Source organism: Nilaparvata lugens, chromosome 1 (genome assembly GCF_014356525.2).
Source record: "Nilaparvata lugens isolate BPH chromosome 1, ASM1435652v1, whole genome shotgun sequence".
In the NCBI taxonomy this organism is placed as follows: Eukaryota; Metazoa; Arthropoda; class Insecta; order Hemiptera; family Delphacidae; genus Nilaparvata; species Nilaparvata lugens.
Window position 1 is genome coordinate 9,599,703 of NC_052504.1, and position 144,179 is coordinate 9,743,881.

The following is a 144,179-nucleotide window of genomic DNA, read 5'->3' on the forward strand; positions in this document are numbered from 1 at the left end:
ATCCATCTTGTTCCTCCTCCTCCTTAATTAGAGCACGTAATATTGACACCTCACCCTCCTCCTCTCACTCCCTCCAAATACCTTTCTCCATTATCAACCGCCAAATAATTATTATTAAAACAAGGACAGCAGCCATCTCCGAAACAGCTTTTGCCCTATCGTCACCTTCGAAATAGCTCCTGTGTCGGTAGGTGGATTACAAGTATAGTATTATAGTATATACTTCCTATATACTATCTTTGGATGGATTATACCTCACAGATTGACTTCGCTCGGATTGGAAGCCCCAAATTGGAAACTCTGCAACGTGCCAACGTCCACATCAAGCTCTAATAAACATATCAGGAACTTGAATTAGCTTCCGACATTCTCTTTATCAATGAACGTTTTCTAGTGGAGCTACTTATTGCGTGATGATAATCTTCTCATTATAAATAATTATCTTTACCCGGGTTTAATATTTTTCTTTGATTCCTCTCCCTTATTCTTTTTGCACTTGAAAGTTTCTATTTTCAGGTAAGAGCTGCAACGTTTCTCGGTGCTACTTATTTGTTTCATATCTGTTGATAGTGTTGTGTGTAGGTTGGCAATAGTCAAAGTAAAATTAAATGGCAAAGTCGCAGTTGCAGCAGGAAGCAAGTGATGTTCTTGTAAGTAATGCCGATTCAATTATTTACAAAAACATTTCATACTATTGTAATTTGAATAGCATTCCATTTTCATTTCGATCAATAGTTATACTCTTCATACTTTGTGAAATTCTTCGAATCTTTATTCTTTTTTTCTACAATGAAGAACAGATCGAGAGAGAAAAACTAAGAATACCTTTTACTATTCTCTCCCAAATTTAGGTAACATTTGAAGTCCAAAATGAGGTTATGTCTTCTGGATTTCCACAAAATTTTCAGTCCAATATTTATACAAACCAATCTATATTTTCATTTATTGTTTCCAGATTTCAGATTGAATTGTTTGTTTTTCATATTAATTTATTTTGTGAAGTAAGAATGTACTGTAATCTGTGGTTTATGGATAGAAGATAATCGTATCACTTCATTCCTCTTATTTTGCCTTTTTCTGAAATTATTATCACAAGCTCATCAAACACACCGTTGTTAATAATAATTGAAAATAGCATGTATACTGTAAATTTATGTGAAGACATGCCAAGTTTATAGTTATTTGTGGAAACTCATCTAGAATGAGACCACCAGCTAAGGTAGGAGATAATTGGCTCTCCATCACTTGCTTCCTGCTGCAACTGCTGACAATAATGTGATTGAAAGATGGTGTCGATATATTGAGAGTCTCGTATTCTACTTTGATATTGTCTGTATCATCTTGAACACTAAACAGGCAAAGGTGAACCTGCTCGTGAAACTATAGTGAGGTTACGTAATAATGGTAGTGGAGAAACATTAGAGAACAAATTTGTCGAACCTCTGCCTTGACACTGCCTTCTGTAGAAGATAGCTGATAGCCGTATATTTGATGTAATATTAACTGTTCATTCTTGTTGAAAATAATCAATTATATTTTTTTACCAAGATCTATATTTTCCAATGATTTAATAATTGAATGAAAAAGACTAAGAAATTGTCAAAAAACCACAGACTTATTGATACTTAGAAAGACCGGTTCACCATTGTCAATCTCTGATAAACTAAAACTAAATACAAGAGCAGCAGAATTTATACTAGTAGGCGAGTACTGCTATTGGTCAAGGGCATGCAATAGCCCAATAGCCCAGGGTATGCAATAGTATAAATTCTGCTGCTCTTGAATTCAGTTTTAGTTTATCAGAGATTGAAAATGGTGTTATAAGTATCAATAAATCTGTGGTTTTTTGACAATTTCTTAGTCTTTTTCATTTAATATGAATAATTACTACGATATCAACTTCTCAACTACACAAAAAAAGATTTAATAATTTATCCCAAATAAATTTGGTAAAAATGTTAATAATCGAGAACAAATATTTCGTTGATTAATTACATTTCCACATTTTCAAAAAACGATCTGGCAAAATTGCGGAGTAAGAAAAGAATAGCGATATCTGCTTTGTGAATGATAGACAAGGATATCAACACCAATTTCTTAATCAAATATTTTCTTCTTAACGTGGACTTCACTTAAGATTGTAGGCAGGAAACGATGGAGTGTTCTACTCTTAGTGTTTGTCTGGATTCTTCCAATAAATTGATTGTATGTTTTAATATTGGCCCCGCAGAAGGAAATTTTATTTACAGTACAGTTTAGTATTAAATATCGGGGCACCGAGCTTCGCTCGTTATTTTTATTTATTGATAAACAGAACACAATTCTCTAGAATGATCGTGTTTATATTTCACAGCTGGCTATACGTCATCTTATGAATTTCGGGGATGCGATTTTGATTTTTCACATAGGTACTCACTCAATCACTCACTTTTTTACTATCCGCAGACGACGAAAGTCTCAGCTGTTTCAGCCAAGGATGAATTTATCCTTTTAATGTCGTTCAGCGTGCTTTTCCAAGGATGAGACCTAGTGCAATCGAATGTTTATATCATAACCCTACAGTACCTATCATAAACCACTACCTATCATAAACATTTGTTCGAAATGTTCCAAATTTCGTGAAAATCATTAGAGACGTTTTCGAGATCCGTTGAATATAAAAAAACCAGATATAAAAATACAGAAATTGCTCGCTTAATATAATAGGATTTATACAATTTATGTTTTATTCATGATGTTTGTAACTTATTTTATTTTGCAAATACATTTCAATTCTAATTTGAATGTTGTATGTTGACAGCACACTCTGACTGGGCACAGCGACAAGGTGATGGCAGCCAAATTCATTGGAGAGGCAACCAAAGTGGTCACTGGCAGTTATGATAGAACTTTGAAAATTTGGGACCTAAGAGGAAGGGCTTGTGAGTATTAAACCTCATATAAGTGAGTCACTTATCATATCATAAAACGTTATTACAGCTCAAGGATGGTATATAGCATCTATACACTATTCTTGATTACAGCTTACATCATACAAACATTTATAGGTCGGATGGATAAGATATTATTTTAGAACTGGATATCAAGCATATAGATCAATCCAAAATAGTATTACACTCTGTGTATGAGTCACTTATAAAGTATTATGAAAAGTTATTAAAACTCACATTATACAAATATTTATAGGTCGGATATATAATTTTTTTATCACTTTAGAACTGGATATCGAGCATATAGATCAATCCAAAATAGATCCAAAATAGTATTACACCTCGCGTTAGAGTCACTTATCAAATCACAAAAGTTATTACAGCTTACATGATACAAACATTTATAGGTCGGATAGATAAGATATAATTTTATAACTGGATATCAAGCATATAAATTAATCCAAAATAAATCTACAATAAAAGGATAGAATGACATTTTTGTACCTAGCTTTCAAATAATTATTAGCATATTGTTCTTGATTGGAATTATTCCTGCCTCCACATCGAAAATTGTTTTCTGTTTCACCAAAGGCAAGGAAAGTATTGCTTTCCAAAAAAAGTACCCTAATTTCAAGTTTTCTATACGTTTCAAGGCCCCCTGAGTCCAAAAACATGATTTTTGGGTGTTGGTCTGTATGTGTGTATGTGTGTATGTCTGTGAACACAATAACTCCATTCCTAATTAACCGATTGAGTTGAAATTTCAAACTTAAGGTCCTTATACCATGAGGATCCGACAATAAGAGATTCAATAAAATACAATTCAAGATGGCGGAAAAAATGCTAAAAAACATGTTTTTCACGGTTTTCTCGAAAACGGCTCTCAAATTTCCTTCAAATTCATACCATGGATAGCTATTTATAAGCCCTAATTTCTGACATGAGTCTCATTTCTGGGAAATTGCAGGAGCTCCGTAATATTATTAACGAATATCGATATTATTCTTGAGAAAAATGTCGGATAATTACTGAAAAACCATGTTTTTCACGGTTTTCTCGAAAACGGCTTTAACGATTTTCTTCAAATGTATACCATGGATAGCTATTTATAAGCCCTATCAACTGACATGAGTCTCATTTCTGGGAAAATCACAGGTGCTCCGTAAAATTCTTGAGAAAAATAGCGGATAATTACTAAAAAACCATGTTTTTCACAATTTTCTCAAAAATGACAACCGATTTTTTCCAAATTCATACCCTGTATAGTTATTTATCAGCTCTATCTACTGACATGAATCTCCTTCCTGGGAAACTAATGGGGGGTCCACCCCATCTTTGAGAAATGGACATGAAATGTAACCTCCTTCTCGTGCTTGAGGTACGAGGTAGGTAGAGCAGTTTATAAATAGAACACAAAGTCGAGATATTTCATCTGTAGAACATCTGTTTTGACAACTTTTTAAAAAAAATCATCAATTTCACAATATTTATACAAAGGAAAAAGTACTCTGAGAACAACTCTATATACACACTAGCCGTCAGGCTCGCTTCTCTCGCCATATCCGTCTAGCCAGGGGGCTCCGCCCCCTGAACCACCGTCTGGATCGTTCAGGAATGAGAACCGCAGGCTCGCTTCGCTCGCCTGCATTTTTTCATTTGAGCATTTTTATCATATGTTAGGAGAATCCAGTCGGGGGTCCAGACTAAACGTCTTGCTAAACGGATATGGCGAGCGAAGTAATATAATATTCCCAGGATTGAAGTAGCAGTGCCCAATCAATTTTTCCTCAACCTCAAATCCTCAATCAATTTTTCAAAGTCAACTCAACTTAATGCAACCTGACAAAATTATTAATTTAGTTGCCAGTTAACAACTGTTTCGAAGAGGTACTTTATCTAGATTATAGTTCTATAGTAACATATGATATGGAAATTCCAATTATAATTAAGAGATTGGGAGAAGAATAATATACATGCTAAAAGACGAACTTTAAACCCTTAAAAACAACCCTTAGATTTAAAATATTGCCAAAAGATTTCTTAGTGCGCCTCTAAAGGGCCAACTGAACATACCTACCAAATTTAAACGTTTTTGGTCCGGTAGATTTTTAGTTCTGCGAGTGAGTGAGTGAGTGAGTGAGTGAGTGAGTGAGTCAGTCAGTCAGTCAGGCAGTCAGTCAGTGAGTGAGTGCCATTTCGCTTTTATATATATAGATATTACAGTAGTCTGATCGTATTTCAAATTAATATGTTGCCGCCAATCGTCATTAAGTTATTTTCCTAAATTATTCTCGTTTGAGAATGAGCCTTACAGTTCAATGAGCAAGGAAAGTTGTGTGAGTGTACCACACCAGATTTTTTCCTATGAAATCGAGGGTAAATTCATTGATTTTAACTTCTTTCCCTCAAATATCATGTTGAAAAACATATATAAGGTTTCTGTACTGTGATTCTGTACTGTATTAACAGAACCTGGTTCTGTTAATATTGTAGTATTATAAAATTATAAAAGTGGTTGAGAATTTCAATTTGTGCTTTCATTATGGAAAAGTACCACAACATCACTCACAACACAACTGTAAAATATATAAAATATTTCAGAAAATTCAATAGTTTTTTCCATAAAATATGGCAGTAAGCTTTATAATAAAATCATAATTGGCAGGATCTTTTCTGTTTAGTATGTATTTCTCATCCAAGTTCAAGAGCTATATGTTAACAAGTTTATGTCGACATGTATTACTCTCTTCCAAGCAACCATAAGTGGTTTTTCTATAGATATAATTCAATAGTGGGCGAATCATAAGTGGAATGAGAATTTCATCTCTATTTCAATTGAAGTAATAATGGAATTCAGAACAGATCATTATATGGATAGACCACTGATTCTATATTTTTTTATGAATTCGAACATTTTTCAATTGAAATTCGAACATCTATTGAATCCAATCGAGCTCTTATAATAAGAAATCAAGCAATTTGTATTCTATATACACATTTTTCAATTCATGGGACACCAATTCTTATTTTTTCTATTCTTTATAATTATAGTAACTAAGTGATTGTTAAATCAGTTCTATTGCAATAATTGATTTGACATTTGAAATTGTTTGTTTATTGCAGGTCAACACACAAAATTCGCTGGATCCAGTTGCAACGACTTGGTGACCAGTGATGGTTCGGGATCCACCATAATCAGCGGCCATTTTGATAAGAAGATTCGATTCTGGGATACAAGAACTGAAAGCTTGGAGAATGTCGTTCAACTCAATGGCAAAATCACATCTCTGGACATATCTAAAGGTAGAAAACGGTTTTGTCATTCTAATACGCTTCTCACATATATAGAGTTGGTGAGAGTAATAGTTTCAGCTTAATATTTCATTTACAAAGATATATTCAACTAACAGTATGTTTCATTAACTTTTTTATTGAAAAAAGTTATTCATTATGCAATTTGCCATAAATTTTCTGGAACGTATCTCACACAGTCATAAGGCTATGCAATAGGGTTTTGAGAACATTTTACTGGAGACATTTCTCAAAGTTTTTTGATTTGGATATTATCAAGTTATCTAAATGAAAAACATTTCTCAGGAGAAGTTTTTATCATTACTGTTTGGGATAATATCAGCACCAAAGATTGACATTTTTGAAACAGATCATTTTAAAATTGGTAACAGATGAACTATTCAAGGTCTTGTTAATTAAATACGATTTTTTTCTGAAAATACAAATTTTTGTAAGTTATTCTATTTTAAAATTATAACTTATATTGACTTATTCTATTTATTAACAATTTGAGCTATTAAACCTATTTTGATTCAATTTATTAATTGTAATGTAATCACAACTTGAGTTTATACAAAAAATTAAGTAATTTTGGGATTTTTTTTCAAATTGGAAACTTACTCAACTCACGTGAACGTGAAGTATTATAATACCCAACAGCATAAAGAATTATTCTCAAAATTTCATGAAATAGCTTGTTGACTCCTTAGCAAATGAATTTGGCGAACTAAGCTGTCATGCTCTCATTTTAGTGGAATGATTTTTTCCACTCTCACAGTGCTAAGTGTCAAGATATATTTATCAGAGACGAATAATTTTTCTGGACAAAAATTGGACTTGAACTTTTAGCAGTGAGAACATAACCTATTTCTTGAACATGTTATCAAAATTTGGGGATAGAATAGTTTTGGGCAGTGCCTGTTATTCATTCCCAATCATATTTATATGATTTGTAATTGTATTCACAAATGAATAAATAAATAAATAATGCAACGGTATTATTTCTCTATGATTATAATGTCTAGCATTTCTAGTCCAAATGTAGTTAAATTATTGATTCTTCAATAATATTTTGCATCATTCAAATTGAATTAATTAATTCAATTTCTGTGTTACAGATGGAAGATTTCTCCTGGCGTGTGTTCGTGATGATACACTGCGAATTATTGATCTGAGAAAATCAAATACTTTATTACATACACTGAGGTAAGCTTCAAATTCTCACAAAAGACATATATTATACTAATATATTACTTGGGGAACCCATATTACTTTCAGTATCTCAGTTTTTATCTTGAAAGGTTTTAGACCCTTTAACATTTACACTAAGAAATAAACTAGCGAAATAATATGCCTAAAATTTGTAATGATTGTTGTAGCTCAAAGAGCTACTCATTTCTTACCATTATGGCAGATCGTTTCTTGTTTAGTAACCATTATTATTGTAATTCCAGTATTCATCTTAGGAGTTTGATAGATTTTTGTAGATTTTGTTTCCATTATACATGTTTTCTTCAATTTAATAATTCTCTCAAGTATTCAATTAATGTATGAAATATTAATTTACTCAAATACTTTCTCAGAGTTTAATATGATTTGACTAATCTCAACATAGACGGTTTCATAAGATTAAAACTTTGATGGATTTGGGAAATTTTTCAGCAGAAGTATTTAATATATTTTGCTATCATTGTATCCTTCAACGTTAAACTAATAGCAGTCATTATTGCTCTTAGGCTATTCACAACAAAGATTGTGGAACACTAAATAGAAATGCAAAACTCGAATTGTTATTTTAAAATTATTTCTAATTTTTCTATGCATGGATTTTTGTGAAGCCTTTCAGAAATCTCCACTATAAAGCTTGTTACTGCATTATCATTGTTTTGATTTTGTGCTTCTAAAAATGGAATGCCATAAATGAAATGATTGGCTGTTGTTATGGTGTTTATCAATGAGAACATAGTTTAATAAAAAATAAATTTCTGTTTTTTATCAGAAGGCTATTGGAAGCTCTATAGTGAGATTCAGGACAGAAAGTGAGCATCTGATCCACATTGGTTTGCTATCCTTGTCTGTCATTAGACAAAGCAGATAGCTCTATCCTTTTCCAACGTTGACAAATTGTTTGTAGACTGAGTACAATATGATGAACTATCAAACTATTTCATCTGAATTGAATATCCAAATTCATAATTGAATCATAACGAATAAAATACTTTGAGATAGAACTGTTAATTATTAACAAGAATTATTTTTATGAACATATTTTATAAAAATATGACATACTACCAAACTATTCAATCTTAATTATAAAAAAATTATAATTAAATCATTGAAAATATATTTTCCCAACGAATAAAATATTTTGAGATAGAATTGTTCATATTATTAACAAGAATTAACTTGAAATTCATCAGATGCTACTTGAAAGATCTTATAGCTATCATCGACATGAATCAACAATTTATTATAATTTCAAATCGGATTCGAAACAAAGCTATCAACTATAAGAGGCAGTGGAAAAGGAAAAGTGTCAACAATGACTTCCTATCTTTTCCATTGATTTTTATAACGAAAATCTCAGTATAGACACATAAACTATTGATTGTCTATTATGATTATGGTGATAAATCTATGCTAGGCTGTTTAATAATGGTTGAAATGGTTTTGCAGTGAAGATGGACTGAAAATCAGCTGTGATTGGGCGAGAGCAGTGTTCAGCTCGGATGCCAAACAGGTGGCGGTTGGCTCCAGTGATGGATCTGTGTTCGTCTTGGAGACAACCACCAATAAGGTCGAAGTTGTCCTCAAGGATGAGCATAAGTAAGATTTCAAAAATACATTTCCATTTCACTTTCAAAATAACTTTTTGACACTTGACAGCCTTGACTTTTTCTACTACTCTTTACCTTCTACTCAAGAAACTTCACCTTCCACTCAAGAAAGTGAAAAAAAATAGTTTTCACCTAACTAATTTCTTAAAGGATTATAGTGTTAAAAAATTTATATCATATAAGCAACTTAATCATAGTGTGTACTACCCTAAGGTCCGCCGCAAAGTAGACCCACGCGAACCACGAAAAGCAACGCACGCCGTGGGTTTTTGGTAAACCATATATAGTTTTTGGTATACCAATAATTTTTGTAAACCATTGCTATAGAAATATTCATAATCAATCAGCTGACAAGTGGATTATTCATTGCATGTATTACACAGATGTCTGGAGAAGCTTAGCATTGGTTTACAAAACATCCCATGGCGTGGGTTGCTTTTCGTGGATTAGCGTGAGTCTACTTTGCGGCGGGTCTTAATTTATTCGGACTTGTAGGCCATCTGCATTTATGTGTATCTTCAATGGTTTCAAATTTGGATGTTAGTATAGGGGAGAAACTCCTGGACCTTGTAAAGGACACAGGTATTGGTTTGCCTAACTAACATACTTGGGACACACATTAAGCTTCGGTTGACGTGTGAGGCTCTTCGAACCTTTGGATCTTTGAATCCGTCCCTTCAAAACATTAACATTAACATCTTCAATGGTTCATATTTTATTATTCTCTAGCTGCAAATAGGCCTTATACTTTCTTAGAGCTACCTATGAGTATTATTTTTGATTATATATTATGAGTATCTGAGAATGAGTGTTTGATTAACAGAAGAGTGAGGCTGATTCTGTATGATTACAATTATTAAGATGAGTCCATCACATACACTAATTTGTGAATTTTCAAAAATGAGGTACTCCACAGTTAAAAAGGATAATTTCTCCAATTTAATTTATTTTCCCATTTGATTTTTCTTCAACACAAACAATGTTGTATGTGACAAATAGTAGGTGTACTACCGTCACCTTATTTATTAATGGCATTTTTTCTGGTTAGACTCAGTGTGACAATATACATGAGGAGTATCAACTAGAATCTCCTTTCCTCCATCCAATTTCCTCAGTCTAAACGAAAAGACCACTGATGATGATGTCTTAGTGCATTGAAACTTAAGTTTGGTTCAAATGGATTATGTGGAACTGACAATGTCGCTTTTGTTTCACCTTATAATCATCATTTTGAATATTTCAATAATGATATTACCTTATTAATTTGCACTTTTCCCATTCTTCAACTACTGTATTAATAATCTGAGGATCTTTTAATAAACTTGTGCTAAATGTATAAAAATTTACAGAGAATAAACCTATTCTGTAAGGAGCCAAATTATTAGATTATTTTGTAGCTTGGGGTTTTCAGTAGATAAGACTATCAATATAGTGATTAGTACATTACAAGAGTAAAGCTTCATTATTAACTTTAAAATTGAAATGCCAAACCATAATATTGTCTAATGAGCTGTATCGGGTAGGCCTATTTATTTCAATATTTTAAAATTATAAAATTAATACTTGGCACAGAGATGTTGTGGCTTTTCTCCATATTAAGATGAAATGAAAAGATATTTTCAATTCCACATAATTTATTATTTAAACTAGTTTCGATGCACTTGGCATCAGTCTACCACTGATGATGATGCCAAGTGCATCGAAACTAGTTTAAATAATAAATTATGTGGAATTGACTATATCTTTTCATTTCACCTTTTAAAATTATTGTAACTTTTTGAATGGCACAACAGGCTTTAGCTCAGAACTGTACCTGTTCATTCAAACAAACTTGCTCAAGAGCAAGTAGTATTAACTTATATTGTTGTCAATACAATACAATAAGTACATTACCAAAATGACAATCAAAAGTATATTATTTTTAAGGCTTGAAATTTTCAGCAGCATGATATACTTTAAATTGTGAACTATTTCAAATCAAATCAAATAATTTATTTCGCCATTTAAAAAAACAATCACAAACAAAAGCAAATCAAATATGATGAACAATTAATTTAAACAAAATACAAGTGTTACCTTAAAAATAAGAAAATAATAATACAAAATCATAAATATCTCTTCACGTATGTATATATAATTTACGTGTTATATATGGCATCACCAGCAAAAGAATAAACTTTCGCTGGTGGATTTGTGTTGTATGAAAATCATAAGTTGGTTTGCTTTGAAAACTGGATTTCTTATTCATAAGCAATAGATCCATTCATAATATTTATCAAGAATTTACCATTTTGGAGCCGATAACTTTCTTTAGGTTAATAGGTGAAAAATGCTATTCAACCTATTTAGGAAAAATTGGTAGCACGGCATTTGCTTCATTACTGTTATCCCCGTATTAAAACATTGATTATTTTATAAACTGAAAACCCCAAAATACAAATAATAAAATAATTGAGGTCATCATAGAATAGTTATTAGTTTTAGTAATAGTGATAGTTTTACGATTTTTTGTTTTTTGGTGTGGCTGACCTCTTAATTATGTATACTCGTCTGGACTTTCAAATCAAGCAAAACTCTGACATTCAGCAGTTGGCAGATTTGAAACTTCCCTCACTCCATATTTTCCTAGACACCCTCTCATCATTCCATGCACATTCAACAGGTGGTCTCTTTTATGATGATGCTTTATTGCATCTTTACTGCAAATATTGTCAGTTCCACATAATTCACCTGAGCCAAACTCAAGTTTCAATGCACTAACATTGAAACTGAAGTCTGGCTCAAATTAACTAGTAGTTCTGTGAACAGTAGACCTCACGCAGTATTCTCATCCACAAGTACCTGATTGAAACTATAGACCTTATGGAAATACATCAATAGACTGGCCTCTCCACACATCTGTGTAATCACTTGTCAGCTGATTTATGATGAATAAATCTATAGTCTGATTTTAACTCTAATATTGGCGTATGAAGGAGGCTCCTTTTTCCTTTCATATTAGGCTATCCTTGAAATGCAAAATTTTCAAAAACCTTGTATATACGTCGACGCGCAATTAAAAAAGGAACTTACCTGTCAAATTTCATGAAAATCTATTACCGCGTTTCGCCGTAAATGAGCAACATATAAACATTTAAACATTAAGAGAAATGCCAAACCGTCGACTTAAATCTTAGACCTCACTTCGCTCGGTCAATTATGTGGAACTGACAATATTTGAACGATTTTAAACAAAATTAGGAAATAGAAGAAGTTTTGGGCAATAGCCTGTTTTCTCTTCCCCGACTATTGTATTGTTTGCTCTATCCAATAAATTTATTTATTGAATAAATAAATATCGCTTTTACTTCACCTTAGTATGGAAAAATTCTGCAATATTTCTAATTCATATTGTGAATTTTATAATGATTATAGTTGAAACAAATAATCCTACTTAATGATGTTGATTTCAGGGCTGCTGTGACGGCTGTAGCCAATAAATAAATAAATCAATAAATAAATATTGCTTTTACTTTACCTTAATATGGAAAAATTCTGCAATATTTCTAATTCATAGTGTGAATTTTATAATGATTTTAGTTGAAACAAATAATCCTACTTAATGATGTTGATTTCAGGGCTGCTGTGACGGCTGTAGCCGGCTGTAGCCAATAAATAAATAAATCAATAAATAAATATTGCTTTTACTTTACCTTAATATGGAAAAATTCGGCAATATTTCTAATTCATAGTGTGAATTTTATAATGATTTTAGTTGAAACAAATAATCCTACTTAATGATGTTGATTACAGGGCAGCTGTGACGGCTGTAGCGTGGCACCCGTATGCAAATTTCATCGCCAGTGTGGGACGTAACAGACAAGCAGTGGTTTGGGCCGATTTGTGATCCACCAAAAGCAATCTATCTGGGACAGCTCTCATGTTTCTCGACTATTTTTATATAAAAGTGACTTCCATTTATACACTTATATTCACTAATCCATCTATTGTCTTAATTAAATGTTCAATACGCTTTATAAGTTGAAGGAGTCTTGATGAGCTAGTAGGAGTGTTGACAGAAATCCAGGGGTAATGGAGAAGTTGGTGAAGGTATAAAATATTTCTCTGTTAAGCTGCGTTCACACCAAAGCTGTCAGAAAAATGTTTATTTTTCCGTCCTTAGAGATTCTATTAGATTGAACTTAACTTATCATAAATCATACTTATCATATTAATCATATGTGGATACACATGATGAATATATGTGTTTGTCAAGCTCCGTTCTATCTAATAGAATCTATTAGGACGGAGAAATAAACATTTTGTTGACAACTTTAGTGTAAATGCAGCTTAATCATGAAAACATGATTCATGTTTCTAGCAAAAGATAACATGAATTTGTACAAGATTTACCATGACTTGAAGGGATTTGGAGATTTAATAACTAAGTTAGTTTCAACATGAAAGGACTCAAATACATTATTCAGAAACAAATAATCATTAACAAATTAGATACAATAACATTATTTTTGACTAGACCTAACTTGACAGTATTTGAATATTTAGGGCCTGATTTCGAGCTCGGGATTTGGCTACGTTCTAGAATCTAAACAGCTGGAGTCAGAAAATTGGCTTTCCGAAACGGGGCGTAGTCATAGTCACGTTTGAATTAAATTTTCAAAAACTAAAAAAATCACAAAATAAAATAACGAAAAAATAGTGTGAAGTTTCAGCTATTCCCTATTTAGGAATGTTTAATTTCGTCAAGGAAAAACGTCTCCATTTATTTATAGAAATGATAAAATAAAAACTGCGACTACTGTCATAAAAACAGCGACTACGCCCTGTTTTGGAAAGCCAATTTTCTTACTCCAGCTGTTTAAACTTCATAACTTAGCTGAATCCCGAGCTCGGAAACCGGCCCTAAGAAACCTAAGTTGAGAGAAATTCAAAGGATTTAAATTCTTCTCTTTGAGACCTGTCAATTCTTCAGAGTACCATCGGTCTGAACTTATCTTCTTTGTTAAGTTTCTTGTATTTCTAAAAAATATATTTCTACCAGATAGAAGGTAAAATCCAGTGGATAAAATTAATAGATTTTGAATCTAATGTGAAATAATCTATCCGATTCAATTTTTACTGTTAAAAAAAATATTATTCAATGAAACCAATTGGAAGCTCTGATACTGTCTTAACTTATTTGATTTCTTAAGTTGTTATGGATGGACTATGATTGTAATACTAAAAAAAATAATTTTTGTAATTATCAATTTAGTGAGAAATTTAAGTTTGCAACTTTCTATTGGAAATCTTGATAGTGATTGAGTTGGGTAGTTTCTTGTGATTATTAATTACTTGGTTGAATTGTTGAGTTAAATTGTCAGTTAATTGTCAGTTAAGTTGTCAGTTGAATGTTCACTTAAATTATCAGCAATTGTCAGTTAAATTGTTGAGATACATCTTGTTATAAAACTGATTTTCAACCCAGTGAGCAGTAACAGCCTGAATTTTTTTCTTCGATTGAATAGCTGGATTTAAAATTCAATATTCAAAAACTGAAAGTAGTTTGCCAGTATGATAGATTCATCAAATAATGAGAAATAGAATCAGGCATAAGTGAACTATTCAGTCACAAACATAAAAACATTTATTTTTGAATACTTACTAACACGATGAAGACTAATTCCTTTACTTTTTGTGTAGTTGAGAAGTTTATATTGTGGTAATTATTCATATTGAATGAAAAAGACTAAGAAATTGTCAAAAAAAACTGATTTATTGATAATTAGAAAGACTGGTTTCGGTTATTACACCATTGTCAATCTCTGATAAACTCTAGTATAGTTTATATATAGATATAGTTTATCAGAGATTGACAATGGTGTAATAACCGAAACCGGTCTTTCTAATTATCAATAAATCAGTGGTTTTTTGACAATTTCTTAGTCTTTTTCATTCAACACTAATTCCTTTAATTCAAAATTAAGTCATCTAAAGCTACGTTTACACCAAAGTCATTAACAAAATGTTAATAACTTAATCCTTATAGATTCTATTACATTGAACATAACTTATCATACACATGATGAACTTACGTGTTTGTCAAGTTCCGTTCAATCTAATAGAATCTATAAGGATTGAGTTATTAAAATTTTTTTAATAACTTTTGGTGTAAACCCAGCTTTAGTGTTTGTGTGAATACTTATTGATGATATTACAGAAAAATTAGAAAGAATCACTTGAAGTTTCAAAAATTTCTTGCTTAAAATATTGAGGTTCCACAATTAGATGTAGAGAATTAAATTTGTTTTTTTGTCCTTCCTTTGTTTTTTTTCTTCAATACATACATATTCAATACTCACATTTCTTCAATATGTGAATATTTCCTATTTTAGTAATAATAATGTGAAATATTTCTTCTATGTTTGGTTTTGAAGCATCTGAATTTAAAAACCTACTTAGTGAAAATAATCAAGGACTGAAAATTTTGTTAAGTGACTACAAGAAAACCTATCATGTCGGACTATGTGTAACCTTATCCAAATTTGGGAGAGGAATAGCACAAGGTTACCTACCTTATTTTTTCTCTCCCTATCATTTTGATGATGTAATTATTGTATGAATCAATAAAGAAAGATTATTTTCTGGTGCGCTCCAGATCAACAAGTGTTGCCTGATAAGATATAGAAAGATATTATATCTCTTACTTCAAGCACAGACAAAATAAGTAATATCTTCAATCATAGACAAAATGAGTAATATCTTCAAGAACAGACAAAATAAATATGCTTCAAGTGAGAAATGGTTTTCTACATCATAAAAATGATGTTGATATTCATAAAATTAATAAAAATAGAATTATTAAAAGACTTATAAATATTTTTATTTTTTCTTTAAATATTAAACCCAACAACAATATATTATGTTCATTTTATTCATTTTGAACATTGTAGTGGTAAATATTTAAATTGGATGTAGTAATTGTAGTTTTACCTTCCATAACCCCTTTTTATAATATTTTAACTGTACTTCTATTAATCTTTCAAACGAAATTTTTCTTAAACTTACATTATCAAATTCAATTTTCCTACTATACAATGCTATTACAGTACCATGTAGTTTCCTAGTTTGTGCTTTCAAATTATAAACATGATGTTTTCACAATGATAAGAACTTGAAGTGCTTTAGAATGATTGGTGGACGGTATTAGAGGGTAAGTTGGTTTGAACGAACCATCTTTGTTTAATTTTACATCACTTTGAATAGCATTCAGATTTCTATACTGCTCATTATTTAAACTCTAAGAAATAATGTGTGTGCCGTATTATTCAATTGTTAAGTAGTAATTTTAGTTGTAGACTTTATTCAATAATTATATCATTTTTTAGTTTAATCGTTAGTTTTCAAAAGTCTTGAGTTATGTTAATGTTGAATAATCTCGATGGAGATTATTCATATAAGTTTTATTACTTTGATACTCATTGTTAATCAACTGTTTTCTATTCTTATAATGTTTGATAATATTTTTCTATAATCATAATCTAATTAAATATTTTATGAAATTGTGTAGTTTTTCAATATCTTCCTAGTATACTGGTTTATCTACGGTATTGTAGGTTTAACAAATTTAGCAAATTTCAGGTCTTACACGTGTCAGAGAGAATAGAATAACAAAAAATGCTGTCAATTAATAAAGTGTTAATGGTTAAGTGTTAAGGGTTCCGGCAGCCTACTAAACCTCATATATAATAGCAAATCCATATAATAGACGATAGGACTGTGTTTTTTTACGTTTGTATGTGTGAGGCATGAAAATTATGGTTTCAAGATTTGATATTCCAAATACTGCAATGATTTGAAACACAAAAATTCAATATAGCTTCCTCAATTATTGAGATTATGAACCTAGTATATGTCTACATTTCCATAGTGATGATGTCAAATCACTTGATATCACTTTATATAACTTGATGATAATTATCACTTGGTTTGATCCCCTATCTTTTCTGAAAATGAATCCATCCTATCCATACCTTGATAGCAATCGATGAAAAATTGCATCAAATGAATTCTATCGGATGGGCACGTTAAACTGTCGGTCCCGGCTGAAGTATGACAGTCGTAAGGCCCATTGACGGCTCAAATTATATATTCAGGCAATGGGACCTTCCCGCAAGGGACTGCCCACCAACAAAAGCCATAGAATTTACATTTTTACTAATGAATTCTATAATAGAATCAATAAATACTCTTGTATTGACAAATAAAATTCTATACAGGTATTATTTACCTGTAGCTATTATTACCTTTGGGCTCTGTTGTTCTGGATTGTAATACAATATTATCGTAAATTCATGTACTTTTTTTGTACAATTGAGTAGCAATAAAGAAGTTTTAAAATCAAATCAAATAAAAAAAAATAAATACAGTCGGACCTCTCTATAACGAACCTCCACTTAACGAAATCCTCTACACAACGAATTTTTACTCCGTCACATGACATTTTATAGTTTTGGCTTCTTATTTACCTCTATTTAACGAATTTCGGACCTCTCAACAACAAAGTTTTCTCTTGACTTCTACATACAAAATGTAGTGTGTATGGGAAGCAGAGAGTAATTTTCAAAGAATTCTTTAGTTTCAGAAGAAAAGTCAATAATAATGGACTAAAGGACTAAAAATAAATGGCAATTCAAGTAGGAAGAAGATAGGGTGGTAGACAGTCAATGAAGGTTGAAACACATGTCGGAAATTGAATGCAAGTTACTGGAAATAGACTTCCAAGAACTTGTCATTCGTATACCAGACAGGTGAACGACTGGACTTTCTTATCCTTGCTTTTTTGCCACACATTTCAATTGTTAAACTCATCATTCATAGATAAAGGAACGGGAATGCTGGATTTTTCCATCCTCCCAACATTTTCTTTTGTTACACATTTCAATTCTGCTGGTCAAGTTACTGTACTCAGTTTCATTCAGTTTCTAAAAAATCGTGATCAGATTCTAAAACTAAGTGTTCCTAATGATTTGCAACATTGTACATTTGTACATTTTATGATACAGATAACCGGTGATAAAATGGGTGATTGTAATGCACGAGAAAAACTTCCATTGTCAGGGAATTAAATCAATGAAAAGGCTTAAGAATTTGTATTATCATTGGGATTGGGATACAGTAGCTTTAAGGCAAGTAAGGCTGGTTGGAAAAATTCAAAAAACGGCATGATATCGGGTAGAAGAGCTAGTATTGATATGCACCCTCTTGTGAAATCTGGAAAAGAAATGTTCTCAGAAAAGTTCTAAATAATATTATGAACCGAAAGACGATTTCAATGTTGATGAAAATGGTATATTCTTTAAATGTTTGCCCAATAAGACACTAACTACCGCCCAAATCATTTAATTACCGCCCTTGATTATAAGATCCATAAGATTGTGGCAGTTATCTTGACAGAGCAACCTCTCAATAACGAATACCTCTCTGCAGCGAATTTTTTCGGGATAATCAACTTCGTTATACAGAGGTTCAACTTATATTTAAGAAAAATACATATTAATTATTATTCATTAGCATTTGAATAAATGCAATACTGTAACTCAGTAATTACCATCTGTAGAATCAAATACATTTTTCTAGTTTCAAAAAAATCAAATACATCCTAGTTTTCTTACTGTATTTGGTAAAACTGACAATCAAATTCAACTGCAATAATGTTGAGAACATAATTTATTTTCAGAATGGTACAAATAACAATCACAGTTAATGATAGAACAACAGATACATTTCAAACAATACATTCGAAAATCTAATCACAATTCAAGTATTCAAGCCAAAATATTTTCCATCATTCCTATTCTTATCATATCTATGTGTGCATTATTTGGATTGAGGAAAATCGCAGAGGTATTTCGTTAACAATTCTACGCCAAAAATTTAAAAATATTCTTCAAAATACGTCCAATTCCGTGGAACGATTACTACTAGAGATTAATTACACTTTATACAAGAATGGAATACGATTTTATTAACAGTAGTCTAAATTATTCAGGTACAACAACTGACACATCAATAACCAAACTCTTGTCAATTGGGACAAAATCATTATTCTTTCTTATCAAATAATATTATTTCTAAACATCTTAAATATTACCAATTACATTTTTACAAAGACGCTAATTGTGAACACATAAAGTACATTCGACAAATTTGTACTTTTCCAAATTTATCTTCATGCAAATTTTAAAAGCTACTCATTAACTAAGAGAAAACATTCCTAGCCTAAAACCGATATAAGTAGATTGATGATTCTATTTCTATCACGATTCTTTAGATGGGATGGAATCACAGCATTGAATCAAGCATTCAAGTTAGGCAACTGTTTTAGGAGAACATTTATATAGCTTAATTATTCGAAATTCATTAAATTCAGAATTTTAATCCAATTATTTTTCAGCTGAAGGATTCTTTTCAGGGTACAAAATGTGTGAAGCTTTTTTTTAAATTAGTGTTTCAGAATATTTTTAGACTGGGTTATCAACAGAGGAAATAAAAAATCAAGAACATTGAAATAACTTTTGATTAACACTGTGATCACGGTAAGAACTTGAATATAGTCTTCTCTACTACTCGAACTTGACTTATCTATATCGATATTAATGATGATGTGCTGATATTATAGTAAGTATCTTTGTATGACTCCCAAAATGTCCGAAAATAATGAAAGAACCGTCTAAGAACAAAAAAGAATTGAGAGAGAATAAAATTAGATTTTTGTACAAGACTCAAAACAGGATCACAGCGTTTTCTGAAATGTTTGAGCCTAGATACTCATTCCAATCTGAAAACTGATACAACCATAAAAAATTATTATTGTAGACTGAGCACTCATTCAATAACTTATATAACTTATTTGCCATAGAAATCTCTGCATGAGATGAGAATGTAATAGATTCTAGAAACAGTCTCTGAACTTTGAATTTTGTGATTTTATTGATTAAGGTGAATGAACGGATAAGTTACATATTAGATATTTTCTCATCATTCAAATTTTGCTTTCAAGTTCCTTCGATTGAAGAATGTTTGAGTAGGAGAGAATATTTGGTATCTGGATGGGTTTCAGAGCTAAATTTAGAATGATTGTTAGTTTTATCATGTTAAGTGCATGTGAAATGATTTTATGAGAGAAATGAGACTAATAATTTAAACTACACTATGTTATACTCGTACTACTCACTAATATTCTCTAGGGAACGGCTTTATAACATCTTCCTAAGTCTAAATCACAAATTTCTTATGCTAAAATTCTGAAATTTTAAAAATCACATTGCAGGATTGATTTTATTAGCATGGATTGAACTCAGTTGTATCATAGAGAAACGATAGCATAAGTAGATATCCCATGGTATAGGGCGTTTATGTCGCAACTTTTACTGTTATCCCAAGCCGATAGTTCACGTAGTTCTTTCCTATGCAGCTGTGTGACGCTGGTAGTCTCTCAAATTGTGCCGTTTATACACTATCACCCCAACAAAACAGTAAAAATTGACAATAATCGACAGTAATCGGCTTGAGATAACAGTAAAAGTTGCGACATAAATTCCCCATAACATGGGATATCTACTTAAGCTATTGTTTCTCTATGGTTGTTTGTATCACGACATGTATAGAGATTAAAATTTATCATAGATTCATTTAATCTAATCATTATGGGCTAGTTTTGAAAGCCTCATAACATGAAACAATGAAATTAACCACATTAAAATTCTCTGAAGTACTGGTTGAACAACAACAAAATATATGAAATATCCTATGGATGACAATTTATCGAGAACCAATACCACTATAGTTAACAAAATTATAACTTAGAACTTTTATTTTCATAGAACATTCAGTTTTCGAATCCCTTATACAGTACAACTTAAATACTATGCACACACTCCATTATTCTCATCATTCTTTTGAATTATGCTATTTGAGTTCTTATAGAGTACGGTAACTAACTTTAATGACAAAGCGTTTTTAAATGGAATAGATTTCTTAATATTTTAGTCATCAAAGTAAATAGGCCTAAATATTTGGTCCCTTAAATATGTAGGTATAAAATTCAACGATGAAGATAATATTATTGTCAATAATGACTGAAATTATTTGGAAGCTTGTCTGTAAAATGTTATTTGATAAAAGCGTTCTATAATACTACTTCATACCCGCTTCAAATTGAATGGAATGCATCGATAAGATTTATAAATATAAATTATTGTTAAAAAATACAAATTTTACATAAGTTACATTCTGATTTTTTGGAGGGATCATTATAAAAATGTAGTACCTATATAAACATTCAGGTTAGAAATACAATTATGAAGAGATTCATTATAGAATGATTGAACAATAGAATATACTTAATGAAAGCTATTTGGAAATAGCTATAAAAATGTATAAAATCAGGGCTACTTACTTTTATTTATAAAATAGAATTATAGTACTCTTTTTCTGAAAATAATAAAATAATAGCTTGATAATTTATAATGTATAACTTAATGTATTATTAATCTATTAGTTTCAAGAAATTTTATTTCAGTAGATTAATTTATTAATTTTATTATGTATGTATAGCATTTCAACACGCTCAAATTACCAGATTGCACTATTCATTATTCAAGCTTCAAGAGTTTGATTCAGCTAAATTTATTTCTTATATTTCATAGCTTTATATAATTACAGTTTTATTTAGCATTCTCTCTCATTATTGTTCAGATTTTAACTTGATAGTTACCAGTACTGGATCTGAGCATATTTACTATTCATATTGAAGGCATTATATTTACAGTTTATATTTACGTTTCTATTCATGCAGAGCTCTGCTGTTTTATTTTTGTTTAATTCTTATATTTTTTTAACACTGTAACCATACTAATCAAGAGAATAAAAATGCATAATGGAACATGAACGACCCCACACTGTAGTAACGCAGGGGTTGTTTAAAGCAATATTTTCAGTTATGTATTGTAATATATTGTAATGTAATGTATTTTTTGGAAGAATAAATTTCAATTTCAATTTAAATTTATTATTTTAAGAAAAAGGGCACTATTCTATTTTATAAACTAAAAAAATATTAGCAATCAATAATGTTTTTTGAATTTACTTGTAATTCAATTCAATTAATTCAATCTAATTTTAATTTCATTTTAGTATGTCCTATTTAGATTATTAATTTTGATAATCGAAATAGGACCTACTAAATGATATGAGATATCTTTCACTTGTCATCTCAGATTTCAAAAGTGTAGATCTGAATATTTGTGTAATTTAGATCATAGGGAAGACTATGGTGCACTATTACTGGCCGTACATTAAAATCTATATAACTCTATGTAAGAAAACCTTGAAATTTGTCAGAGAGCACAGAATTCATCAGTATATTAATAGGAAGAATGTTTTCGATACTTAATTAATAATCTTATGACCTACGGTATGGTAACATTAATCTCAACTGTGTGGAATACAGTTGAAGTGAATGTACGATCTATACAGAGAGACTACTCATTGATGAATATGAAATAAAATTTAGAATCAAATCGATATTAGAGAAATATTTCATTCTCTCAAAATAACAAAAAGATAAGTTGGTGATACATAGAATTTGGAATTGTATTGTCTTGGATGTTATTGCTTTATAGATTAGGACCCGATTGCACAAAAGCCGGTTAAATTTTAATCGTGAATAATTTCACGAGAACCAATTAGAGTAGCCTTCTTTTCGAGAAAGCCCTTTGTGATTGGTTCTCGTCAAATTAATCACGATTAAAATTTAACCGGCTTTTGTGCAATCGGGTCCTAATATATAAAGCAATAACATCCAAGACAATACAATTCCAAATTCTTAGCTTTTCAGTGTAGAGTGAGAGATTGTCGAGATACTACAGTGTACAGTAAAGTGGAGAGATATACTTTGGTATTAACTTTTGATTACAAAGTATTCAACCTAATAAGACAGATATGAATAGATTCTAGATAAGATTTATCATTTATTTAAGGAGATTAAATTTATTCACATTGGAATACAACAACAATTTCCCTTTTTTTCACTGGTAACAACTATCTACCTGTGAAAAATTTTGCTTTGGAAACTCATTTTAACTTGTTATTTATTCATAGAATTCTATAAAAATATAAAATTTATGCATCCTTCGACAAATACACGATTGACGTATCCTACAATAATTAAAAAATATTGTCGATTTTCATTAAAACATTATTTTATTTGATGATCGACAGTGAGTAGACTTTCTGCATGGCTCGTACAGAGATAAAAGTAGTCTTACATCGAATAAGAAACGACTTGAAATTGACACACTCACTTATGTAGTACAGTTCTCTAGATATTGATGATGGTGTAACAATCAGAACTGGGGTTCACAATGTTTCACCAGAGATGGTAATGGTGAGTAGTGGGCCTTTACGGGTACAGCCTACCCAGACAGGGGCTTGGCCTTGCCCCCAGGGCCTGGGAACCAGCGCCAAGGTTAAAACCCCTCCCTTCACACCTCTCCAGGGGTGGGGGACTACCTCCAAGGGGTCATTGACCTGTTACCTCCGCCCACTTTGAGTCATCAACCTTTTATCTCCACCCATTTCCATCAGTTTGATCCCCCCTCCACATCCAAGTCTACCATTTTGTTCAAAACCAGCCTTTTATCCTAGTCAGATGTTTTTTTTTTTGATACAAACATCATATCAATGTTTCAATCGATACTTTTACTTATTACATTCTACAAATATTAAAAAACATGTTTTTTCAACAGCATGAGTTTTTAAATTTTTATATTAATATTGGCCTAACCCTACCTACGTTCGCGATGATATGTTTTATGTACCATATTCAATTATTTACCGCCGTGATAAGATATTATAAGATCTATAGGATCCTGGCAGTTTTCTTAACAGAACCTCTCAATAATGAATACCTCTCAGCAGCGAATTTTTTCTCGGGATAATCGACTTCGTTATACAGAGGTTCGACTGTATTCAAAAATATTGTGGGAGGAGAACAAAAGAGATACCTGAATACAAAAATAAAATTGATGGAGGAGGGGTAGGGGGATTTAGAATGATCGGTCTGAATGATGGAAATGATAATAATTGTTGAAATAAGTATTTGAATGTGTTGATTTACCTCATTCCTTGATTCGCTTGATGGGTAGTTCTGTATAAATCTCTCATTGAATGCTGAGTGAAGACTGAAGGCTAAGTGGGAAAAGCTTGTAAACCAGAGATTCCATTCAATAAGGATGGTTTTTCAACACCAGAAGAACATCGATATGATGGTTATATCCAAAAAAAAACCATCTGACTAGGATAAAAGGCTGGTTTTGAACAAAATGGTTGGATGTGGAGGGAGGATCGAACTGATGGAAATGGGTGGAGATAAAAGGTTTATGATTTGAAGTGAGCGGACGTAACAGGTCAATGACCCCTTGGAGCTGGTCCCCCTTCCCTGGAAAGGGGGGATTTGGCCTTGGCGCTGGTGCCCGGGCCCCGGGGGGCAAGGCCACGCCCCTGTTTGGGTAGGCTTCTCCTATAATAAGTAGCTACTGATGTTTAATTAAGAAATTCGTTTGTGCTTCTAAGTGCAATTGTAATGTAATTTATTTCTATTGGTTGAATAAAGCATTTATTTATTATTTATTCAATCAGCAGCTGAGAACTAGAATGCATGTGTTCTTGGCGCTCAAATCTGTATGCAGCCTTATATCGGACATGTGAAACGTTACGTTAGTGGCCAGCCATAGGGCGAGACCATATGGGGCGATTTTTCGGGCCCCAACCCAATCGGCCGATCAGAGAGCTTCCTGCCCAGAAAGTATAGAATGTATAAGCTAATGTAATGAGCTTCCTGCCCAGAGAGCACTTTATAGAGAGTGTTCTATCACTACCTCCATATACAAACCCATAGTGCATTGACAGATGGTTGATGGTGATGTCACAACAGGTACGGCCCCTACACCATTAAAATTGGTTGATTTCAACTGATCTATATCAGCTAGTGTTTTTATTGGTGTAGGAGCCCTACCTGTGCTGACGTCACCATCAACCACCTGTCATGCACTATGGCTTTGTTTACGGAGGTAGTGGTTCTATACTCTCTGTTCCTGCCATGCCGACTCTGAAAACGCCTAATATGGTCTCGTCCTTTAGTGGGAGGACAGTGTTAGGCTTGGGCGCGCGACCTGGGTCATTCATGCAGGTTTTTGCTGAGTAGCAGATTGTTGTGGGGTCCGGAAAGATGGCGGATGAGCTCTTGGAGTGACTCGAACGTCAGCTGACAGAAGCAACAGTTGAAGTGGCCGGTGTCGCCGTCTCCCCCCGTCGCACCCCCCGCCACGCTGATCACGTTGCGGTGCACCGAGCACAGGTGTTTCAACAGGTGCGCCTGGATACAACCAAACAAAATAAAATATTTTTCATAAAATGAGAAAGTTGAATTCAGATTATGTTCTTTACACCATTTCACAAAAAAAACGATAATATCAACCCAAAAATCGAAAATTCATAGAAGCTGAATTTAATATTTTCTAAATTTGGTTTAGTGGTTTTGTGTTTTGTTTCGGTTTTGTATATGTTTGGATTGTTTAACATACAAAACTTTATTTGGAAGTGAATAGTGTGAATTTAAAGTATTGTGCTCACTATAACCTTAGTGTCCGGTATCCCATTAGGGAAGTTTGGACTATATACGGCGAGGTGGAACTACCCTTGGGTATCCCCACCATTGAAAGCCATAAGCAAATAATAATAGAATCCAAGTTCAAGATTCACGAGAAAATTATAAAATACACAAATGAATAGAAATATGAATAATAAATGAAGTGAAGTTTCGAAAGGAAGTGACTTTATTAAATAGGAGAATAAAAGTAGGATACTAATAATCGTATTCTTTTTGGTTTTCTTTAAAACAAACAAATACCGTTTGTTTTGGCTACTGATTTAGACAAAACTAGTTTCAAACAATTAGTCTTGAAGTGAACAATAAGCATTTATATTCAATTAAACCTTCAAGTACCATACCCTATTGAAGTAAATAAAATACTCGAATTTAAATTTAAAACTTTGACTTGTTCACACCAAAGCTCTGTAACTCTGCACTCTGTGGGTATATTTTTTAAATAGATTGATCGCCTGCTAAAATAAAGAGGCTGTTCACACTGACATCCATTCATCTGCCATTCAAATTTCGTATGCCTGGAGAAAATTGCTATTCTATAACATCCGTCTGCGAGCAGAGTCTTTTTGGAACGTCTGCTGACAGATGGATTTTTTTATTTTATCAATCCAATAGTTATCCAGTCTGAAGACAAATAGGCTTTTTTCTATCCTATTGAATAATTACAGCAAATATCTCATAAGAAATTCTTACAGATATTGCTCATTTGATCAATATGTACACATATTGCTTTATTCCCTTAATTGCAATTCCTTACATAAGTAACATACTGATCAACCTCATACCAGACAACTTAATAGCAAAAACTAGTATTAAAAAGATAGCAGAATGGATAAAGTCAGTGAATATCTCGCAATTCATTCACACATAATGCACTAGTAAATTCCACCTTTACTTAATTATCCTATATTTCTTTTATTGCAGTTACCTTTTTATTTTTCTTCCAAACCTCAAATATTTTTTCTCAGATTCATTCTCTGTCTTCTACTCTGAGATTTTTAATTAATTCTTCTGACCACAAATATAATAATATTGTAATATTTATCTTCTAAGCCACATAATGGAATTCATCATTCAGTAATTAGGCTACTTATATATTTTAGTGCTTCAAATTACACTTTTGAATTTACTTTTCCTTTTCATTTATACTATGTTTATTTATATTTCCTTTCATATGTATATTCATTCTTGTTTCATCTATTCATTTCTTCATTGAAATTTTTTATATTTGAAAATTAATATCGATACTCGCTGCCAGCACTCAAACTTCGGTTTTGCAGGCTGCACCAAACATGTTATTTTGTTTTGATAAAGTTGTTTTTCGTGTATATTTAAATATTGATCAATATGTTTTTTTTAACTTTGTATTGAGGATTATTATTTTTGTTGTATTATTTTTGTTGTGGCGAAATAAAAAAATTTGATTTGATTTGAAAAATTTTATTTAAAAAAAAAAAAATATTGAAGGCAGATGGATGGATGTCAGTGTGAAAAGCCTCGAGGCTTTTAGCAGGCGACCGATCTTTTATCATCCACAGAGTGCAGATTTACAGAGGTTTGGTGTGAACAAGCCTTGAGAATCAGTTGTTTGTGAGAATTGGCCAATCAGACGGCAATTCATCATCTGCCGACAATTGATAAGTGTGAATATGTCCATTTAGTTCATATGTGTTGATTTTAGGATAGAGGATAGAATACTTGGAGGATAGTTTTATTCAAGTTATAATGTTGGTTCAGCTTTATCGTCATTAGATGCAATAATATTGATCTGAATTTGACACTCCAAGTTTTTAAGTTATTAAGTTTCCAAGTATTTTAGTTATTAAAGTTTCCTCTCCACAACTTTACAATAGAGGAAAGTAATATTCAATTTATGCTTTTACGCACCTTCTGCTTGAACATGGCAACACAGAGCCTACAGGCGAACGGCTTCTCTCCGGTGTGAACACGCAGGTGAGTCTTAAGGTTCCATGACATGCCGAACTGTTTACCGCAATACTCGCACCGGTATTCCCGCGCAGGCGTAACTGACGTCTTTCCGCCGCCCCCGCCACGATCCCCCTGTCCGTTGCCGCCTCCCGCGCCCCCCGTATCGCTCTCCTCGCCACCTGGTCATCAGAAATTGCAGGAATAAGTAAATAATTCAACCAATCAAATCAAATTGAAAATTAGAAATTCATTCAGCTATATTCTAAATAGAATCGTTTTACTCATGTAGCCAATTAGATAGACCTAATGGTACTTTTAGTGTGTGACATTCATTTTATCACGATGTGTTATTTATACAATAGTTTACTAATTTACATTTGTGTAATGTTTAACTTCTCAGTGATAAGTACTTCAGGTGTCTTTGGGTTTTCCTCATAGCTGATGAAATCGTAGTCTACAAGTCATATCTACGCTCCGACACTATAGCCCGGTTGCACAAAAGCCTGTTAAATTTAATCATGATTCAATTCCACAAGAAACAATCAGACTTTTTTTGAAAAGTGGCATTAAAAGTTAACAGACTTTTGTGTAACCGTGTATCGTATCTTTTGAGTCGTATGAAATTTGATGTTGAATATTATTTTGTAATACGAAGTGTCTCAGGGCCATATGCTAGCATTACGTTTAACGCTAAACCACGTTTACTTGTAGATATGGTTGCATTTATCATAATGTGTTTCTTATGGAGTTTAAACGATCAGCTGACATTTCTCCGTTTAAACCGAGTATCACACGGGGCACAAGTATGTCAAAGTATTTGCAGAGATTCCAGTATCTCTTGAAAAGATTGGAGAACTCATGATTCTTATAATGATTATTAGCATTATTGTAAGATTGTTACAATAATGATTATTAACAGAGTTGTTGATGAACAACCAGAATATTCTAATACAATTATTAAAATCTATTTTTATAAATCAAATCCTACAGATGTATATTCTTTCGACAGATATAATATGTTTGAGATAGAATTGACCATTCTAAACAAGATCAACAGTAAGTTTATATCAGATATACCAGAATCAGAGCTATCGGCTATCACCACCCTCTGGTGATGAATGAAAATTGGCAACCTATCATTTTCACTGACTTTACAGGTATAAATTGAATCTCACTATACATTGAAAACTAAAAATCCGATGAAATCGTTATAAAACTACCAAAGCTACTTTACCACTCGGAGTAACTTTATTCTACCACTTTTCGAAATAGAATTGACTGTTTGAGGAGTTCACTAGACAAAAAACTCCTGTGATCCTAGAATAAAATTACCGGAAGGAGGAGGTTCATCCCTGTCCCTGGCGCCGCGCTCTGAGGGGGGCACTGGCCCCACCTGAGGCTGACAGAGGCCCCAGGGGCCCCATGAGCTCTCCGCGTTGTTGCCGGCGAACTGGAAGTTGGAGCGAGGTGAGCGCGACGCGGGAGGGAGGTCCTCGCTTGGCGGTCGGTATTTCACCACTATCTCGTCTACTGTGTTCATCTGTAGTACTCCGCCAGGCGGTACAGCATTCTGCAATCATTCAAATATCAAAGTAGAATCAACACTGGAAATATCTTGTAACAAATTTGAATTCAAAGTGTAACTAAAGATTATCGAAAAAGAAATAATTATTAGTAGTTAGCCCCCGGGGATGGAGAACTCGCTCAAAATACTGCTGGAATCCTGTCACTTCTTCTCTTGAAAATAGTGATAAGTCAAGGGAAATACGGTCTATCACTGGAAAGTAAGTCCCTGGGTCGATTTACCCCTTCCACAGCATCTACGCCACTATGTTGTATGCTTACTTACTTACTCCTCAGCTCTACAGGTCTTTACAACCCTTGGCCTCCCTCACATAGCCTCTCCATCTGTCTCGATTCTCGGCCTGCCTCTTCCAGTTACGAACTCCAAGCGTCCTTAGATCGCGTTCCACATCATCCGTCCACCTAATTCTTGGTTGACCTTTTCTTCTTCTGTTATTTATTTTCTCCTTCCATTTGATACATTTCACCACTCAAAGCTGTATGCTTATAGTTTATGCTTACAATTTAAAGAGCTTCCGACTTGGAAAGATATGCGGATTAGATTGATTGATTGATTGATTCTTATTATGACATAGAGGTATATTTATTGTATTTGGCAAAATAAATGTTGATATGGAAGATGATGGCTTAGTTGAATGCTAGCTTAGTCTCAAAGTGAAAATTATAATAATATGATCTTAACTAATCTAATAGACTCGGTTCACGTCGTGTCACATCGCCTCGCGTCTCAATATGCGTCTAGCTTTAAAAATACAATTAATCACGACACCAATTCACCTATCTTTGCAATATATTTTCAAACAAAATTCCGATAAAACTAATTAATTCAAAAATTACTAAAGCACTTATCAAGGAAATAAATGTATGGGTTGAGCAGAATATATATTTTACAATGCCTAAATATTAATAAATCTATTCATGATTCTTTTGAGTCTTTCTATCTTTTGTATTATTTATGAAAATTGATTAAGCACTGGGATGTGCTCAAAACTAAAAATTTCATTTTTTATTGTATTCTTCTTCATTAGTTTGCATTTAGAAGATTTAAATGTGAGCTGTATGACATGTTTTTGGTTATCACCTGTATGATTGTTTTTAACACGAAATTATTCAATTCTTATCATTGTATTATTTATAAGAAGCATTACTATAATATTTATTATATAGGTATATATTTTTTTCCATTTTTCAGTATTGCTATAGGCTATTTCGTACTGTTTGCTTTATTAACTCACAGCTAGCGCACAAGTTTAACTTTGCTGGCTGTGCCAAATCAATTAGATCTATTATAATTTACATTTTTATTATGCATTTTGTATGTATCATTCATGTTTTGTAACTATGTAATTTTGGCGAAATAAACATTCTTATTCTTATTCTTATACAGCTCTTAATAAAGAAGATTATGCTTATTTTTCTTGAACAGCCAATAACAAAGGCAATTATTCAATTCCTTGCAATTTTTATTTAAAAACCCACTAGAAGCGCGATTTAAACTAGCCGCTGGATGCTGGAAAAAAATGCTTGAGGGCAGTACTGTCATAGATAATACATATTGCTATCTTCTATTTCTATAATGCTACCTTTTATCGCTTAGGCTATCAGACAGTTGAGGCACAGAATGGAAACTATCAATCAAACGCCTATCCAACCAATGCTTTTTACATGTCACAAATACACGTCACGTGACTGCGCCATCTTGTTAGAAGTTAAAATCCTGTCTTTTGATTGGCTCGCGGCAGTGAACGAGACCGATTGATCCGGATCAGTAGAGTGATCCGAACCTCCCTTCTATACTATTGCAATGCTGAACTTTCTAACAAGATGGCGAATTTTTGGTGCCAGGGTACTTGCCAAGTTTCCATTCTGTATCTATTCTGTGGTTGAGGCCCGGCCACACAGAGAGCGAACTCAAGTTAGAGAGCGATCTGAGATTGAGATATAAAATCTATATAGGATCGTAAATTGCAAATGCCCTCTGTGTGGCCGGGTTCTTATGAACGGCAAAATCACTTCTCGGTAATTGAAACCCACCTGAAACTTCACGTCAACTTTTAACTATCTAATAGAAGACCCTCTGATAAAGCCAGGCCTTACCCTCAACAATAAATAGAAATTATTGAGGACCCTCTCATAAAGCGAGACCTTACCCTCAACAATAAATAGAAATAATTGAAGACCCACTCATAAAGCTAGGCCCTATCCTCAGCAATAATTGGTTAACAAATTAGAAATTTGCTTCGGCCACCAACCTTGGACGGATTTTCGGCGGTGGCGAAGAAGGGAGGCGTAGCGGCACTAAGCAACTGGTTGTTCCGATGGTGCCTGTAGGAGATCTCGTCGATGTAGGACGGCGAGAACGGCACAAAGTAGGGGTTCTGCGAGGGCGCGTTGTGGAAGCCGGGTCGCCGTTTGCGGTGTGGGGTCACCACGTAGTTCTCGGCAGCCGCCTGCTGTTGGAGAGCCTCCTCTGGCAGCTTCCGGTGGTCGTCGTCAACCTTCAAGCAATACAAATTCAAATTTACACCCAAGTCGTCAACATTCAATTGATAAAAATTCAAATTTCACTCCAGTCGTCAACCTTCAATCAATACAAATTCAAATTTCATTCCAGTCATAAACCTTCAATCAATACCAATTCAAATTTCATTCCAGTCATAAAACTTCATTAATACAAATTCAAATTTCATTCCAGTCATGAACCTTCAATCAATACAAATTCAAATTTCACTCCAGTCGTCAACCTTCAATCAATACCAATTCAAATTTCATTCCAGTCATAAAACTTCATTAATACAAATTCAAATTTCATTCCAGTCATGAACCTTCAATCAATACAAATTCAAATTTCACTTTAGTCATGAACCTTCAATCAATACAAATTCAATTTACACTCCAGTCGTCAACTTTCAATCAATACAAATTCAAATTCACTCTAGTCATGAACCTTCAATCAATACAAATTCAAATTTCATTCCAGTCATGGGCCTTCAATCAATACAAATTCAAATTTTACTCCAGTCTGAATCCATTGACTGTATAGAGTATACAAAATGTCCCATCGTATACTCATACAAATTCAAATTTCACTTCAGTCTCAATCCATTAGCTGCAAAGAGAATGTCAGACTAAAAGTGAAACAGCATGAAATTCTATATGAGATTTGCAAAAAAAAAAATGTCCAGTAAAACTTTCTTATATAAACTACCTTAGTTTTCGACCGAGATATATGGATTTTTTCTATATTTTTGAAAAACGTCAATAATTAAAAATCTATAAGTCATAATCCAATTCTGAGGATGATGAATTATGGTTCAGATGAGAGAGGAATTTCTAATAATATAAATAATATAATTTGTTAATTCATTTGAAATCTTCAAACTTTATTTAAACTTTTTATGAGAGTTCAAATTATTTGAAATTCGGGTTTGAACTCGATGAATTTAATTTTTCAAACTTTGAGCTACATTCTATATATGAAATTTGCAAAAAAATTTATCTACAATTAAACTTTCTTATATCGATCTTAATTTTCGAGATATATCGAATTTTTGATATATTTGAAAAACGTCAATAACTAGAAAACTATCAGTCAAATTCAATTCTGAGGATATGGTTGAAGAGAGGACAAAATTTCCAATAAGATTCACATCATGTGTTCCTTCCGTCAAACATTTTTGAAATTTTTATGATCGCTCAAAGTTGAAAAGAGTACATTCCTCGAGTTCAAATCCAAATCTCAAATAGTTTGAACTCTCATAACATTGCAAAGACGTCAAACTATAGAGAAACAATAGCGTAAGTAGATATTCCATGGTATAGGGCGTTTATGTCGTAACTTTTACTGTTATCTCAAGCCGATTATTGTCGATTATTGTCAATATTTACTGTTTTGACCGGGTGCGAGTGTTTGAACGGCACAATATGAGAGACTACCAGCATCGTCATAAAGCTTCACGGGAAAGAACTACGTGTACTATAGGCTTCAGGTAACTGTAAAAGTTGCGAGATAAACGCCCTATACCATGGGATATCTACTTATGCTATTGTTTCTCTATGGTCAAACAAAGAAACAGATGTTTTTGAACTTCTTATTAGCGTTCAAACGCCTGCCTGAAACCAGGACTACGTTTTTGTCAGAAAACGCATAATATGGTTTCGTTTTAAGAAAACATTGCACTCACTGAACGGTTCAACTACAAGGCTGATAATATTTTGATTAGTGTACCTCAAGATGACTGCGGTAGTCTTCCATGTATCGTGACTTGCGCTTCAACTGGACTGTCATCTCAGGGTGCGAACTGTCCTCGCCACTCGACTCCACCCCCCGAGGTGATCGCTTTATTTGCTGGCTCAAGCTCATTGGACTGTGCTGCAAATCAAAAATTCATGTCAATATCAGACATTCAATAAACATAATTCTCATTCATAGATCTTCTAACTGTACTCAGTTGCAAAATCTTCCTTCATCTTTATCGCCTTAAAAATAAATATATCATAATTATTATTGTTTGTTATTAATTTGTTAAAATTATTATTGAATATTTGTTAAACAAATTATATTTTGTTTACGTTTATGTTTATGCTATGAACTACTCCATTATCATGTTTTTTTCTTCTTTTTTTGAAAGTGTATACTAAATTTTTGTTGAAAATGTTTGCTAAATTTTGTGTTTCATAAAGTTACTTTTTTCTATTTTTCTCCAATTGGAGTGCTTAGTGAATGCTGGTTGCTAGCGCACAAACTTTTTTTTGCTGGCAACGCCAATATTATATATTAGATTATTATTTAGTTTCAATGAAAGCTTTTGTAATTTTGTTAGTATAAATTTCCAATGTATGAAACTGAATTTTGTTTTTCATGTATTTGTGAATTATTTATTTGAATTTGGCATCAAATTTGATTTGATGTGAACCTATGCGAAAATTTTCTCCTATTCGGTATCACCATAGAAAAGAGATTGAGAAAGATGAAGCCTTATTCTTATTCTATGGTAATACCACATATCTAAGCCTTTATTTAGTGTATGGAATTAAGTTGGCTCAAAATATACGCTAGTGAGGTTTTACAAAAATATACCCTCATTTTCTAGAAAGTTAGGAAAAGTTAGTGTACTCTTGCATCAATCTGTGACATTGATTTATAATTTAGTCTACACTCTATCTAGAAGAAATGTCCTCATTAGCATTTTATGCTACTTTTAGGTTACCAAATGATCATATATCTAGGCTTATTTTATTTTTCCACTGGTGATGATTATATTACTTCCCACTACCCTGTAAATGAAATTCCACCAAGAGACAGATAAATTTAACTCTTTTGCTATCGAACCATACATCATCAGCAACGTCAATAAAATATTCATAGCACTTGACACTTAATCTATTATCAAGTGAGTTGAGAACATTTTTTTTCAATCCTTGATGATTTTGGAAAGCATGGAGTAGTAGAAGAATACAATAATATCATTATTATGACAAAACCATCAAATCATACATCAATTCAACATACAAAATCATTGAAAACAATAGAGATTTTTCATGCAGTATTGTTATGTCTAGTTTCATAGTAGAAGGGGGAGTGACAGCTGAATTCAGGAAAGGGGGTGCATCCATGGGCTTTGGGGAGGGGGGTGGTAACCCCTGAATATTGTTGTTAATAAAAGTCTGATTCAGAATATTATCTACAGTAATTGATGAGAACAATATAAAATCATGAAGTACCATTTTTACTTAGAACATTTTATAAAAAGGGTACTTTATGTTTTTTATATTGTTTTTATTAATTTTAATAAAGTACCCATACAAGTGAAGTAATTTTATCTACAGTAATTATGTACTTATTTCTTTAAGTACTTATTATGTGTTTATTTCTACAGTAATTTATATGAATTTCTTGAATAATTTATTGTAAATTGTATTGATGGCAAATAAAAAGAATTGAATTGAATTGAAATTTCATGGAGTGTAAAGCATCCAAATTCTGCATTGAAATATACAAATTTCACAAAGATTATAGAGTTCTATTTCATTGATGAAGAAGTGTCATCAATTCCAGTGTGAACCAAAGAGTATAAGATGGTAAGAATATACAGATGACACATAGTACATGGAGTGATTTTTTATCGATGATAGAGTCTTATCAACTTCAGTGTGAACAAAAGATGGTAAAAACAGGATTTTCCATTTTCATTATTATTAAACGTAAATCCCAATTGAATGCTGTAAATCACCCCGCAGGCTTCTGCTACTGCAAACATTCTTGTTTAATAATAATTATTCATTAATGCATGATTGATGCCATCGCCATGCATAAATGGGGCAAGGCAACAACACCATTTTGAGTGTGGTGCTGCTCAGACAGTGACGCACATCGTCGAAGAGTGCCCAAGAACAACATACACGGGTGGAGCTGACGATTTCGTGTTAGCCACAACAGAATCAATAGCTTATTTAAATGTATTAAATGTTTGCCTATAGTTTTAAAATCTATGACTGAGACGAATCCATTCGTTGTTGATATATGAACACATAAATGTGGTATATATCCTTGTATATAATTTTATCCATCCCATTTTACTATTAGAATTTAATAATTGTGTCTTTTGCTATACGCTAGATAGATAGATATTCATTTATTATTAGCATTTGAACAAATGCAACTTACAATTTATTTCCATGTTTTCCATTTTCTTTGGAGTGAACTTACCTGCGACTCCCTGTCGGACGGTGGTCGGTCGGCGTCGTTATGCGTGGGCGTTCGTCGGTTTTCGCGTTCGGTATTCAACGATAAATTAACAGGGAATCGACGAGCTGCGACGTCGGCGTCGACTAGGCGTCGTATTCGTCGGCGATGCGTCATTAGCGGACATAGTGTCCGAATGGGGCAGCTCCTCTACTCCTCTCCTCATCCTCCTCCTCCTCTTCCTCCTTCACTTCCTCCTCCTCTTCCTCCTCGTCCTCCTGTTCACGTTTGACGCGAGCTGGCGGCGTGGTGTTATTGTTGGTGAATGTGTCTTTGAGTCGCGCGGTTTCCGCCGTTGTCGTGGTTTCGCCGCTGGAGGTAGATTCTCCGCGCGGTCTCCGCCGCGTGTCGGCGGGCGATGTGTGTCCGCTTGCGTATCCGCCACTGCCTCCACCGCCGCTCCACAGCTCCGACTTGATCTCTAGGAGTTCGAACAGCTCTAGTAGGCCGGACATGTCGGTCGGCTGAGAAAGTGCAAAAAATACATTACTCTCAAGAATAATATTATATCTCTAATATTATACAGTCTTTTTTATTGTCTTTTACATGTACGAAATAGGAGATACTCATTTTTTTGCTGAGAATTTTCAACTTTAATAAAGATTATGCACGTAATTTTGAGAAATTAGTGAATAGTTATCCTATTATTTGTTGATGCTTCCTGGACATAAGGAGATTTCATTTTACTACACAAAATTTTCCTCAGTGCAAAGCATTTCTAGCACCTGCTAGTATAAAATAAAATCGAAATACTGTAATAGTGTAAGACAAAATAATGAGAAATAATAAAAATAATGAGGAATTAAGTATTCAGAATTATTACTTAGCCTATTACTCAAGAATCTGGGGAATGTTTGGTGAAAATTGCATTCTACATTGAGATCCACTTCATAAAATCAGCACCTGATTAACGTTGGTCAGTAGAAATCTTGGTTAGCACTGATTAACATCGTCAGTGCCAATGTGAATAATTTTGAAAACCTTCTGAAAATTACTCTACAATAAGATTCAAGTTATAAAGTCAGCACTTAATATATTAAGCTTGCTATCATTGTCTGTCATTACACAAATCAGATATCTCTATCATTTTCCAACTCCACAGCAAAAGGTCAAAGAGTGATTTTGTGATCTTTGGAGGATTTTCTATTTTCATTTATTCTTTGCTATTTATTCACCAACTTACTGATGGAAAAACCAATGTTAATCAGGTGCTGACTTGATAACGTGCATCTCACTGTGGAATTTAAATGGATATGTGAAAAATGTGTTCAATAATCCTATATTATTAAACGAGCAACTTCTGTTTATATGTTTGGATGTTTAGATGTTTATATGTTTGTATTTCACCGGATCTCGAAACTGCTCTAACGATTCTCACGAAATTCAGATCATAGTAGGTTTATAATATAAAGATTCAATTGCACTAAGTCTCATCCCTTGGAAAACTCACTGAAGGACATTAAAAGGATAATTATTATTCATCCTTGGAAAAACAGATAAAAATAATCATTTCGTCGTCAATTGGTGATGGAATTGAGTGAGCGAGTTCATGTGTGTGGGACTGTGTCAAAATTATGACTCAGCTGTTGAACTTTTGTAATCATTCAATCAGATATTTAGTGCCGGTTGCAAAAAAGCCGGGTTATTTCCAATCCTGGTTAATTCCAGTAGATCGATCTTTTTGAAATGGTCTTCTCTGATTTGGTTCACGTGAAGTTGAAGTTAATCAGGATTAGAATTTAACCGGCTTTTTTCCAACTGGGCTTTCGTGAGGGAAATTTTTTAATTCCTCTGTGAATTTACTGTGATTAGATAGAACATTTCTGTATGAATGTTATTATAATTTCTTCTTTCGTAATAAATTTTTTATGCTTTTGTACTCCAGAGCGAATCTCGGTCCCCGATATTAAACCATAATGTGTTAAAAAATAAACTTTCTTAAAATTCTAGTATGCGTTTAATTGATAATCTCCACTGCTTACAATGTTTCAATAAGAGTATTCATCCAGAGAATCTATCCTTATTGTTGGTTCTCTAAATCCTATAAATCCCGAAGGATATAAATTCAAAATTGGACTTTATTCATTACCCTACGATATTTGAAGTTTCTATAGGATAAACTTTCTTCCAAAATGTTACGCAACAAAAACAACGTGGTTTAAAAGGAAATCCTTGACCTATTTTGCATGCTAAATAAACAAGAGTGTAACTGAATAAGCTGACTGAAAATAAGAAAATATCTAGTTACAACGTCCAAGGTACCACTTTTAAGGGCTCTTCCAGCCATTCTAAGCTCCCGTTCATTATTTAACCTTTGTTGTCTAATAAACAAACTCTATGTTGAAGATGTTATTATTGTAAATAATAAATATCTCACTCTATAATGTATGATGTTTGATCTTATCCGCGACATGATGATTGCAACACTTGTAACTTCTCTTATATCTAGGAATTTAAGTTCTTATCATATTGTCTCTGAAAATCCACGGGAGAAAAATTACTGAATATAAAGTATACTAATTCAATATGAGTTGTTAGCTTACTAGAAGTGGTCAATATTCACTACAGTGGTTACTAGTAGTTCTGTGAACAGTAGACCTCACGCAGTATTCTCATCCACAAGTACCTGATTGAAACTATAGACCTTATGGAAATACAGCAATAGACTGGCTTCTCCACACATCTGTGTAATCACTTGTCAGCTGATTTGTGATGAATAATTCTATAGTTTGATTTTTACTCTAATATTGGCGTATGAAGGAGGCTCCTTTTTCCTTTTATATTATCCTTGAAATGCAAAATTTCAAAAAACCTTGTATATACGTCGACGCGCAATTAAAAAAGGAACATACCTGTTAAATTTCATGAAAATCTATTACCGCGTTTCGCCGTAAATACGCAACATATAAACATTAAGAGAAATGCCAAACCGTCGACTTGAATCTTAGACCTCACTTCGCTCGGTCAATTAAAGAACTGAAAAGAATATAATCATAAAATAATTGAAGTTTTTAATCTATTACGATCAGCTTTTAACTTCACTGTAACAATAGTTATCTTATCATCCAATTCAATCTATCTCTTCTTTTCACTCTAAACTAATGAAGAAGTGTTCAATCCAATTCAGGCCTTGAATTGTTATAAACTGGTCAGGCCTTCAACTTAATACAGCTGAAAAGTACGTACTATCTTATAGAACTCCACCACATTTTCCGTTCTTATTATCAAATGTAAAATATTTGTAAGTTTCAATTAGGCCTATTCAACAATTACATTGTTGTACATTGTTGTATTGTTGAGTGTAACAAAAAATAGTTCTTAGTTTGTCGTAAATGCAACAATCTCTTTTGAAATGACAGCTTCCTGTACATTCAGTTCACATCTTATACAACGTCTTCCAAGCTCCAAATCTGGATATACAAACTCCAAATTGTTACTCCACTTACTCAAGAGCCACTTTAATATTTTCAACATCTTTCCTGATGTAAATGTAATGTACTCCAGTACAACTGTCATATTTGAAGCTCCAATTACCCAACAAACTTTAGTCAAACAAATTCGAGAAAGTTATATACATTATCTGAAGAATAATGCCTTTTATTCACTTGAGGAATATCTGAATACCTACCTAACTTGAATGTAATGTAAATATGCTTTATCAAATATGTTTTTCTATCCAATTGTGTGTACTTTTAAAATATATTTATTTATTTATACATTGATACATGCACTATACATTCTCAATTATGAATGATTGGGAATGAAACAACATATTGATTTTATAGTAGCCTGATGGTTGATAAGAATGAATCCTGAACTAATATATATTTATCATCAACATCTTCCCTGATATAGATTTGGAAGAGGACCTGTACCACATTTATATTCTCAACATATTTCCTGGTGTAAATGTAATGTAGTCCAGTAAAAAAGTCATATTTGAAGCTCCATTTACTCAACAAACTAATTTATGTTTATCATCAACATCTTCCCTGATATAGATTTGAAAGAAGTCCTGTACCACATTTATATTTTCAACATCTTTCCTGATGTAAATATAATGTACTCCAGTACAACTGTCATATTTGAAGCTCCAATTACTCAACAAACTAATTTATATTCATCATCAACATCTTCCCTGATATAGATTTGAAAGTAGTCCTGATTTCCTGTACAAAACTGTCCACTACAACATAAAATCATACATCTTTCCTCGTTTCCTTATATAAATTTGAAAGAAATTATGTACAAAACGGCCTCAACATCTTTTCTGATGTTATATTAACATATATGTTAACATTTATATCAACAGTTATATTAGAAGCTCCAATTACCCAACAAACCAACTTATTTTTTTATCATTAACATCTTCCCTGATATAGCTAGATTTGAAAGAAGTCCTGTACCACATATGCATTTTCAACATCTTTCCTGATATAAATGTAATTTAGTTCAGTACAGCAGTCATATTTAAAGCTCCAATTACTCAACAAACTAATTTAAAATTATCAACAAAATCCTCCCTGATATAAATTTGAAAGTAGTCCTGTACAAAACTGTCCACTACAACATAAAATCACATCTTTCCTCGTTTCCTTATATAAATTTGAAAGAAGTTATGTACAAAACGGCCTCAACATCTTTTCTGATGTTAATGTAATTTAGTCCAGTACAGCAGTCATATTTGAAGCTCCAATCACTCAACAAACTTATTTATATTATCTTTCCTGATATTAATTTGGAAGATGTCGTGTAAAAACTGTCCACTACAACATACGATCATCTTTCCTCGTTTCCTAATATAAAATTGTAAGAAGTCCTGTACAAAACTACAAAAACCGATCACATCAACATCTTCCCTAAAATAAATTTGAAAGAAGTCTTGTTCGAAACTGCACACTACAAAATACGATCATATCAACATCTTTCTTGATATAAATTCGAAAGAAGTCCTGTACAAAATACGATCTTTCCTAATATAAATTCGAAAGAAGTCTTGTACAAAACTGCACACTACAAAATATCATATCAACATCTTTCCATGTTTTCTGCTATTAATTTTGGAATAAGTTCTGTACAAGTCGATCCACTACAACATAACAATCATTTTTGTTTTGGACTGAAATTTTATCAAAATTGGACACGTGAAATTCTAACCTTATTTTGGACTTTTTCACCTATAAATTTGAAAGAAGACTATCTTATTATTTTATCTTTCAATGTTATTACATTAGTGTCATTTGCATTGTGAAGAAATAAAAAAAAAAAAATAAATATCAACATGTTTCCCAGTTTCCTGATATAAATTCGAAAGAAGTCCCAGGCCTACAATAACAGACAACCATGTATGAAGCACCAATTACTCAACAACCATTTAGAACGTATGCACTGTCATGTTGTAAAGTGTGCCTTGTAAAAAATGTTCAGTTGTCAGCTTGTTGTCGGGTGATAAAAGGAAAGGAAAATGAAAGTGAGAATGAAATTGAAAGTAAAGTAACTTTCAGTTGAGAGCTGTCAGCTGTGAGCCATAGAAGGTGGCCCAGTGGCCGACAGAAAGTGGACCGACCCTGTTACAAGTTGACCGACCCTGTTACAAGCTGCTAGATTCGTGTGACATAATAAACGGGAACCGGTTTGCTGGCTTGCATTCTCTCTCAGCGATCAAGATCAATATTGTCGAAATGGAAGTGTTTGTGTGTGCAGTGCAGTGATGACAGAAAGTGAAAGTGAAAGGACTCCCGCTCTGTGGGATGTGATGGATGCTGGTGTTAGCTCCACATTTTGCCACCAGGGTGCGCTGGGCAATGCAGTTCCTGAGTTTCAGATCAAAATCTCACATAATCTAATTTACATACCGCACCGGTACTTTTACCATAGACGAATATTTATTTATTTATTTACAATGCAAATAACACTAATGTAATAACATTGGAAGATAAAATAATAAGGTAGTCCTTCTGCTATTTTTCTTCCAAATTTATAGATGACAAAGTCCAAGATAAGGTTAGAATTTCACGTGTACAATTTTTATAAAATTTTATTCCTTAACCAAAATTATTCTTCAAACGTATTCGTTAACCAAAATTAATCGTTAAAAGTGGTATTTGAGTGGAATATTTCTAATTAATTTATCAATTTAAGCCATCTAAATTCAAAATTTATAGTTTTAATGTTTATTTTGGTCCAAAATAAGATGGCTTAAATTGATAAATTAATTAGAAATATTCCACTCAAATACCACTTTTAACGATTAATTTTGGTTAACGAATAATGATAACGATTGAAGAATAATTTTGGATAACGAATAATGATAACAATTGACGAATAATTTTGATTAACGAATAATGATAACGATAGAGAAATAGTTTTGGATAACGAATAATGATAACGATAGAGAAATCATTTTTGATAATAAATAATAATAATGACAGAGTAAACGCCTTTACTCTTGACAGACTGATTAACCCAGCGACCACATAGTACAAAATGTATTTTTATTATATTATGGTCGCTTGATTAACCTTTTTTCATTTTGATATCTCTGTTTTACGAACTTGATACGATACTAAACAAACTGTTCTAGAGACTATATTCTAGAGTTTTGAAGAAATCATGTAAACTCATGTGGAAATTTATCCCAAAGATCCCAACCTTTCAAGCTTGATGACCCAAAGTTGGATAATTTTCCATTTTCACGGCCCACCAAATCCTTCTTCCTGTTGACGAATTGGAAGAGTCACGCTGCAAGCCACCAAAATATATTTGCAAAACACCGGTTAGGGAAAGCTGCCCTAACAATTTTCACGACCTACCGAATCCCTCTCACTCTTGATGAATTGAGTCACGCTGCAAGCCGCCAAAATATATTTGTAAACCACCGGTTGGGAAAAGCTGCCCTACGCAATTTCCACTTTCAAGTCTCCTCAAACAATGTATCACAGTCTCCAGTAGGGGAAGAATAGTTCCACACACCATAATCCTTTTGCATTCCAGAGTGGGTTCAATTTTTCCCTATAGCCATAAGGAAACAAAATATTTATCTTCTTTCACCAATCCATTTTTCGATGCGTCCATGCTAAAACTGAATTACTCTATAGCGAGATTCGCGTTGTAAGTAGAAACGGAAGAAAGGCACTGCTTTCAATTTTCATTTTCCTTCTATGGTAGACATCTGCGATTAAAGTAATCTCGTTATTATCAGATACAATATTCTATTTCAAATATATTTTATTCGAAGAGTAAACATTTTTCATGATCTAATAATAAATTTTCATAATGGAAATGTAATATTCTGTTAGTTTATTATATTTATTCATAGGTGTTGTACTACTGACCTGCACACTAGCCTGTCCCGTATAGAGAAACTGTAGCATGTGACGCATGTGCCGGGGGCAGACATCGGGTAGGTGAATGGTAACGGTCGCCGCCTCATTTGGGGGGCGGTCGGCTAGGAGGCGGTGAATGAGCGGCGAAGCCGAGGCGAGCACTAGACGATGCGCGCGCAGGCAACTTGTGCCGCCTCCACCGCTCCCACTGCCGCCCCCGCTACCGCAAACAAGTGCCAGATCGGCGTGGCTTTCGGCATCGAACCATTGGTGCACCTCGTCGAAAAGCGACGCGTGATGCTTGCCGTAGTGCAGGGTGAGGAGGCCGTGAGTGCCACCCCCGCCTCCGCCGCCACCTCCGCCGCCTCCGACGCAGTCCGACGAGCCCAACATGCCAATGGCCCTCTGTAACACACAACATAACACACGTTCAATCATTGAAATCTGAAATGAAAGCGATGTTTTGCATCGAAAACTTAATAAGAAAAAGACTAACGTTGCAGTGTATCCTATCCTACATTATAGTGTAGTTGCAGTTATTCCTAGCTGCATAGTAACTGCATAGTAGTACTGTTACATTGTGTAGTTGCAGTTATATTATTTATTTATTCAACAATGATGAAATACATCATATTTATATTATATAGAAGAGTCTACATCACAAGTTTCTATCTTTAAGAAGCGCGTCGGAAATACACTAATTCAGATTTTTTGAAGATGTTGGGAAAAAAATGTTAAAACATTCGACAACCCAAATAATTTGAAAATTGTAAACTTAAAGTAGGATTTTTTCTGAATTAACATTAAAATCAATAAGTTTTATAAAAAATTAATAATACGACAGAGAGGAGAAAACTATTAGCCTACTACATAATAATAAATATTGTAATATATATTATATACTCTCCTCAATTCTACGATTGAATAGAGAGAAAGCAAAGACGAGGGAATAGAAAGATCAAATCATTAATAGAAAAATCAATAAGTGAATAATATGATAAGTATGTGAGGGTTGTATTATTTACGTAGTTGATTTGCTGAACGTTTAGGTTGACTTTGAATTCTGCATCTAGGTAGGAAACATCCACAATTATTTCAAATGCAAATCACATATCTTCTCAAATGATTCACTTTTCATGTAACATCCGTAGAGAAAAATGCAGCATAGATGCCTTTTAGTGATGGAAAATTTTCCTCAACATCCACGCAAAAATAACGAATTTTCTGATCTCTGAAGCAGTTTTCTATACATTTTTTTTCCTATGGGTGATAGCCACATGAGCACTAATCTTGTTTACTTTCACGTAACATCCGTAAAGAAAAATACAGCATTTATGACTTTTATTGGTGGAAAATTTCCCTCAACATCCAATCAAAAACAACAATTTTCTGATCTCTGAAGCATTTTTATGCATTTTTTTTTTGCTGAGGGTGATGTCCACATGAGCTCTAGACTTGTGCGTGGGTAATGAGACGGATGTTAATGAGAGATGATTTTGTTCATTATGATTCTACTTAGCAACTGTGTAGAATTCGATCAGCAATGAACTCTCACCTTAATAGGAAGGCACGTGGCTCTATACGATGTTGGCTTTTAATTGGAGCAAGCGATAATTAAAACAATACATTCGCATACGAATATTAATTGGTTCACCTCTCGATTGGAAAGCGATCAGCTCGCTCCGCGCAATAATTAGGCAAACAAGCAATTTCAGCCGTCACCTGAGCAAATAAAACACTATCATCTTTCATTTGTCAATACAAGAGTTCGTCAAGCCTTCTTTTTCACCGATGGTACTTTCAAATTCGACTAGCTTCCTTTTAATAACAAGTCCAATACATTTTAATAAATTCAACATTTTTAATAACATTTTTTAATACACTGTGATGACCACTTCACACATTAGTAATGCATAAGTATATGCACCCAAATTATTCCGAGTGACATTTCTTTTCTTGTAATGAATAGGTCTGATCCAAGGAGTAATAATAAATTAATTTTTTTTTAATTCAGGGATACACATCATGAGCATACTTTCGTCCACTATGTCTGTTTGAGAGACAGATTTCCACTATATTATGAATTGGAATGGGAACAAATTAATTCGGGCAAAAGCTTGTCTCGTTCAGTATTAATTCTACTATATTGGATAGATGGCAAAATATTATTAATCCAAAGGTGTAAATCGTATAAAATTTACGATAGAATATGTAAAGGATTAGAAGGTCTTTATAGAAGTATATTTTTAGAATGATACAGTGAGCTCTTCTTTACACTACTCATTCATCAAATTAATAGCAAATTTTATGGACTTCCAAGGGTGATTCCCAGTAAATTACACTGAATTACTAGGAATTTTTGATTGAAAATTTTTTCGTGTTTGAATTTTCTTCTGAACTAGTACTCAATGATAATGTCTGAAGACAAAATGGATATGATTAAATTTGTTCTTTTATTGGAATGGAATTAACTGAATAAAAAGGGTTGTATTTGTTATTGGATTTTTTTGTTCATTTTATAGCTATTAGCACGTACTTGAAACTCATACTACATTTTCTCATGTCAGATGATATTTTCAAGAATGATGATTTTTCCTCCACCCACTAGTGAATCAAGAATCGTAATTTAAATTTTACTCTCTGGAAGAGACGTTAGTACTTTTTCTAGCGAAGTAGTAACCCTGTTCCCTAGGTTTCAAAGCAAAGGGGGAAGAATACTAACTATATTTAATCTATTATTAGTAATAAATTTAATCTGTAATTGGTCATATTTCAACTCTGGTTGAAAGAAACGCCATCTATAACACTATGAATGGTTGCCATCTTCATCTTCATCTGCTCATGCGTTTGTCCGTTTGAAGATATGCAAATTGGATAAGGTAGCCCTGTTATAGACCATGTTTTTTCCAAATTCAAATTCAAATTCATTTATTGCCAAAAAGAAAACAAACAATAATTTACTCATACACATACATACACGAGCAAAAATAAAAGTAAATTGTTCATAATACAATATTACACATGCATATACATGAGAGCAGAAAAAACAATTATACAATTTCTAGGCATCACCTAAAGTTGTAAAATCTTTATGGAGAAAAGTATTAGGATGAAGAGAGGTACAAAAATGGAAAGAGAGAAAAGCTTCGTCCAGGTCTTTAGATGCCCATGAGTAACTATTAATAGATCCTTGGTTGATAAAATTCTGACATTTTATGGTATCGGAATGTCATTGACGTTTGAATGAAATGAAATTCCAGGAACTGCGATTTTATTAGATGTCTCATCCATTATTTTCTAAGGAATAACTCATTTTTTTCCAGATAATAAGTTCTTGGAGATTTTTGGTTATTAAAGTAGCTGTAGTTGACTTATTGATGGTAGAAAATCCTTGCAATAATATGCCTATTAATAACAAAGTATTGCTTTCACAATTTCCAGTCTGAAATCATCTTACAACAGATTAACTGATAGGAAAAATGTTGGAAGACAAGTGACCTGTTTTCCTGTTAATGCACAAGGTCAGTTTATTTTTAGTCGATTTCTTCCAAAAACAAAAGTTACAGTGTTTACGACTCCTATAGACAGTAATATAGAATCGACTTTCTCCTACTGTTAATTTGTTTATGACAAAAGAGAGTGGTGATGGGCATTCTCTTACTGAATACTAAAATAGAAATTTGGTATCTTATTTATAGAATAACAGTCGTTCCATTAAGCTAATGGAATTCTTCTTCTACTTTCAAATTTTGGAAAGTATTTTTCTAATCACAAATTAAGGAAGGAATAGATTAATATTTTGTGTTATCAAGCCATTAACGCATCAACAATAATGTAAATGTTGTATTTATAGCAAGGGTAGAATCAGTTTCAAAAGAAACCACAAAACTCCAGTCAATTTCTAGTGTAATTTGCAGGAATCACCAAATTTATTGGAATTGAAACAGAAAGTACCTTAGTACTCATGGAAGTTTAGGTTGTTACAAGTGTCAGAAAATTATGAGTCTGTTAACTTCATTTTGAAATGAATTTGAGAGCTTTGTTTTTTATTTATGCACTGACATAAGATATGACTAATGATAATAGATTTGGCCAATACACAGATCTTGAATAGAGAATCTTAGATAGTTTAAACTACTGTTAGAAAGTAGGCTCACCTCCATAAAATTCTCATAACCATCGTCACGATCTTCCTATTTATGAGAATGTTTATCACTGTACTGTAAGCCTTTTTTAATATATCATCGAATATAATTAGAGAGACCTCCAGACCGGAGATTTCGCTCATGAACTATTGTATTGATTTTGTAATCCGCAACTTGAAATTATATGTGAATACTGTATACACATGAGTTATATTTGATATGATAGTTAACTCAGTATGGTTAAATACGAGTACCGGTAATTCAGAATAAAAATTAAAACAAATCCACAAACCCTGAAACGATTCAAGACTCCATTCATCAGTAAGAACTCACTTCTCATTACAACTCGCTCGTTCAATGACATTGTGGTACAGTACATACTAAGTTTTTGTATCTGTAACTGGAATTTTTCGAAGCGTGTTATTTCAATGGAAATCGATAAAATCGTTTCATTTCTCAGATGAGAAGAATCGTAAAAGAGCACATATTTTCATCTAAAAAGATACAGGAGGGTTGATATTCAAAATATAGAAGGAAAATTTAAAATTGTTGAGCAATGGTCTTCTTGCTTTTGTCATTTTGTGAATGCATCTAAAGATGCTGTAAGAAATTCTACATAGATATCTGCTGAAGTGGATGTATATTTTTGTCTGAAGGTATAACATTTGAGTTGAGGATAGACATTCATTTATTTATTCATTTACAATACAAATGACACTAATGCAATAACATTATAGAAGATGAAATAATAAGGTAGTCCTTGTGATATTTTTCTTCCAAATTTATAGGTGTCAAAGTCCAAGATAAGGTTAGAATTTCACGTGTACAATTTTTATAAAATTTTAGTTCAAAATAAACATAAAAACTATAAATTTTGAATTTATGGGCTTAGAATTGCCTAATTTCACAACGTAACTTCTTGACTCTCAAAACAGTAAAAGAGTACAAAAATGAAACTGGGATAGTTCTTTATAAACAAACATTCCAATTCTATGAAGAACTTCACTGATTTTTCCTAATTTATTGACGTACAGTATCTCGAATGGAACAAAAAATGCTTCATCTAAGATTGTTTCCATGATAATAAAGTGGATCAACATGAATGTTTCAAAAAATAAATTGTAACCAGAAAAATTTCATAAATACATACTCGATCTGCCAGAGCATTCTTGCTTGTCAGCGACTTGTCCATTTGCAGCATTGTCCTGCATAAGGCTTTGCGGGGTATCATATGGGTATCTTTTCTATGAACGTTCCAAATAATAATGTAGACTAATAGCTACGAATATTAACGTTGAAATAATTTTTTTCTTCACTTTAACAACAACTACCGAAAATATTATTCACCTCCGTACCAACAAGCTAAGTAGTAACGAATTAACGAATTTATGTCTAAACAAAGTCCTGACAATACAATAATTTTCCTCTGGTAGACTACTGTGGAGCTGAATGATAACACTAATATAATGATGAAAAACACTAACTAATTCAGTGATTATCAAAATCGGAATCAGTCAAACAAGAATCGGAAAGTGGCAATTGTTTTTCAGAAGCAACATGTCTATGCCTTAAACGTAGAGCAACTTTATGACACCTTTCTCGTTAAGTATATTTGCTACATGTACAACATAAGCATGAAAGGTTTTTAGAGAAGGCAACGCGCATGTCATGCTGACGCATATGTTGAATAGTTCATCAATAATTGATATGCAAATAAACATAGAAATGAGAATAAGCTGTTGATCAGTGAAAACTAGCATTAAGCTCTCCAAGCTCTTATCGTTCAAAGCAGCTTCATACTGTCGTTGAAAAAATTGTAATGTAGAGAAGTTTTCTATAAAAATCTCTCTTTAATCATGATGTTGTTCTTTTTAAACCAGCATTGTTTGTGACACTGACTACCTTGAATCTCCAGTCTTCGACAACGACAAGAAGTTATCATTGTATCATTGTATCATTCTTGTCAAAAGTTCTTTCTATTGAATGAAAAAGACTTAGAAATTGTCGAAATTTTCATTCAATATGAATAATTACCACAATATCAACTTCTCAACTACAAAAAATGTCAAAAGTTCTTTCTATTGAATGAAAAAGACTTAGAAATTGTCGAAATTTTCATTGAATATGAATAATTACCACAATATCAACTTCTCAACTACAAAAAATGTTCTTCCAGTAGAATAATTCCATCAGGAACTTTGGTGGCAATTGTATTATTTTTCTTTCTCAGTTTTGATTTATATTTCAACCGAAATATCCTGCAACGGTTAATAATGATGATTAAACAAGGTTGGGCAATGAAGTATGGAGGATTTGGAGTAGATCTTACATACTCATTCCAGGTACATGCTGGGAAAAGTGTGAATTTCGTTCAGAAATGAGTATGTAACAGCTAAAATTTATTCATCAGATATTTTCGTAGTAATAGTAGTTTCTTTCCCAGTTTTGAGCTACCAAAATATCCTTCAACAGTTCATAAATGATTGTACATGGTTGGGCAATGAAATATAGAGGATTTAGAATAGATCTTACATACTCATTCAAGGTACATGCTGAGAAAGTGAGAATTTCGTTCAGAAATGAGTTTGTAACAGTTTTTATTTATACATTCATTCATTAATTCACAAAGGCAGCGCTTCACAAGTATTTACAGCCAAGGTGATGACGAGAGGATGAATGATAATATAGTACAAACTTTTCTATTTGTGATAATTTTATGAATGGATCAATAGTGACATGATGAAATCATCATGAGCTATTCCAAATCCTCCTTTCTTCATCGTCCAATCTTGTATCAACAAATAATTCAGTTTATCTCTCTTGGAAAATTACTATATATATTATAATTGGTATATAAAATGTATATTTCTGTTTACTTTGATTTTAGAAAATTACTTCAGCAAGAAATATTTAGTTATGATAGTTAATCGATATCGGTATATAAAATGTATATTTGTATAAAATGTATAGGTATATAAAGGTATGTAAAGGTATGTATATATGTAAAGGTATATAAATGTATATTTCTGTTTACTTTGATTTTAGAAAATTATTTCAGCAAGAAATATTTAGTTATGAAAGTTAATCGATATGTTTTAAGGAATGAGAGGTATGATGTACCATTTACTTCGAATAATTTAGCCAGAAACACCTTAATCTACATTGCACCAAAAACTTCCAATGAACCCGATAATTGTGCTGAGTTTGTTAATATGCTCCTGTTGAAAAAAAATTAAAGATTTGGTTGAATAATTACACTTTAGATGTTACATAATGTAATTCATTATTAATGTATTGTATTGTTGTAATTCATTCTGTTTTATTTTTTGCATGTAAGTTCAGGTTGACTATACATTTAACACTTTTGAGATTTTTGAGAGCTGAGCCAACAATTAATTAATATCATGATAATTTTAACTGTTAAGTAAATTCAACAGTGTAATAAACTGATAAGTAAATTTAACTGTTAAGTAAAAATAAAGTTCACTGATATATGTATATTTATATTTGAATTTACATGTTTTGTATAATAGTACCTTGTCAAGCAGCCTCTTTGAGGTTCGTTTAAGCTTATCTATAGCTTATCTATTCAATAAACGTTTTTTCTATTCTATTCTATTTTCCTATTGTGATCTAAATAGTAGATTGCAAATAGCGATCTTGAATATTCTCGATTATAAGAGAAATAAATGGAATCTCATATTATAGTTTTAACAGTAAGGAAGTGGTTAGAAACAACCAAGAACTAAGATTTTCCATTAAAAATTGTTCATAAAACAAACGATCATCAACACATAAGGTACAAAAGCTCATAAAGCTTTCCATTCTCAAGTTACAGTTGTTGGTTATGCTATGCTGTTATTGTTCTTGAGCATTTCCTTGATTGAGTAATGAGAATACGACCTCGCAGTTGATGAAGGAAATTCAGTATTTTATGAGTGAATGAATCTCGACCTTGTCCAATTCAAGGCCAGTCTCTTATCTATTACTTGTAAAAAAATACAAGTCAATGCTGGTACGGTGTGTAAACAAATGTAAAAAAGTACAAGTCAGGCCTGGCACTGTATGTAAACAAGTGTGAAAAAATACAAGTATGTAATACGAGTCAGGACGTATATATCACCACAGTACCGCTTATGGTCAGAGAGTATAGAATGTATTTATACTATAGTATCTGCATATGGTCACATCAAGGATAGTAGGATAGTAACATACGTCTACATTCAGCTATTCAAGTGAACAATTAATCTATTACCGAGTATGCCAAGTAGAATTTCTAATCGACTTCAAGTAGCATTGGAATACGTGTCTGAAATGTTGATTAAGTCTTAACGGTTGGGAAAAAATAACGTTGACATCTTCAGATTGTTACGTCAGAGTTATGTAGTTGTCATGAAGATCTAAATTCCATAAAACATGAGTTGTTAATGTTATGACGGTGGGAAAAATTCCTCAGCAGAGGGGCTATTGGAGTCCAGAGTACATGTGTTTTATTGAGAAAATTTCAGAAGATCTTCTTGATCTGATAATTTTGATGAGGATTGTAAGGAAGTGACACAAATACGAGCTATTTATATTGACAATAATAACCCACTTATTGAGGCTTAAGAGCTAATGTGTCCAAACACGTAAAATATGTCCTCTAAGCACATTTTCAGTAAGTTAATGTATTTTATGAAGCGTAATGATAAGCATTTCAGATAAGAATACACAATTTCAGAAGATGTGTACTCGTAGATTTACCTCTCTAGAATATTGAGTGTAGTTTATTTTGAAGGTATATTCTCCCCATTATAAGAGCTTTCAAATGTATCTTGATATTATTGTAATGTATTGATGTAATGTTGAACGGCACACTTAGAAGAGCTAATGTATCCAAACAAATAAAATATGTCCTCTAAGCAGATTTTCAGTAAGTTAATGTATTAACTTGAAAAATTATATTTATTTATTTATCTGTGGGAGTCTATGAAGTCGGTGTCTGTTGGATACTATTACAGTAAGCTATTATATACACTGCCCAATAAAAAGGTAGCATATCCACTGAAGGTTAAATAGTACATTTCAATCTCAAAATTGTTTAAAAGACGGATCAGAGTGCTAGTTCGTGTGAAGTCGTTCCAATGTGTGAATAAAACATTGATGGTATTGAATTGAGATGAAATATTAGAATATAGTTTTGTTTAATCTGACTTATTCGCTCCGGTTTCAACACGTACACCAAAGATTGACTTCATACATGATTTGATCCTCGATACTCAATTGAAAATATGTTTTTCACAAAATAGTATTTATAGGCTCCATTACCAATTATTTTTTTTAGTTTAGCCCATAATTAAGTGAATAAAATTTAAATTATAGAAATTTTCTCTGGTTTAGCCTACATACTTTTCATAGGTAATAGAGTCATGTAATATCTAGACATACATTTAGACTAGACTATCAGACTATTAATTCACTATTTTCTTGTTATAGTAAGATGGTGTTTGTAGTATCATGGCACTTTCAACGTACACGCTTCTACTCAAATAAATAAAAATCAATTGTAAGGCTGATTATGATAGGAAATTGTTTTCCATTCTGGAGATATTCTGGATTATACTTAAACACTCTTTGAAATGAAAAAAATATTATTTTATTCAAATTCAAATTCAAATTCATTTATTGCATGAAATAAATACACAATTGAATATACTTCACAGTTAGTACAATTTCAAATGGATCAACATGTACACTTGTAGGTTGTAATCTATCGCACATGATCAGAATAAGTATTGTACAATAAAGACATAATAATCCTTATGATACTAAAGTGAAAAGAAAAGAAAAATTAACATGCATCTCGTCCACGAAGGCTTAAGCATGTGTGTGGAGAGAAGTCTGTTCTTTATTTAGAATGAAATATTTGTGGTTTGAGAAGGATAAAGTAATTCTTGAATACTGAATCCTTGAATAGTTAATTCTTGAATGATACTGAGTTTGATCATTAGAGAAAAAAATAGTGAGAGGATGATACACCTCGAGAGCATTGATGCAACCCAATGAAGAACCTGTCACGGGAAAAGTATATTATTATTAAAGTAATATTTTCATATTATGCGATTTGTTATGAAATAGTTTCGTAATCATTCTTTTATCAATTGAATGATAATATAATTAATTAATTATAATTGAATAAAAATTATATATAATTTATATTATAGATAATATAATAATTAATTATTATAGTATAAATGACGAAAACATATATTCAATTTTCGTTGATTGTTTATAGAAATAGGTAGCAACCATCTATTTAAACATAAAATCTGCTGTGATCTGTGATGCATAACGTACCGACAATGGATTACCAAAGAATGTTGTAACAAGTGCATTTGAGAGTGGCTCTAAGTTGAAACTAGTTCTGAATTGATAGAATAAAAATTGCACTTAACTTTTATTTATTTTCAATAATTTTAGACTATAGATAGAGTGAGTATTCACCAAATAATTAAAAATGTGTACAAAATATTTCACAGGAATGAAATTCATGAATCATTAGTAATAGTATACCAAACGCAGAAAAAATAAACATGTGGTAGACAATTTTAAGACTATACAAGAATTGTACAGGAATGAAATTCATGAATCATCTATTATATTATAGTAATAGTTTACCAAATAATACAGAAAATAGACTACTAGTGGACTTCTATCAAAATTTGAGTAATAAACAGTTTTGAGTCTGTTGTTCCTCTCCCAATCTTTCATAATGAGTTAAGAATGATATTGTATCTATAACTGCATAAATAAATGAGAAATAAACATTGTAATATATACGACACTCAAAAAAAAATAATCAAAGATAAAACCGTTGAACTATAGCAGTGAATTTTGGGATACTATCATAGGCTCACATAGTTTCTATCTAATTAATACTTGTCCCAGTTGTCATTTGGTAGTAGCGCATGCGTGGGTCAAGTCACACATCAATATCTTTTCTGAAGCCTAGTTAAAGCACTATGACTATGTGGCATGTGGAATGTAGTGGTAGACTATATTTATACATTAGGCATAGTTCAGGAGGCTGGTCCGCAGCTTCAACTGATGAATAATAGCCCAGTCAATGAAGGCAAAAAATAGGCATTTGTCGGAACTAATTAGTGAAAAGCTGAAACTTTGCCAAATGTTACATTAGTATAAGAGAAGTACCCCTACAAAAGTCCCCGACCCTACCCCTCTTGCTTCCCCCCCCCACCCCCTTTTTAAGTTAAAATGTCGATGTTTACTAGAAGCTCGATATCTCAGTAACCAATCATCGAATAGAGTTGAATTTTTTTTAGAAAGGTTGCTAATATAATGGTCTACAATAATGGGTCTATGCTTTTTCACGATAAAAATGATAGTTATCCTGATATAAACAAAAACATCTAAAAAAATGAACTTTTTTCAACTAGACTCATTTTTGTTTCCCAATTTACTTATTTGTAAGCAATTTTATCGAAAAAAACTTTGAATAAAAGTTTAAGATCTATTCTTTCTCAATCCAACGATATAAATCTTGCTTACAAAAAATCGGAAATGTCGCTCTGGGAGGGGGAAATAGCAACGCGCTACACTTTTACGCTACGAGCTACGCGGTCCCCTCACATCAAGCTCGCACAAGCCATGCGTCTATTTGAAAAACGAGAGATTCTCAGTTATATTTTATTCTTCAATACTCATAGTTCAGATTGATAGAATAGTTTTTATGTTCAATAGAAAAGTAGCTTGTTTTTGTGGCTTTAAGTTCATAAAATTATATTGTTAGATTTTAAGTGAACCATTGTGACTAGATGTTGTATAGAATGCATAATATGGATATTTTTGAAGATACAAATGCAGAGTGAGGCTCATAGCATAACTATATAACATATAACTATATTATATACAAAAGACTAAGTATTTTGTATGCTACATTTTGACAATACAGTGGTGAGCTGGGCCCATAGAAATAGATGACATCTATTATTATGGCTGGGCCGGGCAGTAGGGGTGCGGCGCTAACGTTGCTCCTCTCAATATTGTTTTTGTTGCTAAATAAAGAAAAGAAACTCGTTCTTTGCATTCTCGTATGAGTGGCATTCTCATCCCTCATGTCAGTTTCAGAGGGAAGTTTGCCAAGTTCGGACGTGCGTGGTAGACTTTTCGTAGTGAAGCACGTGGTAGATTTTTCGTAATTTTTCGTAGTGAAACACGTGGTAGATTTTTCGTAATTTTTCGTAGTGAAGCACATGGTAGATTTTTTGTAATTTTTCATAGTGAAACACGTGGTAGATTTTTCGTAATTTTTCATAGTGAAACACGTGGTAGATTTTTCGTAGTTAGTGCATTGATGGTGACAATTTTTTCACACAGTTCGATTATGAAATTATTTATTTGTGATCCCTTCTGAGTGATTACACACAAAAATATAGTTTTGTAGAAATATCAGTTCGGCGTGATGTGCTCCTGTTACTCCAAACAAGTTTGAAACAATTAGTGATGGATGAATCGGACTTAATTGTTTAATTTGTGGTAACAAACTAGATGACAATATTGTAGTTGTAAAGAATGGAATCAATGCTATTTCTGAAGCCAGCAAAAAAGAAGAGACAGTTACATGAAAAACTACGAGGAAAGAGTACTATTAAATTACACAAGTTATGTAGGCAACAATACACAAGACCTTCGAGTATTCAAGCAGCTATAAAGACACTAGATGAACAAAATTAACCCAGTACATCAACCACTGGAGTTACTCGTAGAACCCATCAGGACAATTTTGATTTTAAGTTGTGTTTTTTATTTGTGGAAAATCAGCAAATTACAGCTCTAAAATTCCAACTCAATATAGAAAACCATTTCACGAAGTAACGACGATCGAGTTCAAAGAAAGTTTTTTACAAAAGTGCAACGTTAGGAGTGACATATGGGGTGAAAATGTAAAAGCCCGACTTCTAAGTGCAATAGACTTAGTAGCAGCAGAAGCGCGCTATCACAAACATTGCTACACAGAATTTACTAAATCTAAACCGATTGAAACACAAAAAGGTAGACCTCAAACCAAATTAGCTTCTACATTTACCAAAGTATGTAACTATATAGAAAACAATGATGAGTGCCAATATACTATAAAAGAAGTTCAGGATATTTTTAAATCTTTAGCTGATGATGATGCTGCTTATTCTGACAAACACTTAGGAAAGCTTCTCCAAGAGCATTTCAAAGAGAGACTAACATTAACAAATGTTTCTGGTAAAAAGAATGTTTTCTGCCTTACTGACAATGTGCATAAAATTGTGGACAATTGGTATAGAAACAGGGTTCTTGATCTAGAAGAAGAGAAGAAGAGGATTGTTTCAGCTGCTGCCTCAATAATAAGAGAAGACATACAAAGGAAAACCTATGACTTCAATTCGTATCCAGATTTGGAAACAATTAAATCAGGTGGAAAAAATCTCATCCCCGAGACTCTTGAAATGTTCATGTCACACTCATGTTCAGGACTCACTCATGGAAGGGGAATGAATGAAAGTACTGTGAATAAATGGATTCTTGGGACACCATACTTCATAAAGATTAATGAAGCATTAGAGGAGTTCTTAGACATTTCTATTACCTACAGTGAACAACATGTTGAGCTGAGAAAGTCAAGAAAACTCAGAGACCAAGCTGATATTGATAAGTTCACCACATGGTTCAGACAACACAATCCATTAAATAAGGAATCTGGAGAGCTAGTTTCATTATCATCTGGCTTAATCAGTGATGAGTCAGTCAACTGTGACCAAGCCTATGACATAGGTTGTGCTGCTATGAAGACAATGGTAGGAAAATCATTTGGGAAACTGACATTAAAAAGAAAGGACATGGTTAAGACCCAACTAGCACACAAATTAGTTAAAGTCAGATCCAAAGAAATACCAGTCAACTCTCAACAGCTCTTCAATAGAATACTCTGTGTGTGTGATAGCTCTCAAAAATTGAAATTGTATCTTGAATATGAACTGTCTTCACATCCACCATCTCTCTTCGACAATGTTTCACTAAGAAAAGGAACTAAATCATCTATCCTGTAAGTGTTTCAAGATGCTGTAATAGAGGAAGAAGAAATTGATCAAACAAATTTATGTGTGATTATTGATGGAGGATTTCTCCTTCATTATGTTCCCTGGCCACAAGACTCCACTTATGGAAATATCATACACATTTATCGAAAATATGTTGTAGAAAACTTTGGAGAAAATGTAACGGTTGTATTTGATGGCTATCCAGAAGACTGTACAACTAAACAAGAAGAGCAGAATAGAAGAGCAGCAAAAAAATCCTCAAATGACATAGTTTGATAGGAACACAAAATGCTTAACATCAAAGGAAGAATTTTCAGGCAACAGAAGAAACAAGAAGAAGCTTATATTTTCAGTTTCTGAAGAGCTTATAAGTTCAAATATCAATACAATTGTTGCAAAAGCCGATGCTGATATTTCCATTGTGACGACTGGAATAGAGGAGCTGAAGAGACACAAAACTGTTATGTTGTATGGTACAGACACTGATTTGTTGATACTGTTGATAGCTCTTGCCCCTGAGAATCAAGAAATCTACTTCTGCAAACAGATAACAGGAAGATTGCATGGAAAAGTGTTCTACAGCATTTCAAAGATAATAGATAAGGTGAAAAATACAAGGAAGCTTTTACTGTTTGCTTATGCAATAACAGGCTGTGATACAACTTCTTATTTTTTCGGCCTTGGAAAAATAAAATCTTTAGAAATTGTTCAAAAATCAGAAGAAGCTCAGAGACAAGCATCAGTGTTCATTTGTGAAAATTCATCTAAAGAACTGAAAAGAAATGGTGAAGATTTTATTCTGAATTTGTATGGCCAGAAAAAGCACACAAGCCTCAATGAAGCACGTTACTTCATGTTTACAAAACTAGCAAGAAAATCAAAACTCAGATCTAATTTTGATCTTGCTAAGCTTCCTCCAACGTCTGAAGCTGCACATCAACATATATTTAGAGTGTATTTGCAAGTGCAGACATGGCTTGGAAATAGAAGGATGCTACAGATTGGGGCTGGAAGATGGAAATGGTGAAGAAAAATGGTGATCACAAGAAAAGTTTGAAACCGGTACAAAGCACCAAACCCTTTGCACCTGATGACCTTCTGCACCTTGTGTCTTGTAGCTGTAAGACATCATGTCTTAAATATTGTGGGTGTCGGAAAGTGGGACTTGATTGCTCTGCCATGTGTGAGCACTGTGATGGTCTTTCTTGCGAAAATAGTCCTAATATTGATGAAATTATTGATCACGAGATTGAATTGGATTGTCAAGAACAGTAAAAGAAGGAAGAGAAGAAGAAGAAGAAGAAGAAGAAGAAGAAGAAGAAGAAGAAAAGGAAATGAGGAGGAGGAGGAAGAAGAGAAGAGGAAGAAGAGGAGGAGGGGAGGAGAAGAGAAAGAAGAGAAGGAAAAAGAGGGAGAGTGATTTTGAGAGAATGACTATTGTATATAGTGTGAATATTAATTTAAGTGGTGGGTGGGCGGTCCGTGATGGTGTTTGACACCTGCCGGTTTGAGCCAGTCCGGGACACGGCGGGTCCATAGGTGGTGGATGATGGAACAACCCTAAATGATGGTTAGGAATAATCCCCCGAACCAAAACTGGCTCTCTTTATATGCTTTTGAAATGCTTCTACTGCAAAACACTGAGATCTAATTTTGGGGGTTGAGGGACCCCCTCTACCCCCCTTCTTCATGGTTTAATGAGCTTGGTAGTATCAAATTTGAGCTAAGCGCCCAAAAATACATATAAAACAACTGAAGAAAGATTTTCCGTTCGAGTGAATGTGTTAATCATATAACATGCAATAATAATGATGATAATGAAGGGTTGCGTCAAAGCGTAGCGCGTTGCTATTCCCCCTCCTAACGCAATATTTCTTATCGTTGGTATGCTAAATTATACATCGTTGGATTGAGACAGAATAGATCTATAACCTTTGTTTGAGGCTTTTCTCGATAAAATGGCATACAAGAAAGTTAATTGAGAAATAATAAAAAATTTAGTTGTAAAAATGCAATTTTTTTAGATATATTTATTTTTATCAGGATAACTGTTGGGTTTATCGTGAAAGTGAATAGAATCATTATTTTAGACTTTTATATTACCAACCATTTGAAAAATAAATCAACTCTATCCGATGATTGGTACCTGAGATATCGCGTTTGTAGTAACTACCTGTTTTTTCCAACTTCAAAGGGGGGTGGGGGGGGGAAGCAAGAGGGGGAACTTTGGGGACTTTTGTGTACAAACTTCTCTTATACCAATATAACATTGGGTAAAGTTTCAGCTTTTCACTAATTAGTTCCGACACAAAACCTTTATTGACTGGGCTATAATGTGTGCGATGCAGAGGGATAATAATGGATGATAGAAGAGGAAGAGAGAATGAAGATTGACCCATTTCCTCACAATGCATTGCGCAATGGAGGTCATCTCTTTCTGAGGCTCCCTCTCGTTCTCTCTCTGTCTATTTAGCGCGGGAAATGGCCGAATTGCGTCATCACTGATGATGCTGGTGAATGGAGATAGATGGGCCGAGTTGTATTTAGGATCACTCTAGAATCAAGTCGAACTAAACAAACACAAGATACAAACTGTTGTGTTTGAGTGTTGTAGTAGTAGTAGTAATAGTAGTTCAACCCGATAACGTTGATTCCAAGGTCGTCTGAGAATATTTGTTGGGACCAATATCGTAGCACCACAGAAAAAAGAAGAATAAATAGTGTTTTCTTGTGGTGCACTGTGGATAATAATTATAGCATGAGTGACATACCCAGGAATCCAGGGAGTGCCTCAGATCTGCGAGGTTTCAATCCGTCTAGTGTATGAACATAACCTAAAAGGTTTAAAGGTTGAAAGGTGCATAAAGGTTGGGTTCGGGAGGTTAGGTTTGGCTTTTAAATAGCAATATGTTGATATTTTTGGAAATGTTTTAAATAATAAACACGTATAATGAAACGTTGAAATACTCACACTTTTGAGATATCGCACAAATATTTGAATGACACCCGGGAATTCATTCGGTGAGGGTAATCCATACTCAAATTTAGTAGTCTGTCTACTAAAATTGATCCATACTGGGTTTTCTCCCAAAAAAAACTGATTAGAAAATTCAGTAGTTTAGACAGTGGGAATATTCAAGAGAACAACCATACACATGAACACCCATACAAGAGGCAGTTGATTATGATTGATCACATGCATTATTGAATAATTTTTCCAAACTATCAGACACAAAGCCATACTATAATATTAATTGGAATTTGTTAAAATGATCAGCTACCGTACTAGAATATAAATTATTGAACTATATAGCCTATATTGAGAATTATATGTACATTATTGGAAAAGTGATTAGGAAAATTGTGTCCAAGGATATTCGCGACTGAAAGATTTCTGACAGAAGAGTCGGAGGTCTTGAATTTGATAGAATTTGAACTCTTTCAAATAAGAACAGGTAGAAATTGGTATTTCCAACAGGTGCACTGAAGAAGTGCTACTATGAAGCACCAAGAAGAAGCGCAAAATTACTAATAAGAGTTCACTAAGCCTCAAATAGAGCATCCGGCTCAAGAAGTAGTCAAGAGTCTTTGACCTGCATAGGTAGTCATCTCTTAGAAAATCAAATTACTAGTTAAATTTAGTGTCTAATTCATGTCAATATTTGATATTTCATATTGAAGTATTCAAGCAAATAGTATAAAAGTGCATATATAAATAGTATAAAAGTTCATTCACTGACAGGAGAGTAGAAAACATGGATGGACCAGGACCGGATTTAGCAATTTGGCTCCCTTGGACAAAATATTTTTTTAGGCCCGATTCTAGTTAGAGTAGATCTCCTTAATTCAAAAATCGATAGCAGGCCGATTAAGTTGATTGTTCGACACATCATAATCACGATCCAACTTTATAATATTATTGTTTTTTTTACTCGAGAATTTTAAAGAAAAATAATTTTGGTAGAGAAAGACAGAACTAACTCAAAAAACCAGAACATATGAGGCAATGGTTTGAATTAAACATTCTATAGCTGCCTGCTTCCTATTGGTCGCTATGAAGATAAACCGATCAACTCAATGACCAATCAGGTAACTCCTTTCCTTCTTTGGTTTTTGAGTTTTTACACATAAGTTGGTGACCCAGAATGACTACTAAAAACTACTAATTTAGCGACTCCTACATCAATTCCACGTTTCGTTATTGCTTGGGAAGTGTATCCAACGATAAGAGTGCAATAAAAGCATGTTCATTATTCATTACAAAAATGACTGAGAAATATACCTAAATCCGTCAGCTTACAAGCAGAAGACACTAAGTCAAAAATGATAGTTTTGAGAAAAACGATTTTGAAAGTTTGCATGTTCACTCTAATATCTGTGTTATATAATAAGATTTGTGTTACTGGTGAAACGCACCAAGTCGACACACCAAGTGCGTTTCTCTTGATCAAGAATGTGCTGTAAGTTTGAATGAAATATTGAAAACTAACTAGAAATATTGAAAACTCTATTCACAGGTTCAACTGAGAGTCTTGGCTGTGATTTTCTTATTTATGAAATATATACGCTGCAGTATATACAGTAAGATGTAGCCTACGATTTAATAACGAATCGTGCATGTTACTGAAATATTGTTAACATTTTTGAATGGATGTCTGTGATATTTCAAGCTGAATTGCTACAGAATAAAAAATGGAATTCAGATCGTTCACTTTGAAAATTATTCGGACAATATTTTTCTATATTTCACAGACATTTCTTTCAAGAGAGGACAGTCAGAACGAACAAAGACGTTTGGAATCCCCAGTTTTTGCTTCCGGAGAAGTTGAAGGTGTGGGTCCTGGCTTCTTTTCTTTTTTTTCTCCCCCTCATATTTATTTTTTTCTCTATCCTCTGAGGGTCCTTCAAGGTCACTGCCGACCCTTCACTATAGCCGCGCCTTTCTCCTGCTGCTACCCTTTTCACATTCCCTTTCACTGAGTCTTCTAATCCTCAAAAGGAACAGACAGTTCTTTCTTCACTATAAGCAAGGACTCCATCCTTTGTCTGATCTATATCCAGTCCGATCTACCTGCCTTGCTGCCTTTCACTCTCGTTTCGTCCAAAAAAAAAAAAAAAATGAAATAAAAGAGAAAAGGACCATCGATGACAGCGGAGCAGATAACCACTGGATTCTATCCAAAACCTAAACCTACCTACCTGAAGCTACTCTCAGATGGAATCAAATAGAGAATGCATTTATTCAAATGCTAATCAATATATAATTATTATTTAATGAAAATCCCAAATAAATGCTGCAAATCACCCCGAAGACTTTTGGTAGAGAGTTAGTGGGGAGGATATTTTTAATATTCTTTCCGAAGAATGGACATTGATATGTCCAAAGCTCCGCCTTTATGTAGATGCATAACATATAATTATTATCTATAGTTTATTATATTACAAATTGCTTTTTCATATCATATACAGTTCAATAATTATTTTCTTAGTCTATATCATGTAAATTCATCTATAATTTTGCTGTATTGTAAGCTATTGTATATAAGTGTATAAGACAGTATATATTGTAATCTACATAAATAAAGTACTCAATCAATCAAGACTTCTGCTACTGCAGACATTGACAACAGGGTTAACAGCTAGATGGAAATTCGATGAGAACTACTATCCAAAAATTAGTTGCCAGCCCGGGAATCGAACCGGTACCTCCCAATGTCTGAAGTAGCAGAAGTCTTCGGGGTGATTTGCAGCATTTATTTGGGATTTTCGTTAAATAATAATTGAAGCTACTCTGGTTGAACAGGGCTGATTGTGTCTACATTTTACAGAACTATAATATCCAAAAAATCACCTCTTTTATATGGGCTACTTTATCCAAATTAATAAAAACAATATAAAACTTTTAGTACGGTACCCTTCTATTAAAACATTTTAAAAACTTCAGAACATTTCAACGACTAGTTTTAACCTACTTTGACCATTTTCAAGTTGAAATGTTTTAAAAGGGTAGTGTAAGTTTTATATTGTTTTTATCAATTTACTATAAATATCGGGGCACTGAGTTTCGCTCGTTATTTTTATTCGTTGTTAAACAGAGCACAATTCTCCAAAATGATCGTTTTTATATTTTACAGCTAGTTATACGTCTGCTTATGAATTTCGGGGTTGCGATATTTTAATTTTCCACAGAATCACTCGCTCACTTTTTACTATCCACAGACGACGAAAGTCTCAACTGTTTCAGCCAAGGTTGAATTATCCTTTTAATGTCGTTCAGTGAGTTTTCCCCAGGATGAGACCTAGTGCAATCGAATTTTTATATCATAAACCTACTATGTTCCAAATGTGGTGAAAACCTTTAGAGCCGTTTTCGAGATCCGTTGAACATATATAACCAGATATAAAAATATAAACAGGTATACAGAAATTGCTCGCTAAATATAATAGGATATCCAATTATATCAGATTTTACATGTTATCAATAATACAATATCATGTTTATCAATAATATCAATGATAACTAAAACTAGTTAATGATGAAAATATAATATTCAACGAAAAAATAACTACATTGAAGAGCTTCCAACTTCAGTACTTTACAGCCCCAATTCAATACCGAAAAAACATCAATGTGGTTGTAGATTTGGTTTCTCACGTTGAGTTCAAATCATTGTCAACTACAACAGATTTATCTGACCTTTTTTATGATTTTGCCAGTTAATAGATTTCAGAGATTGATCCGAATTACACTGTATTGAACCATAGAGAAACAATAGCATAAGTAGATATCTCATGGTATAGGGCGTTTGTCGCAACTTTTACTGTTATCTCAAGCTCATAGTCCACGTAGTTCTTTCCTGTGAAGCTTTATGACGCAGGTAGTCTCTCATATTGTGCCGTTCATACACTCTTACCCGGTCAAAACAGTGAAAATCGACAATAATCGACAGTAATCGGCTTGAGATAACAGTAAATGTTGCGACATAAACGCCCTATACCATGGGATATCTACTTACGCTATTGTTTCTCTATGATTAAACTTATTATTTCGGAATAAAGTTCCAAGTCTGGTAGCCTATATTAACTATCATGATATTGGTTGGTTGATGCGAGTAAAACCTATGTATAATATTTGGACAATTCGAAACTGAATTAGGAAATTGAAGAAGTTTTTGGCAATAGCCTGTTTTTTCTTTTCCGATCGTTGTATTGTTTGTACTGACCTAAATAAATAAATAAATAAATGAAATAAACAAACATAATACTTGTTATTATATAAATTCGGCTTCATTCTACACAGTTATCGATATTAAATAAAACAAAAAACTAAATTGCGAGATTGAGGAATGGATAAGATCAAATAAAACTGAAGAAAAAATCTTCCAGGCACCAACTGTTTCTTGTTTTATGTTTTGTTTTTTATCATAGAATAATTATTGTGTGTTACTAACTTTTATCTAATTTCATCATCTACTAATGTACAAAATTATATTTGTGTGTAAGTTCCACTAATCTTTGTTCTTATTTTGGTTTAATTTCTTAGTTTATATTGAATGAATATATATTACTGCAACCTAGGTCTATGCACAGGTTTTACCTTGTAGGCTACTCCTTAAACATAGATGGACATAAAAAATATACTGCAGTTTTGGGATCATTTTATATATTCAACAGTATTTTTCTTGTATTATTTTTAGATGTTATAGTATTATATTATTATAATTGTGTATGTTTTTGAGAAATAAATTTGAATTTGAATTTGAATTTGAAAATATTGTGAACTCCAACTCAATATACTGTTCATTAAGCAGCATCAACTCAATCGACTAACACGTTTGATAATTAGTGATAATTAGTGATAATTAGTGATAGTTAGTAATACTTTTATAACCTAATTCTCAACAAAGAAGAGCATTTAATACCAATCAGATCCATGGCCAATCTGATGCAATCTATTTTTGTTATAACTATTTATTTGATTATACATTTATGAATTATAAATAGAAATACAAATTTCAGTACCCTTTTGAATTATTGGTACCCTTTTTTAATTATTTTATCACAATATGTAGTCCTAAACAGAAAAGAGACAATTTATCAATTATATACGAATATAATAAAAAAATGTATTCCAATCGAATACAAGAGCATCCGATCAGCCATTTTTGGGACGTCTTTTGTCCTCTTCGGAGGAAAAGAGAGAGATGCAATAATTCAGAACCGGTGCAACCAGAAAAAGAGCGAGGAAGTGGAACTAGTTGCAGGTTGCAAGTAGGTAAGGCCAATTATATTATCGAATTACTTCTGGCTCCCGGTGATAGTTGCATCATTTGAATCATCGCTCGCACGAACGCCAGCACTCACGCATGCAGCACTCAAGCCAAAGAGAAGGAAGGATGCTTTCTATCTAAGGACTCCTCTATCCTTCTCTGTGCACAAGCACAAGGATCCCATCGTTTCTATCCCATCCTTATCTAAGGACTCCTCTATCCTTCTCTGTGCATAAGCACAAGGATCCCCTGCTTTCTATCCCATCCCATCCTTATCCAAGGACTCTTCTTTCTCTCTCTTTGCACCAGCAAACACCTGTGAGCTGAGAGTGACAAGAAGAAAATATGTTCTGCAGACATTTTTCTCACTGCAGCGGCTATTAGAAAAGAAGCAGCAACGTTTAGAGAGAGAAAGAAAGAAAGGAAAAAGAAGCAGCTTTAAGAAATGGACGACGGACGTTGGGAGAAAAGGATAAGTTTTGAAAAAAAGATGAAAGAGGAAGGAAAAGGATGAAAATATTCCACAAGAAGAAAGGAAAGAATCAGCATTTAGAAATGGACAACGGACGATGGACGATGGGTGACTTGGATGAGAGTTGAAAAGGAAAGGAAGGAGAAGGATGAAAATATTTAACACGAAAGAAAAGAAAAGGATAAAAATGAGAATAAGAAGGAGGAGAGAGAAGAGGAGGAGAAGGAGGAGGAGGAGGAGGAGTAGAATTAGAAGAAGAAGAAGAAGAAGAAGAAGGAAGAAGAAGAAGAAGAAGAAGAAGAAGAAGAAAGAAGAAGAAGAAGGGGTTAAGGAAGAAGAAGAAGAAGAAGAAGAAGAAGAAGAAGAAGAAGAAGAAGAAGAAGAAGAGGAAGAAGAAGAAGAAGAAGAGGAAGAAGAAGAAGAAGAAGAAAGAGGAGGAGGAGGAGGAGGAGAATAAGAAGATGAAGAAGAAGAAGAAGAAGAAGAAGAAGAAGAAGAGGCATTCTTCACCTTTCTATAATATTACTTACGCTATCTTTTCTCTACGATACTATCCCAGGATGAAGGAAACAATGTGACGAAGTAAAGAAGATGGAATTGAATTTCTGGTTTATTTCATTTCAGAAGAAAGGAGAGGAGGCAAATGATGTTTACGAGTGAGATAGAAGATCTTCATAGAAAAAGATGAAGACTACAGAAGACAAAAAGCTGGAATGAGAAGAAAGGAAGAGAAAAAGGATCTGTTGAGAGTCCATGGTGTTGAACAAGAATGCGTCTGGGAGCTACACAAAAAGTAGATTTCTCACAACTGGAAATGAAGAGACAGAAAGATGAGAAAACAAAAAAGAGAGAGGAAAAAGACCGATAAAAGAAGAAAAAGAAAGAGGAAGTTGACGTGAGAGGAATCGAAGATGAAGAGCAATATCGAAAAAGAAATGAGTTGACGACTTTGAAAGGTGAAAAAGACGAAAGCATAAAGAAAAGAGGTATAGAGGATAATAATTATACCAGGGCGCCCCACCCTCCCTTTCACTTTTGGAACGTTTTTTCTTCTTTCCATTCCATTGCATCTCTCCCTTTTCTTTCTCGCTCTGTATTCTACCCCTTTCTTCTTGCCAGGCAGGTGGCAAATACCTTTCTTCCTTCTTCTTTTTTCAACAGAACTATTGAGAATAATAGTGACGTTATGGTTTGAAAACCTTGCAAAAGTTTAGAAAAATATATTTCACTGGCAATTTTTCTCGGTGGCTCCAAATGTGAAATATGTTTAAATATAACATAAATATGATGTATATGCATAACATGTATGTTGAAATGTTGAAGGTTATATATAGTATTATATAAGGAGTATATAACTAACAAATAACTAACAAATTGTGTTATTGTTACAGATAATTATATGCCAATTTTATTTTTGTGACAATTATTACAATATGATTTTGGATGAATCACCAAATTAAATCGATACAAGAATTCAAGAAACCACTTCACTTATATGGGCTACTTTATTCAAATTAATAAAAACAATATAATAAATTGTAGCACCCTTTATTAAAAAATTTTAAAATATTTTAATGACTAGTTACGACTATAGGACATTTTCAAGTTAAAATAGGAAACAAAGTTAAATAGGTGATTTTAACTTGAAAATGACCTATGGTCGAAACTAGTCATTAAAATATCTTAAAGTTTTCAATAAAGGGTACTACAAGTTATTATAATTGTTTTTATTAAGAATTCAAGAATACAATAATAAACTAGAGGATGCATCGATCTCCACATAAGATGAATTCAGTTTATTTCCATCAAAATATGTGTTTGGAAATCATCATTTCACAGACGATTCAAAACTGAGAGTAAACTTCACAAGAATAATAAACTTATTTCATTTCATGAAGAAGTTTTACATGCAGTATTCACAAGTATTTTATGCAGAGCCTATACTAGCTATATTATTGGGTAATGGATTTTGTAATTGATGTATTATAGAAAATAAGAAATAGCCTATCTGTATAAATGGGTAGACTTTAATATACAGAGTTCAATGTTATAGTTATATTATTGGAGAGTGAATTTTGTAATTGATTCATTACAGAAATAAGAAAGAGCCAATCTGTATACATGGGTTGAGTTCAATCATAGATAAAGGATAAGCATAAGTACTATAGCTATATTTCTTGTCTCTGGTTCAATATACGAAGTTTAATGTTATATAGTTATATTATTGAAAAGTTAATTTTGTAATTGATTCATCACAGAAATAAGAAATAGCCTTCAATATACAGAGTTTAATCACACATAAAATGAGTAATACAAGGAAGTATTTACTTCCTTTATGGTTTAATGTACAGATATGGTCTGAAAAGATGATCCCTAGTTTTTCTGTACGAGAAATAGCAAACATTCAACTCCGGAGAATTTATAATATACATAAGTTATAATAAATATAATAGAATAGAATAGAATTACTAGCTATACTAGCATTCTATTCTATTCTATTCTATAATATTTATATATTTATTAATATAATTATATATTTAATATATTTATTAAATTTTATTTATACTGAATGTTGAAGAGACGTGTATAGAATAGAAAGTTGGGAAAGTTATTCAATATTTATATTACTGTAGCCTTATCAAATAATAATATTATTTGAAGAATCTACTATCAATTTGATCCCCTGAACTGTTAATAAACTCTGGATAAATCTTCTATAATTGAATTCTATTCAATGAATGAGTCTCGAGATTTCTGCTCTAACTACTGTTTGCAAGGCCTTTACTTTTAGATACATTTGTTGAAAGTGGATTCGCTCATACAATACAATTTATATAATTTTTGCTCAATTTTTTTCTCTCTTTTTACCTGCCTTCTTCACAATTTCCTCCCTTTTCCACTCCTCTTCACCATTCATTCATTACTTTTATACCCTCTACCTGCCTATTACATGGGAAACCATAGTTGGCTAGGTATTTTTCCTCCTATTTTTCTTTTCAGCACACCTCACCGTGAAGCATGTTTCTGTATTTTAATAGAAACTTATCTTTGATTGTGATTTTTTGTATTAATTTCAATTTCTTTTATGTATTTTGTGTTGAATGGAATAAAATTATTGATTGATTGAACGATTGAAATGTAGTTCAATGTTTAGAGTTGTTCAATGTTCAAAGCTGTGCAATTTGTTCTTAGCTGCAGTACATCTGCAGGTGATAGCATAGCATGGGACCAGTTGCAGCCAGCCTGGTCCCCCCCTCCTTAGAGTCAGGAGGGGTACCTACTCGACACCCCCACCCTGGCACCGACGACCGTGACTGAGCCGTTTAACCTTGAACTAGCACTTGAAAATGGTCTCCTTGAACTTGGCCTCGAATTCCGCGGCTACAGGAACCTCTCCAAACCCCTCACCTATCACAAAAATGAAGACGAGCCTTTCTTTTGCACACTCTCTCCTCTCTCCTCTTTCTTCCTTGCGTTTCTCACCTGTTCACTCTTTTTCTCTCCTGCGTCGCTCACTCTACCTGCTCACTCTTTTTTCTTCTACGTCGCTCCTAGACTCTTTCAAATGATGCTTTCTGATCACCAGATGAGTCTACCTACCAAGGATACCTGTCACACCAGACATGCAAATCTTCATGCAACATTCAAATAATTATTGTGTATTGTTCAATGGAATACTGGGAGCTACACAAAAAAATAGATCTCTTGCAACTAAAAATGAGGAGACAGAAAGATCGACTGCTCGACTGAGAGACAGACGTAGGTTCTAATTTCTATCGTTTCTTCATGGTTCTACCATAGAGAAAAGATAGCATAAGCTAGTTTCACACACATTCGGTTCGATTCGGATCGTTTCGTTCTCGGCAGATTGTGAAACGGTAATTCGGTTTGAATTCGGTACCGAATAGAAACCGCATAGAACCAAACGCCCACTTGACTCTGATAAATTCTATCAGGTTCAAATTCGTTTCTAGCGAAGGGCTACTTTCACACATATTCGGTTCGGTTCGTTTCGTTTTCGGCAAATTCCGATAAGTGTGTAACGGTGATTCGGTTTAAATTCGGTTCCGAATAGCAACCGCATAGCACCGAACGCCCCCTCGACACGAATAGGTTTTATCATATTCGAATTCGTTGCTAGGAAACAGGAAAAAACAAAGTCTTTTACACACGCTCGCATTTTTTGTTTTTATTTTAACCTGATATCGCGATTATCTGTTTAAAAAACTTCCATGTCAAAATCATATGGTCAATTCATTTCTGTTAGTTCACTGGAGCATTTTTTTCTAAATGAATAGTTTGCTAAAAAAATATGAAGATAAATTAAAACTCAAGGATTTTTTTTATTTTTCCATGAATATTACATGATTTCATTAATGGAGAGAAGAGATGAACGTTATGTACCATGTGTCAAAATTGAAACAAATTTTCGATTCGAAAAAATAATCACTCTGAACATAAAAAATTAATGTTAATAAAAAAACTATTCAAATAGTTCACAATTTTTAATTAACTTGAAATTTTTGTTGTTCAAAAAATCACATCTTACTATTTGATCACCAGCATTCATATTTTTATTACCAGCATGAATTGTGAAAATCTAAACATAGCTGTGTTTGAGAAGAAAATACCTAATTAGAACCGTACGAATTAAAACCTGATATGTATGAACACCTCATTCGTTTTCGGCAACGAACCGAACCGAATGAAACCAAATGTGTGTGAAGCTAGCCTAAATATCAAATGGTATAGGGCTTTTATATTCCAAATTTCACTGTTAACTAAAGTCGATAGTTCTCTTCAATGCTGTTTTCCATCACGAACTGCTTAGTTCGTTCCTTCGTTCGTTTGTTCACCACTGAAGATGATTCGATAGTTCTTTTTCGTGAAGCTATGTGATGCTGGTAGTCCCTCAAGCTGTTCTACTCTTACTCGGCCAAAACAGTAATAATCGACAGTAGTCGACAATAATTAGCTTGAAATTTTGGAACATGAACAACCTATATCATGGGATTTCTTTTTATGCTATCTTTTCTTAATGATAGGATTCATTATACCATTTTCATTATAATAAATTGCACTGAAGGACTGGGTCTCATAAAATGGTTTCTCCGAATTAGAAGTCACTGTTCTGCATTTTTTCTTCTGAGGGTGATGCCCACATGAGCTGTAGGCTTGGATCCTGAACCACCAGGAAACAATTTCTCGAACTCAAAAGTTATGATCTCATGCACTGATCACGCACGAGTTGACATTCAAATTTGAATTCCTCTTTTAACTGATCCTAATTTCAAATCGTGCTTGAAACATGTTATGCATTTCAATGGAAGTTCTGTACATTTTATGCAGTACATGGGGGCTCTTTAGTTCCCTTCTATATAGTAACCTATAAGTTATAGTTTATTTATGGTAACTTCTTTATAGTTACTTTCAAACCAATACTAGGTTTGATTTACTTAATGTAGAATTATGTAAACTTAGTGTTGACGTAAAATTATTGACCTGACTAGTCTTGTACTTCATAACTGGAGTCCTTGGGACGTAATATTCATGAAAAAACAATAACTTTATCTTCTACTAGCAGGTAACCATTCATTATGGAATGAATGCTAATTTTCATTAGCAAAGAAAATATCGGAGGGGTCATACCTGTACATCAACCAGACAAGATTTGAACGAGTCTCACAATCTACCTGGGGACTATGATCAATGAGTCATGGGACAATTCTCAGGAGATCAGATGTCGGATTGGAAAAGCCAAGAGTGTTTTTTTAACAATGGGTTCAGTTTTCAGGAGCCATGACCTCACCCTAGGTACAAAGCTAAGGCTCCTTAAATGTTATGTGTATTCAGTGCTTCTGTATGGTGTAGAATCATGGACGACCCTGAAGGAGGACACAGTCTCCAGGCTCAATGCATTTGAATTATGGCTGTTCAGAAGAATCTTGAGGATTCCATGGACAGAAAGAATTACCAACCATGAGGTGCTAAGGAGGATGAATACAGCCCCAGAACTGGTCAACCACATTAAATGTCGAAAACTTGAATATTTGGGTCATAGCCTATGATGCGCAATAAAGGGAGATACGAAATATTGCAAAGCATCTTGCAAGGGAAAATAGAAGGCAGGAGAGCCCCAGGAAGGAAAAGAATTTCCTGGTTGGCCAACCTGAGAGCATGGTTCGGAAAGACCTCTTTCAATTGTTCAAAAAACCAATTCAATTGTTCCGGAGCGCAACCAACAAAGTAATAATATCCAGAATGATCGCCAACGTTCGTAACGGACAGGCACCCTAACAAGAAGAAGAAACCGGTAACCCGTGCTCCGCAAGGGTTTGTTTAAACCACAAATAGATTTAATTTAGATAAACTGAAAACTTGTCGCAATAAAATCTTGAAGGGTGGGCCTGTAGCAATCCTCCGTAAATTATTAATCTATATGAAAAATTTCAAGTTGATCAGTTCAGTATAGTTCAGACATGATAATACGTCATTCGTGAATTTTCTACTAGCTGTGCTAATAGTGAAGATGTGTTTCTTTTCTGGCTCAACATTTTGTAAAATTACTCAAAAATTTCCAATTTGTAGAGATTTGAGTGAAATATTTTTGTTGTTAATTAGTTTTAGAATATCAAAATATAAAATTTTTAGTTTAGTCATTAGTTTTGAAGTGTAAATTGGACTTTTTGAAGTGATAAGTGAAATCCACCCTCATTCCTTTTTGAAGCTTTTATTTGTAAAAATTTGGGAGAAGAAAGTTTTGGGCTATGCCTGTTGTCTTCTCCCAATCATATTTTAATTATGATTTGTGATTGTGAATAAAAAAAATAAATTAAATTTCCTATCCCGTACATGTATAAGACGATTCTCCTTTATTATATTATAGATTATTCTCCTACTTCCATGATCAGCACCTCAATACGTGCGGTTTTAGACAAGCTTTTGTTGTTCAACCAGGCCGAATCCCTTTCCTTATATATTATCCGGGACCTACCCTTTCTATTTCAACTACGTTTAATATTGTTCTACACCGCCATCACCACCATAATAAATTTTCTTCACTATAATTTCCACCACTGTAATATACTAAACTATTTTCTGTAGTCTAACTCTTGTGAAAAACCTTCAAGGCAACCCTCTCGCTCTAAATCAGTTCCTCAATTGAAAAAAGAGATAACGCACTATTTTGAATCTATAAATAGTAGAAATATTTAAAACTTTCACCGTCTTATCTGGAACTAGTGTTTGTTTGAGTGTTATCTGGCCCAGAAATGATGTTGTCTACTATAACAGTTAATAGCATAGGCGATTGCACAATACTACCGACAAATTGGAGTAGAGGTCCAAATGGCCTTCTCCATTTAAAACATTCTCGACGTTTATTCTTCTCTATTCTCCGTCTTTTCCTCTCTTTGGACGTCTTCGTCTGTTCCTCTCTATTTTTCCGTCATTTCTACTCTTTGGACGTCTTCATCTATTCTTCTATATTTTCCATCTTTTCTTCTATTTTAACGTCTTCGTCTATTCTTCTCTATTTCCCATCTTTTCTTCTCTTTGAACGTCTTCGTCTATTCTTCTCTATTCTCCATCTTTCCTTCTCTTTGGACGTCTTCGTCTATTCTTCTCTGTTTCCCGTATTTCCTTCTCTTTGGACGTCTTCGTCTACTCTTCTCTATTTTCTGTCTTTCCTTCTCTTTGTCATCACTTGACACACAATGTGCTACTATGTCATCGGCCGAAATTTATTCAGTTTTTAAATTAGAATATTCAATCTACTGTATTTTCTTTTATCCTATTAATACTTCTATTTGTAAAAATATACAAGTTAGAACACATCTGAATATACAGAATAATAGTAGGTTTTTAACGTACAGAATGACAGCTCAAGGCCTTTGTAAGTTGCACAAGTCAAAAATTAAAAGAAAAAAGTTCAGCTTTTGATGAAAGATGAAAAAGTTCAGTATTTGAGGAGCTTTGTGATAACAGTTTCCACGAGATAACATAGATAGAATAGGAATAATATTAAATAGAAAGAAAAATAAAAATCTCAGTACCCTTTTTAAATTATTTTATCACAACATGTTTCAACATTGATGCCATTTTCAAGTGATCAATTCATTTTTCTTTCTATTTATATTACAAGTAGCCCCATACAGAAAAGAGATAGAAATAATATTAGTTGAAAATTGACCAGAGAATGAAAAATGGGTTGAAATATATGAATATATAATAGGAATAATATGAGTTGAAAAACGATCAAAGAATGAGTAGTGGATTAAAATACTTCAAATGAAATTTATTATTATTATTATTATTATTAGCCGTCAAGCTCCCAGATGGAAGACGCTGAGCAAAATTTTGGTTCATTTTTTGTTTTTCTTGTTCTTTTTATCAATCCACCAGTTTTTCATTTTCAGTGAGAACTCCGCTTTCCTTGCTTCACTCCATTTTGTTCCCACTCTTGGCACAGTCATCTCTGGTTTAACTTCCCATTTTTCAACCTTTTCTCTGAAACTGTTCCTGTTAATAAAAATAAAAAATAAAAATAATAAAATTTATTATTATTATTATTATTTCATTGACAATTACAAATCATAATTACAATATAATAAGATAGGGAGAAGACAACAGGCATAGCCCAAAACTGTCTTCTCCCAACTTTTTACAAATAAAAGTTTGAAATAGTAGTAGAGTAGAATAGGCCTAATACTATGTCTGAGAATTCTATTGATGAGATTCTAACCTTATAATTAGTGACTGTCTTTGAGTACCTCTGATCACTGGATCACGTGATCGAATCGATAAGAATTAATCTATTTATACAAAAGCGAAATGGCACTCACTCACTCACTGACTGACTGACTCACTCACTCACTCGCAGAACTAAACATCTACCGGACCAAAAGCGTTCAAATTTGGTATGTATGTTCAGTTGGCCCTTTAGACGCGCACTAAGAACGGATTTGGAAAAATTTCCAAAGTTACGCCCAAAATCTGCGTTTTTCCAGCGTTTTCTCAGCTTTATCGAGAACAAATGAACAGAGAATGTTCAAGTTTAGTACAGAAGCTCAGCTGGGGTGTAATAATGTTGTGTTAGAAGGAATTTGCAATAACGTCAAAGATACGCCCAAAATAAGCGGTTTTTTGCTTTTTCTCATATTTATCGAGAAAAAATGAAAAGAAATTGTTCAAATTTAGTACAGAAGCTAAGCTAGGGTGTAATAATGTTTTGTTAGAAGGAATTTGATATAACGCCAAAGATACGCCCAAAATTAGCGGTTTTTTGCCTTTTCTCAAGTAATATACAGAAAATGTTCAAATCTGGTACAGAGGTTTAGCTAATTCGAATATTATTAGAAATCTTCTATGAGAGGAAGAATTCTATCAACAATCTATCGCAAATAGTTTTGTCAATAAAAATGATAAATCAACCTATACCACACTTGCAAAAATAGTTCTAAGAAACATCTAGTCAATATCCCAATTCTCGCAGCAGAAAGGAAATGTGAGGAGAAATTCTTCCTCAGTACAGAAATGTCTGAGTATTACATCTACAGCTGTATAAAATTCCCTTCTAAATCCGAGAAAGGTATTTTATCTCGTACACGATGTTGTGAATGGGAATTGGAGAGAAAGAGGCAGAAGATGGACTACGCAAGACTTGTTACATCAGGGTACTGGCTGTGGTAAGTCGGCTATTATGTCAGAGAAAGGTAGAAAGGTGAAAGGAGCTAACACCGGTGCAACTGCCGACAGACAGCGCACACTTTTACTTTCATTCCAGCTAATAACTGTGTCTCTCGTATAGGACTTGTTATCAAATAGTGGGCTACCGCCTCGTGTCTTCAGTCTGATAAGGAAGAACTTACTTGTGATTTTATAGGGCGGTCGAAAGAATCAATACGATTTTAAGTACTAAAGGAAAGTGTTATTTTCTCATTAAACTGTAATGTCAATGTTATAGATATGAACAATTTTTATTCATTTTAATAACTTCCTGAAAATTATGTTGAGGTGTTTAATAGGAGAAGGATAAATTCAATCAAGTGTTATCATTTTCAATGAGAAATTGACAAATTGATTATTTTCAAACTTCTTTATTGTCTCTCAAGTTTATGTACATTGAATGCAATCATTCTATTATATTCGGTTTTTAATCAAATCGAATTCAAAATTTCTAGTTTATTTATTTCTGGACTGAAAAGTGGACTCAAATCAATTCAAGTGGATAGCATAACCCATAATCTTTATTCATTAATAACTCATTGTATTATCGTTCATCCCATCATCATCATCACCTAGGCTTAAAATACTTCTAGAAAGTCGCCTTTGTAAAATAATAAATACATGAAAAATTCACAAAATAACCTTTAAAAACAGTAAAACCGAAAAGTATATTACCTGTTTGGGAAACTATCCAGTTACCATGTTTTGGAAATTCAGTTGTTTCAGATGAAGGGAATATTCATTCAATTTGTATTTGAACAATATTTGCAGTCTCTAACTACGCTCATCAATTAAATTTTGTTGATCCTCTACCAAATCATCTGCATCAATTATTACAATCATGGTTTGATTGATTGTAATATCGTCATTGAATACAATAATTCTAAAAATATCAAACTAAGAGTAATCGTAATAGGATATCGCAATCCAATTATATAGGTCTATAAATATATTTTTCAATTATTCGATAAGTTAATACTGAAATCACGGTTCTGGAAAGACTTTTAAGCAATAATTAATTTAATTTGGCCAATAATTAGTATACTTCAAGTGCCAGACCACGTTTTTCGTGTAAGCGTTATTCAGGTGCTAACCCAATCAACCAATCGGAGAGCTTCCCACCCTGCTGGCTCTAAAAACACCGTCTAAAACGCTTAATATGGTCTGACCCTGAGGATTTGAGTTTTGAAAATTGTTTTTGAATTTTGGTGTTTTGTGGCTGTGGAACGATAATGTATGGGATAATCTATGAACAAACTGGCTTATACACGTTCGGGATAGGAAAATTATGTTTGGTGCATCATCACGTCTGAACTGCTGGAATGATTGGCTTGAAATTTTGCTTGAAGATTCTTAATTAACCGATGATGTTTATAGGCCTATTTTCAATTTTCCAATATTTCATTACGTCAAGTATTCAGTTTGTAAAGTTTTAAAATGGACCCTTGCGGAGCACGGGTTACCTGCTAGTACATAAATTACATTAATGGGATCATCATCATCTTACAGCCAACATTTTATTTCTCAATAGTGTAAACCGAATTGAGTAATTTTTGGTAGAGCGGAAACTAGAGTAAATGTCGTAAAAGTAGGGGAAATGTGGCAGGCTACAAGGAGGTAAGGAAATTGGAGCAACTCTCTTTCAATTGCAATGCAGAGATTCAATAACAAGCAGAGCAGAGAGACTGCAAGAGTAGAGAACAGTACTTGTGCAACCCAGAGAAGGTGAAAGTTGCCCCTCTCTCACCCACTCTTTATCGTTCTCTTTCGCTCACTCCTTCATCTTTTATCAGTGCCTCTCTATCGTGACGTAACACCGCTAAGCAAACGATGACGGCCCGGTTAAGTAACTGAAACAATGTGGATTGTGGATGGCTCTCTCACTCTTCTTCACCTTCTTTCTCTCACGCGTTGGAAGACCTGCTTGCCGACTTTCTACGGCGTCTCAATGTTCCAAAAAATATGAGGGACTGTACAAGAAATATTTTACCCAAATAGTAATTTCCCTTGTTTACTAAGGGGGAGGTTCAATGGAACATGGAATTTACCAAAATAATGATTAATTAATTTCTTTATTTATATATTGATCGATACAATATCATTTCCAACTATGAATGATTGGGAAAGAAACAACATGCTTTTTTATTACTAAGGAAGAGGTTGTATAGAATATGGAATTTACCAAAATAATGATTAATTCATTTATTTATTTATACATTGTTCCAAAAAATATAAATGAATATTTGGGTAAAATATTTCTTGTACAGTCACAAGAAATATTTTACCCAAATATTCCCTTGATTACCAAAGAGGAGGTTCAATGGAACATGGAATTTACAAGAATAATGATTAATTAATTAATTAATTTATACTTTGATACATAGGTTACAATATCATTCTCAACTATGAATGATTGGGAAAGGAACAACAGGCTTTAAGCCGAAAAAGGTTCCTTTCCCAAATTTGGTCAGAAATTGTCCAAAAATAGGTTATGTTTATCTCTTCATAAGTTTTGTCCAATTTTGAGTTCAAAATATATATAAACTAGGTATTTATAATTCAGATAAGTTGAACACCGAATTAGATTCTCATAATAAAATACTTGAACCAAAATTATATCCCTTGGTTACTAAGGAGGAGGTTCAATGGAACATGGAATTCACCAAAATAATTATATCCGTTGATTAGTATGGAGGAGATTCAATGGAACATGTAAAATATATAATATACAGAATAATTCAAATTTGCCACGTGGTTGTTGTCAGTGATCGGAAAGTCTGTGTATATATAAAGGGAGCAAATTCAGTATTGGAAACTTCTGGTCGGGTTCCTTCTTTGAAGGAAACTCAATTGGAGGATATTGTAGTATATGCTTTATTGTTAGATGTCACAAGTAGGCACACAAAGACAAATCAATATTTTGGGAGTATGCATTATCTGTTGGACATTTGGATGCAAATTCTTGATAATAGCCTACTATTTTTGCTGTAGTACAGAGAAAGTCACTAGTGCAGGGAATTATGCATTTTCTAGAATACACTGGATACAGTAGAAAACTGATAAATGGTATATATTTTAGTTACTCAAGATTTCAAGATTTTCAAGATTTTTATTCGCCATTAGGTACGGTACAAGTTTATCTTATACTAGCGTACAATAGGTCGTAGTCACTAATCTAATTAAGACTTATATTACAGTCGAGTCAAAAAGAATTAATTAAAATGAGCATATTATTCAATAAGCTGTCAAATAGTCATAGTAATTGCAAGGAGGAATTATGAAATTATGCGATTCAAGGATGAGGGAGTTCTATTTCAACACTCTGAACTATGTTTTTCACATTAATACGTCTACTAGACGGTTTTCTACACTGCTAATACTCGTTCGATGTACAGTTTATTATTCATTCACAAATGAAATTTCGAAAAGTATTTTTACTATGTGATGATGAGGAGATAATGATAATACAAATATGTTTTCATTCAAGGTGATTTCATGAATGGAGAGAAGAGATGAAGGTAATGTACCATGTGTCATGGTTCCAGAGATTCACAGCCCAAAATAAAACAAAAGACAATTTTCAATTTGAAAAATTATCACTCTGCACGTCCAAAATTAACATACGGTAATCGATAGAAACTATTTAAAATGTTACAACAAGTTATGAACAAATTATAAATATTGGAATATATATGACAAATACGAATACAAATTCACGAGTATCATGAAATAAAATTGATAATGCATTGTGTAACATATTAAATCTGGGTAGATAAAAAGCCCTAACAGAAACAGTAATAGGTCTGAAAATAAAGTAACTGGCTAATATCGCCAAATAGATAATAACTAAGATTAGATAGCATCAGCTTGTTCTGGCTAAATGGTACAAAAACCTAAAAAGGATTTGAAGGAATTTTATTGCTCATAAATAGATTATATATATAATATTTGAAGATTGAGGTTATGTACATGTATTCACGGATCGGTGACCTAGAGATCGATCAAACCGAGGAACGTAGAATCTGACCAAAACCCCTTGGCAGAGCTTTATTGCAATCAGATGGTGTGCAATGTGAAAAAACACCTGTCCACGTGGCTAATTATTAGATAGCATGGAATTAATATTAATGTATAGAATATTAACTAGCATGTAAAGAGCATAAATAAAAAAACCAAATAAAAATAATTTAATGTATTCAGGAAATAAGAGTTACCAGGCGCATGAATACCGAATAAAATTTGCATGCACCAATAGTAAAACGGCAGTTAATAGGCGGCAACTGTAGGCCAATTCAAAAATATTTCTATATATTTATATAAATGTACTAGATTTTGTGTTAAAACTTTGTATAGTCTATGTTATCGATATGGCTCGAATGCAAAGAAATTATTAATCATACAATCTAAGCAATATTTTGGCATTTTTTGTAAGATCTATTTGAACCTAATGGCGGAGGACTAAGATATTTAAATTTTATGCTAATTTGAAAGTCGGAAAAGAGGATCTGTAAAACTTGAGAAAGAAGAACGAGACTCGCCAGCCAAATGCCACCATAAGAGGACCCCAAATATTTTAGAGCGTAGTACCTTACTAATGATTTTGTAAAAGTTAAAGTTAAAGTAAATTATTAAATTTCTTAAAAGACTTCGTGATGCTATTGTGAAGCAGAAGTCATTTTTATTTTTAATTAAATTTATAACCCCTTGGAAGAGACGATTCCGGCTACCATATTCCCGGACCACATGGAGTTGGATCGACATCGGCGGCTTACAAGAAGATTTTCGACACGTGAGTGATTAAATTTGAATTAGTGATGGGCGCCCTAGTGCTTCGAATTAATCTGATGATCAAAGCTAGCTCGCCGAAAGGGTTTTATTATAAATTGAGAAATTAATAAGAGTAATACTTGCGCAAGTAAAATTAGTATTAAAGGTATTTATTTGAAAGAAAAATATAGATCAATATTTCAGAAATTTCTATTAAATCAAAGAAGTACAAAATCTAGGCTATCAAACATATGCATATAATATTTAATTTTTTTGCAGTACAATTTGCGATAATTTATTATAGTTCTAATTCACTAGATGAATGGCTCTACCTATTCCGTCAGGTGCCGAATCTTGCACCCTGAGATAAAAATATATATATTCGATACAAAGAAATCTACTAAGTACTAGAGATTTTAATATATATATATTTGGATTATTAGTGGCTAATTTATCAAGCTGATATTAAAGCACATATTTTTAATTGAATTGTCCAAGTCGACAAGTATTAGCAAGTGTATATCGCAGCTACATGCAAAAGAATGCATATGATTTAAGATAAAGGCACATGGTAATGATTCGTGCCATAAATCTAGAATATAAAGTTAGCCTGTGATATTTTATTGATTTCAATTATTGTTCTATTTTTATATTATATTTTTATCGCTCTTTATATATTTCTTGCCTCGATTTATTTTTTGCATTATTTGTGTAATATATGTATGAAACGTTCATGGTGTGCAATTTATTTTTTATTCCTCAACACTATAGTATAAGTATCATTTTTATATATATTTATTATTTATTGAATTACAAGAGTTATAGGAGAAGCCCATATCTAGGCCTATCAAGATTTTTTGAAGACTGAATACTATTAGAAAACCACGACCTAATTATATCAAATCTCATGCTTTACCGACTGATGCCAAGCAGGAGGCTAATCGTTATTTAAATATAAAGAATAACGTGACAATTGTTATAGAGGCCATTCACTAACACGAATGAGGATTGGTAGATGTATCTTTTTTCTTGTACTGTATTTTCTCTCTGGTGATTAACCGCTTGGTAAACATGTTCACGGATTACATTTCACAAATGGAATATATGATAAAATGTTCATATTAATGACAAGAATGATTGGAAATCACGGATTTCAAAAAGAAAACCTACGAAAACTTCCATGTAAAAAGTACTCTACTGATGCTGATCATTCAATAGATCTTTTGTAATCCCAACCACTAGACCTCAATGAGCCGTCATAGACATCTCATGCTCATCACTTATAAAAAGCACCTCATTAGTAAAAAGATTGACAGTACCCAAATACTGTAAATCAATAACTTTCTCTCTACAATTATCAACCAAACCTACTCAGTCTCAAGTACTATACCTCTCTCTTCCTCTCACGTCATCATCGATCACACGTGCATTCTCACTCATTCTCTCTCTGTCTGATACACTTGCGACAACTAAAACATTATGAATAAATGGTTTTATAATGTCACTTACATTTTTATGGAGGCTCTAATTTCCTGTTTCCACTCGATATCAGGTACTTTTCAAGAGGCTGCTCTTTTTTGTTGATGAAAATCACGATTGAACGCAAAAAGTGCACGCATACTTTGTTGTTCAAGTAGTTTCACAGTGGCGTATAGGACTGAATTCACCGTGGATTTACTCTATAAAATTTCAAGTGCACTACAGAATCACGCCCCAAGGTGGGAAAAGAGTGCTATGAATCATTGAGAACAGTTTTGAAACTGATTAACTGAGCTTCTAACGGCAGTACTTGAGGATTATTACACGATTGAGGTGACATAATTCACTTTCGAGACTTAAGTTTTCAATTTCTCCTCTTACTATTTTTACTCCACTCTCATTAAAAATTCCTATCACTCCAAGAATAAATATATATATATTTGAAACTTATTCTTATCTCTTCATAAAGTACTCTTCCAAAGCATCAATAAATTTTGTGTGCATCCAGTTATCATCATCAAAATTTAGCACGAAGAGATTTGAAGAGGCGTGTGAAAATGATGAGTCTCATTGAGATAACACAGTTTTTTCCTTTATTACAAACATACTTCATTGAATATTTATGGAAGGAGTTTATTGGAGTACTGTTAATTCTTATTTCGGTTTAGATTATGGAAATTGTGGATGGAACACCACAAAAAGCGGAGTTTGGATCTGTTTTATCATTTCTTGTGATAAATTGCTAAAATGGATTGAATGAAGTATATTGATTAAACGAAGTATGTTGTTATTTCATTAGGTATGTTGATAAAATATAGCTATTCAATCTGGAAACACCTCAACTATATTTTGAGTTCCAACAAATTTAAATGGTAAGCTCAAAAATTAACAATAAATTCATCATATTCGATTTCTTAGATAAAATTAAGAAATAGGAGTTTTGGGCAATAGCCTGTTTTATCTTTTCTGAATCTTGTATTTTTCGCTTCATTGAATTTTTGTGGTTCGTGATGGAAAAGTAATGATAACAATTAAAGATTAGTAACAATTCGATAACTTGATTTTTACAATGGAGTAAGTTCTCCTGTAACTAAAAAAAGAAATAAATAATGAACTCCATAAAATATAGAAAAATAATATTTTTTTGGAACAAAAAAATAACATTTGTAACAAGCAATTTTTCCCATGGCAAAGTGCCGTCTCGGGGAATCTTCAACCATCAAAACAAACTATATTTTGATTTGTTATCAACAAATTTATTAGTTGACCACGTTAAACAGGCCCACATCATTCGTCAAATGCTGATAATAATTGTCAATAGAACCCCCGATATCTTCAAGCTTTCCAGTTGAAAGAAAGTTATGTTCAACAGGTTTACCTTTCAATGTTGAGATTCACCTTTAAACCCCGTTTTACTTTCCTTTGAGAATGGTTTCTATCAGAAAACCATCCCTTTCTGGACCACCAACTGTTCTATTTGCAGAGATTTTGGGTGAACTGTGGGGGCTCAAAATACAATACAAAAGAATGACACACAAATCGCAAAAATTCTCATCGATACAATAGAATAGCTTGCTAAACTTTCAGCGAATTCTGTCACACCTGGGTCGATTCAATCGACAAAAGTAAAAGTGGTCAAACACACAAAAGATTGAGCATTGTTTTCAAATTTATCGTGAAGTTTAGCTCACCAACACTGAAACACACACCCGCTTTGTTTTCGTTAATGGTTTTCCAGGTGATTTTCATTGGATGACCGTTACTAATCAAGCTTTTCTTTGTGGGCTTTGTATGTTTTCGCGATAACAACTAATAGAAGAGACAAATAGGCCACCAGTGTGTGTTTACCACACACACACACACATAAATTTAAAGAACGAAAACGAGAATGTGAAAGTGTTTTTGTTTCGTAAGGTTTGTCCTAATGATGTTTTCAGGGTCTGTATGTGTTGCCACACACTGCCATAGCTAAGGCCAGGTAAAGGCTAGAGTGTGTGTCTTCCCTGCCTGGCCTAGGATAGTGATAGTGATAAGCCAGTGTCGTTGCAAAACACATTCTATTCGACTTGAAAACCTGCTGCTTTGTCGTCCCTTGACCCGCATTTCATTTGACTGTTCAAGGTCAACAAATAAAATAATCTAGTCAAAGAACTCTATTTCTCCTCTTTTAAACTAAAGAAATAGATGAACAACGTAGCGATTTTCTGGTATTTGGAAGAAGTAAATCGTTTTAAGGGGGTGGATTTTCATTGGAGAATATTTAAATTTATTTAATATCCCCAAGAACATATACAATGAACAAAATTTGTTCATTTAGTCTATGCCCCCAAATTTTTCTATGAGTCTCAATGCCGGTTTGTGAAATTATTGATGAAGATGAATTATGATGCTCTCAAATCATATCGATTTAGAAAAAAAACATTCATTGTTCTAAACCTAAAAAGATAAATTAAACATGGTTTCAATATTATAATGTTTATTTCATGAAAATAGAAATAATGGAGCATGTTGTATGTATTGTATTATTTTGATTGCCTTTCAGCAATAAATTATACTTATTTAAACGATATTGGTGAATAAATACTGAAGATTTGAGTTCAATAGACTCAAGATTTCTTTATCGCGGAAAACATTTGTACAAAATGCATAGCATCGTCGTAAAATAAACATGATAAATAAAAGTTTTTTACATTCAAAGTATTAGAAATTCAAAACACAAGCATACAAACAGCACAAAATACCCTCAAATTAGAAACTCCTCTTTCCTATATGGACATATTTGTATTTAAATAGTTTGTATGGCTCTCTTAAAATTATTCACATCTAGCTCTTTCAAATGTTCAGGAAGCTTATTATAAGCTCTTATACCAAACTCAACTTATATAAATCAACTTAATTGTTACAAGAAAGTTTTCCCATACAATTTTGGAAATAAAGATTGAAATGATTGAGTTATCCTACTGTCAAACTGGTTCATTGATTCTCACAGGCACTTACTTATTATCATTATATTTCTGTTTTACATTTCTATCAAATTCTGTCAAGTAAGTCAATCAACAATGTAGGCTACTTTGATTCCTCAATGAATGGTATTCTGAATATGGTGTACTCGTACTTACTCAGTTAACCAAATAATTGTCAATATCTGATGGATGAGAAGAGAGCTTAGGAATTAACGTTTATTGGATGCCTCCTATCAGTATCTATCCTATTCCATTGGATACCTATAGTCAAAATCAAATTATAACACGGGGCTTATACTGCAAACTGCAAAACAAAGGAAATTCAATTTTCTCTTCTCTTCCACTTGCTACAGACTAGCAGTCATCATGTCAACAGTAAACCTGGCAGTTCTAGAATTGTGAGAAATGGACCAAACTGTAGATCAATCGAAATTCTTTCAGTTTTCAAGAAAGTGTTTGTTGCAGGAAACAGTACAGCTGCTAGATGTCTGTGTGGCTTTGGCTCCCAAAATTCCGACAGAGCAGTAGCTTGCACGTAACAGAGACAGAGCAGTAACAGGCGTACACCTTGCAGTTCTTGAATTTCCAGAAGTGGATCGACCTCTTGAATAATCGGAATTCATTCACTATTTTACTTTCCTTGCCCTATTACCATAGGTAAGGAAAAGTATTGCTTTCCGAAAAAATTAAGGTACCCCAATTTCTAATTTCTATACGGTTCAAGGTCCCCTGAGTCCAAAAAAGTGGTTTTTGGGTATTCGTCTGTATGTGTGTGTGTATATGAGTGTATGTGTGTCTGTGTAAACGATATCTCATCTCCCAATTAACGGAATGACTTGAAATTTGGAACTTAAGGTCCTTACAATATGAGGATCCGACACGAACAATTTCGATCAAATGCAATTCAAGATGGCGGCTAAAATGGAGAAAATGTTGTAAAAAACAGGGTTTTTCGCGATTTTCTCGGAAACGGCTCCAACGATTTTGATTAGATTCATACCAGAAATAGTCATTAATGATCACTATCAACTGCCACGAGTCCCATATCTGTGAAAAATGCAGGAGCTCAACCCCATCTTTGCAAAGTTTGATTTTACATTCGCAATTATCAGGCTTCAAATACAATTTAAACAAAAAAAATTCAAGTGGAGAAGATTGAGCATGAAAATCTCTACAATTAATGTTCAGTAACATTTTCACCTAAAATTGAAAATAAGCTCGAAATTTGAGAAAATGTGATTATTCAATTGCAAACTGTTGGCAACTGTTGATTCTATTAAATCATTCATTATGAAGAGATAGCAGACCTCGTGTGTCTCCAGCGTTATTGCCCTGTCACCAGGTGGCTCAAATCTTTGAATAGTAGACTTGAAATGCGCGGGGACACTAGCGTCAGGTGTTCAATTTTCATAACGGCAAGGAAAGTTGTGTGAGAGCGCCACACCAGATTTTCAAGAAAGTGTTTTTTGCAGGAAACAGTACAGCTGCTAGATGTCTGTCTGTCTGGCTTGGGCTCCCAAAATTTCGTCACAGCAGTAACTTGCACGTAGCAGAGACAGAGAGCAGTAACAGGCGTACACCTTGCAGTTCTTGAATTTCCAAAAGTGGATCGAGCTCTTGAATGATCGGAATTCATTCACTTTTTACGAGTGTTGCAGGAAAAAGTACATCTGCTAGATGTCTGGCTTTGGCTCCCAAAATTTCGACAGAGCAGTAACAGGAGCAGAGCAGTAACAGGCGCAGAGCAGAGACAGAGCAGTAACAGACGCAGAGCAGCCAGCTGAGCTCGCCGGGTTACATAAATATTGAAGGCGAAAGTAAACTCACGCAACAGTATTCTCTCATAACTTTCACTCTCGTTGCTCCTACAGTTTGGGTTTCCTTTCCACCAACGAACGGCACGTGTCTTCCTAGATCATGATTTTTCTCATGTTCTTCCACAATGTAGCTGATAAAAGTCTTAAAAAATATCAATCAGTTCATCTGACATATATTTTTTGTTCTATGTGATAATAATACTATAGATATGAGATAATAATAGCCACTACAAGCTATTACCCGATTTCGGACTCCTTTTCCCCCATTTGAAATAATTATCAAGCACTAGATAGAATGTTGTTTCCGGGAATAAATGAGATAGGCCTACATAGCACCATATCTATCAATCCTATTATATTAAGCGAGCAATTTCTGTATTTATATAACTGGTTATTTTTATATCTGGCTATTCTTATATCTGGTTAATTATGTTTAACGGATTTCGAAAACGGCTCTAACGTTTTTCACGAAATTTGAAAAATAGTAGGTTTATGATATAAAGATTCGATTGCATTAGGTCTCATCCTTTATTTTTATATCTGGCTATTCTTATATCTGGCTATTTATGTTTAACGGATCTCGAAAACGGCTCTAACGATTTTCACGAAATTTGAAACATAGTAGGTTTATGATATGAAGATTCGATTGCACTAAGTCTCATCCTTGAGAAAACTCGCTGAACGACATTAAAAGGATAATTCATCCTTGGTTGAAACAGCTGTGGATAGTAAAAAAGTATGTGAAAAATCAAAATATCGCATCCCCGAAATACATAAGATGACGTATAGCCAGCTGTGAAATATAAACACCATCATTTTAGAGAATAGTGTTCTGTTTATCAATAATAATAAAAATAACGAGCGAAGCTCCGTGCCCCGATATTAATTATTATGAAGGCAATATAAAATGAATGAGAAGTATAAGTATATATTGTATTTTGATTTGTTAGTCAAATAAAAGTCTAGAAAAATTAATTGGAATTATCGTCAGTTACTTCGATGAAAGGTTGCAATACCTTCACAAATCTTACTTTTCAATTACACCCTTTCTACTTCGCATATTTTGTGCTTACTTTCCATATCCCACTTTGCCCTTTTTAATGTCCACAGAACATTCTCTTCCCAGAGAATTATCTGTCTAGAATCTCTATAGATTATGAAAACTCTTAAGTAAAACACTACATGTAACAACATTTTCAATTTTCAGCTTTATCACCCCCTAATCATTTCTCAACTCTCATCTATCAATAATATATTGATTTTAGCGACAGTTTCCACCAGTGTTGCATTATGTACTAGATATTTATCACTAAATCATTACTAGATCATTTTCATTACACTATACACATTACTTAGACCCGGTTGCACAAAAGCCGGTTAAATTTTAATCGTGATTAATTCAACGAGAACCAATCAAAGAAGGCTTTTTCGGGAAGAAGTTCTTTTATCATATTCATGATGTTTTCTACAATATTATTATATATTTTATATTATATATACAGCTGAGCTTTAGTGTTCACGAGTTTGTGTTTTTTGAATAGTTACAAATTTTCTTAAATAACTTAATATTATTCGTTACAAGTGGTAATTGAGTGGAATATTTCTGATTAATTTATCAATCTAAGCCATCTAAATTCAAAATTAATAGTTCTAATGTTTTGGACTAACATTTTATAAGAATTGTACAAGTGAAATTCTAACCTTATCTTATAGTTTGTCACCTATAAATTTGGAAGAAAAATAGCACAAGGACTACCTTATTATTTTATCTTTCAATGTTATTACATTAGTCTCATTTGCATTGTAAATAAATAAATAAAATATTTTCCGGCTGGCGATCATGTCATCAAGCCGTAAATGTGTGTTCAATACCGTAATTATTTTGTGTATTTGAAATATAACTTAGAATAGAAGCATTTTTATATTCTATTTTGTTCATTAAGAGTGATAGGAAAACTAGTATTATTAATCAATATTTTTGTTATTGGAACTTAAGTTTAAGTTTTCGTTTGAATGGAATCAGGTATCAAACGTGATTAATAGACACGAAAGGTATATAAAAAAGAAAAATAAAATAGGTAAATAGATAGGTAAAACAAACCTGATACTATGTTACATGCTGCACAATATTATTGTGCAATTTCATTGTTGATAACCACCCTACACGCTGCAGGCTGCACCCCTGCATTCTTATACAACCCTTCCTCTCTCACCAGCAAATCTTTTTCAAGTTGGGGCCACTTTCTATAGACTGCACACCTTGCTTTTCGCTACTGTATGCACTGAACAAACCTAGCCATAATCCAAAGATTTTTTCACTACAATCCCATTATCTACATTATTTCTAATTTAACGTGCGTAGCAAGTTCTTACTTTTGACTGGAGGCTCGAGTCGTTTGTGGGTTTCTTTGGTTCGATGTAAAATACCTAATGCTCTCATCGATCAACTACTAATTTTGAATACATATTCTTTGGAGAAAAAGCAGATCATGTTTGTTGGCCAACAACATTGTCTCAATCCTCCATATCTTTGAGGATGAAACAGGATAACATTGAAAGTAGAGGAATCTCTAAGGAAGGAAGGAATATAAGGAAGGAATCTCAAGTAATATTTTCCATTACAAATCATAAATCAGCTGTCAGCTGAATTACTAATTGCATGCAATGATGCAACTGATTTATTACAAATCACAAATCAGCTGTCAGTTAGATTATTGATTGCATACAATTAATAACTCAATGCAAATTGAAAAAGTTATCTTGATTTTCCACTGATGCTTTCAATAGAACAGCTGACGGAATATCAGTGGCATTTAGAGCGAGTTATCTAGAACGGAGGGCTCACTAGGATCATCATGATTGATATCTACTGATGATAACAATCCAGTAATGTTTTTTGAGAAGTATCCTAGAGTGTTTCAACAAATACTATGTATGAGGCCAAAACTACTCATGTATTTCGGATAAGCCGTTCAGCTACTAAAGTGCGTTAAAATGTTGTTAGAGTTGGGGAAAATGCTTATACGAACTTGAAGACTAGAAAAGGGTATTCGAGACGTTTTTAATAAGGTTCTATCATGGTTGTTTTTTACTAGACAATCTACGATTATACAAATATAGTTGTTTATGTGGTTGTTTTTTACTAGACAATCCACGATTATACAAATATAGGCCTACTGTGGACTATAGCTTCCTGATAAACTTCTCTAGTTCATGGAAATCCTACCTGTAAATAAATGATATAGAACATTAGCTTTAAAAATATCTGTGGAATGATATCTTGATATGATAAATATTGAATTATTAAAATTCATCACCTGTTTTCAACAATGTAGAAGTACATGACAAGATCAATAGGTTAATATCATAGATCAAATATAGCAAAACTATACTATATTTTCTCTATGCTAATATATATATATATATATATATATATATATATATATATATATATATATATATATATATATATATATATAATTAATTAATTAAATCATTGATTTTGAGAGAGCTATGTAATATTCTATGTAATGTAATGTGTATTCTATGTATGAGATTCTATGTAATATTCCAAGACAAATATAACTCACCAATTAGTCGTACAGGGGTAATAATCCAAATCGACAAGGCACCAAAATAATCCCATAGTTGTTCACCAATCACACGCACAAATACACAGCCTCCTTTTACAGAGGTTAGGCTCGTCACACACTAGATATCACACTGTTTCTACAGACACCCCGAACTTTTAACAATGTTTTATTTTACTTTAATCAGAATCAACAAGTTTTCTCTGTTAATCAATAAAAACGTTGGAGGGTTTGTTTTCTACTCCTTATATCAATTACTGTGTTCCAGATAAAATAAATCAGTTTCCACACAGATTTTACTGATAGACCAAACTTTCTTTCTCCTCGATAAACTTTGTTTTATCTTATCCTAATTACCAACAAATAATTTCCACACTGTTTATCTTCGAAACATTACCACATCTCAGTATGTATATATCTAAATTCCATCACTGTTTCCACTAAATTGGTATCACTGTTGTATGTTCTATTCCCACCCTAAACTTCTCACACTGTTTATTAATTAATTAGCTTTGAATAAAAACACTGTTCATTAGTTTTCGCACCTAAGCACACACTTTTTCGTTCGCACCCCAAACTAAAACGGTTGGTTGTGGCACTGTTTTTCACGTTTCAAATATTATTGTAGAAAAGTATTGTTTTGATGTTTCAGTAGCCCGTTTTACACTGGTTTTTTGTCACTGATACTTTTAGTATTTTCAAATTCCTAGTTCATTAGTAACTAGTTTTGGCGATTTCATTAGCACACTACACTGTTTTTGTTCACTAAAATTCATAGAAATCTTAGAGTTCAAAGTTGATACTTTTAGTATTTTCAAATTTCTAGTTCATTAGTAACTAGTTTTGGCGATTTCATTAGCACACTACACTGTTTTTGTTCACTAAAATTCGTAGAGTCCAAAGAAGTTCACAGGTTAGGTCAGAGCGCGAGTGGTTTGAAGCGTCGCGGTGTCTAGAGATAGCACACACGTTGACGGCCGTACGTTATCGGCGAATGAATGAAAGCTACCAGCGGCCGATTACACAATCGTTGGCGTGATCAACCTCTCGCGGAAATGGAACCAGCAGTCGACCGACTAGTCTGATCAGACGGACGAACTGTGGTTCAAACGAACGGTCGTCTCTGACTGCCGCGCTGTGCTCCGCTCAAACTTTGGCCACCACCTCTCTCTCACACACTCTCCTCCTTCATCCTGTCCTTCCTTTCTTCGTGGCTCTTTCATTCTCCCCCTCTCTTCTACTGATTGTCGGCCACCCCTCTTTCTCCACCACCTCCGAGGGTCGACATCGCAGTCTCTTCCGCCTCTACAGAACCACTCACACAAAAAACTCTTTTCGCTTCAAGGTCATCCACATCCATCGCTGGCTGCTCTACTACTACTGACTACTTGTAATCGTTGTCGTCATCGCAATTTCTCTCTCTCTGGAATCTGAATCACTGTCTCTCTCTCGCGATATCTTTCCAGAAGATAAATAGTAAACTATATACCACAGTACTGTATGCGTTGCTCTGTATTATCAGAGACAAACAGCTTACACATATCCTTTCTATATGGTATTATGTCTCTGTGTAGAGTTTACTATATAAAATACTTCTTTGAATAGTTTCAACTTCAACCACCTTTTAAACTGGGCTATCTGTACCCTGCAGACTACTCTCTGTATAGCATACACTACCATAGAGAAACGATAGCATAGATATCCCATGGTATAGGGCGATTATGTCGCAAGTTTTACTGTTATCCCAAGCAGATAGTTCACATAGTTCTTTCCTATGCAGCTGTGTGACGTTGGTAGTATCTCAAATTGTGCCGTTCATACACCATCACCCCAACAAAACAGTAAAAATTGACAATAATGGACAGTAATCGGCTTGAGATAACAGTAAAAGTTGCGACATAAATTCCCTATACCATGGGATATCTACTTACGCTTTTGTTTAGGTTATCAATGCTACTACTGACTACTTGTAATCGTTGTCATCGCGATTTCTCTCTCTCTGGAATCTGAATCACTCTCTCTCTCTCTCTCTTTCTCTCTCTCTTGCGATATCTTTCCAGAAGATAAATAGTAAACTGTTACTACAGTACTGTATGCATTGTTCTGTATTATGTTTATGTGGAGAGTAGTTTTGCTGCATAGATACCCTATGTAGATATTATTCTATGAATCATTTTAACCACGAATCACCTTTCACACTGGTCTACCTGTAGCTACCTGTGAAGCATACTACCATAAACGAATAATACATAAATATCGGGGCACCGAGCTTCGCTCGGTATTTATAAATAAACTATTGATAAAAAGAACACAATTTTTTAAAATGACTGGGGAAGGACTAACAGGCACAGCCCTAAACTGTTTCTTCCAAGAATTTTGATCTATACACTATAAATAGTCCAGAAAGTAGGTTATGTTCCACACACTTGAATTCAGGTTCAATTCTTAGTCCAAATATTTAAAAACAAAAAGCTCCAATTTAGATTATTTACAAACCAAATTGAATAACAAAATAACACTCACTAATAACTAAAAATTGTCAAATAATGATTAACTTTGAAAATTATTATATACTCTAGTTTAGAATGATTATTATGTCATGTCAACAAATCAGATTATTTTGATCAAGTAAATTAAAATTTCTAGATAATATTTCTCGCTGATTGATTAAACAGCTGGAAATAATTCTCTTTCTCTCCCACACACGCATCTCCTCTTTCGACAGACGACGAAATTATCATTTGTTTTTCCAAGGATGAATAATTGTTATCCTTTTCATGTTCTTCAGCGAGTTTTCCCAGGGATGAGACCCAGTGCAATCGAATTTTTATATCATAAACCTACTAAGTTCCGAATTTCGTGAAAATCGTTAGAGCAGTTTTCAAGATCCGTTGAACATAAATAACCAGATATAAAAATACAGAAATTGCTCACTCAATATAATAGGATATTGGCGAATGTAATGTAGAGGATCGAATTTCTATCTTTTACTACTACATACTAGAAAACTACCGAATCCTTTGATTAATATCAAACACCCTCCATCCTGGGCTCCCTGAAGTACACTCTATGAAGCATATTACAAGGAATACTTCATTTTATCATTTCAACTACATTCCAAACTTTTCTATCTGTAGCCTACTCTATAATCTCAGTGAAGCATAGGTCTACTACTTGGAATAGGCCTACATTTATTTCAATAATTTCAACCATTTCCCACACTAGGCTTTCTGTAGCTTACTCTCTGTAAAAAATACAGCTTATTTTGCATAAGATACTTCTTTGAATCATTTCAATCATCTTTGACACTCAGCTACCAGTAGTCTTCTGCTGGAATTGAATTGATAAATTTATTGACTTCTTTAATAACCATAATCATTCCAAATTTATGAGATAAAAATAAGTCATGATTTAATAAGAAACGAAATAAGCGAAGTAATAATATTGTAAGGAGATATCGTTTGTATCAAGAAGGATACATCGTCAAATTTCTTCAAAATTATTGAACAAGCACAGGGAATTCTCTCTTTCGACTCAACGCTCAAGTCGTTGAATGTGGGTTTGAGGATCTGCATGTTCATCGATAACTACCGAATTCCTTCATCAATCGAAACAACTTCTAATTTTCGACACGTATTCTTTTAACATTATAATATCGGGGCACCGAGCTTCGCTCGTTATTTTTATTTATTAATAAACAGAACACAATTCTCTAAAATGATCGTGTTTATATTTCACAGCTGGCTATACGTCATCTTATGAATATCGGGGAAGCGATATTTTGATTTTTCACATACTCACTTTTTTACTATCCACAGCTGTTTCAGCCAAGGATGAATTATCCTTTTAATGTCGTTCAGCGAGTTTTCTCAAAGATGAGTACTAGTGCAATCGAATCTTTATATCATAAATCTACTATGTTCCAAATTTCATTAGAATCGTTAGAGCCGTTTTCGAGATTCGTTAAACATAAATAACCAGATATAAAAATAGCCAGATATAAAAATAACCAGATATAAAAATAGCCAGATATAAAAATAACCAGATATAAAAATAGCCAGATATAAAAATAACCAGATATATAAATACAGAAATTGCAAGCTTAATATAATAGGATAGATCGAGTTAGTCGGCCAACGGAAGTGTCAAACTCTTTTGTCGTTTTTGTTTATATAACATTGAAAGCTATATAATATAACATTGAAAGTGCATAAGAAAACAATAATTGTAGTATGTTAAAGCACGGTAAATAAAAGAAGACGGTAGGTGTCACGCGCATGTTTGTGCTAAATTTCCGGTGTCGCTGACGTCATTTTATATCCAATTATCTGTTTTTAACAAATAATTTTCATAAATTGCCAATAGGTGTTATAAACCTCGGTTGGTAGCGATGACGCAATCTAGCTGGCTGGCCACTGCGCACACACTTCATGACCCCTACCGTTTTCATCTAAATACCGTGTGTTAAAGTATGTTTGTCAAGTTCTGTTCAATCTAATAGAATCTAAAAGGACGGAAGAATAAACATTTTGTTAATAACTTTGGTGTAAACCAAAAACCTTAAAGATGCATAGACTCACATGCAGCGCTAGTGTCGTACTTGGAATTGAAATCGGCCATTGAGGGGGCAACCTATAAGATTATTAGATACCAATCCCTTTGTAATCTATAGTATTACAAATATATAGATATAATATCTCGTGCTAAAATACCCCAATGGCGGCCTTCAATATTTCAAGTAAGAGCTATCATTGGGAAGGCATAGGCATTGTGGGTCTATATCTCTTTAAGGTATTTGGTGTAAACGCAGCTTAGACATCACAAAAATCACAAATCAGCTGTCAATCAGATTATAAATTGCATGCAATAACTCATTGCAATTTTTTCTATTTCTCTTGTCTTTCAACTGTTTTCAATAGAACAGTTGACAGAATATCAGAAGCATTTTGAACGAGTTCTCCTTTATCATTAGACATACTTAATCCTCTCTGCTAATACTTTCCATTATCTTCCACATTCAAAGAAGTTGATAACACGGTATTTGGGTGAAAATATACTTCTTCTTCTTCTCTTCTTCTTCTTCTTCTTCTTCTTCTTCTTCTTCTTCTTCTTCTTCTTTTCTTCTTCTTCTTTTTCTTTTTCTTTTTCTTCTTCTTCTTCTTCTTCTTCTTCTTCTTCTTCTTCTTCTTCTTCTTCTTCTTCCATATACCGTGGTTGATTATATTTTGCCAAAATTGTTTAGAATGAAAACGTTGGATTAAAGTCATCTACATTCCATTGTGACATGTTCCATTGAAACCCTTTGTAATTCATAGTATTGCATCCAGATGAATGCTGCAATTTTATTTTCCTACAGTTACGTTGAAAAGTGGCCATTGCTGCACTGATTACAGAACGCAAAGAATCACTTTTCCGCTCTAGTGCGGGAAAAATTTTTCTGCACTCCAGATTTGCAACATGGCAACGCAAAATACTTAGTAGGTTATATGGAGCAACAGTGCAGCAAAATCAAAATGAAGTTGGTAACAGTGACTGCTGTGGCTGCTATAGTGAGCAGAGGTGCAACCAAGCACAACGCGCTAATTATTAATTATATATTATAACCAAGGACAACATTTTTATTCAATTTGACAATAAATTAAGGTTTTTATCAATAATAAAATTACACAGAAGAACATTTGATGCATTTCAGGCAATTTTACCCATAATTACCCACTTTTCATATTCAATGGTAACTGTAGGAAAAACTTAATGTGAAATACGTGCGCAAAGTTCCTCTGCTGCACTCAAGAAACCATTCCGCCCTCGCCTACGGCTCGGGCGTAAACGTTTCTTTCGGTGCAGCAAACTGTCACTTTGCGCACTAGTTGCACAAATAACTATTTTGTTGAATATAATTTGAGAATTTTGAAAAGAGAGAGGCGAAGCCTTGAAAGCAATGAGCAAGCCCCACCTAGAGCATAATTCTCAACACGTCAAACACAGTCAAGGTCGGCCTCTCTTGTCATTCTCACTTTTCTCTCTCTTTCTCTTTCATACTCTCTCTTATTTCCCATCTGTATTCCTCCTCTTTTTCACCCTCGTTCCATCAAATAACTCACAATTCTGATCGCTCCTCTCCCATTTTCTAATCTACTCGTATCTTCCACACAATCACCCTCTCCCTCCCTCTTTCTCACTCACTCTCTTTCTGCCTCTCTCACACTCTCTCTCTCTCTCTCTCTCTCCAACCAAATTACACTCACCTACAGACAATAATAACGAATATGTCAGCCAGACAGCTTCAGCCTTTCACGTTTTATTTTCATTCTGATATTGGGTGTTTTCTTTTGATCTTTGGGCGTTTTGCAAACAGTCTATTGATGTTGGTGTGGACAAACTTAAGTTGAAATTAACTGGAAGAGCATTAACTAGTAGTTCTGTGAACAGTAGACCTCACGGAGTATTCTCATCCACAAGTACCTGATTGAAACTATAGACCTTATGGAAATACAGCAATAGACTGGCTTCTCCACACATCTGTGTAATCACTTGTCAGCTGATTTATGATGAATAATTCTATAGTCTGATTTTTACTCTAATATTAGCGTATGAAGGAGGCTCCTTTTTCCTTTTATATTATCCTTGGAATGCAAAGTTTCCAAAAACCTTGTATATACGTCGACGCGCAATTTAAAAAGAAACATACCTATCAAATTTCATGAAAATCTATTACCGCGTTTCGCCGTAAATGCGCAACATATGAACATTCAAACATTTAAACATTAAGAGAAATGCCAAACCGTCGACTTGAATCTTAGACCTCACTTCGCTCGGTCAATTAATTTTCATCAATCAAGAATATTATAATTTCTTCAGCATTATTGAGTTCATTTAAACATTTTTTATTTCATTTTAAATTTGTTTTTCAAATGTGATAATATTGATACAGATGGGTACGCATCATAAAAAAATATCGAAATCCTACCTTATAGAAATAGACACGGCCAGACATCTGTGTAATGCATGCAATGAATAATCCACTTGTCAGCTGATTGATTATGAATAATTCTATAGTCTGATTGATCATAAATCTTCAAAGTAGATGATACATATAGTGATATCAGAGTATGAAGGAATTCCTTTTCTTCTCATATTATCCTTAAAAATGCAAAATTTCAAAAAACCTTGTGTATACATCGACGCGCAGTTGAAAAAGGAATATTCCTGCCAAATCTCATCGAATTCTATCAACGCGTTTGGCCGTAATCGCGTTACATACAAACAGACAAAAGAAATTCCGAGTTGAAACATAGACAGACCTCACTACGTTCGGTCAATTAAAAATGAATATATATACTCATTATAGATAACTTGTACAATGAATAGGTCTCAGAAATATAGAATGTTTAAATATTGGAAATGTGTTGAATATGTAAAGCACTGCTTTCTAAAAAGTTTTTCTTCTTCTGGTCAGGAAAAGAATAGCATTGGATTCCATGAGAGTATTCATACATGTTTGTTCTGTCAAAGTGTGAGCAGTCTTAAAGAGCCAATGGTATTCCCTTCCCTTTACCAAGAAGAGCAGATGAAATAATATAAAAACATGTAGCACTCTTTATTGAAAAACTTTAAAGTATACAATATAAAAACTTTCAGTACCCTATAACAGGGGTCTCCAACCTTTTTTATCCAAGAGCCACATTGTTAATTCTTGGGAGACTTGAAGGGCCAATAACGAGAATGTACGCGGAATTTGACTTGTGGGGACACACACGACGGGGGATTTTGGGGGTGTAAAATTATATATTTCCATTAAAATAATATGAGGAGCTTTAAGTAGGTTTAACACAGGAAGAAACATTTCACTTTAATACAAAGTCCAATTTATTTAGTGTAAAAAGGTCATAAAAAAACTTGACAATGCATGAATTCAGCAAGTTAGACAAAATAATAACTTTTTAATAGTAATAAGACAACTTGACAATAAACTGATTTACAAATAGTTACCAAGCTAAAAGAGAACACTTATTTTTAGTGAGAAGATTGCATTTGTTTTCCACTTGAAATGTCTCCCCTTTTACGATCAAACTTTGTAGTTCCGATCATAAAAGTTTATTTCAAACTCTCGGCGGGCCGGACAAAATCTATCCGCGGGCCTGATGTGGCCCGCGGGCCGTAGGTTGGAGAGCCCTGCCCCATAATAAAAAACCTTAAAGTTTTTTATTAATTGTGAAGCAGGAATTCACATTTTCATGAGATATAATTTGTTGCAGAAACACATAATTATTCTCTCTTTCACTAACTTACGTTTTACCACAGACAACAAATTGTGACTGTATCTTTCGTATCAATCGACTTGTGTCTGTGGTATTACGTATGAATGGAATACTCATATGCTAATAATTTAGTATAAACATATAGATTAGTATACTAGCAAGTAGTAGTGATGTAATATTGTGGGACAATCCTTGTTCCGAAGTCATTAAGAACGATTTGAATTGTTTTTCTTGGCATTCAACTTGAAAAGGCCTTGTCATCAACTGTCAAAGTTTCACATGCCTTGCCTTTGTGTTGACAGAAGCTGCTTGAAAGACCGAGTCTTAACTTAAATTATCTAGTGACTGGCGTATTTATGACAGTGCAATGATTATAAAAGTACAATTTGTCGAATAGAAGGAGAATACGAAAGAGAAGAAGGAGAAGAAGAAGAAGAAGAAGAAGAAGAAGAAGAAGAAGAAGAAGAAGAAGAAGAAGAAGAAGAAGAAGAAGAGAAGAAGAAGAAGAAGAAGAAGAAGAAGAAGAAGAAGAAGAAGAAGAAGAAGAAGAAGAAGAAGAGAAGAAGAAGAAGAAGAAGAAGAAGAAGAAGAAGAAGAAGAAGAAGAAGAAGAAGAAGAAGAAGAAGAAGAAGAAGAAGGAGGAGAAGAAGAAGAAGAAGAAGAAGAAGAAGAAGAAGGAGAAGAAGAAAACTAATAATAATAATAATTTTATTTGAAAAAAAAACTTTTACTCTATCATATCAATTCATTCACTTTATCAAGATATTGCTCTCTCAATATTAACAATATCGGGGCACAGAGCTTCGCTCGTTTTTTATTTATTGACTTTTGATAAACCGAACACAATTCTTTAAAATGATTGCGGAAGTATTAACAGGCACAGCCTAAAACTGTTTCTTTCCCGAATTTTGATTTATACACTATAAATAGTCCAGAAAGTAGGTTATGTTCCATACACTTGAATTCAGGTTCAATTTTCTGTTCAAACATTTGAAAAAAAAAATTATATTCTAGATTATATACAAACCAAATTGAATAACAAAATAACACTCACTAATCACTTGAAATTGTCAAATAATGATCAACTTTGAAAATTATGATATACTCTAGTTTAGGAGGATTATCACGTCATGTCAACAAATCAGATTATGTTGATCAAATCGATAAAATTGTCAAGCTAGATAAAATTTCTCGCTGATTGATTATGATTACACAGCTGGAAATAATTCTGTCTCTCTCCCACACAGGCACACGCATCTTTTGTTATCGAGAGACGACGAAATTATCATCTGTTTTCCAACGATGAATATTATCCTTTTAATGTCGTTCAGCGAGTTTTCCAAATAATGAGACCTAGTGCAATCGAATCTTTATATCATAAACCTACTATGTTCCAAATTTCGTGAAAATCGTTAGAGCCGTTTTCGAGATCCGTAAAACATAACTAACCAGATATAAAAATAGCCAGATATAAAAATAACCAGATATAAAAATAACCAGTTATAAAAATAACCAGATATATAAATACAGAAATTGCTCGCTTAATATAATAGGATTTTTATGATTATAATAATATAGAATTCAACTTCATTTTGATTTATCAGATACAGTATATCAATGGATGAATGAATTATATAGGATAAACTCATACAGGTATATACTATTTACAGGTATGATAAAATTGTTTCCCTAATAGTGATTCAAATAGCCTTTCTTCACAATCGCAAAGCATTCCCATACAAAAGCCAACTCATTTGCTGTCAATTTGAGCGCAGATCGATGGCTGACTATTAATCTGAACACATAGATAATAAGTGCTAACTTCATTGCTCAAAATTTAGCCCACAATTTTAGTATTGATTTAGCCCGAGTATTGTATTGATTTAGCCCCGAGTATTGAGAGAGTCTTGTATAAATGAGTAGAAAGATAGTTGATTTATTTTTCTCTCATCAACTGAATTGGTTTCAGTTATGCAATGAGTAATGATTCACAAGAGTTTTGATTCCATGATTGGATCCAAGAAAAACTTTTTCGAAACCAGATGCAACAGTATTAATGCGCAATAATCCACGCATAGGTTTCTTTTCCAAACAACATAATATAAAAAAGCGTTTCAATGTTTTTTTTTCTCACAAAATGAGCCTCTCCCATCAGTATAATACAGCTGCAGCCAAGGCTTTCAGGATCTTTGTACAAAGTGATCTGCGAAAGTTTTATCTTTAAAAATAGATGTTTGTGTTTGAGTGCTTGAAAAGAGAAAAAGCATTCTATTCATTCCAAGGTTGAGTCCGATTATGGAGGAATCAAGTGAGAGGCATGATAGCCTTGCAAAATCACTCCACCCTTCCCCCTGGTTGTATTCGAACCCCCCACCCACTATCCTCCCGACAAACAATCATCAAAACACTTCAAATTCATCTTTCTATCCAGTAATACCTTCACATTAGGTCATCCACGATATTTTCAAGCTTGACTGCATTTTTTTTGATTCCATGATTGGATCCAAGAAAAACTTTTTCGAAACCAGATGCAACAGTATTAATGCGCAATAATCCACGCATAGGTTTCTTTTCCAAACAACATAATATAAAAAAGCGTTTCAATGTTTTTTTTTCTCACAAAATGAGCCTCTCCCATCAGTATAATACAGCTGCAGCCAAGGCTTTCAGGATCTTTGTACAAAGTGATCTGCGAAAGTTTTATCTTTAAAAATAGATGTTTGTGTTTGAGTGCTTGAAAAGAGAAAAAGCATTCTATTCATTCCAAGGTTGAGTCCGATTATGGAGGAATCAAGTGAGAGGCATGATAGCCTTGCAAAATCACTCCACCCTTCCCCCTGGTTGTATTCGAACCCCCCACCCACTATCCTCCCGACAAACAATCATCAAAACACTTCAAATTCATCTTTCTATCCAGTAATACCTTCACATTAGGTCATCCACGATATTTTCAAGCTTGACTGCATTTTTTTTGATTCCATGATTGGATCCAAGAAAAACTTTTTCGAAACCAGATGCAACAGTATTAATGCGCAATAATCCACGCATAGGTTTCTTTTCCAAACAACATAAAATAAAAAAGCGTTTCAATGTTTTTTTTTCTCACAAAATGAGCCTCTCCATCAGTATAATACAGCTGCAGCCAAGGCTTTCAGGATCTTTGTACAAAGTGATCTGCGAAAGTTTTATCTTTTAAAAATAGATGTTTGTGTTTGAGTGCTTGAAAAGAGAAAAAGCATTCTATTCATTCCAAGGTTGAGTCCGATTATGGAGGAATCAAGTGAGAGGCATGATAGCCTTGCAAAATCACTCCACCCTTCCCCCTGGTTGTATTCGAACCCCCCACCCACTATCCTCCCGACAAACAATCATCAAAACACTTCAAATTCATCTTTCTATCCAGTAATACCTTCACATTAGGTCATCCACGATATTTTCAAGCTTGACTGCATTTTTTCTAGTAAGAAAATTTGAAGTTAGGACAATGTCCTTCCTTTCAGAGTTCCAGGCTTCTTTGTCATATTTTCCTCAAACAATTTTGTTTCATCTTTCTTGAAGATAATTATTGAAACCTGGTTGAGAAGTAAATTGCATTGCAATCTGCCACCTTGACGTGGAATTGGTTGTTGCTAAGAGGAACTGAAAAAAACTGCAATAAGGATTTATGGAGAGTGTGAGAGAAAGAAAATGAGAGTGATTGATGGAGGCGATGGGAGAGAAAAGAAAAGAGATAGGGGAGGACGAAGAGAGAGAAAAGAAAAGAGATAGGGGAGGACGAAGAGAGAGAAAAGGAAGAGTTTGTTGGAGGCCAGAGAGGATGAACTGGCAGACAAAGCAATTGCGTGTTATTATCGCCGCCTACCTAGCAACAGACTGCAATCAGCAATACATGCTCTCTTCTGCAGACTAGCCTTCAGTCAAAATTGGTTAACATTCCTGATTTTTCTTCCCTTTTTGCAATTTACCCAATGTATTTACTTCTATGAAACAAGAAAATCTATCGCATTTTATCTTTATTTGCAATTTTTCCAATAAATTTACTTCTATAAAACAAGAAAATCAATCCCTATATATTAAAATGTTAATTATGTTAAAAATTTACAGCTGTGCTTAGTGAGAGAAGTTGTGTGTATTTTGCGTTCAAAATCTTATAAAATAACTTGATTAATTCAATATGAAGTGATAATTAAGTGTTATATTTAAATATAGTTTGCTGTTTTAATTTCTCTAAATTCAAAATTTTTAGCTTATAGTTATTTTTGGACGAAAATTGAACTTGAACGTTTTACAGTAGAAACATAACCTGTTTTTGGACATTTTATTAATTTAACAAAATTTGGGAATGCAATAGATTTGGGCCAAGCCTGTTGTTCCTTCCTAATCATATTCATATGATTTGAGATTCTGTCCATGAATAAATAAATAAATAAATATTGACTATAAGAGTGTTTTGCATGATGTTTTCACATTAACCTTCTTGTAGTCGCGCCCTACTCAATCACACGAGCAGTCGCGAGTTGTATTTTGTGCAACATCCAATTTTCCAAGTGTTATGTACTCTGTTTACTGTCAAAACATATTAATTAATTGTATAATTTTACGCCTATGAGCATTTGGATGATTACCATTTCATAGCACAATAAGGTACATCAAGCAAAGCCATCAATTCTGTGTTATTGGTTCGTTTACAGTCCCCGTATACAGTCTTTCCCTATCTTATGCAGTGTGACTTATGCACTGTCGCGACTAAATGGCACTCAAAGACTGAACACCATTGCTAGGTTGATACTGCAACTCAGTGGAGTGATAGGGGGAAAGTTTTGGAATGCATAGGTGACTCATTCACTGACACCACCCCATTCAATAGTTTTGTGCAGCAAAAAACTGACACTGTTGTACATTTTACTACAGCGCGACTGCCGGAAGGTTAATGCAAGGAGAGAGCGTTTATTATGTTGCGAAAACCTGTAAATTTGAAAACTCTTTCGCAAAATGACGACACATAATATAATAAGTACAATGTCCAAGGGTAGAGCTACACTTACTGTATTGTATACACCATATTTACGGTTACGTACTGACTTATACGCCACGAACAGGCGCATTTCACTTACCATCACTATTTCACATGCTTATCATATCTGTATCTCACTGTTTCTGTATACAAGTTCGGATATAATAAGAATAGCATCAGCTGATGAAAAGTGGAATGGGGCGTTTTGGGGCGCATTAGTCTGTACACACCTCTATATAGTTGACCGAGTGAAGTGAGGTGTAAGATTCAAGTCGACGGTTTTGCATTTCTCTTCAATATGTTTATATTTTTGTTAATATTCATGTTCTGCATTCACAGCAAAGCGCAGCAATAGATTTTCATGAAATTTGACAGGTATGTCCCTTTTTGAATTTCGCGTTGACCTACACATGAGATTTTTTGAAATTTTGCATTTTAAGAGTACTACAAAAGGAAAAGGTGTCTCCTTTGAACGCCAATATTACCGTGAAAATCAGACTTTAGAACTATTAATCATAAATCAGCTGTCGAGTGGATAATAAATCGCATGCAATTTATATCTCAATTTAACTTGGTAAAAAATCAGCTGTCATGTGGACTATTAATTATTGCAAGCGATGCCTCTGCCTCATGCAATTGATAACTCTGAGTAGTATATTATTTTCTCCCGACTTTTCTCTGCTTTCAACTCGGTAAGCTTTTGATGATAGTAGCATAGTTTTCATACCTCTTTTTTATACTCCTTCACTAACTTTCCTGAATCTAACTCAAATATCGTTCTCTTCCAATCTTATTAGTTATATCTTTGTGAATATTTAATGAAGTGCGACATTATTTTCTTATGTTTCCTTTTTAATTGTAAAGTTATATATAACTTTACACGGACACCGACACGTCAGAACATGACATAATTCACTCTGATGGAGAGTATTAGAGGAGGCTGTGGTTTTTAACTGCGCGAGGTCTACTGTTCACAGAACTACTAATGTATACAATACAGTAAATGTAATAATATTGTAATATTATATTGTAGTTGTACATTATATTTATTATTTCAAGCGTTGTCATTTTTCGAACGAATTTTCGAATTTTCATGTTCTCGCAATATTCTAAACGCTCTCTCCTTGCATTAATTGAGGAATATCATCTGAGAAAATCTTATAATAATAATAATAATAATTTTTAGTGATAGCTTTTCTTGTTTCATATTAGCAAAAATTGCAAAAATATAAGAAAAATGAAAAAACCTGGTCTTCTATTCTTGTCAAAAAATTGCGAAGCATTCCAAATGAAATGTTGAGGCCCACAAACGCCCTCAGGGTGAACAATAGCCTCAATTATTTAATCAGCTATTGTACTTGATGCATTTGGATGCCTCAATATTAGATTTGAAATGCTTCACAATTCTGTGTCAAGAATGAGAAACCAGATTGGACTAGTTTCCAATAAAAATTCTATTTGAATTCTGATAAAAGTAAAAGGGAGCTACAACCTTATTGATACAGCCCAGCCTAGATCATTGAAATGCATGAAAGTAAGTTTGTTCAAAGCTCAAGGTAATGCATAATATAAGTACATGAGCCTTGAACAGAAGTTTCCTATTACTGTTTAAATCATTCGATCAGGAAAAGATGTGGAAGGAATGAATAAGAAAACGAATAACACTTGGAAGAAAGGATAAACTTATTCCCATTACATAATCAGTGTGTGTGTGTTCTTGAAGAAGCGTGTAGGACTTAATACAGCACATGCTGTTTCAACTTTTCATCTACCACTTCTACTCACTAGTTTAGGCTACCACTTGCCTTTCTTGTCTCTTTTCAAGGTCAAACTAGTACGGAAAAAACTACACGTGCAACTTGAAATGAGTTTACTGTCTTGCTCAATCATTGGGCTCTTGCATTGATAATTGGCAAAAGAGCTGAACCGGTCAAAATCTACAGAGAATTGTGAAGTGTTGATCTAAAATTCTCAAAAACAAGTTGTGCGGGTAAATACTTAAAGGGAAGTAATTTTCTCAATTCATTGAATTGTTGATGGTTGTCGAAGGTCACCTCTGAAAAATATTTTTCTGAAATTGTTTTCCAACAAAACATATTTTGAAACGTCAATAGAAGAGCCTTAAACATTGTTGAAACTTCTTTCAAAGTTGATATTGAAGCTAAATTTATATTAGAGTAGGGTTTCTCTATCACCAAAATACATAGAATAACTACTTTGATCAGACTCTCTTTGTTCAAGGAAAGATTATTCAGCCTATTATGATATTAGGCAGGCCAATTGTTTTCAAATTTCTGGAATATTTCAATGTTTTTGTTAGCAAGAACTGATATGAATTACGAACATATGAACAATGAACATATATGACCACTCAATTTTATCTATCGTTATCTACAAAATAGAATTATAGTACCTTCTGAAATTAATAAAATTATAGAATAAGAATACAAATTTATAAACTCTATTTTATAATAATACAAGAAAGTAGCCCTGAATTCATACATTTTAAGAAGCTATCGTTATCTATATTTTCCTAATAGTTCATTCATCTTACCATGTGGAAACGAATTATAGTTTTAAAATATAGTAGCTCGAATTTGGTCAGCCTGCAAATGATCTTATTCCATTCCATTGAAGAATGTTCTTATTCCATTCCAAGAATAAAATTATATCGTCTCAGAGGAAGGATTTAGTGATGAACTTTAACTTTACGTTTGATAATTTTAAATAAACTCTCGTCAATTGTGATTGTTTGGAAAATTTTGGATCTATTCATTGAGTATTAATTTTCAAATTATTAAGAAAATGTAATGATCAAAATGATGCAGATAGTTATAATTAATACAGTCTATCAGTACGTGAACAAATAATGTATGACGTTTTGTGCAGTTGAGAAGTTGATATTGTGGTAATTTTTCATATCAAATAAAAAGACTTAGAAATTGTCAAAAAACCACCGATTTTTAAGTGGTTTGAAAATTTGTTTGAATTTAATAAGACTAGCTATTTACTCTTCTTCATTGATAATTATGAATTAATCGTTGGATTCGAATGAACTCATCAATAAACACGTGGTTTTAGTAAGTTTAGCAGTGGTTTAAGTGGTTTGAAATTGTCAAAAACCACAAATTTTCAAACCACTTAAAAATCGGTGGTTTTTGACAATTTCTTAGTCTTCTTATTTAATTTAATAATGTATGATTAGATATGTTTACCTAATAATTTATTATTGAAGAAGTTGCTAAACTTACTAAACCCACGTGTTTATTGATGAGTTCATTCGAATCCAACGATTGATTCATAATTACCATGGAAGAAGAGTAAATAACTAGAAACAAGAAACACAACTTATCAATAACAACAAACCCATTCAAGAAACCTGTAAATAGGCTACTCACACACACCAACTCTCTATCACGTTATTACGCAAGACAGATTTTAGAGTTCACAAAGTCAAGTAAGCCATTTGAAGAGTTAATTGGAATGACGTGGCTGATTTGTGCTTGGAAGTAGGTTGTGAGAGCAGTTTCAGCCTAGAAAATTATTGGTTGGGTCGGTTGCCCGAAAAGGTCAAGACGTAGGCTAGGCCTCCAAGTAGACGCGATTTGGCGGTCACCGGTCGAGAAAATTGAAGTGAATTTTTGGGAGAGAAAAGAGCTTGGCCCCCGTGGAGGGACTTGTGTTGGGGGGGAGCCTTGAGCCGAGGCCCCCTTCAAGGCCCAAGGCCGGTCAGGGCAAGCCTCTCGCGCTGCTTGCGTCAGCTAACCTTGCTTCTTCACTAACTCTTCCTTTCACGTCCGCTGGGAAAGTGCCTCCTCCACTCGTTTTTCTTCTTTTTCTCTTTCTCTCTCTCTTTTCAGACGAGTTTCGCTCGTTTCCTCCTTGTGCAGCAGCTCTCCTTGCGCTTGTCCGAGGTCACGTCGCTCTCTCTCCCCCCCCCATATTTATCACCGAAGCGCACTGCACATTTTGATGAAGTTTGCCGTCTCAGAAAAACAATAACTCAAAATGGAATACCTATCCCTTGGTCGGGAAATGAGATCATAATATTTCAGAAGCTAGCACTTCAACTATGATTTTTTGTTTACCTGTGGTACACAGCCTGTGTAATATAAATAATTATAACTAGAGACTTATGGGTTGAAGAACTCATTCATGAACTGTTGTATTGATCACTGAGATCCGCAACTTGTAATTATAAAGAGTTGTGAGAATCAATGCATTATATCATTATTTTTGTTTGTAATCAGTTTTTAAATATCAAAATTCAAAATTTTTAGTTTACTCATTAGTTTTGAAGTGGAAATTGGACTTTTTGAAGTGAAAGTGAAATCTTAACCTTATTCTTTTTGAAACTTTTATTTGTAAAAATTTGGGAGAAGACAGTTTTGGGCTATGCCTGTTGTCTTCTCCCAATCATATTATATTTATTATAATTATGATCTGTAATGCCAATGGAATAAATAAATATCAAATGGAGATTAAAAAACACTTCATTCACATGGGCTACTTTTTAAATTAATAAAACAATATAAAAAATCTTAAAGCTTCCTTTTTTCAAGGTTATTTTTTAAATAAAGGGTACTTTGAGATTTTTTATTGTTTCATTATCAAATGGAGATTTTATAAAGTTAGTATCGTTTCTTCACCAACAGGTGATTTAACTCTATCCAGCAATCAAGGATGATAAAAGATGAGTGATGATCACCTGATGAGTGATGAGTGATCCCTGGAACAGGGATAAAAAGGTGCGTGATGATTATTCTATAATATGTGATTTAATATATATATATATATATATATATATATATATATATATATATATATTATATATATATATATAATATGTTATTTGACGGTGTTTTTTTTCAATAACTATCTATGTTTATACCAAACATATAATTAATCCATTATAATTGTTAATCATTTGGTGTTTGAATAGTGGAATAGTGGGTGTAACTGTTTGGACAAAAGTTTATAGTTTTCAATAACTATTTACAATCATAATAGTCAATATGAGTAATTTTGGGTCAAACTCTCCAAAATAGACTGCCAGTAAGAATTAATTTAGTAATTTTTTGCAAAATAGATATTTCTACAATGAAATCCATTCTCTCTGTCACACTGTCAAAACTCTTATGTAATGTAGGCGTGTTTTCGAGATTCAGACTATATACATTTACACCAAAGCTATTAACAAAATGTCTATTTCTCCGTCCTTATGGATTCTATTAGATTGAACATAGCTCAACAGACTTTTTAATTTGAACATGCTCCCTCATCAAAAAATATCCATCAATAAACACTAACAAAATAGATCCAATCATTTGCTTATTATGAATGTCAAGCTATTGTAGGTTTACAAAAATCTCGGACTATTCAGATACATTTATAATTTAATATCGGGGCAACGAGCTCCGCTCTGGAGAACAAAAGCATTTGCAACTTATTACGAAAGAAGAAATTATAATAAAATTCATAGTTCATACAGAAAGGTTCAATTCCCAGAAGAATACAAAAAATTGAAATGCAAAATCACAAAAGCATGTTGAATTTTAATCCAAATCAGAGAAGACCATTTCAAAAAGATAGCTTATCAGACTGGTTCTACTGGAATTAATCTGGATTAAAATTTAACTGGCTCTTGTAAAACCGGCACTAAGTACCTGATTGAATGAATACAAAAGTTTAACAGCTGAGTCATAATTTTGTCTCAGTTATATCATCAACAGACGACAAAATTATTCAGCTGTTTTTCCAAGGATGAATAAATCCTTTTAATATCCTTCAGCGAGTTCTCCCAGGGATGAGATCCAGTGCAATCGAATTTTTATATTATAAACCTACTATATTCTGAATTTCATGAGAATCGTTAGAGCCGCTTTCGAGATCCGGTGAAATAGAATAGAATAGAATAGAATTTTATTGGTCATAAAATATTCACATGAATACATGGACTTCGTCAATTTTTTAACACTAAAGTAAGTCAAAACAAACACAAAAACACTAAGATCAGTCAGTATCAGAACAATAAAATAACACACTCGTAAAACGATTCCAATCTATTCTAAAATAGTCATGTACGGTGTACAAACATCCATCAATTAACACTGCTTTCAATACTTTTTTAAATTGTGTGCATGTGAGTTCCTTCAAGTGGTCAGGTGTGGAGTTTATATAATTTGATAGATGTGAAGTGCCAGTTTCTTTGTGATTTAGTGTGACTGTACAACGGAATTCTAAGTTTGTGTCTATTTCTTGTATTTAAACTATGGAAGCTATTAGAATCATACTTATTCAAATTGCCTCGTACATAACATAATATTTTTAAGACATATAACGACGGCAACGTCAGGATACCCAGGTGAATGAAATAAGGTCTACAATGTGCATTATATGGTAGCTTGCATATTATTCTTATTGCTTTCTTTTGAAGAACAAAAATTGATTTGGCGTTTACACTGTTTGACCAAAGCATTATTCCGTAAGAAAGGAGACTCTGGATGTGTGCATAGTAAATATTCACTAGTACAGACACATCCACAGTTACACAAAGTCCCCGTAACATATACAATCCTTTAGCCATCCTACCTGATAAATAGTCAATGTGTGCATCCCACGACAGACAAGGGTCAATAAAAACACCTAAAAACTTCAATGGAGTCTCACCCTTAACCTTTCTGAATGCAAAGTTAATGTCAGCGGTTTTACTATCATTGAGAGAAAGATTATTTGCTGCACACCATCTTTTAGAACCAAATAACTTTGATTCCTCTCACTTTCAAGATCATGCTTAGAGGGGCAATTTATTTTTAAGCCAAAATCATCTGCAATAGGTACCCATCTTTACTATTGCTATCCATATTTATTGGCAAATCATTTATATGAATATAAAATAGAATGGTCCTAAGATAGAGCCTTGAGGCACGCCGTAATCAACTAGTCTACCATTGGACAGGACGCCATCTTTGTAAACAAATGATTCCTGCTACTTAAATAGGACAATACAAGTTGAACTGCACTTCGAGTAAAACCATAAAATTTAGTTTGTCACCTAAAATCTTGTGCTGCACAGTATCAAAGGCTTTGGAAAAATCGTATGACTTTAGACCAACAGAATCACCACTCTCTAAGTTGCTAATTACACCACTAACCACATTAAGTATGGGATCATTAGTGCTTCTTCCAGACCGGAAACCAAATTGTTTTTCAGAGAAAATGTTGTTGGACTCAAAATAGATTGACATTTGTTCATACATTAGAGTCTCAAATACCTTTGAAAATACAGGAACAATAGCAATCGGTCTGAAATTACCTTTCTCTTTCCTTGATCCCTTCTTATGAAGAGGTAAAACTTTAACATTTTTTAGCTCCTCTGGATAAGTGCCAGTAGCAACAACACATTCATTGAACAAGTAGTCTATGCCAACACTTCACATATATTAACAGCTGCTATTTTCAAGATTAAAGCATTTAAACCATAAATATCCAGACACTTACTATTACTCAATTTTAAAATAGTGTCAAATACTTTCTCTACAGTTACAGGCTTAAATGAAAAATGTACACTAGGCTGTTGCAATTTGCTAAAATAAAAAGTTGAATCATTAATACTGACAGGTATATCTCTGCTTATCAGAGAAACAGAATCCACAAAAAAGTCATTGAATTCATCAGAAGTGACATCAACAGGAGTCTGGAATCTGGCCGTAGATCTATTATGTATAATGTAATACAAACATATAAACATTTAAACATCTAAACATATAAACAGAAATTGCTCGTTTAATAGTATAGGATATATCCAATCTTTACAAGTTTACTTTGAGAAATCTGATAAAATTGTTAGAAAACAAATTTATTTATTGCTGAAAGGAAATTCTCCAAGCCCTCAACCCACCTTCCAGCTGAACCTGAGATTGAATTAAAAATTTTTATAGTTTTATTCGTACTTGGAATAAATAAGCAAACATATTATTGCATCATTCTTATAGTCGATTACACCTTTCAGGGCAATAACATGGAATAAATTGGCGAAGAAGCTGCTCAATTAGTGGACTACGCCTTCAAAACCAAGAAGCTGCCTGATTGGTCAATGGGTTGTCTAGTCGCCATTCTACCTTCGCAGCTCACAACCAATAGAAAGCAAGCAGCTTGAGAACGTCAGAACTCAGAAGTCATTGTCCAATGCAACGTATCGGGGCGTAGCTTACATTAGCATGGCTACTCCAATATATCATATTTTTGGGTCTTGAGTTAGTTCTGCCTTTCTCCGCTAGAGTTTTTTTCTCTAAAATTCTTGAAGTGAACAAGCCTGTATTTATTCTTAAGAAAAAACTATAATATTATTGATTATCTATGAAGTTGCATTGTGATATTATGATGCTCTAGCAATTAACTTGAAATGCCTGCTATCGATTTCGAAAGTATGTCTTCAGAGAGTAATTCTGAAAAATTTTGGCGTGAAAAGTCGGGGCGGGAAAATATTGGGCCGAAATTTATAAATCGGTCCCTGAATGTAACAATTCAAAATGTGATGCATAGTTTATATAATAATAGCCTAAAATTGTTTAGTAATTGTGTAATTAAGAAGAAATATTTCACATTTTTATAACTAAAATAGAAAATATTCTCATATTAAAAATAAAATTTTGAAGAATTACCGAGAAACAAACTAGATTTACACAATTCATCATCATCATCAAGGAGATGATGATGATGACGATGATGATGAATTGTGTAAATCAAGTTGTTTCTTGGTAATTCTTCAGAATTATATTTTTAATATGAGAATAATTTCTATTTTAGTTATAAAAATGTGAAATATTTCTTCTATGTTTAGTTGAAGCATCTAACTTTGAAAATCTACTTTGTGATAATACTTGAGGACTAAATATTTGTGAATTGAAAAACTACAAGACTCAACCTATTTCGGACTATGTGTTATCTAAATTTGGGAGAGGAATAGCACAAGGCTACCTTATTTTCCCTCTCCCTATCATTTTGATAATGTACTTATTGTATAAACGAATAAAGAATGAATGAATAAATTTAAACTGGAACAGTTTTGGGCATAAGCTTGTTGTGTCATTTCGAAAGCTATTGGAATAAATACTTTCTTGCACAATCTGGGATCAATAAATAATACAAGTCAAAATCCTCACACATATGACAGACTTCAATTTTGGGATGAATTTTACTCCTTCATCTAAAAGTCCTCTACAAGTGATCTACTTTCAGCCATTTTTTTAGACAAAGCATGTTGAAATATTAGTTAATTACGGGAGTTGAATATCAGATACTGGATCTGCCGACCATGGGCCCAATATGGCGTCCTTTTTACGGCCCTTACTGACCATGGTCTTAAACCTGTGATCAATTACTTCTCTATCATTCCCTGTCTCTGTTAATCTTAATTGATTTCGATCTTTCTTGCTCTCTCTTGACTCAAGGATTCCCATTCTTTCGTGATTAGCATTCTAGTTGCCCTGTATTTGAGTCCCTCTCACTCAGTAGCGGAAAGGACGAGCGAAAAATTAACACGGAACACTTCTGATCATCAGACCTGAACGATCAAGTAGCTGTTACCGGTTACCTCAGTCCATTCTCTTTTCATTGAGTGATATGACGTGAAATCTTGTATGGTATCATTCTGAGGAAGGCTAGTTCCCTAGTTGCTAGAAAAGTAATCAAAAATCAGTCTCGTGATAGTAGAGTCACTGTCGATGTTGTAGAACCGTTCCATAATGAAATGAAAACACACATAATGAAAATATTATACTATACATCTAAATTGATGACAAATAATTGAAAGAAAATCAAATATTGAAATTATAAAATCAGCAGTTTATGCACCAGTTGCATATTGTCAAATTCTACAGTTTTATTTTGTACGGAATTATTGTTTCGTGACCACACACGTCACATTTTCAAGCTGACTGCCAGTCAACCAAGAGTCTTTACCAAATAAAACTGTAGAGTTTGACAAAAAATGTGTGTTTTTATTTCATTATAGTATATTTTTAAATATAGAAATACTGAAGCCTTCAAGTATTTCGTCAATTCATAAATTTTCATGAATTTGGCTACCAATATCACATTTAGCTACATCCAGTCAGTTACTGGATCAAAAGTTATTGGAATAAATACTTTCTTGCACAATTTGAGATAAATTAACAAATAATACAATCAAATAAAAACACACATAAATATTGTCAAATTCTACAGTTTTATTTGGTACAGGACTTTAATGAAAGACTAACTTTGAATAACATGTGAAGTCTTCAACTTAATTTCATGTGGGGGCCTCATCACTAACCTATAAGATTAGTAAGACACCCTTTACGTATAAATACCGTACGTATCAATACATAGAAGGAATTTTCCTGCATGTGAAAATTAAAAAGAGAGCTGATGAATGTATGAGTTAAATTTTGTTTCTTGATAACACCATAGAGAAGAGATAGGGAAGATTTGCTATCTCATGCTATACCTTTATTATACCACCTTGTGCATAGTTTTTAGTGTTATTCATCATCACCTTGTATGTGAAAAAACAATGTATTATTTAAATTACTATTATTTTTCCATCTTTATTAATCAGGATGCGGTTGTTTTCAATTCCACCACACCTTCAATAGTCTTATAGTAAATCAGATCAGTACAGTTCATTTTAGCCCAGTCAACGAAGTGTTATAGAGGGAAAAGTTTGGAAGACAATTTTTGACCCCGCAGTTCTCTTAAGGGTAGTGGGGATGTAAACATATCAAAAGTCCCCAACCCTACCCCCTGTGCTAATGGGGTGGGGGTGATTCAAAGGTAGCCAACCATTTTTCGGTTTCTCGCACCAGATGTTCCAAACTCAAATTTCATTGTCAAGTGGTCTATTGTTACAATATTAAAATTTCACCCCCACATTGAATTTGCTATAACAATAGAAGGAAAACATTAAGTAGTGAAATAATATATCAAATTGAAGAAAAAACAAAGTTATACAAATCTACGGAGAGCATTCATTTTTACGATGCATTGTTGGAGAGTTGTAGGCCCTGAAACATCAAAAAATAGGATTAAAAGCTGTTATTTTGACAATTTTACACTTTTAAGAGCGTATATCTCGAAAACTGTTGGAGATATCACAAATCAACACAGAAAAAATATTGTAGAGAATTTATCAAGCATCATTTCTGAATAGTTAGTCATGTCGGTTGAATGCATTTTCCTCAAGATATGAACGTGTAAGCAAAACATCGATAAATGCAACTTTTAGACCCCCCTCATCCCTTCAGCACAAAGGCTAGGGATGGGGACTTTTGATATGTTTAATCCCCAACTGGTCCCAACAAAGCTACGAAGTCAAAAATTGTGATCAAAACATTCTTTCCAAATTCCTTTGTCAATAATTGTTCTATTTTTGCATAACTGAAGATCTCACACTCAACACTGAAGCTGCTGCAACGGTCGTGGGGATGTGCGTAAACTTGTGAAATTGTACATCAAATTGAAGAGAATTTGATGCTCCATAAATTCATGATCAGCATGGATTTTTCCCATCGATATTCAAAAAGTTATAAAAGCAAAAAATTGAAGGAAATGTGTTTTTTTTTAAATGTCACATCTTTCAGAGCGGATTTCTCGAAAAGTGAAAGATATATAGAAAACGTTGCTCGATCAATATTGTAGGAAATTATGTAAGCTTAAATTTCTTGTGGAATAGTTATGTCTGTAAAATGCATAATTTTCGAGTTATATGGGAGAATCCGAAAAATGGCACCTTTGAACCATCCCCACCCCCTTAGCACAGGGGGTAGGGGTGGGGACTTTTGATATGTTTACATCCCTACTACCCTCAACAGAACTGCTGGGTCAAAAATTGTCTTCTCCCTTTACCCTCTATACCCTTTTTTGAGCATTCATTGCCTGGACTATTTGGAAAAGGGCGCTAAAGCTGTTCTAAGAAAGAGTAGCCTACCTTCTTCTTGAATGGATCAAGTTTATGAATCTTCTATGAATAAACAACAGAGAATGAGGATATAGAGGTATGTGAACCGCAATATTAAAAATGCATCTTATAGAGCTGTTCTCATTAGATAGAATTATTAATTTAAGAACAATGTATATGATTTACTTATGCTCGATTTTTACCAAGATTTTGAAAGACATTATTTGAACATGGTCAAATCAGGTACGGTTTAGAACAAGTGCAATGGAGCTTGGAACATATTCTTGTTTTCTATGGCGGTAGTTATTATCAATAATTCCAATCAACCCATTAAATCGTACCCGGCTTGACAATGTTCAAAAAACATGTCTTGACCGAGCTTAGTGAAACCGGGCATTGATTTTCGTTACCAACCTTGAACCGTTTTTCATTAATTATGATGTATTTCACTTTTAGTCCTCGGGGTACTTGAAATTATTTCTTCTTCTTTTGATGTAAATGAACTATTGTGATTTCTTTGTACAACGTGTAATTGTATTATTTCTATTATCTTTATTTTTTATAATTTGCAAGATTGTTGTTGTTATAATTATATCTACTGTACTATTCATAATTTCTGATTATGTGTAATGTATAAATTAAAAGAATGAATGAATTTATTATATATTATATTATTATTTTAAGTTAAGTCATTTTGGGTGTATTTCGTGGCTTAATTTTGTATATACATTGTATTGTAAATATTTTTTGTGAATAAATAAATATGAATATAAATATGAATTGTTGTATTTTGTGCAATCTCGAGATCAATTCCTTGGCGTCTCCGCGGCGTTGTTACGGCCTCTTGCTGTCACTCAGAGAACCCCAATAAAAATAATTTTAAATAAATCCATGCAATACCCAACAGAACAACTTTTTTCCGAATTCAATGTCCTTAATATCAGACAAATATACATAAAAACCCTCCTCTCATTTACCAAATCCTACAAAGCAGAAATATTTACTGAATCATCACACACACAATCACCAAACTAGACATAGATTAAATTTCAGATTTGGTACTCCTAGAGCCACTTTAGCTCCAGAAAATAACACCCCATTCCACATTGTGCAGCTCCTCTACCGAAATTTGCCTACATCAATCCAGGAGGCTGAGGGGCGTAATGTACCTGTTTACAAAAGAAAAATAGTCCAATGGCTATTCAACATTGGCAGGGATGCTTCGGAGGCCCTTGTCAATTCACCCTACACCTAGGTATTCGTCTACAGATATTCCCATTTCTCATTTTGTTATAAGCCATTAGTTTTTCCGTGTTTCGTTATTTTTTCTTTTTTTTCTCTCTCTTCTTGCTTGTGTTTAGTTTCTTGTTTTTGATGTATGCTGATTGATTTGATTTTTATGTATGCTGATGACACGGCTCTACTAGTCGCGCATAGAGATCCAAGGGCGGCGGAGCAATTACTCCAATCAGATTTCAATCGAATTCTCAGATGGTCTCATGATAGAAACTTGGTAATTAACAAGAAAAAAACAGTGTTAATGCATTTCAAATCACCCCATATTAGATGTGAAGGAACTCCAAAAATCTTTGTTCACAAATGTAAGTGCCTCTTCACTAACTCTTTTGAAAACTGTAGTTGTCCATCTCTGTCTTTGGTCAGTGATACACGTTACCTTGGAATAATGATAAATTGTAGCATGAGATGGCATTCTCAAATTGACAATATATCCAAGAAACTCTAGGCATTAAGCGCTAAAATATTTTATGTACATAAAAACATCACTGTTGATTGCCTGTATTTAATTTATAAGTCGTTAGTAGAATCCATTATACGATATGGAATTCAATCATGGGGCTGTGCTGCAAATTACTTATTATTGAGAGTAGAGAAAATACAGTTGAGGACCCTAAAAGTTATTTCGTCTAGAATACCCCATCTAAACTTAAATTTGAACAAATTCAAACTTCAAACCCTACAAATTTTTTATCAAACTCTGACACCAAGAAATTTTTACACCTTCAAAATAATAGTATTTTTCAAAAATAATTTCCATTATAGACTTCTAGCTCCTCCTGCCCATTACAATTTCAGGTCACCAATAATATACCAAATTCCCCGGTTCAATAATATTTATGGAAAAAAATCTCTGCTCTACATAATACCTTTCCTTTTCAACAAACTACCCGCAAACATGAGAGACTACTCAAAAACGGATGTAATGATCTATGTAATAAACAATCCCAACTTGATTTCAACCCAGTGAAATCGAAATGAGAATAAAACACAGTGATAATAGTAAGTAGAGAAGGATTGTGGGGATGGACGGACTTTTTTGCTCGAGATCCCCCTCCCCCCTCTCCCCCCTCGTCCATCCCTCCTCCCCTTCCCCCCGCCTGTAGGGCGGGGGGTGTTCTAAAAATAGATTTCCCCTTCCCCCTGTCCAGTGGAGGTGAGGGGGATAGAGAGAGAGGGAGATATATCTTTCTCTCTCTTTCTAAAAATAGATTTCCCCTTCCCCCTGTCCAGTGGAGGTGAGGGGGAGAGAGAGAGAGGGAGATATATCTTTCTCTCTCTTTCTAAAAATAGATTTCCCCTTCCCCCTGTCCAGTGGAGGTGAGGGGGATAGAGAGAGAGGGAGATATATCTTTCTCTCTCTTTCTAAAAATAGATTTCCCCTTCCCCCTGTCCAGTGGAGGTGAGGGGGGTAAGATATCTCTCTCTCTCTCTCCAGGTGAGGGAAAAAAAAATTTCCCTTTTAGGAGGAAAAATTCCCTCTCTCTACTGTCAAATTGAAGTGAATTCATATTTCTACATCTAATGCTATGCTGACAGATTGAGGTGAATCCTAAAGATGTGGGGGAAAAAATCTCTTTGAGAAATTCCTTTGGTGTCAAATTAAAGTGAATTCATATTTCTACATCTAATGCTATACTGACAAATTGAAGTGAATCCATTTCGCTCTACTACGATGACGATAGAGATAGAGATCTCCTTCTTTTACTAGTGCCATCTCTTTCCCGCACCCTTTCCGAAAGGAAAGGAGATAAGAATCAATTGAGAAATTCTCTCCCAGTATAGATGAGAGGGAAAAATTCCCTTGGTGACAGATTAAAGTGAATCCATATTACTCTAATCCAAAGTGAGGTCAATGACTCTCTCTATATCTAATTGAATTGAGAAATTCTCTCTCATCTAATGCTATAAATCTCTACGTTCTTTTACATTTTTTATCTGCAATATCGTACAAGCATTTCCAAAGTTCATCGGAATTTTTAACAACAGATAATGACGAATCATTTGTACAATCATAATGTAGATGACCGCTGTCTAGAATATTGAGCAGTTCGAAAATCTCAGATAGAATCGAAAAGTGTACATTTTCTGTTTTTGTTAACGGTAAATCAACATCTTGACATCCTGTTGAAAATTTAATATTCTTCGCAATTGAATCAAATTCATTAAATGAAATTGACATCAAGAGACGAGATAATTTTTTGAATTTTGAAAAACCATAACACTGCATCTTGCAGATGTTTGACGTGAGTCGAATGAGGGGGAAAGAATTCTAAATTGATGAGATGCACGTGTTATAGACGCGCGTGCACTAAAGATTACCCCACACGTGCTGTCTGCTCTAGCTCTAAATTGATGAGATGCACGTGTTATAGGCGCACGTGCACTAAAGATTACCCCACACGTGGTGTCTGCTCTAGCTCTAAGCAGCAACTAAACTAAAAAACGTGAATGGGATATCGGAATGAAAAATCGTTTGAAGGCAGAAAACGTTTATTTACACATTTCACTACAACAATACATAACTTCATCTTCAATTCTAATTAGCTTATCTATACATAAATTATGAGGACGATAATAACATAGATAGTCTCTTATATCATTTAAATTCACCGTGCTTAGAAAAATGTCTTTCAATTGCTTCGCCAAACTATAATTTTCAGGAGTTGATTTCCTAATTGCACTTTCACACTCATCGTACCAATCAATACAGTTTTTTAACCTCACTTCCAATTCGTTGTCGGGAGCCAACCACTTTCTCGGATCCATGATGTTGAGCGAATGAAGAAAACTAAGTGTAGGCAGGAACTATTATAGAGTAATTAAGCGGTCTTTCTTCATCAATTGACGATAGACAACATGTACGCGCTTTATGCAGTCTCAATGCATGCTGGCAATAAACACACTGTAGATCCTTTCCGTTGTAGAAGAATCCATAACGAGCAAAGTTTCTTTTCTGTGAATTTGTGTACATTGGAGCCATTTTCATACTTTGCATTCGATTGTTTTCGCACAAGAAATTATTTGTTTGATACATATTTTTAAACAACAAAGAATTATAATGTTGAGCAGAGAATAACGCACAGCGAGAATGTGGATTATTTTTATGAATGTTGCATGCAGCATAACACCATGAACTAGTGAAAAAGCTGAAATCAGGTTTTGGAAAATCCTCTGGTATGCATTGTACGTTGCTATGCAATCTTCTTAAAAACTTTGCTTTCTCAGTTCCTTTTGTGAAAATTTTCTCATAAGCTGCAAGGTAATCACGTATTAATGACTCATTGTATTCTAAATCTCCATCTTCCCATTTTATTTTATGATAGTGACGTTCTAACCATGTTGCATCGTTATACAATTTTGCACTCAATTCTGTCTTTGCAAATGGCGATTTGAAATGGAACACAATATAATTATTAAACTGATCAATTATGGCAAGTTCTTTCACAATAATTTGATTACAATCTTGTTTAAACCAGTGAAGATCAACCGTAGCAATTTTAGCAGTCGCTTGACCTTCTTTCTCTTCGTAGGCTTTGTCTCTCCCCTCAGCGGCGGCGGCGGCGGGCGCGGCGGGGGATTCCTCAAATCCTCCTTTGTCCTCCTCCACCTGCAGCGGGTTCGGTAATCCTGCGTCTCTCCCCTCCTCCTCCACCTCCAGCGGCTTCGGCGTACTGCACCTTGCTTCATAATAGAAACTATCAAGATCGCACTGAATACCAATAGAGCGAGTTTGCGGCTTATCCAAAATATCAGAACACAAAGAATAGGACATGTTGGCTGTTCAAAGGTGAAACTGATAATGGCTTACATTTGTCGCAGTACACACCTTATATAACCTGCAGTGATGCACTCTATCAACAAATTACTGAACTTCTTTCACCATACTCGTGAGAGGTGTGTATTCCATCACACGATCGCTAATTAAAACGCAATACGCGGAAGTATTTGCAGGTACTGCACTTTTAAATTCCATTTCAATACGAACATCTGTCGATGATTTCAAATGACTTGGTTGGTGTGAACAATCTACAACAATCAGTGGTGTTGATTCACAAAATGTTTTAAAATCGATTTCTGTTCCGAGTTCGCTATTGATTGAATGATTATAATACGAGGGCGCGAAATCCAAGAACATCCGGTATAAAACCTCCTTCTTACCTAGCAGATTTTCATATGGATAATACTCACTGTTCAAATATACTTTAACATTGTAAATACCGCAGCTATCGAAATTAGATATTGATTTATTTATTTTATTCTTACGATCAGTTTGAAATGCAATTATAACGTATTTTGGACTATCAAAACTCGATGTGGTACGAACTGCCCAAGAATGGTTAAGTGAATTTTGCAAATTTGGTAATTCACAAATTTCCCAATGGCGGAAACCTAATTTCAGTGGAGTGTCAGCATCGAGCAGTCTCAAAAATTTCAGTCTTACATGATCTTCTAAAGTTATGTAGGGCATGCGCCATTGCAGTTTTGTAATTTTCACACTAACGTTTGTTCCGCTTTGAGACTCAACACAATTTAGATCTGTCGGTGACCTCAATAAGACGAGTTCCTGTTTCAAATTTAAAATTATTCTTTGAAAATCTTCAAAAAACGGGAGGATTAATTTCAGCGGAACACAGAAAGTGAATGTATTATCCGTTAGCTCATATCCTGCTCTGTCAAAACCAGCCAAGTGATATGTGTTTTTATCGAGAGTATTTTTCACCAATATAGCTTTAATTGTGGATGTTAATCCAATCAATCTTGATTTAGAAATTTGCTGACCTGCTAATTCATATCGTATTTCGTCAAAAAGGTTACCGATTACGTTACTGCTTAATTTATACCCTGCTGCAACTGGTGTATCGGCTGGGTCTTTTCCCGGTTTTGTACAGTTAACTGTTCCCTCAATCAATATGAATGATTTACAAGGTAAAGAATAGACATCTAAAGAATTTATGCCAATACGTGCCTCGTCAGAGTTTTTTATTTCCTGTCCCGAATAAACTGTATGAGTGTGAAATTGGAATTTAGTAATATCATTATAAAACTGAAGGTCTGTCTCCACATCCAGAATTTCACTAATTGCCGCCGCTCCCCCGCCTAACATGTCGCCAATCGACTATAAAACCCAACTTTTCTAATATTCTCGCGCTTTTAGCCGACAAAGCACGTTTGTTTTTAGGTGTTGTCGCTATCGCGTTCCTTTCTCTAATGACTTGATTGGTCTTATTCGAACGTGGGTTGAAAATAAGATAACCCATTACTTTTCACGTATGTGCAACCTAATTGTAATTGTATCTCCGCGGAAATCAATAAACGATCCGTTCTGGTCCGTTACCTTTACATTAATAGTTTGAATTCGATGCGTATTCAAAGGTACATAAATAATCGGTGATGGTACTTCGTTTATTAAATAACCGCTAGGAACCTTTGGTAAAAATTCGTAGATTACATGTTTTTGTTTTCCCTCAGAGTAACTGCCGCAAGCTAAATTACACTCAACAAGAATACTGTCAACGCTTGTTATGTTAACCAAATGTTTGGAATAATGCCATTTATTTGGCTGCAAAACAACATTATCAAAACCAAGTATCTTAGCAATCGAATCAGAACGTGTTAAATCAATGGCTTTATCAGAATGAATTTCAATCTTCATAGTATTTACGTTTGCACGTATAATAAGTTTATTCTTCTTGTCATCAATATTCAATTTATTCTTTAAAGATTTTATAATATCCTCAACTTCATATGCACCAGTATCCAACTCGATTAATCTATCACCATATTTGAAGCTGGAATTTGTTCCTTTGTTAATGTTTGCAATACTATTGTAACTGGAAAAATTAATCAATCCAATTTCCCATTCACGATTTTTATCCAATTCTATAATTTCTTGTAAATGTTCATAGAGATCACTTGTGTTAGATCGTAATGTAATAACCACCATCTTGTGTGTTCACCACAATCACTTAATTACAACTGATTTGCAAGAAACAATAATGTAAGATGACCACAAAAATCGCTATTTAATGGTTGCATATGCTCTACATTATAAAATATATTTACTCCATTTTCTTTTTTCCAATATTTGTCCAATTCGTATGGAGGTTGTAAATTTCCAATTGGATCAAAATACCAAACATTAGAACCAATTTTCTTATATGCTACCCAGTGTGTCCCATCCTCGCTTTCCCTTGCTAAATTCACAATGGCATTCTCGTTTTTTAGAATTTTTTTGGGTAATGCATCTAGCATATATATACCTCTTAACCGAATCTGTAATAATTTCGACCAATCAATCAAATCATAATTACTCAATTCTCCTTCAATATTCATGTCTTCTTCTTCTTCTTCTTCCTACTCTTCTTCGTTGTTCTACGTTTCTTAACTTGAGGGAATAAACTCACTCCATATGATGCTGGTGGGGGTGGGGGTAGAAGTCTACCACCACTTTTAGGAAAAGGCTTCAAAAAATATCCTTTTCCTGCAATATGCTTTTTCAACTGAGCTATAGCTTTGCGTCTAATATCGTTACTATAACTTCTCCTCTCCCCCTTCTTCTTCTTCTTCTTTCTCAAAGTCCCACCAAACGCCGCTTTAGCTTTCATAACGTTTGTAACAAGATAGCTAAGTGCTTTCTCGGCAAGGGGTGTTTGAGGATTTTTGAAAATGTCCCATGCAGCGTTCGCTAGAGCCCTGTCAGCTACCGCACGAGTTTTATTATCACTATTTTGAGTATAGGCTATATCGTGGGCCTTGCAAGCTTTATCTAACGAATTTATGCCTTGATCACCTCTCTTTAACCTTTCATTAACCTTGGTGCCCGGGCCACACCACTCGTATCCGGGAATATGATATTCTTCTCCAAGGTTATCAATTACCTTATTTAGAATAGTTGATGTTACATTACCTGCCAAACCTTTAAAAACTCTCGCCGCTGAACTCAAGATTCCTTTACCCCGTTTCCTCGAACTCTGCTTTTTTCTCAAACTCTGCTTTTTTCTCCTACATACCATTTTTCATTACCTTTCAACTCAATGGTTGAACATTAACTGAGGTTAATTAATTAATCAATACATCAACTTGATTTGGTTTAATGTTCAACCAATGAGTTGGAAGTGAATTCATATTTCTACATCTAATGCTATACTGTCAGATTGAAGTGATACATTGCTTGAATGATAAGAATATTATTTCAAATCTGAAAAGGTGAATGTGATTTGAAAAGGGAAGAAATGATGCTGGGCCACCCACATCTGTGGGAGCACGAGAAGGAGGGGCCGAGAAGCTGGCAGCGCTTGCCTGCACAGCTGTGTGCCTCTAGCGGTAACTCTACTGAGCATGCTCACAACAAACTATAAAAGACCTGCTCACCTTATTTAAATTATCATTCACAACAGAGCAGCTGAACCATTTCTTCTGTGTGATATTCATTACAAACTTATCAACATCGTCAACAACAACAGGTAAGAATTGAAAACAATTTTTTATCAAATATACACTCATTTTATTGATCTATTCATCTAGTCACATACATATATATACAATTCGTTACACACAAGTGTCCAAATTGTATACAGATATAAAAATTGTTATGCTTTAACAATTTTTATATCTGTCCAATTTGGGCACTTATGCGTAACTACTAAAACATAATTTTTACACGTTTCATTGAATTCCCGAATTTTTCCTGCATCAATGCAGGAAGCAAATCTTTGAGGTAGATACACCTCACATTTGCTTCCTGCATTGATGATTTTCAAAATTATGCGGCGACCATGTTGGTTCGTGTGCTCCCTCGCGCACACGATGCGGTAGGGCTGATCCTCCTCCAACTCGCGTAAGGGGACCCACGGCTTGGCTACTGGTTTGTTAATGAGTTCGACAAACCCCATTTCAGCCTCCTTTATTAAGGGCACGAGAGAGGAGTCCTCATCCGGCATACGTTTCTGTTGAAAAATATTTGATTAGTGTCTTATTTGTTTCAGATCTCTACATCAGATTATCATCGAATTCTCTGCATAAAGTGAGTAATATCAGTTATTGAAATATCATTGTTGCATGATCGAGTACTTTTAACAATAATAATATCTAAGCAGTTCAAATAATATTTCCTTAGCAACAATTCGGTTCGTAATTTCCTTTACATTCCAAGCACTTCAAATAATATTTATGCATGATTGAATACTTTAAATAATAATATCTAAGCAGTTCAAATAATATTTCCTTAGCATCAATTCAGTTCGTAATTTCCTTTACATTCCAAGCACTTCAAATAATATTTATGCATGATTGAATACTTTAAATAATAATATCTAAGCAGTTCAAATAATATTTCCTTAGCATCAATTCAGTTCGTAATTTCCTTTACATTCCAAGCACTTCAAATAATATTTATGCATGATTGGCTACTTTAAATAATAATAATATCTAAGCAGTTCAAATAATATTTCCTTAGCATCAATTCAGTTCGTAATTTCCTTTACATTCCAAGCACTTCAAATAATATTTATGCATGATTGGCTACTTTAAATAATAATAATATCTAAGCAGTTCAAATATATTTCCTTAGCATCAATTCGTTCGTAATTTCCTTTACATTCCAAGCACTTCAAATATATTTATGCATGATTGAATACTTTAATAATAATATCTAAGCAGTTCAAATATATTTCCTTAGCAACAATTCGGTTCGTAATTTCCTTTACATTCCAAGCACTTCAAATAATATTTATGCATGATTGAATACTTTAAATAATAATAATAATATCTAAGCAGTTCAATAATATTTCCTTAGCATCAATTCAGTTCGTAATTTCCTTTACATTCCAAGCACTTCAAATAATATTTATGCATGATTGAATACTTTAAATAATATAATATCTAAGCAGTTCAAATAATATTTCCTTAGCATCAATTCAGTTCGTAATTTCCTTTACATTCCAAGCACTTCAAATAATATTGGTGACATTTATGCATGATTGAATACTTTAAATAATAATATCTAAGCAGTTCAAATAATATTTCCTTAGCATCAATTCGGTTCGTAATTTCCTTTACATTCCAAGCACTTCAAATAACATTTATGCATGATTGAATACTTCAAACGATAATATCTCATAATACCATTTCTAATCAGTTCGAGGAAATATTGCTTGCATTCTAATCAGTTCAAATAATATTCAGATCAAATAATATTCATATCAAATAATCAAAGACTCGTATGTGCACAGATTTTTTATCAATCACAGAAAAAAAATCTGTGCATACACAAGTTAATAATAATATTTGTTGAAACTAACCTTTGATTGAGGGAGCACGCTATCCTCTTCACCGCTCACTTCGCCCTCCTCGAAGTCGAGTTTCCTCTTCGCTTGCCTCTCCCTGATATTGTTCGACAGCGTCGTCAACACAGCACGCCGCGGAGCCCACGTAGCTGGTGGACGCAGGCGTTGGATGGGGCTGTCTCCAATCACCATCTCGCCCCCTGGCGATGTCGAACGGTGTGGAGCGGGTGCAGTGGAGGCAGGAGCGGAGGCGGCCGCAGCAGAAGAGCTGGCGCAGCTCTCGGCAGCTTTGCGCTGCCAGTAGTTTAGGACATGCTGCGGAGGCGGGCTATCCGGGAGGATAAACGACGGCGAACTCATCTCGTATGTGAAGTCTCTGTGTCTCTGATGTAAATGGTGATTTTCCTCTCATCGCACGTGTTTATATAGCATTCGTTTCTCTCTCTGTTCCAGACACGTGCGAGCGAGAGCGTGCCACAAGGCGAAAAAAAATTCGAATTTCTCCCCCAACAACAACACGTGCTCCCAGATCGTTATCAGATTGTAAGTATGCCACACACGATCATTTTTCGAATAGCATCCATGTGTTAGAAGACGAAAAAAAAAATCTCGTCTAGAACTTAGCATGAGACATTGCTAGAAATCTCCAATAAAACCCATGATTCTAATTTTAATTCAAATCAATGTTAGATCCTTCAACATCAAAGTAAGAGCATCTCATTTTTCAAACATGAATCTTGTCAGCGTTTTCTATCATCAATATGACATTTTAATATTTTAACTGTAGCAAAGTTGTTGCATTTCATTTATTTACAATATTGCACACATACTTGATTTTGATCTTTCTTTGTCAATCCTGTTCTAAGCCTGTCTCATCTGCAGAATCTCGAAAAAAATTCCAGATAACTTGATTTAATTGTTCTTCTGTTAAATGAGCATTGTTTTCTATTATAACTTTTTTAATTTTATCGATAGAGTCTTTAAGATGGGCACACGGACATCTCCACGAATCGGGGAAGTCACCATCGCCCCAGAATTTATCATATGATGAACCGTATAAATCACAAACAAGAATATGATTATAGTTATCACTATGCCAAACTCCTAATTTTTCATAGTCTCTCACAAAAGTTAAATATTGTAGATTTGTCCATCCTTTTTCTGCTAACTGTGCCAATATATCTAGGTGCGTGTCCAAGAGTTCACTTAATTTATATTGATATCTCATTTTTTCTAAAGGAACAGAATGGTATTCACTTAATTGATTAAAATGTCTATCTATAATGAATTGAACGAACAAATCTGAAGACTTGTTCTCCACACCAAACACATTATCCATCTCAGTACACTAGCTTGATGTTGTATCAGCAAAGAGAAGATCACAACTAACAGAGTACCTTGCTCCAGCTTATTATTATTATTATGAAAAGCACACTCTACCGATAATTTATTGTACTTTATAGCACTCTATTTCTAATAAATATTTCACACCATAGGGGAATAGCATTCTCGATTCAGTTATTAAATATTTCATTGTTTTCACAGCATTTTCTCACCTCTCAACTCGAGTTCCGAACCTCATAACCAGTTGAGCTCTCGTCGAGACAACACAGCTGAGAGGAATCATAGGGTGGTCACCTGAGAGGAATCAATCATAGCATAATCATCTACACCTGTATCCTGCTATCTACACCTGTATCCTGCTATCTACACTCGAGGAGATTCACGCAACATCAAGCACTACATGTAAGTACATTTTTACTTTGATTTTATCCTCTGAGGAGGAAAATAGTCCTCCGAGGAGAGGTTTTCTCCTCCGATGACTATTTTTCTCCTCCGAGGACAGGTTTTCTCCTCCGAGGACAGGTTTTCTCCTCGGAGGAGAAAAAACCTTCTACAATATACTGCATGCATGCGATTTATCTTTAGAATATGCTATATCCGGAACATCCAAGCCCCGCTCTTCTTTCTCACACTCATCGTATAAACAAAACGGTAAATGAATTACTTTTTCAGTTGGTTCACCGATAATATATTTACAATAGACACATTGCAGATATAATGGATTTTTATGTAAGAAATAACCATTTCTCGCAAAATACTCTGCTTTATTGCGTAATGATTTACAAAAGTCACAATGTAGATGGTGTGGAGGTAGTTTTTCAAAGTACTCTCCTTGGACGGATGAATCTTCTACACAATTAAAAGTTGAATATCTTTCTTCATATTCTCGTAGAATATTATTATCGTAATTCTCCTCTTCAATTGTTATATTATCTTTCCTTCTACAGTTTGGACTGTACCTTGCATGTTCTATTGCTGGTATGTCACTTTCTTCCCATTTTCCCAAATAAATTGAACAAAATACACATCGCACAATGTCTGGTGGAGATGAGAATATAAATCCCTCTTTCGCCATGTTTTCCGCGGACAAATGCGGAGAAGATTTCAACCATCTTTTATCAAAAGATAATAATCTTAATCTTTCATGCAACATTATGTGATCTTGAGATATCATTTTCACACACCCTTCTTCTACCAATGACAATTCACAACTAAACATGTTGTTGTACTCTATCTCATCCTGATCGTTTTGTTTTTTCAGAATCATGCCGAGGGAACGCAGACTTCGTGGTATCAATTCCGCAGCAGCCCGCCATCGCATCAGCCTCGATGAGGAGGATATCGACATCACCAGCGTGCTCGAGAGCTCGAAACGTCGAGTTTTCGATATAATTAGGGAACATGCCGCACGCTATGATGGCAATGTAAAATGGTTCATCGTCCTCAACGTTTTGCTGTATAAATTAGTGGTGATGGATGACAAGCAGGTTGGTGACTCTGTCTCATCTCTAATAAATCTACATAGTTACTCCAACATAGCACTAAATGTGCTTGAGAACTATGAAGAGTTTAATGAGCATTTCATGTTAGCTGTGAGAAAAATCCTCTCATCTTTTGAAAATTTTGTAAGACACGGGAGTGGATGGGTGCTAAAGAAAATTGAATCACTGGATGTGAACGTGATTAAATTTAATCCTATATACACATCCAGTTTCATTCAGACACCCCAGTTTTTGAAAAACAAAACATGTATTATAAATGTGAAAAATCTCTCTGACGAAAAATGCTTTTTATGGTCAGTGCTCGCGTATTTCCATCAGAAGCCAAGGAACTCGGACTTAAGTGTAAAGTATTTGAGCAAGTTTGCTCACACACTTAATACGCGAGGTGTAAATTTCCCGGTGACGACACGCGATATTAAGAAATTTGAAATACTCAATCCGGACATTGCAATTCACGTCATCGCATACGACAACAAAAAGTTTTTCCCCTTCCGTACAAGCATTTTCCGCACGCGTAAACACCAAATTAATCTTTTAATGCTAAAAGGCGATGCAGGAAAAACTCATTTCTGTTTAGTAAATACCGCAAACGGGAAAAATGGGCTATCTCGTCTTCTCTCCCACCTTTCAAAACACAAGGGACAAGTACACATTTGTAATTTTTGTTTTCACCGGTTCACATCAGACAAAACTCGAAATGTAGACGGTAAAGCAAATTTGTTGAAACATGTGGAACTTTGTTGCAAGTTTGAATCTCAGCGCGTTTCATATCCTAAACGCGGAGAGACAATAAAATTCAAGAAACTAGGCGCGACGTTGAAGAAAAAGTACACCATTTACGCGGATTTAGAAACATACGTTGTTAATATCGATAATGATGATGATGATGATTCCGATTCTGATGAAATTACTCGTAGTTACACAAAGAAAACGGCGCGACATATTCCCTGCGGGTATTGTTTCGTTGTTATCGATGTTAACGGCGAAATCGCTCACGGACCTGTACTCCATAGATCGAGTAGTTTAGACGAAAAAATCATGGAGAAATTTCTTCAGGAAATTACAGATCTCGGTGACATTTTGTATGAGGATATGAAACGAGAAATTCCGATGCAAGCTTTATCCGAGAGTCAAGAGCGTGAATTTCAAAATTCAGTAAACTGCGGGCTTTGTGCTGAACCGTTTTTAGACAGCGATATTAAATGTCGTCACCACGCGCATGAAACCGGTAATTACTTGTGTGCGGCACATGTTTCTTGTAATTTAACAGCTCGTACTCCGGAGTACATATCGTGTTATTTTCATAATTTCTCCGGTTTTGATTCGCATTTTATTCTAAAATCGCTCGGTAAATGTAAAAAAGAAATTTCCTGCATCGCAAATACGTCAGAGAGATTTTTGACACTTTCAGTAGGCAAAATTAAATTTTTAGATTCCTACAAGTTTATGTCTGAATCCTTGGAAGTATTGGTGCGTAATTTGGTAGAGAGTACAGATATGGAAAAGAAGTTCGAACGATTATTTTCGGTGTTTGATGATCCACCTCGCGAACACAGACAGCTCTTGTTGAAGAAAGGAGTATATCCCTACTCGTACATGAGCTGTCCCGAAAAATTCGCGGAAACATCGCTTCCTCCCATCGAATGTTTTCATAACGACTTAACTGATACACCTCTGTCTCGCGAAGAATATGAGCATGCGCAAAGAGTGTTCTCAACATTCAAGCTGAAAAATCTGGGTGAATATCACGATTTTTATTTATGTTTGGACGTAATGCTATTAGCGGTAGTTTTTGAATCCATGAGGTCTACGCTTTTTAGCTCATATGGCCTCGATGTGACCCATTTTGTTTCCCTCGCGCACTTCACCTGGAATTGCATGCTGAAACACACTAAAGTCGAACTGGAATTACTAACAGATCCGGACATGCATCTTATGTTTGAGGCGGGAATGAGAGGCGGGGTCTCATTTATCGGTAAACGTTATTGTGAGGCGAATAACAAACATCTACCCGAAACATACGATCCTTCAAAACCGTCTAATTATCTGCTTTATATCGATGCAAACAGTTTATACTCGGAAGCTATGAGCCGAAGCTTGCCTGTTGGAAATTTCAAATTCCTCTCAGAGGAAGAAATTTCCAGCCTTGATTTCGCGAATTTGGACAGCAATTCAGAAACCGGGTATATAATAGAATGCGATCTCAAGTACCCCCAAGAGTTGCATGATAAGCATGCGAGCTTCCCCCTCGCTCCTCTCCACCAAACGCCCCCGCGCGAATTGCTGTCGAACTACCAAACAAATGAGAACGGTCAAACTGGAACCAAAAAGCTCATGAACACACTTTTCGACCGTGAAAAGTACATTGTTCACTATGTCAATTTAAAGCTCTACCTCCAGCTCGGTTTGAAATTATTGAAAGTGCATCGCGTCATTAGCTTTTCCCAATCTCCCTGGCTGAAAAGCTACATCGACTTCAATATCCGGAATAGACAGAACGCGAAAAATAAATTTGAAATATCCTTCTTTAAGGCCTGTTGCAATCTGATATTTGGCAAGACAATTCAGAGTAGTCGTAAGCAAATGAATGTTAAAATTATCACGGATGAAAAACGGTTAGATAAGTACATTTCAAACCCGCTATGTAAACGCTGGCAAATAATTAGTCCGAACGTGATCGCGGTTTTCTCTCGTAAGTTGGAACTTAAAATGAACAAGCCTGTCTATTCCGGCTTCAGTGTACTGGAGTTGAGTAAATTCCATATGTACGATTTTTTCTATTGTAAATTACAAAAAATTATACCGTGGGATCGTATAGAATTGTGCATGACTGACACCGACAGTTTTCTTCTAAACCTTAAAGTCGAAGATGTGTATCAGTTGATTAGAGAAAATTTGACCCTTTTCGATACTTCTAACTATCCACCTTCCCACCCTTGCTTTTCCATGGAGAGGAATAAAGTTGTAGGAAAGTTCAAGGATGAGACCGGGTCAAAGCCTGTCCATAGATTTCTCGGACTTAGATCCAAACTTTACTCATATTTAGTTTGTAACGAGAATGAAGAACTTGTAAATAAATGTATAGCAAAGGGTGTACAGAGCGGAGTAAAATGTAGAAAGCTTAATTTTAATTTATATATGAAATCATTGTTTGAACGTAGTGAACATGTAGAAAAATTTAATATGTTAAGATCGTATAATCACACCATGTACCAGGTTGAATGTGCAAAAATCTGTTTGAGCCCTTATGATGATAAGAGGTATATTGCTGAGAATGGTGTTGATACTCTCCCTTTCGGTCATTATAGTCTCAACACTCTAAGTGATTGATCAGTATGTCCCATGACAATCATCCAACACCACTGATTTTGATTTGACTGTTGTAAATATCATGAATATTATTAGATCTAAGTTAGCTTTAGAGCTTCATAGCGTGCCGCGTGTGAACTATCCCACTCGCAAATATGAGTTGAAAAGTGAAAAAGACTTGCTTCAAGCCGATCTCATTGAGATGACAAGTTTATCACGTTTTAATAAGGGTTACAAATATATCTTAGCTGTTATTAATTGTTTTTCAAAATTTGCATATTGTGTACCATTAAAAGACAAGACAAGCCAATCTGTATTTAACGCTCTCGAGCCAATTATTTCTAAAAATAAAGGAGTTAAGCTGTTCCAAACAGATCAAGGAACAGAATTCTTTAATTTAAAAGTTAAAGCATTATTAGATAGATATAGTATTAAACATTATCATGTTTTTACTGATAAGAAAGCCTCCATAGTTGAAAGGTTTAATAGAACACTTAAAGCAAAAATTTATAGATATTTAACTGAACATGGAACCAAAAACTGGTCATCACAACTAGACAGTTTAGTTCGAGATTATAATGCAACAATGCATTCATCCATTAGAATGAAACCTAAAGATGTGACGAAAAAAGATCGTAATCATGTTTTAATGTCATTGAATTCTGCATTCAATAGACGATATAAATTGAAAAATTCAAAACCGAAATTTAAGCTAGGAGATGTTGTACGAATCTCAAAGAAAAGGGTTCTTTTCGATAAATCTTATAACATAAACTGGAGCGCAGAGTATTTTGTAATTCATTCTATATTTCCTTCTCAACCTGTAACGTATAGCTTGCGAGATCTAAACGGAGAAGTAATTAGTGGCAGGTTTTATGCAGAAGAAATTAAAAAAACACAATTAAATGAATCGGAGAGACAAGTGTATTTGATTGAAAAAATATTAAAACGTGATAAAAAAGGACTGCTAGTGAAATGGATTGGGTTTTCAACTCCTAGTTATATTAGTAAGGATCAACTATTAGATGAAAAATAATCTTTTGTAAATATCATGTAAATTTATTGTAAATAATCTATTGTAAATATCACGTACATTTATTGTAAATAATCTATTGTTAATCTATTGCAAATACATTCCATTCAGTGTAAAAATATGACAAAGATTTGGTGTAAATATAATACGTCTCTATCAAAAAATGCTTCTCAGTTTCATTTTAATCTGAAGTTTTATTTGCTAAGGCTCAAGCGTTCTCGTGAAGAGGGTGCGGGTGAGAAACTTCTATCAGTGCATTGAAAGGGGAGAGCGCTTGCATCCCGATGTGATAAGCTATGGTGTCTAGCCCACAATCTCTTCCTCCTTGATAACTTATCAGTTCCTTATCAGATCGCATGCTGTACACGTGACTAACATGATTCCGATAGTAAATTTCGACAATGTTATAAGAGAGAAAGAAATGCCAACATGGTGTAAAAATGGTAAGTTATTACCACATAATGCAAGGATCCTTATAATAGGCTCTTCAGGTTGTGGCAAGACCAATTTACTATTTAATTTAATTTTTTCAAAGAATGGGTTGAGATTTAAAACTATATACTTGCACACGAAGAGCGAGTATCAAGATAAGTACTTGTTTTTGAGAAAAGTCTTTTCAAAAATGAAGGGTATTGAATTTCATATAAACAGCAATTCGGAATCTATAGCTCACCCCAACAAAATTCAACAATATTCTCTTGTCATTTTCGATGACTTCCAACTTAATCACGTGCCTCAAATAAGAGAATATTTTACCATGGGTCGACATCGTAATATTGACACTGCATATTTAATTCAGAGTTATGGGGCCACACAGAAACATTTCACTAGGGACAACGCAAATATGATTATAATCTTCAAGGTAGATTTATTGAGTCTGAAATTAATTCACAGAGATCATGTTGGAGCAGATATTCCTTATAAAGATTTCGTTAAACTTTGTCATACAGTTTGGAATCGTAAACCTCATAATTTTCTAACTATTATGACCGAGTGTGGAATTAATAGCGGGAAGTACCGAGATTCGCTCGATACGTTTCTTACCGTTCAGTAGAGATTAATTCTTTGTGCAGTCATGTTGTCATACAGCAGGAAGCTGAATAGAAAGGAGGTTGGTTTAATCGAAAAGATTAAGAAATTGAGAAAAGTAATTAGAGAGAAGCATAAAAGCTTAGTCAATTTTGAAAAGCGATCGGAGGAATATAATAGGAAAACGCTCTCCCCGTTAATAGAGCCCATAATTGAACTGGGAAAAAACAAATTCTCACACTCTGATGTAAAACCAAAAAAGGAACAGGTAAAAGAGGAGAGTATGGAAATTGATGATAATGAGGAGGGAGATGAACAGAGTTATGAGAGTTCAGCAGACAATTTTTTAAGCTCGACTAAATTTGAAAACAGTTTACTTGGTTCTAGCAGAAACGACAATGTGCTGTCACAATATCTAAAAACGTTTCATGCGGAAAAACAGAATAATTCAATCAGTTATGGAATTTCATATAATTCTAAAGATGACGTGTATTATATTGGTAATCAGCAAGTAATATTTGTTGATGGTTATATAGATATTGATAGTGAAAGATTTCGATTAACACACGGTCTACTTGAGTTGTTATTCAGTGCGAGACCAAACTCAAATCTTTATAATGAGAGAGATCTGGATAAGTATAAAAAAATCTTAACACTTACAGGTATACATTTAGATCGAAGAGGCTATGTTAAACGAAATCAGGGAATTAAATCGCAATTGATTCAAAAGTTATTTCCCAGTAAAAAAATTAGTAAAAAGAAGGGTTGGGGTTTATTGAAATTTGCAAAAAATAATTCTCATGATAGAATTTATCAATACTTTGATAATTTTGACGAATTAGTGGAAAGATTAAATTTACTCTATTCCTCAAAAGCTAGTGGGAACACTGGGCATGATGTGGAAATTGCAAGTATAATTGAAGAGCTAAAAGAAGCAAAATTAATTGTTTAGTGTCACGATGACTCTACATCGATTCGGACGAATTGATACACCTAGCGGAGCTAGTCTTACGTGTGATATTGACTCGATAACACAGAAGATAATCGAATCGATAAATCAGCAAGGAATCAGCGAAGCTGTGAAATTTTATTTAGATTCGCAAATAACCAAACTCGTTTCGGAAAATACAAAGAATATTGGAGTGAGCATAATTGAAAGAGAACATATTCTAAGCACCTTACAAAATTTCAGTGCCAATATCGATAAAGCTATTGGAGAGAGAACTCAAACTCTAGAGAGTGCTTTAGGAGAAGTGAAAACTTTAACAGACAGCTTTTCATCTCAGTTGCTCAGTATTAACAACGATAAAGTTGATAAGGCTTATTTAGATGAAAAATTAAAAGCCGTATCAGATAAAATTAAGAATTTGGAGGTGCTGGACAGAAACTATCTCAATACTAAATTGAAACAACTTAGTACAGAAATTTTTACTAAAGTAAATGAAACTCACCCATCGGGAATTGATAAGCAATATTTAGAATCTACTTTGCAGAAATTGATTAGTTCTTCATTAACAAAGGAAGAGTTTGAAAAACGATTATCTGAAATGGCGGGTGCAATAAAAGCTAATATTATGGAGGGTATTGAGCAGTTTATTACAAAAGATGCTATTGCTATTCTGATTAATCAAATTGCAGAAAAGTATGCAACTAAAAATGATATTGGAGATTTTATTAAGAAAAACGAGATGGCAGACGCTGTGAAAAGCGTTCGTGATGAAATAGCTGAGGCAATTAAAAATTCGGAAGAGGGTGCTGTCATGAGACTGCAATGTTCGGCGCCCTTCATTGACTACCTAAGCTTATTTATCCACAAAATGGCCTATGATATTGTATCAAAATATGCCGAAGTTTCTTTCCATATGAATTGGATTGAGGCAAAGGATCATGGGCTTAACGAACATCAGGTAGTACAAATTATTACAGAAAAAATGGATTTGGTCAAATATAAAGACTTTATATTGGCGCCGAAAACATAAAATCTTGAGTTGAGTGTGAGAGAGTGAACGTTTCAGTCTAGACCACCATGATTGACATTTTTGAGCATATCAATAAATCTTTAAAAAGGTTGAATGAGACAACACCTATAGTTTCAGTCTAGACCACCATGATTGACATTTTTGAGCATATCAATAAATCTTTAAAAAGGTTGAGTGAGACAACACCTATAGTTTCAGTCTAGACCACCATGATTGACATTTTTGAGCATATCAATAAATCTTTAAAAAGGTTGTACAAGTGAACTTCAACACCTATAGTTTCAGTCTAGACCACCATGATTGACATTTTTGAGCATATCAATAAATCTTTAAAAAGGTTGTACGAGTGAACTTCAACACCTATAGTTTTCACCCTAGTCATTTTTGACTATATCGATAAATCTTGAAGAAGGTTGAGTGAAGTAACTTTAACGACTAAACACTTGTCACATAAATCGATTTTTTCATGCAACGGTTTTCGATGCAGGAGTTATTAAGCGACCTCACAGGGAGCAGAGCAGATGAGAGGCACGTGCGAACGAATGCACCTGTCACTTTACTCTAAAGAGCTGATATCTTCCCATACTAGATTCCTTCCTTTCGTAATGCTGGTGAGAATCGTTTCACACTATAGGAACGATCGATCAAATGGAACTTGATTCTTGTCTCCTTTACTCGCTTTCGGAAAGGGTGCGGGAAAGAGATGTGACAAGTAAAAGAAGAAATGCTGCTTGTGAGAAGCGAAGGCGGCGTATAACATTAGCATAACATTCTTCCTTTACTCGGCTTAGAGAAGGGTGTGGGAAAGAGATAAGGATCAATTGAGGCCATCATCGTAGTAGAGCGAAATGGATGCACTTCAATTTGTTAGTATAGCATTAGATGTAGAAAGAATTGATTCTTATCTCCTTTCCTTTCGGAAAGGGTGCGGGAAAGAGATGGCACTAGTAAAAGAAGGAGATCTCTTGAACCTGTCATCGTAGTAGAGCGAAATGGATTCACTTCAATTTGTCAGTATAGCATTAGATGTAGAAATATGAATTCACTTTAATTTGACACCAAAGGAATTTCTCAAAGAGATTTTTTCCCCACATCTTTAGGATTCACCTCAATCTGTCAGCATAGCATTAGATGTAGAAATATGGATTCACTTCAATTTGACAGTAGAGAGAGAGGGAATTTTTCCTCCTAAAAGGGAAATTTTTTTTCCCTCACCTGGAGAGAGAGAGAGAGAGAGAGAGATATCTTACCCCCCTCACCTCCACTGGACAGGGGGAAGGGGAAATCTATTTTTAGAAAGAGAGAGAAAGATATATCTCCCTCTCTCTCTATCCCCCTCACCTCCACTGGACAGGGGGAAGGGGAAATCTATTTTTAGAAAGAGAGAGAAAGATATATCTCCCTCTCTCTCTCTCCCCCTCACCTCCACTGGACAGGGGGGAGGGGAAATCTATTTTTAGAAAGAGAGAGAAAGATATATCTCCCTCTCTCTCTATCCCCCTCACCTCCACTGGACAGGGGGAAGGGGAAATCTATTTTTAGAACACCCCCCGCCCTACAGGCGGGGGGAAGGGGAGGAGGGATGGACGAGGGGGGAGAGGGGGGAGGGGGATCTCAAGCAAAAAAGTCCGTCCATCCCCACAATCCTTCTCTACTATAGTACTCTAAATTCTGAAATAAACAATAAATATTTATTATCATTATTTGAATAATAATTTCTAATAGGCCTGCGTACGATGAATTTTCTTTTTCATCTTTCAAATAGCCTATTCCGCTGGTTTTAAATTATTATATATATGTTGTAAAGTCACTGCCGCCAGCCTGAACGACTAATAATTTAGTAATATTAATATTGTATAAAATACTTCCTACTTTATTCCTTCTTTTATTCCTTTTAGTTCTTGATGAACTCCTTATTTATCATGCTTATAATAATGTTATTTATTAACTCTATTACTCTTACTTCTGATTATTATGTTCTTTTTTATTTTCTCATTATTATTGTAATTCCTTTTTTTTTCATTTCTTGTATTCACGACAAATAGCCTAATTTTATTTTATTTGTACTTTATTTTTAATTTAAAGTTGTTTTGTTTTGATATGGCACCTGCTGAAAAACCCATGGGTTTAGCAGGACCCAACATTGTAAAAAAATTATTTTCCAATAAAATTGATTGATTGATTGATTGATTGATGCAGCGCTCTCTTAACTCTTTCGACCTTATAGCACCAACCTATATCAGTAATAGATTTAACCTATTTTATTTTCTACATTTGAAGTTATTGTTTAATTAAAGTTTATTTTTTGTTAAAAAAAAGTAAAATTTAAACGTTTTTCAAGAAATGATTTCGATTATCCTTAAGGCTTTTCTAAATAGGAATTCTTTCCCCATACACGGATTTATAGTCTAAGTGGAGAAATATATTTCCTTGATTTGTTTTTGTATAACTATTATTGTTATTAGTTATTTTGTATAACTGATATGTATATAATTTTCCCGTGAAATAAAAAAAAATCTTTTCAATTAAACTACCGTATTCATTAAGGAATTATCATCTTCGTTCCAACACCAGGTATTGTACATCCCAATAAGTTTATCACCGTCTATTACAATACCATCTGCCATCCTTGTTTTGAATATAATATTCCTGTAGAATAATTATATTTAAGCTACCATATTGTATAGGCTACAATATTTCGACTCTCCATACATTCACCACAGTCGCTGACTAGAATTGGAAACCTGCCTGATTTGTATGAGGTCAACCGATGGAGGAAATTGATGTGTGTCCATGTAATAAGTTGATCATTGCCATTGTCGACACGTGTATAAATAACATACAAATAAACTAAATAGCCGCTATCACACACATTATGTGCTGAGTGAATGTTTGTATGCTAATTTTGTATTTGCGCGTTTGCATTGTATAATGGCCAACGAGCGCCTTTCAAGGCAAACCGGACGATACTACTCAGCGACCATAATTAAAATTTCACATCTCTTTCTTTCTATTTTTGACGCATACATGCGACGTTTTCGAGGTGGGCGTAAGATATGTACCTGTATTTGTCAATGACGCTTTCCACATTTACAATGACACAATTATCGCATATTACACTTACTGAGATTTTTAATTCATATGTTGAATTTTGGTTATCAATTTATTCACAAAGGCAACTTTCTAGAAGTATTCTAAGTCTAGGTCATGATGAGGAGTTGAATGATAATAAAACGTTCACATTTATGAATTTAGATTACTACATTAAGATTTTATGAATGGAGAGAAGAGAGGAAGGTTATGCACTAAAACAATACTACAATATTAGTCCAGTCAATATAGACATAAAAAAGGGGGTGTGCTTGCAATTTATATTGTAGTTCTGATTTTCCAATATATTATTTGGGTACATAAGAGAAGTCCAGAACCAATTTCTTCATGCAAAATTTCCTTGTGCTAGATACAGAATGGCCCAAAAACCTCTTATTTTCGGGTCATTTTCCAGTTTTCAGCTATTTCTACCGAATCTCGTAATCGGACAGAGAAATTTGCTCTCGCTTTTTTCTAGATCATGAAATTCTGAATAAAATGAGATCATTAGGAACTCTCTATCTCCAATGAGTAATGAGTTATGATTTTTCAAAAATGAGTGAAATTTGAAGAAAAAAACAATTTTCAGCTATTTCTACCGAATCTCGTAATCGGACAGAGAAATTGCTCTCGCTTTTTTCTAGATCATGAAATTCTGAATAAAATGAGATCATTAGGAACTCTCTATCTCCAATGAGTAATGAGTTATGATTTTTCAAAAATGAGTGAAATTTGAAGAAAAAAACAATTTTCAGCTATTTCTACCGAATCTCGTAATCGGACAGAGAAATTTGCTCTCGCTTTTTTCTAGATTATGAAATTCTGAATAAAATGAGATCATTAGGAACTCTCTATCTCCAATGAGTAATGAGTTATGATTTTTCAAAAATGAGTGAAATTTGAAGAAAAAAACAATTTTGATGAATTTTCGATCAACAATATCTTCCGATTGTTACCATTTAGATGTATAATTCAAAATACCTCTGACCGTATTTTTGTGCTCTACAATCTGAGATCAGGTAGAGCGCTCTATCTCATACAGATTTCCAGGTATATCTGACAACAATGCTCCTTGTATTGTGAAAAACACCTAATTTTCAGCTTCAACCATCATCACCAACTGTACTCACATTTGTACTCACATTAATATTTCGCACAATGACATAAGTTCATGAGATTATGTTCTTTGAGAATCACCCATTAGATTCACTTCATTTCAGTATTTCCTAGAGCAGAGGCGCGCTTAAGGACACCTCAAGGATCAAAATTTCAAACACAACTTTTGACACAATGTTCAGATTTCATCGTACTACAATACGATCAGAACTACAATATAAATTGCATGCACCAATGTATATAGTGACTGGACTATATTTCAAAAACATTATAATTACAATATCGCATGCAACTGTACTACCGTTGTGCCGTTTCACTCTCCTAGGGTACATTGGTATGGGAGGATCTCAGTTTGTCTAGACCTCAGTTCATCTACATAACATGACTCTAAGGCTCAACTCACACTACCTTGACTCAAATCGAACGACTCCAGTCGAGGATACCCCGTCTCTCGACCTTACGACTTTTTTGCTTATTTTCACTTCTTCAGTTCCATGCTACTCCATTTCTAACCTTACTTCATTAAAAATATAAGATCCAATTCGTCTCTACTTTGCATGTAACAAATTTTATGATAATTATTATGAATATATTGTTTTATCTAAAATGATAAAACATCACTTTCATAAAGCATAGCCTCACTTTCATTAAAAATGCACGGTACTTCGCAAATCAAGTCGAGGCTCGACCAACATGTGGAGTCGATACTCGATTCAGTCTCGCGTCGTGAGGTCGCGTAGACTAGAATCGACTGGTCTGAGTATCACCATTTGAAACAAATGTTGCGTCAATAAGAGATTAGAGTCGAAGTCTCTTCTCGACTTGAGTCGCGTCTGTGTGAGTTAAGCCTAAGAGGTTCTGTTTAATTATGTTTGAAAAGTAAAAAGCTAGGCTGAGGGATTGGGTTTCAGCATTCAAATTGAATTTCAATGTTGGTATTATTATTTAGAATGTTTTGATAGTTTTAGATAATAAACACAAAGAACAAAAACGTTGACCAAACAGCTAGATTCAGGTGAACTGAAATTTAGATGAAATGAATGTCACCTATAGGAGGTATCACCACTGAAAATAAAAAAATCTGGTGTGGCGCACTCACACAACTTTCCTTGCCGTTATGAAAATTTATCACCTGACGCTAGTGTTCCCGCGCATCTCAAGTCTACTATTCAAAGATCCTAGCCAGCTAGTGACAGGACAATAACGCTGGAGACACATGAAGTTTGCTATCTCTTCATAGTAAATGATTTAATAGAATCAACAGTTGCCAACAGTTTGTATATTGAAATAATAACATTTTCTCAAATTTCAAGCTCATTTTAAATTTTAGGTGAAAATGTTACTGAACATTAATTGAAGAGATTTTCATGCTCAATCTTTTCCACTTGGAATTTTTTGTTCAAATTGTATCTAAAGCCTGATAATTGGGAATCTAAAATCAAACTTTGCATAAATGGGGCGGAGCTCCTGAAATTTTTACAGATATGGGATTTGTAGCAGTTGATAGAGCTTATCAATGACTATTCTAGGTATAAATTTGATCAAAATTGTTCGAGCCGTTTTTGAGAAAATCGCGAAAAACCCTGTTTTTGACAACATTTTCGCCATTTTAGCCGCCATCTTCAATATTGAATTTGATAGAAATTCGAAGTTCGTGTCGGATCCTTATATTGTAAGGACCTTAAGTTCCAAATTTCAAGTCATTCCGTTAATTAGTAGATGAGATATCGTGTACACAGACGCACACACACACACACACACACACACACACCACACACACAACACACACACACACCACACACACACACACCACACACACACACACACACACACACACACACACACACACACACACCACACCACACACACACCACACACACACACACACACACACACACACACACACAACACACACACACACACACACACACACACACACACACACACCACACACACACACACACACACACACACACACACACACACACACCACAACACATACACACTCACACACACACACACACATACAGACCAATACCCAAAAACCACTTTTTTGGACTCAGGGTGGTGACCTTGAAACATATAGAAATTTGGAAATTGGGGTACCTTAATTTTTTTCGGAAAGCAATACTTTCCTTACCTATGGTAATAGGGCAAGGAAAGTAAAAATTTTATCACATGTGAGATAAGAAACGATTTCGTCCAATTAAAACAATAAGAAGAGCGGAATCATTCATATTTGGAGTCTTATAAAATTGAGTAATAAGGGTGATCAAAGTTATCCATTCACCGCTGCTTCTGCCATTTATAACCGATGCTACATTAAAAAATTAAAAAAAAATACCTAAATGTTTCAAACTACTCATGAGATTTCTCATTCATGTCAAAATGGTATTGATTATTTGTTAACAGGGAAATCTCAAAGAACCAATCTTGGCATGAACTGTGGCATCTCAGTGATTTTTTCCAATTTTTTTTGTATGAGAAAAAAATGCTAGTATACTCTCCACAAACTACGAGATGTGAAGAAATGAGCGTTATTACTCATGCTCAAAAACATTTCATAGCTTCACATTATACGCTCACTAAATAATTCACAACTGAACCCGTCCAGTATAACTATTCCATTCATCTTTAACTGCTAGACCTTCATCAACCAAATCTTCTTTTTCTTCTTACACAATCAGATCCCCTCTTTATTCACCGCTACTACAAAATTATAATAGAGTTACGACTATCCATTCATTCATCGGAGCAGATGTCACAACGCAAACGAGATGAGCATTATTCAGATTTCCTCCTCACCCTTCTCATTCCTCCTTGTCCGTTACCTCCTTCTCTTTCTCCTGTTTCTTTCTCCCCCTGTATACTTCTCCCCCTTCCTCTTCAGTATCCAACTATTTTATCCTTTCCCCTGTTGTACGCTGATATCCGTTACATCCAAGCGGGAATGGAATGTAATACATTAGTCTGTATGATAAAAGATGTGCGGAATAGTATAGGATGGATCAAGAGAAGCAACGGAAGAGAGGACAAGTACAGTGAACGTTAAAGGGTGGCGAGGAAGTGAGAGGGGGAAGAAGATCCAACAGTTTGGGGGAATGTATTAGAAGGGGGAAAAACTTACGACAGATCCAACCGGTCGAAGGGATATCGTTTGTCGCAAGGGTCAAAAGACGGTGCAGGAGAAAGATGGTAGTAGGTCACTGTAGTTACTCAACATTTGGTGAAAAAGGAAAAGAAAGGATGGCAGAAGCCAGCTGCATAAACGTCTCAAAGGGTGCCCCATACCAATGTAGGGGGGAAAGAAGGCTCCCAAAGAGATCCCCGCTT

General features: G+C 33.8%; 3 protein-coding genes and 1 long non-coding RNA gene across 6 annotated transcripts in view; 1 reads left to right on the forward strand and 3 right to left on the reverse strand.

Annotated features, from left to right (window-relative positions):
• The window catches only part of LOC111056244 (autophagy-related protein 16-1), a 581,037-nt gene extending 567,304 nt beyond the window's left edge, over positions 1 to 13,733 (forward strand). For 2 of the 3 annotated variants that reach the window (XM_039429652.1, XM_039429658.1), the window contains exons 8-12: positions 2,801 to 2,921; positions 6,054 to 6,233; positions 7,340 to 7,427; positions 8,898 to 9,047; positions 12,851 to 13,733. In XM_039429652.1, the coding sequence (XP_039285586.1) occupies positions 2,801 to 2,921; positions 6,054 to 6,233; positions 7,340 to 7,427; positions 8,898 to 9,047; positions 12,851 to 12,944 (633 nt within the window). In that variant the 3' untranslated portion in view covers positions 12,945 to 13,733. The remainder of the gene's footprint in view (positions 1 to 2,800; positions 2,922 to 6,053; positions 6,234 to 7,339; positions 7,428 to 8,897; positions 9,048 to 12,850) is intronic. The other variant, XM_039429655.1, reaches the window with a different exon arrangement.
• Positions 13,734 to 23,764: 10,031 nt separating this feature from the next.
• On the reverse strand, positions 23,765 to 91,431 carry LOC111056245 (transcription factor Ken-like). The gene is given in 9 exon segments (XM_039429704.1): positions 23,765 to 25,475; positions 27,654 to 27,874; positions 29,028 to 29,265; positions 31,532 to 31,777; positions 33,508 to 33,651; positions 35,989 to 36,146; positions 36,149 to 36,488; positions 43,359 to 43,754; positions 90,649 to 91,431. Coding segments are annotated over 8 exon segments (1,929 nt in total). The 5' UTR covers positions 43,743 to 43,754; positions 90,649 to 91,431; the 3' UTR covers positions 23,765 to 25,277.
• A 33,282-nt stretch (positions 91,432 to 124,713) lies between these two features.
• Positions 124,714 to 126,677, reverse strand: LOC111059100. Its single transcript, XM_039429712.1, has 2 exons — positions 126,460 to 126,677; positions 124,714 to 125,106 (listed from the first exon to the last, which is right to left on the reverse strand). Exons 1-2 carry the CDS (start codon positions 126,634 to 126,636, stop codon positions 124,750 to 124,752), a joined length of 534 nt encoding a protein of 177 aa, XP_039285646.1. The 5' UTR covers positions 126,637 to 126,677; the 3' UTR covers positions 124,714 to 124,749.
• A 10,128-nt stretch (positions 126,678 to 136,805) lies between these two features.
• Positions 136,806 to 137,518, reverse strand: LOC120351700. The gene is made up of 2 exons (XR_005571479.1): positions 137,001 to 137,518; positions 136,806 to 136,913 (listed from the first exon to the last, which is right to left on the reverse strand). It is a non-coding gene; the product is annotated as an uncharacterized LOC120351700 (long non-coding RNA).
• Positions 137,519 to 144,179: the final 6,661 nt, after the last annotated feature.

Coding starts and splice junctions, on each gene's coding strand:
- LOC111059100 (XM_039429712.1), bottom strand. CDS start 126,636: ATGGTGATTGGAGACAGCCCCATCCAACGCCTGCGTCCACCAGCTACG. Junction 125,107..126,459: donor GCGTGCTCCCTCAATCAAAG/GTTAGTTTCAAC, acceptor ATTTTTCAACAG/AAACGTATGCCGGATGAGGA.